We start from the raw sequence: 117,587 nt of genomic DNA, 5'->3' as shown, positions 1-117,587 counted from the left end.
TTCAAGCCAGGCTAACTTTATTATTAAAAGATTGTTACCTTCTGTTCCTTTTCTCTAGAAATACCACTCCAACCATTAGTCATCACTGATAGCCCTACTTGTGTCACAAACTAATTTCCAGCACACCCAGATGCCCACAATCAAATCATTTCTTTGTCCAGTTTTGGCCTTGCAAGCAAAACTGCCCATGATTATAGATCCTGTTTCTTTGTGGTGGGCTTGGTCTTCATGAACTACATCCCAAGAAGTTCTCCAAGCTATTATTCCTAAAGTTACAATTTCCTCAAAATTCCACAAGTTTCTTTTTGTTTGAACTTTTAGGAAAGTACCAGTGCCTCACCTTCGTGAAGAGTTTGAAAAATATAGGAAGGCTACCACCTGCAAATTCCCCAACGAGGTACTCACCAACCAGAACATTCAGCATTGCTGGATCAAAATCCTGGAATTCTTCCCTAATGGCATTGTGGGTCCAACTTCAGCATAGACTGCAGCAATTCAAGAAGGCAGCTGACTATGACCTTCAAGGGCAAACATGGAGGGGCAATAAATGCTGTCCCAGCTGGCAACATTGAATGCGTGAATTAAAAGTAAAATATTATGCAAAGGTGGTCGGGTGATAAGGCTTTGTCTTGAAAAGTGCCCAGTCTGTTTCAAATTAGTCTAGATGACTAAGATATCTCAAACATTTGAGCAACAGATGAAGCTCGCTGTTGGTCGCTGTATGCAATACCAACATGACTTGCGTTTGCCATTAACAGGATGCTACAATTAAGCCAAAAAGACATTCTGCCTATTCCATAAATGAAGAATGTGGTGTATGCATTAGAGTGTTGGTGGGATGCCTGGGATGTCAGGTACATAGGCCATATGTTCTAAAGACTGACAGATCATATCAAACAGCATGTCATTTTGGATATTTGCTGTGAACAAGAGACTACCGTACCCAACCAGCCTGAGCTTGCAAAATTCACAACAACTACATAACTTTAGACATGATTCTGTAATTTGCCAGATATTCCTGACTATGCGAGGAATTACATTGACAACTAATTTAGGATTGTCAGTGGACTTGCACCATGTGCACATACATTAACAAACAGCGCCCTTTGATTTGCAGATATCTAGAATGTATACACAGACTGCAACTGTTTCAACTCAACAAAACAACTAACAGCCATTTGTTGGTTCATTCCTTACAACAATGTGTAACCAATTAGAGTCATTAAGTCATTAATAGGTGTATTTTCCATGGAATGCCTCTGCTAATCAGAGTCCACTTTTCAACACTAAACATTCTCCTCTCAAACAAAATAAATACACTTAAACTCAAGTGAAATATTGAAGGCACTAGATAAAAAACTTCAACACTAATCGTGTGCTGGGTGTTACCATTGACCAGCAACTGAGCTGAACCAACCACATAATTACTACAGTTACAAAAGCAAGTCAGTTGGAATTCTGCAGTGAGAATCTCACTTCCTGTCTCCCCCAAAGCCCATCTACCAACTATAAAGCCTAATTCAGGAGTGTGATGGAATACTCCCTACTTGCCTGGATGAGTGCAGCTCCAACAATAGTCAATAAGCTTGACACCATCCAGGATAAAGGAGCCCACTTGATTGGCACTCCCTTCACATCTTCAACATTCGCTCACTTCACCACTGAAGCACAGTGCTAGCAGTGTACAGCATTTACAAGATGCACTGCAATAACTCACCTAGGTTCTTCTGACAGTGGCTTCCAAACCCAGGATTTTAGCACCTAGGTATCAGGTATATAGTGATACCACCACCTGCAAATTTCCCTCCAAGGCACTCATTTTCCATACTTGGAAATATATCACTGTTTCTTCAGTTTTGTTGGGTTATAATCTTGCTTAACAGTGTTATGGGTCTATCTACACCAAAACAATTGCAGCAGTTCAAAAAGGCAGCTCACCACCAATAGATGCTGGCCCAGCTAGTGACACCACATTCTATGAACGAAATATCTTTTTTTTTTAGCAATACTCAAGTTCTGTACTAGCAAATGACTAGTTACAGTTTCTTGGCCATTTCTTTAAATGTAAGCTTTTTTTTGCATCATTACAACCAGCCAAAGCCACAGCAAAAATCATTTGGATAGATTGTACACATTGGTGAGATTGGAAACTCTGATAAACTATCCAGTTTACTATGGAGTATATTTTTCAGATGACAATTTTCATTTTTAAACATTTCATATGGAAAAGGAAAAACTGTATTTATATTGCACCATTTATAACATCAAAACAGCCCAGATATGAGAGTCAATATAGTATTTGCAATAATGTTGTTTCTAATGTCTTCTGTGCTAATTTTTAGGTTGGAGATAAGATGAACATTTTAAATACACAATTTAGGGGAAATCAATTTAGTAATTTTTGTCAGAAATATTGAAAGGAGACATGTACTTATTTAGTGAATCCATAGACAATTTAAAAAGAAACCACAGAAATTATGTGATGGCCTCTTACACTGGTTTTTGTTCTAGTTCAATACCCATGTAATGGATACAACATTGTTGAACTGAGGCTGATATATCAGCTGTATGTAATTTTGTTACGTTACTAAGAAATGGACTTGACCAGAAATGCCATATCAACAGATGAGGAGCTTGTGTAGATTGGTGGGATTCAGTTATGGTATAAAGATAAAAAGGATGAGGAGAAAGATGTAACTGCAACAGAAGGACCTCAACATCTAGTGCTGTCCTTGATATGCAGTGCTGTGAGATAATTGGAGGCTCAGATATTGGCGGAGAAAATTGGATCTTTAGGTCAAACCCAGTCAGATGTTCCCAATGTGCATTTATTTAACACTACTGTCATGCGTCACTGGGGGCATGTACTAATATTAACCCCACTATTCCTGGATTTGTCACAAAAGTTACCGATTTTATAAAAGCACACAAAATTCCCTAATTTACTTGTGATAATGGGAACTACAGATGCTGGAGAATCCAAGATAATAAAATGTGAGGCTGGATGAACACAGCAGGCCCAGCAGCATCTCAGGAGCACCTGAGATGCTGCTGGGCCTGCTGTGTTCATCCAGCCTCACATTTTATTATCCCTAATTTACTTGTCTTTTTTGATCCAGGTAAATTGAAAGTATGGATCAGGTGGCTGGACTAATCAAGAGTTACTATTTACTACAAATAAATAGATTCCAGCTGCAGTAACACAGAGAGTCATTGACCTGTACAGCATGGTACAGATCCGTTGGTCCAACTCATCCATGCTGACCAGATATCCTGAATTAACTTAGTCCCATTTGCCAGCATTTGGTCTATATCCCTCTAATCCTTTTCTATTTATATACCCATCCAGATGCCTTTTTAAATGTTGAACTGTCTACATGTATCTCTAATGGTTATAACTCTAACCCATTTATAAAACTTCACCTAAACACCCATATAGAAAACTACTGAAAGACAAAAGAAAACATTGTTATGGTGGAGGCAAGACCTAGGAAGGCAATTCAATAATCTCTGTCTCCAGGGTTCACTAAGATGATCTTTTTGCCTTACCAGGACTTGCTACTCTTAAATCTCCTATCCCAAGGTACTTGCGTTGGCTTGCTAGAAGCCACACACTGACTGTTTCACAGTTATAAATGCTCTTGTATTTGTTAAAAGTAACAGCCACAGCCCTTGTCAGGGAAAATAAACTGACTTACTTTAGACTTTACGTTTTTTTTACTGCAAAGGCAAAGTCACCACCTGCCTTTGTGGAGAGCCAATATACCATTCTAGCCACAAGCTATTCAGCTACCTGAGAGTCAGTTGTTGGTAGCAGAAGATCTTTACCTTCAACAACTGGTCACATCTCCAAAATGAAATCAGCGGCTTGTTGCCAGCTGAATGTCATCTTGAATACACTCCCCGCAGCCAATTCGATTACAACTAAATTTCCCCTACTAGTTGAACAAATAACAGAGCAAGTAAAAAATACAGTAAGTGATGGTAGCTTGCTTTTAAAAGGCCCAACAATCCCTTCCTCAATCTTGGGTGTTAATACAATAATTTTCCCATTTCAGTCACAATCAAAAATACACAAAAATAAAAGATACTATTTTTACATTACAGAGGAAAGAACTGTACTCCTGGTCAGATAATCTACTTGCTGATTAGTGGGAAGCTGGACAGATTTTGGGGAAGACCAGAAACATTTGATGATTTGGTAATTGAAGGCTGGATTGAGGATGCACAGCTGGTCAAGAGACCCAGCAGCCTCAATGTGAGTGAGAAAATGTCATGTGTAATCTATGCAGTAAAGCCGTCGGGAAATACTTGGAAGAAGTATATGTATTGAAGGCAGACCACAGTAGATCTTCAAGGTATTGACAGGGGTTTCAGGAGCCTGACACAGCTGCAGCAGAGGTTTTATGCATAAAAGCAAGATGGAGATGAGAATTGGGTCTCCTTATCCCTACGGTTGAAATTGTTTGATTGAACTGTCCTCCTGGTTCTCTCTCTCAAATCAATCAGGGACAGAAAATTGAAGAATTGTCCAGTGGAAGTAGTTAGGGATGGGAACATGCAGGCAAAGTTGAGAAAGCTTAATAGTGAAAAACGTCTGCTATCATTCTTTGGAACATGAAATTGCATCATCCAGGTTATAGGGAAAGATTAGATTTAACGTCAGGAAAGAGGCTAACATCATAGAAATGACCGTCAGCACGGACAGGGATATACACCTCAGGTTGAAGAGGTAAATGGAACAGATTGCTAAACACCAAGCACAGATCCCAATCCTAACTCTCCAATCTCCCTGGTAACCATCACAGCTGATCCCACACAAGGGATGCCCTCAATGACCATGACCACCATTGCTGACAGGCACAGAAATTTTATTCAGTGCAATGGTCTTTCCTTTTCTTTGGATTTTTAACTAACTGAGCCTCCCACTGAGAGTTAGGTGGGAAGAAAGGTTTCTTTTCAGGAAGATTAAAATAAAACAGAAATTACTGGAGAACTCAGCAGGTCTGGCAGCATCTGTGGAATGAAAGCATGAGCCTACATAATCAGCATCTGCAGTTTTTTTTCCCCTTCAGGAGCAGGTTCAGTCTTTTGTGGAGCAAAATGGAACTTGCCATCGAGTAAGCATGAAATTTGGCAAGTTGGAAGCATCATGTCTAATTAACACAGGAGCAGGGGTGTCAACTGTTACTCACCAGCTTTCTGTGAGCATCTCGCATAGTATTACAAGCTAACTGATGTCTCTTCTGTCATACAAATCAGTACTGTGCAGGGGTCCAACATCCACTATCATGGCTATATCAAGCTCTCCCCACCTGTCCTCATCACATTTTCATAGTCTGGGTTTTCTGGTAGTTTGTGACCCAATTCATGCTCCAGCAGAAGTTGAGAATATCTGTGGTGTTGAGTTTGAACGGTTGAAGAGATAGCTGTGTGTCTTGGGAAATCATGTAATAGTAACAGCTATGAGCAGCACCTTCAGGTAAGCAGATGGGGCACGTGTTGCTCTACACAACAAGATGGATCAGCCTGTACAAGGTTCTAGAACTGTTCAGGAACCAGTGGATAGTGTTCTTTTGCTTATACCATCACAGTTCTTGAAGGTTCAGCTGCCTCTAACTGGTCAACATCAGGCTTTTCTAGAGCTTCATGTGTAACATGTAGCAGAGTTTCTACTTGGTGTAACTCTGGGAGCCACCTTCATCACTTAGGGAGAAAAGGTTAAGGCACCCGTGCAGACTGCCAATTTCAGTAACAAAGGTGTTTACCTGCAACCAAGAACATCCATAGTGATAGGGAGCTAGATTTAACTCATATAATAGGGCAGCACAAGGCAGTTAAAATCAATGATAATTTGATCAAGTGAGCTTATAATGGAATTGGCTAGTGATTGTGCACTTAATACATGTATAGTGTATGTAGGGAACTGTGAAGACAGAACTAGGAATTAGGTATATAGTTCCAATTGAAAATATTCAATCGATTGGGTGGTGTTAGACAAGAACAGGACCTTGTATCACCTGGATGCAGATTGTAGAGGCCAGACCTTTTGGCATTCTGGGATGGGAAAAGAATGGCACTGCCAAGTGTGTGTTAAGACTGTGGACAGTGACTGAACTCACACTACTCAGGGGAAGATGGTGAATTAACACCCATCACCTGGATGAGGAGGGTGAATAACTCATGGCAGATGAAGTATAATGTAGATAAATGTGAGATTATTGACCAAAAACAGCATTGAACAACGGAAGCTGTTGACAAAGCTGAATTCGAGTTTGTAGAAGGAAAGGGAGAACAGGGGATGATGTCCCTTCACTTCACCCAATGGAGTTTAGAAGGATGAGGCAAAATCTCATTCTAATGTACAGAAAACTGACAGGCCTGGATAGAATGATGTGGAGATGTTTCCACCAGTAATGCAACTAGGACCTGAGGGCACAGCCTCAGAATGAAATGACAACCTCACAGAACTGAAATGAAGTGGAATTCTTCAACCAGACAGTGGTAAATCTGTGGAACTCATTACAACAGAAGTGTCTTTAAGACATACAACTTCTTGATTAGAGAAGTGATCAAATGTTACAGGGAGAAGGCAGGAAATGCGGTTGAGAAACACATTAGTCATGATTGAATAGCTGAGCAGACTCAATAGGCTGAATGGCCTAATTCTGCTTGTACATCTCATGGTCTTATGATAACTTCAGATGCAGCAAAACAGTGATGGGCGAATCATTCTTAATCCATTCAAGCCATTCATTAATAAGGTGCTTGATGAGTAAGGAAACTATAAAATTGTTAAACATTAGTTATCAGACATCTTATAACCATGAAACATGGACATAAAAAATTTGAGACAAATTATATTAAGATTCACATGGATTGATGCTGGTAAAATGTAGACTCTGTTAGGGTCCCACATAAGAGATTAGCATGCAAAATTAAAGTGCATGGCATTGGGAATAGTGTACTGACATTTTCAGAGAGCTAAGTGGCAGACAGGAAACAAAGAATAGGAATAAATAGGTATTTTTACAAGTGGCAGACAGTGACCTGGGGGCGTAACACGGTGATCAGTGCTTAGACCCAGCTAATCATAATATGTATCAATGATTTAGATGAAGGAACTAAATATAATATATCCAAGTTTACAAGCAACACAAAGCTGTCTGCGAAGGTGAAACATCTCTACATCCTCCTCACAGTTCAGTGTGATTTGGACAAGTCAAGTAGATAGGCAAATACATAGTGGATCACGTATAATATAGATAAATGTGAAGTTATCCACTTTGATAGCAAGATCAGGAAGGCAAAAGATTGGGAAAGGGGTAAATACAATGACAGCTGAGTATTTTTGTACTTGAGTCACTAGAATTAAGTATGCAGCAATTAGTGAAGACTCCAAATGTTATGTTGGCTGTCATAGCAAGGGTTTGAGTACAGGAGCAGGGATGTCTTGCTGCAATTGTACAGGGCTTTGATGAGACCACACCTGAAGAATTGTGTGAAGTTTTGACCATCTTATCTGAGAAAGGATGTTCTGACTATGGAAGGAGTGCCACAAAGGTTTACAAACTGATTCTTGGGAATGGCAAGAGTGACATATGAAGAGAGAATGGATTGGTTAGGGCTATATTCACTGCAGTGTGAAGAATTAATGTGGGATCTCACAGAAGCCAGCACCAGACAGGTTAAACATGGGTCGGATCTTCCTGATGACAGAGGACTTCAAAACCGGGGGTTATAGTCAATTGATATGGGGCAGGCTATTTAAGACTGAGATGAGGAGAAATTTCTTCACCCAGAGAGAGTGAAGCTGTGGAATTTTCTGCTAAGAAAGCTGTTGACATCAAAATATTAAATGTTTTCAAGGAGCTAGATATAGTTCTTAGGACTAAAGTGATCAAATGGTATGGAGACAAAGTGGGAACAGGGTACTAAGTTGGACAAAGTGGGAACAGGGTACTAAGTTGGACAATCGATCATATTTAATAGCAAAGCAAACTCAGATGCTAAATTGTCTACTCTTGCTCCTACCTTTTATGTTTCTTTATTTCTATGTTTCAATATTTTCTCAAATATTTAAACGGGACAGTTAACTGAATTCTAAAGGATTCTGAGAAACAAATAAAATGCATATAGTCTCAGAGGCTTCATGACACAGAAGAATAGAAAGAGATGAAATGTTAAAGAGAAAAAATGATGACCAACAATGCTGTTTGAATTTGGGAAATTCACTAGCTGACTTTACAATTGCCCCAGAATACCACTTTGGCCCAATGGTATTCTTGCCACCTACATGCTGATAATGGTTAAAGCCTTTAGAACTTGTAAGTACGACCTTAATTTCCAGTCCCTCTTTCTATATTTGGACATATATACCTGTGTATCTGAATGACATACTCATCTTTGGCTCAATATCTGAAGAGACCCTGCAAGATTAGACAATGTCTTGGCCTGCTTGTTGCAATTTAACTTGAACGTCAAACCAGAGAAATGCCAACAAAGTCATTACTCCAGATGATGAAAAATTTCAAGCAGTGTTGCCCCACACTAAGAGACAGATGAGAATGTGTGGTTTCTGTGGTCTAGATGGTTACAATATGAGGTTTGTGCAAGGCCATACATAATTGGCTGACCAAGTCGATGATTATATACTTTCCTGTTCATGAGAATCCATCGCAAAAACCATTAAAAACAAGGAGTTTTATGTTCCTGATGCTGTATCATCTCCTAATGAAAGAAATCTCGAAACACAATGTTCTATTTTAATTTTCTTCTCTTGTTCCCCCAAATAATCTCTTCGACTTTGGCAATTCTCATAGTTGTACTCAACTGGAATACTTCAAAACTGATATCTGACTTTGTTTGAGTGCCCAGCCAATTCAGCAATTCAATGAGACTTTTCAATCCTCCATTGTAGTTTTGGAAACCATTGCATATTTTTGTCTACTTTGACTAATAGCAATGGGGTCAACATGTTCCAAAGAAAATATTTGGCATGGACACAAAGGGCCGAATAGCCTCTTTTTGTGCTGATATAAAATGGCACTCGAGCCATTCTGCCTGATTTCCAGCTTTAAGTCCATACCCTATTACAAATCATCCACATGCATAATAAAGCTGCCCGAAAGCTGCCCTCAGTGCCACACAAACATGGCAGAATCAGCTTTTAACTGAACCTAATCCATTTTTAATAAGACAGATCATACTGAGGAGAACCAACACATTTATTTAACTTCCTGAGCATCTACTATGCATTTGGCAATCTTTTGGAGAATGAAGAAACGCTTCTCACTTAAGATAATCTCTCTGCAGAAATACAGCTTTACTCTCAATTGATCCATGCTCCCAACCATTTGTTTATGTCAAAGCCAAAAAAAATTTCAAAATGACTTTTCCTGCTATTGGTGAATCTACTCTTATATCCTGGTATCCCAGTTTTGCTTCAAAATCTCATACCACTAGCCTTACTTTAATCTGGTAAATCTCATGAGGAGACATCTTTTCTGAATATACAGCTATCTGATAGGGGTCATTGTACCCTTACCACCAAATTTTCTGCAGGTTTGTTATTCTTGCAGTTTGGCATCTTTTACTCACTTTTCTTATTTGTTCATGGCCATTAAGAATTCCAAATCACATGGGTTACCATTGCTCCTGGTGGTGTTCCTGTTTTGTATTATATTTCTTGTCCTTAAAAGCTATGGCCTACTTAATAACAACAGTACTCCATTTGACTCTACAACTTTGTTAATAGGATGCTTAATTCTAGGTATTTTATATGGAATCACTGCTTTTTTTCAAAGATTTTATTGTATTTATTATTTCTAAATCTGAAATTGGTGGAACTCTCAAATTCCTTAACATTTTCCTAATCCTCATTACTCAGAGTCTAGGTAACATTTTAGCCAATCTAATCCACATGCTGTCGACATGCAATTGTTGTTTAATGCTGTGCAACTGAAAGACTGCCTCCAATATATTCATCACTGAGCTAAAACTTCCTACAATGCATCTTCATCTTCTTCCTCAGAATCTTCAATTCGATGCTTAGTTTTGAGTAATTTATCATACCATTTGGGGCAGTTCATAGTATAATGGTACTTTCAGTTGCATCTGAAATGTTAATTGACTACACCTGAGCATTTTTAGATTAGATTAGATTCCCTAGTGTGGAAACAGGCCCTTCGACCCAACAAATCCACACCGCCCCTTGAAGCATCCCACCCAGACCCATCCCCCTATAACCCACACACACCTGAACACTACAGGCAATTTAACATGGCCAATCCACCTAGCCTGCACATCTTTGGATTGTGGGAGGAAACCGGAGCACCCGGAGGAAACCCACGCAGACACGGGGAGAATGTGCAAACTCAACACAGACAGTCACCCGAGGCTGGAATTGAACCCGGGTCCCTGGAGCTATGAGGCTGCAGTTCTAACCACTGAGCCACCGTGCCACATTTCTGGGGTTAAATCCCTTTATTGAAAACCAGAAAGGGTTTCTGTCCTCCTCTCTTAGTTACGGTTTGCCTTTTGTATTGATAGTGACAAGTAGCTAGATGGGCTTGCCAATTTTTTAACATTTGTCCTCCAGATTCTCTCACATTGCCCTCTTTGCACCTTGACCACTGCTGAAAAGGAATGATTCCCTAGTAATTTTTTTTAGTACTTCTGACATTTGTTCCAGCACTGCATGTTTATCTGCAAATTTAACTCCCATTCACATTGGCATAGTTAAATAACTTAAATGCCAATACAGATGGGAATTTTGAAATAAAATTTTTGCTGTCATGCATACAATCTACTGAATTTCATTATGTACTTTTCCATGTCTTCAGCCTTTCTAAATTTTTCAAAATCTGACCATGCCACACTGTTGAGATGAAACACAGTCTGGGTGACTGCTTTGCAAAAAAACCTGTGTTCTGTTCGTAAAAATAACCATGAGCTTCCAGCTGCCTGCCACTTCAACACACCATCATTTACCATGGACAATGCTTCTGTCTCAGGCCTGCTGCGGTGCTCTGGTGCTTCAGTGAAGCTCAACACAAGTTGAAAGAACAACATTTCATCATCTGCTTGAGAACCCTGCAGCCTTCAGGACTTAACATCAAGTTCAATAATTTTAGGGCCAGAACACATCTTCCATGGCCTTTACCCATCTCCACATCCATGCCCTATCATGACATGGGCTGATTTCAGCACAGCCAAACCATTTTCAGCTATCTTTTGTTCCCATTATCAGCTTTTCTCCTTTCTTGGCTTACTATTGCCATACTTTTGTTTGTCCAACAGTCTTTCTTTCTGTCTGGACTCTGTCTCCACCTAACTGCTGTGTTCTTTTTCCCTCACCCTGTCATCAGCATAAATACCACCTTTTCCTTGTTACTATCAAGTTCTGAAGAAGGATCGCAGGACTCAAACCATTAATTCCGCTTTCTCTCCAAAAATGCTGCCAGCCTTGCATAATTACTCCAGCAATTTCTGTTTTTGTCCAAACTTTCATCCTTGTTCAAATCATCAGGCTCCAATTCCAAAATAAATTTAAATTATTTCTGCTTCTATGTGGTAATAAATGTGTTAAGGCCACATTTTTCTCATCTTTGTAAAGAAGTAACCTAGATTCACATTGTAACTTTATTCATCCACTAGTCACAAAGCTCATTTTCAGAAAACAGACATGGAGAATCATTCCCTTTAACTTACATTGGTATCTCTTGGTGGTTGAGAAAAAATACTATACATTTTAAGATAACTTTTTAAATGGAGTCCAAGTCCACACATTGAGTGAAAGCTTTATTTCAGTTAACTACACTCCATAAAAATCATACCAAATTGATTACTAGATTGCCTCACATATATGCAACTGATTTGCACTCAATTGCCCCTTAATTAATATATCCATCATCAATACAGTGTGGAGCTAGAACAGAGAACATGGAACATGACAGCGCAGTACTGGCCCTTCGGCCCTCGGTGTTGCATCGATCTGTGAAAACAATCTGAAGCCCATCTAACCTGTACTATTCCATTATCATTCATATGTTTATCCAATGACCATTTAAATGCCCTTAAAGTTGACGAGTCTACTACTGTTGCAGGCAGGGCATTCCACACCCTTACTACTCTTTGAGTAAAGAACCTACCTCTGTCATCTGTCCTATATCTATCACCCCTTTAAAGTTATGTCTCCTCATGCTAGCCATCACCATTTGAGGAGAAAGGCTCTCACTGTCTACCCTATCTAATCCTCTGATCATCTTGTATGTCTCTATTAAGTCACCTCTTAATCTTCTCTCTAATGAAAACAGGCTCAAGCCCCTCAGACTTTCCTCATAAGACCTTCCCTCTGTAACAGGCAACATCCTGGAAAATCTTCTCTGCATCTTTTCCAGTGCTTCCACATTCTTCCTATAATGTGGCGACCAAAACTGTACACAGTACTTCAAGTGTGGCCGCACCACAGTTTTGTACAACTGCAACATGACCTCATGGCTCCGAAAATCAATCCCACTACCAATAAAACCTAACACACTGTACGACTTCCTAACAACCTTATCAACCTGGGTGGCAACTTTCAGGAATCTATGCACATGGACACCAAGATCTCTCTGCTCATCCACACTACCAAGAATCTTACCATTTGCCCAGTACTCCATATTCCTGTTACTCCTTCCAAAGTGAATCACCTCATACTTTTCCGCATTAAACTCTATTTGCCACATCTCAGCCCAGCTCTGCAGCTTATCTATGTCCCTCTGTAGCCTGCAACATCCTTCCACACTATCCACAACTCCACTGACTTTAGTGTCATCTGCAAATTTACTAACCCAACCTTCTATGCCCTGATCCAGGTCATTTATAAAAATGACAAACAGCAGTGGCCCCAAAATAGATCCTTGCGGTATACCACTAGTAACTGAACTCCAGGATGAACATTTCCCATCAACTATCACCCTCTGTCTTCTTACAGCTAGCCAATTTCTGATCCAAACCGCTAAATCACCCTCAATCCCATGCCTCCGTATTTTCTACAATAGCCTACTGTGGGGAACCTTATCAAATGCTTTACTGAAATTCATATACACCACATCACACTTTACCCTCATCCACCTGTTTGGTCACCTTCTCAAAGAACTCAATAAGGTTTGTGAGGCACGACCTACCCGTCACAAAACCGTGTTGACTATCCCTAATCAAATTATTCCTTTCCAGATGATTATAAATCCTATCTCTTATAATCCTTTCCAACACTTTACCCACAACAGAAGTAAAGCTCACTGGTCTATAATTACCAAGGTTGTATCAACTCCCCTTCTTGAACAAAGGGACAACATTTGCTATCCTCCAGTCTTCTGGCACTATTCCTGTAGACAATGTGACATAAAGATCAAAGCTAAAGGCTCTGCAATCTCATCCTTAGCTTCCCAGAGAATCCTAGGATAAATCCCATCCATCCAGGCGATTTATCTATTTTCACACTTTCCAGAATTGCTAACACCTCCTCCTTATGAACCTCAATCCCATCCAGCCTAATAGCCTGTATCTCAGTATTATCCTTGACAACATTGTCTTTTTCATGTGTGAATACTGATGAAAAATATTCATTTAGCACCTTTCCTGTCTCTTTGGACCCCATGCACAACTTCCCACTACTGTCCTTGCCTGACCCTAATCTTACTCTAGTCATTCTTTTATTCCTGACATATCTATGGAAAGCTTTAGGGTTTTCCTTGTTCCTACCTGCCAAAGACTTCTCATGTCCCTTTTGGCTCTTCTTAGCTCTCTCTTTAGGTCCTTCCTGGCTAACTTGTAACTCTCAAGCACCCTAAATGAGCCTTCACGCCTCATCTTTACATAAGCCTCCTTCTTCCTCTTGACAAGACATTCAACTTCTTTAGTAAACCATGGTTCTGTCGCTCGACCACTTTCTCCCTTCCTGACATGCCCTGCGGTACATACTTATCCCTTTCCATCGCTAAAGTAAACGCAATCAAATTGTGGTCACTATCACTGAAGTGCTCACCTACCTCCAATTCTAACATCTGACCTGGTTCATTCCCAGTACCAAATCCAATGTTGCCTCACTTCTTGTTGGCCTATGTACAAGCTGATCAGGCAGCATCAGAGGAAAGGAAAGTCGACATTTCTAATCAGGCCCTTCTTTAGGACTGGGGAAATAAATCGGGGGTGGGGGGAGTCTTGGCTGGGCAAAAGTAGGTGAGGTGATGATAGCTGGATGCAGGAAGGGGCTTCTGAAGATTGGTCAATGAGGTGAATAGGTGGAAAGGAAGATGGACAGTTGTGTCAGGTTGAGGCGTGGATGAGAGGGACGCCTGGGGATGGTTTGAGGCTGGAGGTGGGGAGATTGTTGGGCCTAGTGAATTCTACGTTGAGGCCATTGGGCCATAGGCTCCCAAGGTGTTGTTCCTCCAATTTTTGTGTGGCCTCACTGTGACATTTGAGGAGGTCCAGGATGCACATGTCACCAAGGGAGTGGGGAGGGGAGTTGAAATGGCTGGCAACTGGAAGGTGGTGTTGGTTGGAGTGTACAGAGCACAGATGCTCCATGAATTGGTCACCAAGTCTGTGCTTGGTCTCTCCGATGTAAAGGAGACCACATTGTGAGCAATGGATGCAGTAGACCAGGTTTGAAAACGTACAAGTGAATCCCTCTTGGATACACAATGATTGTTGGGGGTCTTGGACAGAGGTGATAGAGGAGGTGTAGGGGCAGGTGTAGTACTTCATGCAGTTGCAGGGAAAGGTGCCGGGTGTGGTGGGGTTGGTGGGGAGTATGGAGCAGATGAAGAGGTCACAGAGTGACCAGTCCCTAGAGAAAGCCAAGAGGGGTGGGAAGGGGAAAATCTCTTTGGTATTGGGGTCTGATTACAGGTAGTGAATGTAGCGGAGAATGATGCATTGGATTCGGAAGTTACTACCAGCATTCCTGACACTGTGAGGCAGTAGTGCTAACACTAAGAAATTTCCATTGTGCATTTGTGATTCAGATGAGGTCAGAAGACAGCACAGGTCAGACTTTCCAAACATGTCAAACACTCAGCATCTCTCATGTTTCCTCCTAAGTCTCAGCCTATAGCTTACTTCTGTGAAACATTGTGATTCACTAGCCCCACATCGACACCAGGATGTTGGTTACTGTTGATGCCCACCCCCTGCAGTAACTCTTTATCTCTGATGCAGTACATGCAGCCCTTGTCTTGCAAATGGTTCCATTCTTGAGTCTATTCACAAGTCAATTTGTATGTAAGTATGATGTAGGACAATACAAATTGGGGTTCGTAGTACAGGAAACATCCATATGTCAGATCTTTACAATTACACACCTATAAGGGATTGTGTTCATAAGTACAAGTGTAGGAAAGATTTTGGAAAGGATTATAAGAGATAGGATTTATAATCATCTAGCAAGCAACAATTTGATTGGAGATAGTCAGCATGGATTCGTCAAGGGCAGGTCGTGTCTCACAAACCTCATTGAGTTTTTTGAGAAGGTGACCAAGCATGTGTTTGGGGATAGGGCAGTTGACGTGGTGTACATGGACCTCAGTAAAGCCTTTGATAAGGTTCCACATGGTAGGCTATTGGAGAAAATACAGAGGCACGGGATTGAGGGACATTTAGCAGTTTGGATTAGAAACTGACTTTCTGTAAGAAGGCAATGAGTGGTGGTTGATGGAAAATATTCAGCCTGGAATCCGGTTACTAGTGGTGTGCCTCAAGGATCTGTTTTGGGACCACTGCTGTTTGTCATTTTTATAAATAACTTGGACGCAGGCGTTGGTGGATGGGTTAGTAAGTTTGCAGATGACACTAAAGTCGGTGGAGCGGTGGACAGTTTGGAAGAATGTTGCAGGTTGCAGGGAGACTTGGATAAACTGCAGAATTAGGCCGAAAGGTGGCAAATGGAGTTTAATACGGATAAACGTGAGGTGATTCACTTTGGGAGGAATAATAGGAAGGCAGAATACTGGGCCAATGGAAAGATTCTTGGTAGTGTAGATGTGCAGAGGGATCTTGGTGTCCATGTACATTGATCCCTGAAAGTTGCCACCCAGGTTGATAAGTGCTGTTAAGAAGTCTTACGGTGTTTTAAGTTTTATTGGTAGAGGGATTGAGTTCCGGAGCTGTGATGTCATCATGCAATTATACAAAACGCTAGTGCGGCCTCATTTGGAATATTGTCTGCAGTTCTGGTCACCCTATTACAGGAAGGATGTGGAAGCATTGGAAAAGGTGCAGAGGAGATTTACCAGGATGTTGCCTGGTCTGGAGCGCAGGTCCTGTGAAGAAAGGCTGAAGGACTTGGGTCTGTTCTCATTGGAGAGAAGGAGGCTAAGAGGGGATTTAATAGAGACATACAAGATGATCAGAGGATTAGATAGGGTGGACAGTGAGAGTCTTTTTCCGAGGATGATGACTTCAGCTTGTACGAGGCGGCATGGCTACCAATTGGGGGGTGATACATTTAAGACAGATGTCAGAGGCAGGTTCTTTACTCAGAGTGTGGTAAGGGCATGGAACGCCCTGCCTGCCAAGGTAGTTAACTCAGCCACATTAGGGGCATTTAAACAGTCCTTGGATAAGCATATGGATAATAATGGGATAGTGTTGGGGGAGGGGCTTAGATTAGTTCACAGGTCGGTGCAACATTGAGGGCCGAAGGGCCTGTTCTGTGCTGTACTGTTCTATGTTCTATAGGTGTTTGTAAATCAGGGACTCCTTTATAAATTGACTTGCAAACACATTCTAGAGCCTGTTCACAACCTGAGGATTGCTTGTATTGTCACCAGCCCCTTCAATTGTCCCTTCCACATGTCTCATTCGATCTCTGTTCTTGAATTCCCTACGTTGCCCAACAGGCACTGATAACCTCAACTGATGAATGAACAAACCTCTGATTGATAGTCCAACGTACTAGTGATCTCTAGACTAGTTGCATGGAACCTGAAGGAATGGATGTGGCCTAATTGTCGTACTGTAATGATATAGAACCTCTGAACCTGAACACTCCCAATAGTTGATTGAATATATCCAAACCCTTGGAGGATTCACTTGGCTGACAACAGTCCCTTTTGACTTGGCTGAAGACAGTCATCTTCAGCATTGAAACGTAGCTATTCAGTTGAAGCACATGCAGTGTGTTAGTCATGTAAACTGCTGGCAAATGCTGCAGATGTGACATTGATGTAATATGGTGCCATAAAGCAACATGCCCATCAATCGACTGATTATTGCTGACAAACGTGACAAGCTACCTGTCATTATGTCTACACTAAAAGGCAAGACAAGACATGGGAACAGGGAAGCTCTAAGTTTTGAATGAGATGGAAAAAATGTAAAGGAAGTTTGAGATACAGTGTGTATCTAAGAAAAAGCAAAGTGAGTGAGCACTAAGCAAGCAAACTAAGAACCCTGAGATTTTCCTGGTCTAAACCGGATGGATGCCTGTCCATGAATACAGAATAGCCTGGTAGCAACATTGCAATGAAAGATGCTCATGCATAATAGAATGGCCTCTGGAAATCTAGTTGACATATCCATTTTTGCCAACAAATACTGATTCCCACGTTTTGTTTTAGGTAGGGCTACAAAATCAATTGAGATCCTTGTAAAAGGTTCCTCAAACACAGGGATAGGTAATAAATGTGTGGGTTTTATTATTGCCCAAGGTCTTCCAATTACCTGAAATGTATGATATCTGGCAAAATTCAGCTACGTCCTTATGCAGTCCAGGCCAGTAAAAATGTTTGTGTTTTTTGTCTTGAGTTTTTCTCACCCCTAAATGACCTCCTACAGGTAATTCATGTACCACCCAGAACACCTCCACTGGTAATACAACTTAATGAACTTCTGCCCATTTCTCATCCCCCTGAATATGTGATGATCTCCATTTCCTCATCAAGACATCATTTTAAAAATAGTAACAATCAGGAATATACTCAGATTCTTCTTCCCTGCTTTTTGATCCATTACTTCAGGTTTTCATCTTTTTGTAGTAATTCAGTTAATTTCTCTGAACTGAATATGTCCACTTTGTCCCTAACTATTTGTTTTTCCTCAAAGATGGTCTCTGATAATTCTACTTTAATTACCTTATTTGTATTCTTTCATGTCTCCTCCTGTTTCAATCAATGGCTTTGTGACCTTGTTATCACACAGTCAGGAAAAATCCAGGATATACTTCCCGTAATACCTTAGTTGCCTAAATTTCCATTGGCTTTTCAATCACAGTAGCCAGCACTCCTACCTGTGATCCAGCTATATCGTTATCAAGGACAATTTGTATTCCTAGAGCCAAGACCTTGTCCAGTACTCTCACCACCACTTTTCACTGGACTCTCTAACACACCCGACATAATGGAGTACTTCTCGTCTCACCATGAATTTCATGTACTAGTACTTTTTCTGGCAATAGTCCTTCTGAATTACAAATCTCCACGTCTCTCAAAATTAAAGATTGACATGATCCGGTATCTCTTAATACTGTAACTTCTTTATCTGCTGCTCTTGGCCTATGCAAGTAAACCCTACCTACACAAGTTCGGGGCATCTGGCACTTCCTTCTTAACCACCTCCAATCAGGTTGTACATTCTGAGGCAACTTTTTAGCCTCCATTGTGCTTTCCTTTACCACTTCAACAAAATTCACTGGCTTATCCTGTTTTCCAACATCCATACTCCCTGCGCTTTCTCTAAACCACCCCAGTACTGTGGCTCATGTGGTCTACTTTATTGCAGTGAAAACACCTGAGCTTTTCAACTTCTATTTCCCCTTCATGGGTTTTCTTTTTACCTTGTGGTAAACCATCTTTATTATCTTCAATGACGTCTACTTTTCCCTTACCACCTGAGAATTTCTTTTCCCCAATTTTTATCTCTCACACTTCGTTTGATCCCTTCAAACTCAATGTACGTTTGACCATGTCCCTCTTTAGATTCCTGAAGTATTGTCTTGAGGCTTCTAGCACAAGCTTATATGCACTTATGATGGCTTTCTTCACCTCCTCATACTCACCAGATACTTCCTCGGATAGTGATGCAAATACCTCATTAGGTCTGCTGACCAATTTTGTTTGGATCAACCAAATCTACATTGTCTCCAGCCACTTCATCTGTGATGAAGCTTTGAACCTTTCTTCAAACTCTCTCTCTCTTTCTGCCTTTCTTCTCTCTCTTTCTCCCTTTCTTCTTCGTGGATCTTCCTCTCATTTCCTTTTAGTTCTGCCAGGGCAATTCTATCCTTTTCTTTTTGATCTGCCAGGGCGACTCTTTCCTTTACTCTTTCCTCTGTGTCTAACCATAATTTAAACAATTTCAGCTCCCTTTCATGTACAAGCTGTTTCATCTGCAATTGAATTCTGGCCATTTCCAAAAATTCCCATGGCATTTCCAGCAATTTTAAATGTCAAGCTGTTTCTGTAATTACTTCTCCTTTTCTCACAAAGGCAAGCTCACTTCCAGCTTGTCTGCCAATTCTAACAGCTTCGCCTTGCTCATCTTTTGTAAACCCCCCAAAGCCACGTCTTCCACCCCCAGAAAACTCTGCGACCAAAAGAGCCATTACTGCACAAAGCACTGTTTAAACCAAATTTAATATCCAAAACAAAAGAAACTAATACCTACCACTCGTAACCTGTGAGTCCAAAAACCTAAATCCAAATTGAAAATGTAGAATTATCCCGACAAGCACCCTCAATCTGTTATGGGCGAGGCCAGATCCCCTCAAAATATTTTAAGATGGTAGCCTTTCTACCTTCCTCTCAATCATGGCCTCACCTCTGATCACCAAGCTATCATCTCCCAGCCCATCAACAACCTCATCACTTTGGGAGATCTCCCGTCCACAGCCTCCAACCTGATAATTCCCCAACATCGCACTACCCACTTCTATCTCCTGCACAAAATCCATAAACCCATCTGCCCCTGTCGACCCATTGTCCCTGCTTGCTCCTGCCCTGCTGAGCTCATCTCCTCCTACCTTGACTCCATTCTTTCCCCTTTGGTCCAGGGACTTCTTATCTACATTCATGACACAACTCACGCCCTCTTGCTTTTCCAAAACTTTCAGTATTCCTAGGCCCCAACACCTCATCTTTATCATGGACATACAGTCCCTGCATGCCTGTATCCCACAAATGGAGGGCTTAAAAGCCCTATGCTTCTTCTTCTCTCATAGGTCCAACATGTCCCCCACCCACTGACTCTCTCATTTGCTTGGCTGATCTGGTTCTTACTCTCAACAATTTCTCCTTTGATTCCTCCCACTTCCTACAAACCAGAAGGATGGCCATGGGCACCTGCATGGGTCCAAGCTATGTCTGCCTCTTTATTGGATTGATGAAACAGGCCCTCTTCTGCAACTACACCGGCACCAACACTCATCTCTTTCTCTGCTATATTAATGATTGCATCAGTGTGGCCTTATGCTCCCAAGGGGAACTCAAGCAGCTCATCATCTGAGGTTGTAGACAAGCTGGTGGGTTTGCTAGCAAATATTTTGTCATCCTGCTAAGTAACATCGTCAGTGCATCTCCGGTGAAGAGTCGGTGTTCCATGCTGTTTGTTATTTTCATGCCTCGGTTTGCTGGGGTTGTTAGTATTACTTCTGTTTTTGTTTCTCGGTGGACTTACACAGGGTCTAATTCAATGTATTTGTTGATGGAGTTCCAGTTGGAATACCAGGCCTCCGGGAATTCCCTGGCAAGTCTCTGTTTGGCTTGTGTGATTATTGATGTATTGTCCCAGTCAAATTCATGTCCCACATTGTCCGTGTACAGTGAGACGTGAGAATTCATTGTGTCTCTTGGTGGCTAGCAGGTGTTCATGTATCCATAAAGTCAATTTTCTTCTGGTTTGGCCTATGTAATGTTTCTTACAGTCTTGCATGGAATTTTGAACATTACCCCAGTTTTGCTGATTTTGGGTATGGGATTCTTTATGTCAATAACTATTGTAGGGTGGTTGTTGGTTTGTGGGCTAATCTGACACCTCGAGGTCTAAGTAGTATTGTGGTCATCTCTTTTGAGGACTCTGTACTAGGGTTCCTGTTCTGCTTTGCGTAGTTTCGGGTTGCTGCAATGTGCTGTGGTTTGTTTAAATAGTGTCCTGATGCAGCTCCATTTAGGAAGACATGCTCGCTGACACATAAACAACATTCTTGCCAAGATAAAATTCACGAAAGAAGAAAACAACAACTGACTACCCTTCCTGGGCATAATGGCAGAACGCAAAAACAACAGGGAACTCCACACTAGCTTATGTAGAAACACCACACATACAGACCAAATACTCAATTATACCCCAATGCCCACAATGGTGCAACACTGGACCCCACATCTCTCCTCTCACCTCCATCCAAGGTCCAAAACTATCCTTCCAGATCAAGTAGAGATTCACCTGTGCTTCATCCAATCTTATCTATTGCATCTGTTGATCCTGATGTGGTCTCCTCTATATCGGGGAGACCAAACACAGACTCGGGGATCGGCTTACGGAGCATCTGTGCTCTGCATGCAACAATCAACGTGACCTTCCTGTTGCCATCCATTTTAATTCCCTCTCCCACTCCCCTGATGACATGTCCCCCACTGTCAGAGTGAGGCTAAATGTAAACACCTGATATTTCTCCCTGGAAGCTTACCGCTCAATGGCCTTAACATCGACTTCACCAGCTTCAAAATCCCTCAAGCCAAGCCTTATCCCATGTTCAGTCCTCCCCTTCCTGACCTGATCTAACTTCTCCATCTTCCTACTCACCTGTTCACCCCGTCCTTCCCATGGACCAATCGTAATAACCCCCTGCCTGCATCCACCTATCAACATCTTTCTTCTTCTTCCATCAGTCCCAGCCCCCTCCCTCTATTTATTTCTGGGCTTCCCTCCCCCTCCCTAGTTCTGATGAAAGGTTTACTTGCTTCTCGGATGCTGTTTGACCTACTGTGCTTTTCCAGCCTCACACCTACAGTCTCCTCGACCCTAACCTTTTCGTATTTTAAAGGCAGATAAGATGTGGCTATTCCAGGTGTGGTGCAACTGGTCAAACCACTCAGCTTTAAACAAAACAAAATTTAATAAACACCACAGTTGTAACACAAAGAAAAGAATGTGGATTTTACAGTATAACTATTGGAAAACCTAACTGACCCAATACAGCAACTTAACTAATTAATTGTTCCAATATAGTAACACCCCATAAACACACCCATTGGCAAAAAGGTAAATTCAAACAGATTCTTATAGGCAGGAGGGAACAGCATTCAGAGAGAAATTTCCAAGAATGTCAGGGGAATCTTTTCCTGAAGCTTGCAACACTTCGGGGTACTGAAAACATCTTGTGACTGCTACAGCTAAAAAAACTAGAAAAAACCTGAACCGGGAGAACTGGCCTCTCCCCTTCCATTGTTAAACTGTCACTCCTTAGACTCTTCGGTGCCTCTGCCTTTACAGCCACTGTTCAAAACAACTTAAGACAAAATAACGTTTTTAAAGCAACTATATTGTCAAGTGTTCAAAGACTGGGAAGATTCCACTCAAAGTAACTGCATTATTTAAAATTGTCACAAATATATCTTTTTACTGCTTTTTCAAAGATGTACCAAACAATATAAAATGCCATTTATTAGATCTTTAAAATTATAATTCATTAAAAGAGAGGTACAAATCCCTTGCCAATTCAATTTTACTAACCAGAAAATGCAGCCATGCAAAATCCCTTAAATACAAAATACCTATTCAGGTTTGTCATATATTGCAATCTGCAAACCAAATTTTGAAACAGACCTTGAAAGACAAATTTATGGAATACATTTTAGACATTTACCCTAGTGAAATACGTTGAGAAATCACTTTGGAAACAGACCATTTTGGATCTAGCAACGTAGACATAATACGCTGGCTCAGAAATTCCAATCTGTGGCAGGGGTAGGGATGATTGCATTGTTGAGTCAGTGGGAGTGTTGGGTCCAGTGAGAGGGTGATGTGCATCAGGTTCCATATATTATTGGACTGTAGAGGGTCAGGAAGGAGATTTTGGTCAGGTTTGGCAGAGGTATTTTAAGGTCAGGTGGGCAAATCTGGCATGAGGATAGGGGAAACATTTTGGCTCTGAGTGGGTTCAAGGAAAGGAGGCAGGGACCATTGGAGCAGATATGGGTTTAGGTGGGTTGGGAGCTGGGCATAGTAACAGGGAATGTCACCGGTTGGGGAGCTGTAGCTGGCTTGGTCAGTGGTAAGATGAGCATTCAGTTTATTAGTTATTCAGGAGTTAGAGAAGGTTTTAAATCTTTTAACATTTACTACTAACTATTAAGCTTAGGAGCGTCAAAACCCTCCAACATCTTCAAATTGAATACATCTCTAGTTTGAGAACGACCTGGATAAATTCAAACTTAGTCTTAAATTTAAATTCGGCCAAATCCAGTGATCTGAGATCATATTAGTGGTGGCCATCTTTATGATAAAGAATAGGAAAAACTTGGTGGCAGGCATAGAAAACTAAACAAAGACTAACTGGACAACATCTGTGGACAATACAGAATTTAAACAGTGGGAAACCTTATTGCCTTTCAGCAGTCACAGTTTCTGTGAGTATAAACAATATGTAGACAGGGCATTAACAACCAAGAAGGTAAAGATCATTTATTTTTAAGTTCAATGCAGGTTTTTTAAAGATAGAGGAAATTTCTGAGAGGGCCCTACCCCAAAATGCAGATGATAAATTTAGAAATAAAAGAAAAACTAAAAACTACTGACTTGTATTGACCCACTCTGAATGCTCTAACTCTCTTTTAAAAAACAAAAACAAACAGCAAAGACCACTGACCGATTTTTTAAAAAGCGGACAGTTAAACGGTCCTGAACACATGGCTCCAAAACATTCCTAGAAGAAAAAATACTTAAAAGCTAAATAAAGTATTTTCCTACACTAAAAAGATCTTATCCATGTTCAGACATAAGCTGTTGCTCCCATTTTCTTTCCACAAATTGGCACAAAAATTCCCATGTGATCTCATCATTACTTTTTTGCATGAGTGCAAACTACAGGCAGAAACCTACAAATAAAAGCTTGCAATCAGAGTTGTACAGCACCGAAACACACGCTTCAGACCACCTCGTCCTTACTGACCAGATATCCCAAACTAATCCAGTCCCATTTGCCAGCATTTTGCCATATCCCTCTAAACCCTCTGTATTCATGTACTCATCCAGATGCCTTTCAAATGTTGTAAATGTACCAGGTTCCCCCACTTCCTCTGGCAGCTCATTCCATACACACACAGCACCTTCTGACTCTGATGAAGGGTCTAGGCCCGAAACGTCAGCTTTTGTGCTCCTGAGATGCTGCTGGGCCTGCTGTGTTCATCCAGCCTCACATTTTATTATCTTGGATTCTCCAGCATCTGCAGTTCCCATTATCACAGATAGGAGCAGGAGTAGGCCATTCTGCCCTTAAGCTTGCTGTGCATCAGGATCATGACTGATCATCCAACACAATAGCCTAATCCTGCTTTCTCCCCATAACCTTTGACCCCATTCACCCCAAGTGTTATTTCTAGCCACCTCTTGAATACAAAAGTTGTCACTTAGGTTCATTTTAAATTTTTCCTCTTTCACCTTAAACCCATACCCTCCGGTTTTGGACTCCCCTACCCTGGGGCAAAGACCTTGGTTATTCACTTTATTCATACTCATGACTGTACAAACCCCTATACAGTCTCTGATGCTCTAGGGAAAATAGCCCCAGCCTATTCATCCTTACCATATAGCTCAAAGCCTCCAAGCCCAGCAACATTCTTGTCAATCTTTTCTGAACTCTTTCAAGTTTCACAACATCTTTCCTATAGCAGGAAGATCAGAATTGAATTCAGTATTCCAAAAATAGCCGAACCAATGTCCTGTACAGCTGTAATATGACATCCCAACTCCTATACTCAATGCATTGACCAATAAAGGCAAGTGTACCAAATGCCTTCTTCACCACCCTATCTACCTGCAAGTTCACTTTTAAGGAACTATGAACCGGTACTTCAAGGTCTCTTTGTTTGGCAACACTCCCCAGGACCCTACCAATAAGTATATATGTCCTTCCCTAATTTGTCTTACAAAAATGCAACACCTCACATTTATCTAAATTAAATTCTGTCTGCCACTCCGAGGCCCAATTGGCCCATTTGATCAAGGTCATGTTGTACACAGACATAATCTTCTTCACTATTCACTACACCGCTAATTTTGGTGTCAGCTGCAAACTTACTAACCATACCTCCGATATTCACATCCAACTTATTCATATAAATGACAAAAAAACAGTGATTCCAGCATCAATCCTTGTTGAAACCACTGGCCACAGATCTCCAGTCCAAAAAGCAACTCTCCAACATCACGCCGGCGGAACCCCGCCCACAGCTGACGATCTCATTGCTCCGCCCACAACCTCCACAGCCAGCAACCCCAGGGAAGACAGCCACACTGATCCCTGCCGAATCTTCACCAACCCCTCGGACCTCCCCCTGACTGAAGACGAACGGTCAGTCCTAAGCAAGGGGCTCACGTTTGTCCCCCCGCCACCCACACATCAACGAATACCAGTCACATTTGGACATCGAGCAGGTTTTCCGCCACCTTCGCCTCCACGCTTACTTCTTTAACCGGGAGCCTAACCCTCCCTCCACTGACCCCTTCACCCGCCTCCAACACAAGTCCTCTTCCTGGGCACCACCCGCAGGCCTCCTACCCTCCCTTGACCTCTTCATCTCCAACTGTCGTCGAGACATCCACCGCCTCAACTTCTCCACCCCTCTCACCCACTCCAACCTCTCCCCTGCAGAATGGGCAGCCCTCCGCTCCAACCCCAACCTCACCATCAAACCCGCAGACAAGGGGTGGCGCAGTGGTAGTATGGCACACTGACCTCTACATCGCCGAGGCCAAACGCCAACTCTCCGACACCTCCTCCTACCGCCCCCTTGCTCATGACCCCACCACCGAGCATCAAACCATCACCTCCAACACCATCCATGAGCTCATCACCTCAGGGGACCTCCCACCCACAGCCTCCAACCGCATTGTTCCCCAAACCCACACGGCCTGTTTCTATCTCCTTCCCAAAATCCACAAACCTGCCTGCCCTGGTCGACCCATCGTCTCAGCCTGTTCCTGCCCCACCGAACTCATCTCCACCTGTCTGGACTCCATTTTCTCCCCTTTGGTCCAGGAATTCCCTACGTACATCCATGACACCACCCACGCCCTCCACCTCCTCCAGGACTTCCAATTCCCTGGCCCCCAACACCTCATTTTCACCATGGACGTCCAGTCCCTATACACCTGTATTCCTCAAGCAGATGGCCACAAGGCCCTCCGCTTTTTCCTGTCCCACAGGCCTGACCAATCCCCCTCCACCGACACCCTCATCCGCCTAGCCGAACTCGTCCTCACCCTCAACAACTTCTCTTTCAATTCCTCCCACTTCCTACAGACAAAGGGGATGGCCATGGGTACCCACATGGGCCCAAGCTATGTTTGCCTCTTTGTAGATTACGTCGAACAGTTCCTCTTCCGCACCTACACAGGCCCCAAACCCCACCACCTCCTCCGTTACATTGATGACTCTATCGGCGCTGCCTCTTGCTCCCCAGAGGAGCTTGAACAGTTCATCCACTTCACCAACACCTTCCACCCCAACCTCAAGTTCACCTGGGCCATCTCCAACACATCCCTCAACTTCCTGGACCTCTCAGTCTCCATCTCAGGTAACCAGTTAGAAACTGATGTCCATTTCAAGCCCACTGACTCCCACAGCTACCTAGAATACACCTCCTCCCACTCACCCTCCTGCAAAAATTCCATCCCCTATTCCCGATTCCTCCGCCTCTGCTGCATCTGCTCTCAGGATGAGGAATTCCACTCCCGCACATCCCAGATGTCCACGTTCTTCAAGGACCACAACTTTCCCCCCCGCAGTGGTCAAGAACGCCCTTGACAGCGTCTCCCGCATTTCCCGCAACACATCCCTCACACCCCGCCACCACCACAACCGCCCCAAGAGGATCCCCCTCGTTCTCACATACCACCCCATCAACCTCCTAATACAACTCATCATCCTCTGACACTTCCGCCATCTACAATCCGACACCACCACCCAAGCCATTTTTCCATCCCCACCCTTGTCTGCCTTCTGGAGAGACCACTCTCTCCATGACTCCCTTGTCCGCTCCACACTCCCCTCCAACACCACCACACCCGGCACCTTCCCCTGCAACCGCAGGAAATGCTGCACTTGCCCCCACACCTCCTCCCTCACCCCCATTCCAGGCCCCAAGCTGACCTTCCATATTAAGCAGATGTTCACCTGCACATCTGCCAATGTGGTATATTGTATCCATTGTAACCAGTGTGGCTTCATCTACATTGGGGAAACCAAGCAGAGGCTTGGGCATCGCTTTTTAGAACACCTCCGCTGGGTTTGCAACAAACAACTGGACCTCCCAGTCGCGAACCATTTTAACTCCCCATCCCATTTCTCAGATGACATGTCCATCATGAGCCTCCTGCAGTGCCACAATGATGCCACCTGAAGGTTGCAAGAACAGCAACTCATATTCCGCTTGGGAACCCTGCAGCCCAATGGTATCAATGTGGAATTCACAAGCTTCAAAATCTCCCCTTCCCCCACTGCATCCCAAAACCAGCCCAGTTCTTCCCCTCCCCCACTGCATCCCAAAACCAGCCCAGTTCTTCCCCTCCCCCACTGCATCCCAAAACCAGCCCAGTTCTTCCCCTCCCCCAAAGCATCACAAAACCAGCCCAGCTCATCCCCTCCCCGCCCTGCATCCCAAAACCAGCCCAGGCTGTCTCTGCTTCCCTAACCTGTTTTTCCTCTCACCCATCCCTTCCTCCCACCTCAAGCCGCACCTCCATTTCCGACCTACCACCTCGTCCCGCCTCCTTGACCTGTCCGTCTTCCCTGGACTGACCTATCCCTTCCCTACCTCCTCACCTATAGTCTCCTCTCTATCTATCTTTTTTTCTCTCCATCTTCGGTCCACCTCCCCCCCCCGCCCTCCCTATTTATTCCAGTTCCCTCTTCCCATCCCCCTCTCTGATGAAGGGTCTAGGCCCGAAACGTCAGCTTTTGTGCTCCTGAGATGCTGCTTGGCCTGCTGTGTTCATCCAGCTCCACACTTTATTATCTTGGATTCTCAAGCATCTGCAGTTCTCGTTATCACTCTCCAATATCACGCTTTGTCTCCACCTTCAATCCAATTTTGTTTCTAACTGGATAGCTCTCTCTGGATTCCATATAATCTAACCTTGCTAACCAGTCTACCATGTGAAACCTTGTGGAATGCATAGCTGAAGTCTGTATAGACAATATCCACCACTCTGCCTTCATCAATCTTCTTTGTCACTTCTTCAAAAAACTCAATCGTTAGTGAGACACAATTTCCCACGCACAAAGCCATTCTTAAACTATAATCCTACAATTCTTAAACAACAATTTTAAAAGGGAACAAAGCTAGTACAGCATTGTTTTCAAAGGAGATCATGACCAGTGGAACTGAAGTTTTAAGTCACACATGGCTTAAGGTGGTACACTGCATAGTTTTTAAGGTAATATCATTGCTAGCAGACACCTTGTTATGGATTGGACAAGTTTAACAAATTATAACTATTTAAACAACATATGCAATTTTGTTTTACAGATTAAGCAAAGGAGCTTTGGAAATCCTGCTTGCCATTAGCAAGTAGAAGCTTCCCCAAATTTTCATATTTGATCTTCCCGTGGATGATAAGAAAGATCCAGAAAAGATCTGGAAGGTTGTCGAAAGCCAGCTTACGGTAAGAATATTAACTTCAGAATTAACATACCGACCGTCATACAGACAGCAAGCCCAAACATTTATTGACCAGTTTGTTTTAAGATGGGATAGAAAAGGTTAATTTGTTTGATGAGGCACTGTCAGAGAGCTTTAGAATTAATCATCACAGCTATATCAATTAAAGCCTTTGGAAGGATCTTTTGGGCAAGAAAAGGGGCTGTTCCAATTATGCATTAGTTCAGGGTGGATGCAAGTATAAAGCCCTCGTGGCAGGCCAACAAGCTCTATTACCAGCCAACAGGATTGCGATGGCCAGTAAAGTGCACCAGCCTAACCAAAGCTGTAACAGATGTGATTTGTTGTATCTAAGCAAAAGTTGTCCAATTTTTCTTGATATCTGAGAAACATGTTGCACCAAGGGACATGTACAGAAATTTGATTCTGAAGGCCAAACCAGAACCCAGGGTAAACCATAAGTACCAGCAATATTTTACAACACCACAATGCAGGCAGAAAAGAAGGTTTTAAGAAAGTACACAAGCACATACACATTGCAAGTGGCAATCTACGGTACAGCCTCTGCGAGACTGTCTCACATCATACAAGGTTATCAATTTCGACCATTAGCAGAATCAGACCGCAGTGTCAATATGCATGTTAATTTTGGCTTCCCAAAATTCTACCTGCGAGAGACTAATGGATTAACAGTGGCAGGACTACCAGTTTGTACAGATCGTGATATTTTAACCACACCCACAATTGCAAAGCATCATGTGACATGATCAAATCAGTCAGCATCTGTAAGGCTATGACTTTGAAGTGAAATATGAGCCTGTGGCCAGGATGATTACATCAAGACAGAACAGATTACCCAAAGCCCACAAAGACCAAGGTATTTCTCTTGATCTGTACATTAATGTTCTAGATTTGCCCAAAGAATGTACATTTGCATGTAATAGCTGTATTAAATGTCTTTTGGTTTCTTCAACCATGATATCCATGCCCCATTTTTATGTTATGGGAGCTAATAAACACCCTACTGAAGGCAAGCGCACATCATCATCATCACCAAGGGTACGTTCTGTGTCTGCCACCATCAATGTTCCTCCAGTGGTGGATCTCAGTTAAGATACATATCAGTTGACTATTTTACATCATCTAACACTGACCACTATGAAACAGAACTCATTCTTATCTCACCATGCTCCCAACTGCATCTCTCGCAGACTCCTTACACCCTCCAGGTTCTGACTTGATGCTGTCCCAATCCTGGAACCTGAACCTCTCCTATTTTTCTCCCTCCCCCCTCCACCAGTCTGAAGCAGACCTAACATCCCTGCTACTCGACTCAACCCAATGCCACCAAACCCCCTCCAGACCTGACCTGACACTACCTTTCACACTCCACCAACCCACTGAAGTTGACACGACATTATGACTCCCCTACTCATCAGGCACACAGACACCCTATGTCTCTCCAGCTGGCATCCTACTTAGCCGTTAACCTATTTATCTGGTACCTGATCCACCTGCCACCCCCTCACTCCACACATATCTCACACCCTGTCCCCATACCCATCTGGCCCCCTTCCCTCCCTGAAATTTAAAAAAAAAATCCTCTGTTTTGGCTCCAGATCCATTTACCTACAAGTTCAACTTGGTGTGAAAACCGTGCGTGTTTCTCTGTCCAGTCTGAAGATTCATAATTCGGACAGGTCAAAGATGTTACTGATTAAGGCAATGGCCTGCATATTTAAACAAAGATCTGCCTTCTATATAAAATCAACAACCAATGGCTTTGAGTCTTTGCCACCTGGACGTAAATTTGCACTTGACAGGATCAGGGTGAGGTCTAATGAGTAAGTCTCTACTTGCGTATTAATTGCTGATGCATCCAGGTGTCCACCAGATGGAGAATGTTCAAGTCTCCCTTTGTGTAACTGAATTAACTTTACGACGTGCTCCATTTGAAAGTATCAGAACAATTAGTTAAATTTTAATTAAAACATAGACAAGATTTCAAAGCATTCACATAGAAACTCATACCTTGCTCGCAGAACATTCAAGGAAGAGCATAAACTGCTTCATCTGACAATAAATCAGTGTTCATATTCAGTAAAGCTATTTATGAAACACTAAAGTTTACACTGATGCAAGTGTAGGAGTGTGCTCTTTTCATATACAAGTTGTATGTCTAGTTTGTTTATGCCTGAAACCAGGAATATTTAGTTCTCATATAATGTACAGAAGAAAATGATTACCTTAAACAACAGCTCCACTTGTTAAAATTTTAAAATAAAATGTTTCTTATTGCAGAGCTAGTTTTAAAGCAAAGTTTCACGTCCAGACTACGTCTTTAGATTAAAGCATTAAAATTACAAAACAATTAAATAAAGGATGGCTTTATTGAGCATGCTGTGGAAAATGGAATGTACATCAGACTGTAGATTTTCATGTGCAAAATATAAACAGGCCAAATTAAGGTGATTTGCTGAATAAAAAAAATCACACTTTGTAACCAGTCTTAACAGGAGCTATGCTGAAAATTTGTTCAGCAAATATCAACTAAAATAAATAAACTTCGTGCAATTATATTCAAGGAAAATAAATAGTTTGAAGTGTGAATTTGATAGATATTGCCAACTTCGCCAGGTCATTACACAAAATTCAATGTGAGTTGTAGTTGACGGTTCTTCCAGTACAGCAGGTATGAACTGAAGATTTCTTAATATGAATTGAATCAGCACTTGGCAAAAGTCGAGGATTCTAGAAAGAAAAGATTATGGCATGAGAAAGACAATAAAAAATGAGGGAGGGCTGAGTATTTATCTTTGCAATTCCATCCAAATTCACAGAGAAAGGACAATGAAATGAGCTTCGAAGCCACCTGTCGCCACACCAATCAGGATTCTACACCCACACACCACCACTGCAATGCATGCTCCTACATTGCCTGCTGAATACAAATGAAAGTAGATATATGTAGCCAGTGTCTCAATGGATTCTCCTTCTTTCTGCCTGTATTACTGTCACTTACCAAGGCTACTATGGAACAGTGACAACAGATCCCAGGAAAATAAATTTCAAGATGTAGGACACCGACACGAATTTGAACTGAACTTGGGTGGTAGGGGGAGCAATTAAAAGAAAAGTGACTTCCTCTGATGTCTGGTTTCCTTGCTTAAAAAGCAGCTAAGTTTAGAACACACCAGAAAGAAAGAGGGTCCTTCTTAAATATGGTAGTTGGGTTTAATTATGACACTGGAATTCAACATATCATTCAAATGAGGTAGGGATCATCTATCATCACAGCTCTGGTTGTATTCAGCAAAATAATTGACACATGTGCTGTTATTTCTCTGTAGCGTAGCAATGAGTCTGCTCCCTTGAAGACTTTTCTGATATCCATAAAGGTGCATGAAATTCCTTGCTATTGTAAGAGTAAGCAGCCAAAATCATTAGATTCAGTTTAAGCCTTTAAGGCAAAATAGCAGCTGTTTTGTTGGCACCACAAATCCCTCCAAAATGACATCTGCCAAATACATACATATTTCTGGTGCTTGCCACACCCGGCACCATTTTGATGACATCATGTGCTTGCAAGCCGGAAATTTCCAGCTCAAATATGTCAGTTCAGCGGAACCTGAAGTTAATTACTATTTATCATTGATTTGACCTCAGCGGTGCCTTTGGTGCTACTGAAAATATGCTTTCTTTACCTCACACAGCTAAATAAATGTTTAGCAGTAGGCAGGATCCCTCACCAGGGATGCTTAGAGAGATCATTTGCTTTTTTCAGATTAGTTGTTGATTCTTTTTGGGAGGACCTTTCTGCAATTGTAGAAGTATTGGTGGTTTCTAGAGCTGTTTTAAAAGTGACAAATTCAATATGAAATGAGTTGACACCTGGTAGAGAACTGTGCCCAAATTCAAGGGTTATGCATTTTCATGGAATACAGCAGTTCGGGAGGATGAACAAAGGAGATACAGAGGGGTATAGACTAGTGGAAAGGGAGCAAGAGGGAGGGGCTATGAACTTGAGGCCATTTTTGTCCAAGTCTTCAGGGAGCAATTCCCCTATATCATGTTTTGCGAAGAACACTAATTCAGACGACTGCACTTCACAAATGTGATCCTTATTGAATTCTGTCATCTGCTGCAGAACTGTAGGCTCAGATTAGGGGAAGAACAGCCTTGTCTGTGGCTGTGAAGTTGATTATGCCGTGAACATTTAAAAGCTTGATATCATTAAAATCTGGAGCAGGCGTAAGTGTAACATCTTGCAGCTTTCAATCACTGTAGCATAAGCTCATTTGTATTCTAAGTGAGCTGAATACATTTAATTTTCTCTTTCCCGAGAGAATTAGGCAAACTGAGAATGTTGCTTTTCAAGGTTTGTAGGCTTCTTTGGTTCCAAGATACAGAGATTGCAAGCATGCCCCTGTCAGGGACTGCATGCCAACTCTGACAGTAAACAGCATAGATTCCACTCCCACTATGTCCATCTGGTGTGTGAGCATATGTAACATATCACGAAGGTCAAGGAACAGTATCCCAGCATCAGTGATGTCGTCTTGCTTCTAAGCAGTACACTGTGCCTCCTGCATTTGGGCTGAAACAGAAAATCTTAAACTTATTGAGTACACAAAGTATCCTTTGATTACATGGCATAGGAAACTGAAGACAACATCCATTTAATTAAAACCACTCTGTCACTCTGCAGGGGAGATGATAGCACGGTGGTAATGAAACAGGGTGAGTAATCTAGTGATGCAAGCCAACTTCTGCGAGCACATGTTCAAATTCTGCTATGGGAAATGGAATATAAGTTTAATTAGTACGTGTGGAAAATAAAGCTAGCGTCAGTCATGATAACCATCAAACAATGATAGATTGTTGTTAAAAACCCAACCATGTCATTAATGACCTTTAGGAAATCAAATCTGATGTCCTTTCCTTGTCTGACCTTTATGTAACTATTCTTAACTGCCCCTCTGTAATAGCCCAATAAGCCACTGAGTTCACAAGGGCAGTGTTACATTTACAGTGCCAGTTACCAGTGTTACCCACATTCTATGAAAAGGTATGGAAAACAAACATGGCATGTGATTAAGCAGGGCACCTGCAAGCATATCAGTTCTGCCACTACCTACAGCACTTGGAGGAGCTGAGCAGTACTCATCATAGTTTGAGTCAAGATTTGTTGTGATCCGGAGATTCCTGAATAACCTTGCCACTACTTTTGCAGTGACATGTTGAACAGGAAGGAGACAGTTCGTCAAGACAGCCTTTGGTACCACCGAACGTAGCCCAATTCCCCATTTGACAACTGTCCCAAATTTTATATTTCCCCTGTTAGTGATTGTCAGGCACTTGCTTGGTAACAATGCTGAAGTGCCAACACAAAACAAATATTCAAATACATAAATTAAACCATACCATTCTGAATACAAAAGCCATCATTAATCATTCTTCTGTATTCCCCTTATGTTTGATTTTAGTGTACCTTTGCCTATGAAGTGCTATGTCTGTGGAAGGCTGCTAATCTTCAGTAGTGGAGACTGCAGATGGCTTTGCAGGACGATCCATGTAGCTCTGGACTAGAAAGCTTAGTTTTGGATAGTGTCACTTTTCTAGGAGAAACAGCAGTCTGGGTTATCTGGCTGACTGGCAAGGACAGTAGTACAGCAACAGTGATTGGAGGATGAATGTCATTCTGAGATTCGTGCTCCACAGAGCCAAAGCATCTATCCACAGCATTGTTTGATAAATGTTACATGCTGTATGTCACTTTGAACAGTAATTCTGATGGCATCAGTCAGACTATTCTTGGCAAAAAGCTGGGTATACACTATTTCAGTCTGAAATTGCTCAGCAACACCCAATGTTATGCTACAAGTGGTCATCAGAAGCTGTAACCTGGATGTGCCAGGTCACCACTTGGGTAGAGGAGAACATTGGCACAAAGCTCTGCACCAAATTAATGAAACTTCATCATGCTCTTTGATATTGTTCATAGGTTTTCTGCTGGTCTACCAATGTAGCAAAAATCTCAGTGCACATCCACCTGTATACTGCCTGGTTGTAGTCCTCCAGCAAGCTAGTAGGTGTGCTATGTTTGTTTGCTGCCCTGATTTGCTGCTCTGGTTGCAGACTTGCCTCATGAATTTACATATTTCTATTGTACCATCCACCATGAGCAAACTAGACGCTGAAAATTCACAACTGGCTATTATTAAGTGAGCAACTTCAGTTCTCCACTTGCTTTGAAAAGCCACAAAGTTGGACACCATTCAGTAAAATATTGTCTGGGGCTCTCTTAGTGTCGGGGCATGTATAGGCGGGGAATTTGTTAGGTGCATCTAGAAGGGCTGCTTGAAACAATATGTAGTAGTCCAAGTAGGGAAGAGGCCATACTAGACTTGGAATTGGGGAATAAGCATGCCAGGTGATCAAAGTTTCAGCAGGGAAGTATTTCAGGAACAGTGACCATAATTCTGTAAATTTTGAGTCATGTAGGATAAGGATAAGTCGTGACATGAAAGTCTTAATTAGAGGAAGGTTAACTACGACAATAGTAGGCAGGAACCAGGGAATGTAGATTGGGGGCAGCTATTTGAGGGTAAATTCACCTCTGTCATCTGGGAATCTTTTAATGGCAAGTTGATTAAATTTCAGGACCTGCACTTTCCTGTGAAAATTAAGGATAAGAATGGCAAGATTCCAGAACGCTGGATAACAAAATAAATTGTGAACTTAATCAAAAATGAGGCAAATGTAATGTTTAGGAAAATGAACCCAGACAGAGCCCTTGAAGCATACAAATAGAGCAGGAAAGAACTTAAACTTAGTAGGACTAAAGGAAGGCATGAAATGTCTTTGGCAAACAGGAATAAGGAAAATCCCAAGGCATTTTACACATATATAAGGAGCAAAAGGCCAGCCAGGGAAGGGGTAGGTCCACTCAAAGACAAAAGAGGGAACTTATGTATGGAGCTGAGGAAGTAGACGAAGTCCAACAAAAACTTTGCATCAGTATTCACAAAACAGGAGGTATGGATGGTAGTCTATAGAGTGGTAGGTTGATATTCTAGTCCATGATGATATAAAAAAGATGTTGGATACTTTGAAAAGGATTAAAGTAAACAAATACCCAGAACCTGATGGGATCTATCCCAGAATACTGATGGAGGCAAGGGAGGAAAATGATGGGTTCTTGAACAAAAATGTTGTATCCTCTTTAGTCACAGGAGATGTCCCAGAGGACTAGAGAATTGCCTTTGTTTAAGAAGGACAACAGATATAATCTGAAAAATTATAGGCCAGTGATCCTTACGTCGGTAGTAGGAATATTGCTGGAGAAGATACTTAGGGACAGGATTTATTCACATTCGGGAAAATATGGACTTTCTAGAGATAGACAGCATGGCTCTGTGTGGGTGAGGTCGTGTCTCTTAAACTTGATTGAGATTTTTGGGGAAGTGACAAAGATGACTTATAAAGGCTGGGCTAGATGAACTTCAGCAAGGCCTTTGACAAGGTCTCTCATGGCACGCTGATAGAGAGATCTGCAGTGAGACAAGGGATCTGCAGTGAGCTGGTCAGGTGTATACGGAATTAGCTTGGTCAAAGAAGACAGATATTGCAGACTCTAGAGAACTATCACCAGTAGTGTTCCACAGGGATCAGTGCTCTTATAAAATAACATAGCTGATTTGAAAGAAAACGTAAGTGTTCTGTTAAGGATTACATAAAGATTGGGGAGATGCCAATAGTGAGGAAGATTGCTAGAGGATAGAGCAGAACATAGATAGGCTGGAGATAGACTTGGGTGGAGAAATAGCAGATGGAATTTTTAATCTGGAAAAATGCAAGGTGACACAATTTAGAAAGCATACACTAAATAGCAGAGCCCTTAGAAATATTAGCATACAGAGGGATCTTGGCATACAGTTCTCTGAAAGTAGCAAGGCAAGTGTATAACATGGTGAAATTTGCATATGGAATGCTTGCCTTCATTAGAGTACAGAGTATAGAGTTTAGCCACATTTGGAATATTATGTACAGGTCACGACAATTCCAGATGGATGTAAAGGCTTTAGAAAACGTACAGAAAAGGTTTACCAGGATATTGCCTGGTTTGCAGGGTATTAGCTATAAGGACAGACTGGACAAACTTGGTTTGTTTTCACTTGAACGTTGGATGCTGAGGTGCAACCTGACAGAAGTTTACAAAATTATAAGGGTCATGGATAGAATGGATTGTCAGTTTCTTCCCAGGGTAGAAATTGCAATCACTAGAGAACACATATTTAAACTAAAAGGGAGAAAGTATAAAGGAGATGTGAGAGGTAAGTTTTTTTTATGCAGAAGGTGGTAACTGCCTGAAATGTGTTGCCAGAGGAGAAGCTAAAAGCATATACAAAAAGCAACGTTAAAGATGCATCTTGACAGATTAATGAATAGGCAAGGAATACAGGGATATGGACCGCAAAAGGTCTTTCAGTTAGAAAGGCAAGATGTGTCTGTGCAGGCTTGTTCTTTAAAATCTCAGGCCATGTTCCACAGACATCAGACAAACGCACACCACAAACACGGACAATGACATCGACATGTGCCAGTTTCTAAAGCCCTCATGCGACATCACCAATTCATTTACAGTACACTTCTGTACTTCAGTGCTTCAGCTTATGACACCACAGCAACTATTACTGAAATGCTGCGGCAAAGACACTGTGCTCAGGGGCATGCACAAAATACATAGACAGAACACAGAACAACATAGCACAGTACAGGCCCTTCAGCCCACAGAGCTAGGCTGCATCTCCAGGCTGTTTGCTTGCTCTCTTAGGGGTCATTCATTTTCAGGTTACTTTGATGTTCACAGCATTTTCTTACCATGGGTTCCTTTTCCTATACACACTTTACCCCACAGTCAGAGATACCAAGCTCTCAGTTCTTCTGTATTATCATGCTGTTTAATGCAGGCACAAAGCCAAAAAGCTTGTTATGGTTGTCATCAGTCCTGTGTCAAACCAAGAGAGCTAACTTTCGGTCAGGAGGTCTTGATACAGGAAGGCAGCCTCCAAGAGATCGAAGGGTTTGGACACAGTCAGACAGTTGCTCAGTGTGATTAGAGTCAGGATCCTCTCCTTGTCAGGGGTAGGGAACCAAATGTTAAACAACCTGTGCCTATCTTCTCTCTTTCTACCCTATGCAGGGTTTTTCCTCCTGGAATAAGCAAGATGAAAGTGAATGGCACAGCTGTTATTTTTGATGCAGATGGAGCCATATTTTGAGTGAGTGAGTAGGCAGTGTACACGGCATGCAGGGTTAGTGATGTGACGGCTTGGGGTGGTTGAGAGTGAGTGAGGGAAGATGTTGCAGGTGATAGTGTGGAGTGTTTAGTGGGAGTTCGGTGCACAGCAGAGATAGAGTGAGTTTGTGATATCGTAGAGAAGTTAAATGACTTTCTTTCTGCAATGATGGGCATTTCTCCAGATGCTTAAGATTGCACGGACCTAGTGGAAACCTGGGACCAGGTCGTTATGGTCTATTTTTGTGGAATCCATTGCTGGTCCTGGGAGAAGAGGACACCCCACCTCTGCACCACCCTATCCAACAGGACCTCCAGGTGTTTGCCCAGAAGGAAATCTTTCCCTGTTGTACCATGTCATGGACAAATGTCAGGAACCATACAGGTCAGCTCTGGAACTGAAGTCAGTGCTGATGACAGTGGCACCAGGATGCCAGTCTATTCCAGGATATCCAGGCAGTTGCAAGTTGTTCTGGGAATGGTGACTGGGGGAATGGGGCTAGAATCAGAGAAAAGGATGATCATGGGGCTACATTAGTGGTTAATGAAGAAAATTTGGTAAGAAGCAATGTAAGAATTCAGTGGGCCTCATGGAGAGAAACCGTGAAACCCAGCAAAATTGACACTTAGCCAAAATAAAAGTATGATTCAGTCTAGAGGTAGTAGATAGATTTTCTGAAGAAGGGTCCAGACCCAAAATGTCAGCTCCACTGATGCTGCCCTGCCTGCTGTGTTCATCCAGCTCTACACCTTATTATCTATGATTCAGCCTAGCCTTTCTTCAAGAGATAGTAGGAGCTGCCAATGCTGGAGAATCTGAGACAACACGGTGTAGAGCTGGATGAACATAGCAGGCCAAGCAACATTAGAGGAGCAGGAAAGCTGACGTTTTGGGTCTAGGCCCTTCTTCAGAAATGGGGGAGGGGAAGGGGATTCTGAAATAAATAGGGAGAAAGAGGGAGGTGGATAGAAGATGGATAAAGGACAAGATAGGTGGAGAGGAGACAGACAGGTCAAGAAGGCAGGGTTGGAGCTAGTAAAGGTGAGTGTAGATGGAGAGTTAGGGAGGGGATAGGTTGATTCAGGGAGGACGGACAGGTCAAGGAGATGGGATGAGGCTAGTAGGTAGGAGATGGGTGCGGGTCTTGTGGTGGGAGGAGTGGATAGGTAGGAGGACAGGTTAGGGAGGCAGGTACGAGCTTGCAGACGGCGGAAGTGTCGGAGGACGACCGCATCTCTCGCATTTCCAGCAACTCATCCCTCACACCCCCTCCCCGCAATAATAACCAAAATAGAATGCCCCTCATCCTCAAGTACCACACCACCAACCTCTGGATCCAATGCATCATCCTCTGACACTTCAGCCGTCTGCACTACCAAAGACATTTTTCCCTCCCCATCCTTATCTGCTTTCTGGATGAACCACTCTGTCTGTGACTCCCTTGTCTGCTCCACACTCCTCACCAGCCCCACCAGTCCCAGCACTTTTCCCTGCAACCGCAGGAAGTGTTACACTTGCCCCTACACCTCACCCCTACACCTTATCCCTCACACCCATCCCAGTCGCTAAGAAGACCTTCCACATCAAACAGATAATCACCTGCACGTCTGCTAATGTGATATACTGCATCCGCAGTTCCAGATGTGGCCTCCTCTACTGTGGGAAACCAAGCGGAGGCTTGGGGACTGCTTTGTGGAACACTTGGTGTGCACCAAACAACTGCATCTCCCAGTTGTGAACCATTTCAACTGTCCCTCCCACTCCTTGGACAATATGTCCATCCTGGGTCTCCTGCAGTGCCACAACGATGCCACCCGAAAGTTGGAGGAACAGCATCTTATATTTTGCTTCGGAACCCTGCAGCCCAATAGTATCAATGTGGACTTCACAAGCTTCAAAATCTCCCCTCCCCCGACCACATCCCAAAACCATCCCCCTTTCTCCCTATTTATTTCAGAATCCCCTTCCCCTCCTCCAGTTCTGAAGAAAGGTGTAGACCTAAAATGTCAGCTTCATCCAGCTCTACACCTTGTAGCCTTTCTTCAAGTTCTGCTTTCGTATTTTTCCATCACTGCATGATCAGATTGCAGTTCTTGTGAAACTTAAGGGAGAAAGGCACAGATTTGAATGTGTTAAAAGGAGGAGGGGAACACTGGAGCAGCACATATACATCATCTGCAGCTTTGAAATTATAAGATAAAGGTTGAAAGGGCTGCTGACTGGAAAAGAAGGACCCTTTGCCCTGCTATACAAGCAAGCACATGAGGATCATGTTTTCGAAAAGAGACAAAATTATAGCAGACTTCAGCACATGTCTCAGCAGCACGGCGACATTTTAATCTGCTGAAGATAAATTTTAAAATCAACTATCTGGAAAGCTTAGAAAAGCCATGGATCCTGAACTTGCTTGCCTTCATTGTTTGGGGCCAGGAGGTTTAGGTACAGGGGAAGGTCCCTAAATTGAGCTGTTGGGGAAAAAAAAAACCCTTGAGGCACAGAATTGCAAGATAGCAAGTCTGAAAACAAAGTTGTATTATTTTATTCAATAGTTACAATAGTAGATGTTATAGCAAAGCAAGGCATTAATGAGCTGTGAGGTAAATTTTAATGATCCTTGATGCTTATTTCAACCTGAAGATTGAAGAAGAGCCCAGTGGTTCAGTGGATCACACTGCTGCCTCACAGCACCAGGTACACGGGTTCAATTCCAACCTTGGGGGTGGCTGTCCGTGTAGCGTTTACATATTCTCCCTGTGGTCTGTGATAATGGGAACTGCAGATGCTGAAGAATCCAAGACAACAAATTGTGTAGCTGGGTGCACACAGCAGGCCAAGCAGCATCTCAGGAGCACAAAAGTTGATGTTTCGGGCCTAGACCCTTCATCAGAGAGGGGGATGGGGAGAGGGTTCTGGAATAAATAGGGAGAGAGGGGGACGCGGACCGAAGATGAAGAGCAAAGAAGATAGGTGGAGAAGAGAGTATAGGTGGGGAGGTAGGGAGGGGATAGGTCAGTCCAGGGAAGACGGACAGGTCAAGGAGGCAGGATGAGGTAGTAGGTAGGAAATGGAGGTGTGGCTTGAGGTGGGAGGAAGGGATGGGTGAGAGGAAGAACAGGTTAGGGAAGCGGAGACAGGCTGGGCTGGTTTTGGGATGCAGTGCGGGGAGGGGACGAGCTGGGCTGGTTTTGTGATGCAGTGGGGGGAGGGGAAGAACTGGACTGGTTTTGGGATGCAGTGGGGGAAGGGGAGATTTTGAAGCTTGTGAAGTCCACATTGATACCATTGGGCTGCAGGGTTCCCAAACGGAATATGGGTTGCTGTTCTTGCAACCTTCGAGTGGCATCATTGTGGTACTGCAGGAGCCCCATGATGGACATGTCGTCGGAGGAATGGGAGTTAAAATGGTTCACGACTGGGAGGTGCAGTTGTTTATTGCGAACCAAGCGGAGGTGTTCTGCAAAGCGGTCCCCAAGTCTCTGCTTGGTTTCCCCAATGTAGAGGATGGCACACCGGGTACAATGGACACAGTATACCACATTGGCAGATGTGCAGGTGAACATCTGCTTAATATGGAAGGTCAGCTTGGGGCCTGGGATGGGGGTGAGGGAGGAGGTGTGGGGGCAAATGTAGCACTTCCTGCGGTTGCAGGGGAAGGTACCGGGTGTGGTGAGGTTGGAGGGGAGTGAGGAGCGGACAAGGGAGTCATGGAGAGAGTGGTCTCTCCGGAAGGCAGACAAGGATGGAAAAATGGCTTGGGTGGTGGGGTCGGATTGTAGATGGCAGAAGTGTCGGAGGATGATGTGTTGTATCCGCAGGTTGGTGGGGTGGTGTGTGAGAACGAGGGTGATCCTCTTGGGGTGGTTGTGGCGGGGGGCGGGGTGTGAGGGATGTGTTGCGGGAAATGCGGGAGACATGGTCAAGGGCGTTCTCCACCACAGCAGGGGGAAATTTGCAGTCCTTGAAGAACGTGAACATCTGGGATGTGCGGGAGTGGAATGCCTCATCCTGGGAGCAGATGCGGAGGAATTGGGAATGGAATTTTTGCAGGAGGTGGGTGGGAGGTGGTGTATTCTAGGTAGCTGTGGGAGTCAGTGGGCTTGAAATGGACATCAGTTTCTAACTGATTACCTGAGATGGAGATTGAGGCGCCCAGGAAGGTGAGGGATGTGTTGGAGATAGCCCAGGTGAACTTGAGGTTGGGGTGGAAGGTGTTGGTTGAGTGGATAAACTGTTCAAGCTCCTCTGGGGAGCAAGAGGCGGCGCCGATACAGTCATCAATGTAACGGAGGAAGAGGTGGGGTTTGGGGCCTGTGCATGTGTGGAAGAGGGACTTTTCCACGCAACCTACAAAGAGGCAGGCATAGCTTGGGCCCATGCGGGTACCCATGGCCACCCCCTTTCTCTGTAGGAAGTGGGAGGAATTGAAAGAGAAGTTGTTGAGGGTGAGGATGAGTTCAGCTAGGCGGATGAGTGTGTCAGTGGAGGGGGATTGGTCGGGCCTCCGGGACAGGAAGAAGCGGAGGACCTTGAGGCCATCTGCATGAGGAATACAGGTGTATAGGGGCTGGACGTCCATTGTAAAAATGAGGTGTTGGAGGCCAGCGAGTTGGAGGTTCTGGAGGAGGTGGAGGGCGTGGGTGGTGTCACAGACGTAAGTAGTGCGTTCCTGGACCAAAGGGGGGAAAATGGAGTCCAGATAGGTAGAGATGAGTTCGGTGGGGCAGGAACAGGCTAAGATAATGGGTCGACCAGGGCAGGCAGGTTTGTGGATTTTGGGAAGGAGATAGTAGCGGGCCATGCGGGTTTTGGGAACAATGAGGTTGGAGGCTGTGGGTGGGAGGTCCCCTGAGGTGATGAGGTCATGGATGGTGTTGGAGATGATGGTTTGGTGCTCAAGAGTGGGGTCATGATTAAGGGGGAGGTAGGAGGTGGTTTTGGAGAGTTGGCGCTGGCCTCGGCGATGTAGAGGTCAGTGCGCCATACTACCACTGCGCCTCCCTTGTCTGCAGGTTTGATGGTGAGGTTGGGGTGGGAGCGGAGGGCTGCCCCTTCTGTGGGGGAGAGATTGGAGTGGGTGAGAGGGGTGGAGAGGTTGAGGTGGTTGATGTCTCGATGGCAGTTGATGAAGAGGTCAAGGGAGGATAGGAGGTCTGGGGGTGGTGTCCAGGACAAGGACTTGTGTTGGAGGCGGGTGAAGGGTTCAGTGGAGGGAGGGTTAGGCTCCCGGTTACAGAAGTAAGCGTGGAGGCGAAGGTGGCAGAAAAACTGTTCGATGTCCAAACGTGACTGGTATTCGTTGATGTGTGGGTGGAGGGGGACAAACATGAGCCCCTTGCTTAGAACTGACCATTCATCCTCAGTCAGTGGGAGGTCTGGGGGGATGGTGAAGATGCGGCATGGCTTAGTGTGGCTGTCTTCTCTGGGATTGCTAGCTGTGGACCATGGGTACCCGCATGGGCACAAACTATGCCTGCCTCTTTGTAGGTTACGTCGAACAGTCCCTCTTCTGCACCTACACAGGCCCCAAACCCCACCTCTTCCTCTGTTACATTGATGACTCTATCAGCGCCGCCTCTTGCTCCCCAGAGGAGCTTGAACAGTTCATCCACTTAACCAACACCTTCCACCTCAACCTCAAGTTCACCTGGGCTATCTCCAACACATCCCTCACCTTCCTGGACCTCTCAGTCTCCATCTCAGGTAACCAGTTAGAAACTGATGTCCATTTCAAGCCCACTGACTCCCACAGCTACCTGGAATACACCTCCTCCCACCCACCCTCCTGCAAAAATTCCATCCCCTATTCCCAATTCCTCCACCTCTGCCGCATCTGCTCCCAGGATGAGGCAATCCACTCCCGCACATCCCAGATGGCCACGTTCTTCAAGGACCGCAACTTTCCCCCCTGTTGTGGTCGAGAACGCCCTTGACCACGTCTCCCGCATTTTCCGCAACACATCCCTCACACCCCGACCCCGCCACACCCGCCCCAAGAGGATCCCCCTCATTCTCACATACCACTCCACCAACCTCCGGATACAACGCATCATCCTCCAACACTTCCGCCATCTACAATCCGACCCCACCACTCAAGCCATTTTTCAGTCCCCACCCTTGTCTACCTTCTGGAGAGACCACTCTCTCCGTGACTCCCTTGTCCGCTCCACACTCCCCTCCAACCCCACCACACCCGGCACCTTCCCCTGCAACTGCAGGAAGTGCTACACTTGCCCCAACACCTCCTGCCTCACCCCCAATCCCAGGCCCCAAGATGACCTTCCATATTAAGCAGATGTTCACTTGCACATCTGCCAATGTGGTATACTGCATCCATTGTACCTGGTGTGGCTTCCTCTACATTGGGGAAAGCAAGCGGAGGCTTGGGGACCGCTTTGCAGAACACCTCCGCTCAGTTCGCAATAAACAACTGCACCTCCCAGTGGCGAACCATTTTAACTACCCCTCCCATTCCTCAGACGACATGTCCATCATGGGGCTCCTGCAGTACCACAATGATGCCACTCGAAGGTTGCAAGATCAGCAACTCATATTCCGCTTGGGAACCCTGCAGCCCAATGGTATCAATGTGGACTTCACAAGCTTCAAAATCTCCCCTTCCCCCACTGCATCCCAAAACCAGCCCAGTTCTTCCCCTCCCCCTACTGCATCACAAAACCAGCCCAGCTCGTCCCCTCCCCGCACTGCATCCCAAAACCAGCCCAACCTGTCTCCGCTTCCCTAACCTATTCTTCCTCTCACCCATCCCTTCCTCCCACCCCAAGCCGCACCTCCATTTCCTACCTACTAACCTCATCCCGCCTCCTTTACCTGTCCGTCTTCCCTGGACTGACCTATCCCCTGCCTACGTCCTCATCTATACTCTCCTCTCCACCTATCTTCTTTTCTCTTCATCTTCGGTCCACCTCCCCCCTCACCCTATTTATGCCAGTTCCCTCTCCCCATACCCCTCTCTGATGAAGGGTCTAGGCCCGAAACGTCAGCTTTTATGCTCCTGAGATGCTGCTTGGCCTGCTGTGTCCATCCAGCTTCACAATTTGTTATCTCCCTCTGGTCTGCGTGGATTTCCTCTCAGTGCTCTGGTTTCCTCGCAAAATCCAAAAATGGGCAGGGTAGGTGGATTGGCCATGCTAAATAGCCCATAGGACCAGGGATGTTTAGGTTAGGTTGGTTAGATGTGGGAAATGCAGGGGAGTGGGTCTGGGTGGGATGCTCTTCAAAGGGTCGGGGTGAACCTGTTGGGCCAAATGGCCTGTTTCTACACTGTAGAGATTTAATGAATGTATTAAATTGAACAGAAGAAACCATCTGGACCAGATGCTTTTATTAATGATCTTTACAAGTTAGATGTAAAAGCAGAATTAATGCTGGGAGACAATGGCCTAGTGGTATTATCATGGGACTGCTGATCCAGAGGCCCAGCGTTCTGGGGACCCGGGTTCCAATCTTGCCATGACAGGTGGTGGAATTTGAATTCAATCAATATCTAGAATTGAAGAGTCTAATGATGACCATGAATCCCTTGCTGATTGTTGTAAAAATCCATCTGGTTCACTAATGTCCTTTAAGGAAGGAAACTGCCAGCCTTGCCTGATCTGCAGTGACCATACAATTTCTTAAGCACAGCACTAGAAAGAAGCATCAAAAAATAAAATGCAACCAGGAGGAAAAGTGCAAGATACCATAAAAATCTGCTCGTGCTGTAGTGTAAAGAGGACCCACAGATATGAACACTGTCCTGCAAATGAAGCAGAATGCTTTAATTGTAACAAGTTAGCCATATTGGAAAGATGTAGCAAGATTACAACTTCTGCTTTCACAGGTTCCAATGAAAAACTCTTCAGATGTAGAGATTGTTTACTTCATTAATAGGTCTATCAGAGAAGAAACCAAAAAATTTACTTCCTCGGTGAGATAAATAAGTCATCTTACACTCTGGAATATAGATAAATATACAAATTCACTTATCACTTTAAACTAGATACTCAAGAGTGTCTTTTTGCGAGGATGATGACTTCAGTTTGTACAAGGGGGCATAGCTACAAATTGGGGGGTGATAGATTTAAGACAGATGTCAGAAGCAGGTTCTTTACTCAGAGAGTGGTAAGGGTGTGGAACGCCCTGCCTGCCAATGTAGTTAACTCAGCCACATTAGGGGTATTTAAACAGTCCTTGGACAAGCATATGGATAATGATGGGATAACGTAGGGGGAGGGCTTAGATTAGTTCACAGGTTGGCGCAACATCGAGGGCCAAAGGGCCTGTTCTGCGCAGTATTGTTCTATGTTCTATGTACCAGTTCCTCTAATAACAAACGGTCGTTATCAAAAACATGGACAACTGGGATTGAACTAAAAGTCAAAGGGAAGCCACAGGAAATGTGAAAGGTTCTCAGATTATATCACTGTCTTAAAGATTTTTTACCGACAGACCACAAAACTCCAGTTTCCTGTCTGATGAAAAGAACTTGCTTGAATGTCTCTGAGAATCCATAGGTTCTGGTTGAGATTAATAAAATTCACAATTGAAATGGTAAACACACAGGGCAAGCCATACATAAAATGAACTTGTCCAGAGCCATGACTGGGCATGACAGAGCCATTCGAGGCAACATTAATGAGATTTAGTCATCTCCGTAGTTCACTGCAGTATAACAGCCAGCAAGCTCTAAAAAAGCTCCAAGAAATTCATCATAAGCACATGTAAGAAGAGAAATGCTTCTACTTCTGTTAATTTTGCACACAGGACCTGAGGAGCTACTTTTTCACACAGAGGATGGTGTGTATATGGAATGTACTGCCAGAAGTGGTGGAAGCAAGTACAATTATGTTTAAATGATATTTGAACAGGTACTTGAATAGGAAAGGTTTAGAGGGATACGGGCCAAATGCAGGCATTTGGTGCTAGTTCCATTCAGGATAACTAGTTGGCAAGGACGAGTTGGACCAAAGGCTCAATTTCCATGCTTTATGACTCTGTGACAGTAATATTTCAGTACTGTGCTTTTGAAAATGTTCTTCGAGAACAAGACACACTTTAGGATTGTGGATGATTTTCTATGTGATGAAAGACCAGTGATTCTTGTCTCACTCTGCATATCATTTGGGTATTTGGCATTATTGTGGTTGGTCAGTAAACTCGCGGATGACAAGAAAGTTGGTGAGGTGGTAAACAGTGAGATGGGAAGTCTTAGGTTACAGAAGATTATAGATGGGTTGATCAGTAGCAAATGGAATTTAATCCAGATGAATGGGAAGTGATGCACTTGCGCAGGGCAAACAACATAAGGGAATGCCATGATAAATTGGGGGGCCTGGAAAATACCAAGGATCAGAGGGACCTTGGGGTGCATATCCACCAATCCCTTAAGATAGTAGGACAGATCAATAAAGTAGTTAAAAAGGCATGTGGAATACCTGCCTTTATTAGTCAAGGCTTCAAGTTTAAGAGCAGGGAGGTTATGAAATGGTGTTTCAGTCACAGCTAGAGTATTGTGTGCAGTTCTGAAATCCACATTACAGGTGAAGTGTGACTTCACTGGAGAAGGTGCAGAGGTTTGCCTGGATGTTGTCTGGAATGGAAACTGCAATTATGAATTGAGATTGGCCACACTGGGATTGTTTTCCTTTGAGCAGAGGAGACAGAAGGGGGACATGATTGAGATGTATAAAGTTATGCGAGGCATAGATAGGGTAGAAAAGAAGGAATGTTTCTCCTTGGTGGAAGGATTAATGACGAAGGGGCATAAACGTAAGGTTATGTAATAGGTTTAAAGAGGATGAGATGAATTTTTTTCATGCTTGAGAGGATATTGGGAACCTGGAACTCACTGCCTGCAAGAGTGGTAGAGGCAGAAACCCTCTTAACATTTAAGAAATATTTACATGTGCACTTGTGATGCCAAGGCCAAGTGTAAAATGGGATTAGAATAGTTAGGTGGAGGAACACAGCAGGCCAGGCAGCATCAGAGGAGCAGAAAACTTGATGTTTTAGGATAGGACCTATTTCTGAAGAAGGATCCTGGTCCAAAACGTCAACTTTTCTGCTCCTCTGATGCTGCCTGGCCTGCTGTGTTCCTCCAGCTCCATACTGTGTTGTCCCTGACTCCAGCATCTGCAGTTCTTGCTATCTCTTAGAATAGTTAGGTAGTTTTTTTTGACAGGTGCAGATGCAGCAGGCCAAAAGCCTTCTACTTTGCTTTATGCCTCTGTGACTATGCCATCTTGGAACATGCATATCACAACATGCTAGGAAATAGTCTCAGTGATCCATGTCAGGGCTGGGAATAAAGTGATGTATGAAAGAAACAATTTCTATTGGATTTTCAAAAAGCACTAAACTACAGATCTACTCCATTACTCTATGCTTTAGTACCTGTTGCTGGTAAGAAAGCTCAGGACACAACATTCTATTCTACTCCAAAAAGTTACTTCCAGGGTTAAATCTAAGATTACTGGAAAGTGCAAGGCACGACAGAAGGTATCAGTACAGGAAAGGATAAACAGACCATGTTCCAAGAACACATTACGAGATGGCAGCAGAGAAGGATGCTTCAGCCAGAGCTCCTCCATTCCTTTTCCATTCTTTTCTCTTACTTTCCCACTTTTCTCTTTTGTTTTCTTCCTTTTCTCGGCCTCGACCACCCTGGCCCTGACCTTTTGGCCTCCAAACTCCTGGCCTCCGACCATGCAACCTCAGAACTCCAAGCCTCCGAACTTATTGCCTCAGAACTCTCAGCCTTGGAATTCCAAGCGTCGGCATAGCAGCCTCCTGGCCCAGCATGGCAGTCTCTTGTCCCTGCGTGGCAGTCTGCCAGCCCCATGTGGTGTCCTCTTGGTCTGGCATGGTGATCTCCCAGCAGGCCAGCCTGGTGGTTTTCAGGCAGTACATGGCGGCCTTTCAGCCTGGCATGGCCTTGGCATGGACCTCTGGTCTCAAGGTGATACCAGAGTGATCTCCCGGCCTCGTGAACGCTGAGGGGAAACTAGGCACTGTCTGAAGTCAAGGTCCAGTGCGGACTGGAGGTTAGGTGCCAGCATGGACTGGGTTGGAGAACTGTTGTTCTGAACATTGTTTTTCTCCATCTTATAACTTATTCCTAAAGTCTGCAATGCTGGAACATTTTTTAACTTCTCTATTTTTCCAAGAACTGCAACTGAAAAAGCTGTACCTTGGGACCTTTTGTACCTAAGATGGCACCACAAGTGGCAAATTGTACACTTTTCACTCTACTCCTTTTTGTACATGTGACAATAAAGCTAATTCTAATTCTAGAAAGAGACAGAATGCTCAAACCTAAGAATAAATAACAGATATCACAAAAATAATGAAAGAACAAAACTGAAGGTTCTGCATCTGAATCAAAGAAATATCCATGCAAAACAGAAACAGTGTGAACTGCAGATGCTGGAGTCAAAGATAACACAGTGTGGAGATGGAGGAACACAACAGGGCAGGCAGCATCAGAGGAGCAGGAAAGTTGATGTTTCGGGTTGGGACTCTTCTTCAAAAAATTCTGAAGAAGGGTCCCAACCCAAACGTCAACTTTCCTGCTCCTCTGATGCTGCCTGGCCTAGTGTGTTCCTCCAGCTCCACACAGTGTTACCTAATGCAAAACAAATGCCCTTATAGCTCAAGAAGAATTCACTAAACACAATCTGATGGCTGTTTTAAATACATTGCTGAAAGATAGAGTGGACAGGGACCTGAATGTTAAGGGTACAGAGCATTTAGGAAGAACAAAGTTTTAGCATTATTAAGACACTACTATAAACCAGCAAGCCCCATAATCAATGAATTTTACATTCAGATTGAAGAATAGAAAATCGCATTGAAGACTAGTATTTTATATTTAAATAAAGGCAATTATCATGGCATGAAAGCACAACTTACTAAAGTGAATTGGCAAATTAGGTTAGGGGAGGGTTAAATAGAGATACAGCGGTAGATGTTTAAGAGGATATATCAAAATACACAGAATAGGTACATTTCAGCAAAAAAGAAAATTTCCAAGGGAAGAACCCTCTTTTCATGGTTAACTCAATCTGTAAAAGTCAGCATCAAACTTAAAGAAGAAGCAAACAACTGAACAAAGACTGGGGGCAGGTCAGAAGATTGGACAGAGTATAACAAACATCAAAGAATGACTCAAAGATTAATAAGGAAGAAAAATTAAAGTGCAAGAGAAAGCTAACTAGAAAGATAGAAACAGACAGTAAGACATTTAAAAAGGAAAGAGCTACAAAATGAGTGCTGGTCCTTTAGAAAGTGAGATAGGGACCCAATTATGTAAAGTAAGGAAATGACAGATGAATTGTATAGGTACTTTTCTTCAGTCTTCACTGTACAGGATGAAAGTAATATTCCTGAAATTGCTATAAACTAGAAAGTAGAAGGGATGGAGGAATTCAAGAAAACTGCCAATACCAAGAAAGTGATACTGACCAAATTGTTAGAGCTGTGGTCTGATAAATCATTGAATCCCTACATTGTGGAAACAGGCCCTTTGGTCCAACAAGTCCACACTGAACCTCAGAGCATCCCACCCAGACCCATCTCCCTTTAACTCAACTAATCTATACCTTCCTGAACACTACTGGCAATTTAGCATGGCCAATCCACCTAACCTGCACATCTCTGGATTGTGGGAGGAAACCGAGCACCCCGAGGAAACCCACACAGACACGGGGAGAATGTGCAAACTCCACACAAACAATCACCCAAGGCTGGAATCAAACCCAGGTCCTTGGTGCTGTGAGGCAGTAGTGCTAACCACTGTGCCACCGTGCCTCCTAATCCTTGGGTTATGATCTGTTTCCTTCAAGAGTTTTTAAATAAGTGGCTAGTGAGGTAGGTTATGCATTGAATTTAATATTCAAAATTAATTAGATTTAGAGGACAACTGGAAAGTAGTGAACAGAACCATTTCATTCAAAAAGGGAGAGAGAAAACAGGAAATGGTAGGCCAGTTAGCTTCACATCTGTCTGGGGAAGATGTTAAAAGTCAGTATGAAGACTTTGGTGCAGGGCATTTAGAGCAGGAATCATGGTAATCGGGCAGAGTCTAAGTGTGTTATAGAAGAAAAATAATGATTTATCAATTCATTGGAGTTCTTTGAAGAAGTGACATATACTGTGGATTAAGGAGAACTGGCAGTATACTGTGCCTAGATTTCCAGAAGGTATTTGATAAAGTGCGACATCAGCAAGGCCTTAAAAAAAGATACCAGAGACTTTCATGGGGAAAACTTGTGATAACTATGCTTTCGGACTCATGTAACTTGTTTATGTCAATGGATCTGGAATCATAGAATCCCTATAGTGTGGAAGTACGCCATTCAACCCATCGAGCACCACCACTCCTCCAAAGAACATCCGCCCTTGACCCACACTCCCGAACCTATCCCTATAATCCTGCATTTCCCAGGGCTAATCTATTTGGCCTACACATCCATTGACACGATGGGCAATTTGGCATGACCAATCCACCTAACCTGCACATCTTTGGACTATGAGAGGAAACCCATGCAGACATAGGGAAAATGTAGAAATTCCACACTGATAATCACCCAAAGGTGAAATCGAATCTGGGTCCCTGGTGCTGTGAGACAGCAGTGCCAACTACTGAGCCAATATATACCCACTACTTCACCGGATAAGCACAGGCAACAACTGAAAATGTTCGGCCTTATTGACAATTTGAGGGAAGTCAGCTTCATATGCCTCCACAGGAGCCAGACCAACATCTATAGGTTCAGGATGTGGTTAAAATTGAGAAATTACCTAGGTTTAAACATGCAGAATATTATGAAAGTAAGATTACCTATCAGACTGATATTGCCTGGTCCAGTAACCTAGGAATCTGCTGAGAAAAAAATGGGCATTCATGAGTTTACCCCAAATGATATTATGAGACAACTACATGAGTTAGCAAAGAACAGGTTCTCTGTAAAGAAAATTCAGGCGATTACCTGGTCTGGCTAATATGTGACTTTAGACCCACATCAATGTGGTTGATTCTGAACTGCATTCTGGGAAATTAGGGACCGAAATAAATGACAGCCTAGCCAGTGAAGCCCACGTCCTGTGAGCAAATTTAAAATAATATGAATAAATTATGGGGGGAAAAGCTTGGAGGGGGATCTCGCATACATTAATTCAACATTAGCTTTCACAAAGAATAGGTGTATTTGGCAAAGCTCCTGGAAGTCCTTAATAATCAAGCTTAACTGGAAATGTAAAATAATTATTGCTATCATGCAGTGGTATTACAGCTAGACTATTAATCCAGTAACTCAGCAGATGCTCTGGGGAACCGGGGTCGAAACCCACCACGGCAGATGGTGGAATTGGAATTTTAAAAAAAAGTCTGGAATTAAAGAATCTACTGATCACCATGAAATCATTGCCAATTGTCCGGAAAACCCATATGGTTCACTGAAGTCCTTCAGGGGAGGAAAACTGGCACCCTCACCTGGTCTGGCCAACATGCGACTTCAAAACCGCAGCAATGTGGTTGACTCTCAACTGCCTTCTGAAATAGCCTAGCAAGCCACTCAGCTGTACCAATCTCTATAAAGACTCAAAGAAATGAAACCGGACGAATCACCCAGCATCGACCTAGGCACCGAAAAAGACAACGGCAGAAACAGCCCTGTCGACATGCAAAGACCTCCTCACTAACATCTGGGGGTTAGTGCCAAAATTGGGAGAGATATCTCACAGACTAGTCAAGCAACAACCTGGCACAGTCATACTCACAGAATCATACCTTACCAGACACTACCATCACCATCCCTGGATATGTCCTGTCTCACCGGTGGGACAGGCGCAGGGTCCTCAACATTGACTCTGGACCCCATGAAGTTTCATGGTTTCAAGTTAAATACCGGCAAGGAAATCTCCTGTTGATTACCACATACCATCCTTCCTCAACTGATGAATCAGTACTCCTCCGTGTTCAACAACACTTAAAGGAAGCACTGAGGATGGCAAGGGCACAAAATGTATGCTGGGTGGGGGATTTCAGTGTCCACCACCAAGAATGGCTGAGCAGCAGTACTGCTGATCAAGCTGGTCAGGTCATACAGGACACAGCTGCTAGACTGGGTCTGCGGCAGATGGTGAGGGAAAAACATACTTGACCTTATCCTTACTAATCTGCCAGCCGAAGTTGTATCTGTCCATGACAGTATCGGTAAGACTGACCATCACACAGTCCTTGTGGAGATGAAGTCTCACCTTCACATTGAGAACAAACTCCATCGAGTTGTGTGGCACTATCAGCGTGCTAAATGGGACAGACTTCACACAGATCTAGCAACTCAAGGCTGGGCATCCATGAGGCACTGTGGGCCATCAACAACAGCAGAATTGTACTCCAGCACAATCTGTAACCTCACGGCTCGGTATATCCCTCACTCAACCATTACCATCAAGCCAGGGGATCAACCTTGGTTCAATGAAGAGAGCAGGAGAGCATGCCAGGAGTAGCACCAGGCATACCTGAAGATGAGGTATCAACCTGGTGAAGCTACCAAACAGGACTATTTGCACGCCAAACAGCGAAAGCAGGAAGTGATAGACAGAGCTAAGCAATCCCACAACCAATGGATCAGATCTAAGCTCCGCAGTCCTGCCACATCCAGTTATGAATGGTGGTGGACAATTAAAACAACTCACTGGAGGAGGATGCTCCACAAATAGCTCCATCCTCAATAATGGAAGAGTCCAGCACATCAGTGCAAAAGATAAGGCTGAAGTATTCACAGCAATCTTCAGCTAGAAGTGCCAAGTGGATGATTCATCTCAGCCTCCTCCAGTAGTCGCCAGCGTTACAGATACAAATCTTCAGCCTATTTGATTCACTCTATGTGATATCAAGAAACGGTTGGAGACACTGGATACTGCAAAGGCTACCGGCCCTGACAACATTCCAGCAATGGTATTGAGGACTTGAGCTCCAGAACTTGCCGCTCCCCTAGCCAAGCTGTTCCAGTATAGTTACAATACTGGTATCTACCCAACAACGTGGAATATTGCCCAAGTATGTCCTGTACACAAAAAGCAGTACAAATCCAACACAGCCAATTTCATCCCATTAGTGTCTTCACGATCATCAGTAAAGTGATAGAAGGTGACATCAAGGAGCACCTGTTCAGAAATAACCTGCTCAGTGATGCCCAGTTTGGGTTCCACCAGGGCCACTCAGCTTCTGATCTCATTACAGCCTTGGTTGAAATGTGGACAAAAGAGCTGAATTCCAGAGGTGAGGTGAGAGTGACAGCCCTTGATATCAATGTTGCATTCGACCCAGTGTGGCATCAACGAGCCCTGGCAAAACTCGAATCAATGGGTATCAAGGGGAAAATGCTCCGGTGGTGGGAGTTATACCTGACGCATAGGAAAATGGTCATGGTTGCGGGAGGTCAATCAAGTCAGCTCCAGGACATCTCTGCCGGGTTCCTCAGGGTTGTGTCCTAGGCCCAACCATCTTCAGCTGCTTCATCAATGACCTTCCCTCCATCATAAGGTCAGAAGTGGAGATGTTCGCTGATGCCTTGCACAATGGTCAACACCATTCGTGACTTCTCAGATACTGAAGCAGTCCATGTTCACATGCAACAAGATCTGGACAATATCCAGACTTGGGCTGACAAATGGCAAGTGACATTCGCACCACACAAATGACAGACTATGACCATCACCAATAAGGGACAATCTAACCATAGCTCCTTGACATTCAATGGTGTTACCATCACTGAATCCCCCACTATCAACATTCTGGGAGTTACCATTGACCAGAAACTCAACTGGACTCACTACATTAACAGAGTGGCTACAAGAGCAGGCCAGAAGCTGGGAATACTGCATCGAGTAACCCACCTCCTCAAAGCTTGTCCACCATCCACAAGGCACAAGTCAGGAGTGTGATGGAATACACCCCACTTGCCTGGATGAGTGCAGCCCCAACAACGCTCAAGATGCTTGACACCATCCAGGACAAAGCAGCCCGCTTGATTGGCACTACATCTGTAAGCATTCACTCTCTCTACCATCAGCGCTCAATATCAGCAGTGTGTATTATCTACAAGATGCACTGCAGAATTTCACCAAAGATCCTCAGACAGCACCTTCCAAACCCACAACCAGTTCCATCTAGAAGGACAAGGGCAGCAGATATATGGGAACACCACCACCTCCAAGTTCGCCTCCAAGTCACTTACCATCCTAAATTGGAAATATAATCGCCATTGCCTCACTGTCGTTGGGTCAAAATCCTGGAATTCCCTCCCTCATCACATTGTGGGTCAACCCACAGCAAGAGAACTGCAGCGGTTCAAGAAGGCAGCTCACCACCACCTTCTCAAACGCATCTAGGTATAGGCAAGAAATGCTGGCCAGCCAGTGATGCCCGCATCCCACAAATGAATTAAAAATAATCAATAAACCATCTCGTTAAATAAGACTCAAATACCTCCAATGTTTGGACTCACCAGTGGTCTACAAACTATTCCTGATAATTAGACAAGCCCCAGGCACAAGATGAACAAAGGAGGATTGGAGAACATGCAAACTCCACACAGATAGTGTGGAGCTCAAGACTGGAATCGAATCTGGGTCCCTGACACTGCGAGGCAGCAGTGCTAACCATGAGCCACTGTGCCACCACAAAATTGAGATTAGGGTTTTATAACAAAGCTGAATTGCACAAGCTTTAACAGAAAAGCCACAGACTTATGGTATTTACTGAATGTAATTATGCTGCTACCGAAAAGCATTACAAACAAAAATGCAGCGCTTACCTAATTCCGGTGATTTTCTGATAGTAGATTTAGCTTCCACTGCCATATGTCTGCTTGTATAATAACACAACATAACTAATACTTGGTGATAAGAGCCAATGGTACGAATTTTATACTGCTTTGTTTCACATCAGGTATACATGCAGGACTAGTTATGATCGAATGAATCAATATAACTTGCCTTTGCATCATAAGGTAAAATAAAGAGCCAAATACATCTTTGGACTCTAAATTGTAACTGCTTTTTCTCTGTCAATGCTGACAAGCCTTGCTGAGTTTCTCCAGCACTTTCCGTTTTTATTTAGATTAAAGAGCAAACCACCCTTCATCACATCTTGACTTTATTAAAGAAGGGAAAAACACCGAGATGCGGTCCAGGTTTGCTCAAGGTGTTCGGATCTATGTATATCAAAAAATTGTCAGCAGCATGTCAAAAGGGGAAAATGTAATGTCAATCACCATGCAGTGCTAATTTGAAGTTAATGCTACTATTTTCAAATATGATTTTTCAAAAAATAAAAAAATTATCAACATATACAAGAATAATTTGGATGAGAATATAGGAAATATGGTTAGTAAGTTTGTGGATGACACCAAAATTGGTGATATAGTGGACCCTGAAGAAGGTTATCTAAGATTAGAAAGAGATCTTGATCAATTGGGTCAACGGGCTGTTGGATCAAACAAAAATCCCAATATCTGAAATACTGGACAAAACCCTGGACTCTTCAAAGCTTTTAAAAGGTAAATGGAAGCTGGAATGAGTTCTGTGGAGAATACACAAACACGACTCACAGGACTGAGATGGCTGTCTGCAACCATTGTTCGACCTGGAATTCCAACTTACACCTCCATTCTAAAAGAACAAACAACCAAACCTACAAGACTCTCACCCAAGACAGCAAGAACTGCAGATGCTGAAGTCAGAAACAACGCAGTGTGGAGCTGGAGGAATACAGCAGGCTGGCAGCTACATGGCTTGTTGTGTTCCTCCAGCTCCACAATGTGAAGACTCTAGTCTGAGGAAGCTTCTATACGTTGGGCTACCCAGCACAGACAAGTATGGGGCCTACAGAGGTACCAGACATCCAATCTGAATTGAAATTCATTCACCGAGATACTGGGCATTGAACTTGAATTGAAATCCATTCACACATATTCTTAACAATCAGAAAAACAACTGATTTCAGAAGAGAATATCAAGAACTTAAAGAAAACTACAGGTTAGAGGGAAGATAATAGGAGACACAGTCAATATAACTGCCAGACCCAATCTCACCTGAGGGGAGCCTTTTCAATAACAAGCTTCTGCACAAATAGCTTCCCCACTGGTTTCCACTCTCAACAAGCAGCTTCTGAAGCAAGACCCAACAGAAGCTGAATTGAGAGGCCAAATAGATAAGCTGAATCAGAGAGCTAAGCCAAGAGCATCATTGGAACAAAGGATATCCGAGAGGGGGATAACCAACCAAGCTATATCCAAACAAGAGCCATAATGTGGATATGCCTGTGTTGGACTGGAGTAGACAAAGTCAGAAGTCACAGAACACCAAGGTTCATTTAAAATTACAAGCTTTCGGAGTGCTGCTTCATTGTCAGGTGACAGCACTTCACTGAGCAAGAGCTTCCACACATGGCCCTGTTCTGAGCTAAGACGACCACTGGCAAGAACCTCAAGCTATGGGGCTCAATTCAAAACCGCATTCCTCATTGGTGAGTTTATACTGCTGAGACCCCAAAGTTCTGACATAGTTAGCAGGGAGGGGATGGCAGGTGGTGACAGTGTCATGGGACTCCAGACTAGGAATTCTAATTAAAGACTCTGTAATTAAAACTAAAATAGAAATTTCTGCAAAATCTCAGCAGCATCTGTGGAGAGGAATCAGAATTAATGTTTCAGGCCGGGTGACAATTCCTCAGAACTCCTGTAATTAAAACTATCGTTTGTAGGTTCCAGTCGTGTTTAATCTAGCTAATAGTGTATTTCATAGTATTACTGTCATCTGTATTGTTAATTGTGTCAATTTCCCTTTTATTGCATTTACTTATATTTTCTTGTATTACACTTTTGTAATTTAAGTAAACGCAGTGATTCTTTTGTCTCCTGAATTCTTCATTTCACACTCCTTCTATAAGATCAGTATCTAGATCCAGGAATCGGGGGGTGATTCAAACTACTTAAAAGTCATAAAGTAACTGATTGCAAACCAGAACCCTACAGGACTAAGGACTGAGTCAGAGAGTTTAATTTGGATAAAAGCAAAGTATTGCATTTGGGTAAAACAAACAGGGCAGGATATATATAATGAACGAGAGATAATGGGAATTACAGGTGCTGGAAAATCCGAGATAACAAAAGTGTAGAGCTGAATGAAAACAGAAGGCCAAGCAGCATCTTAGGACCACAAAAGCTGACGTTTCGGGCCTAGACCCTTCATTAGAAAAGGCCCTAGGTGGTGTTGTAGAACAGAGAGACACAGGGGTTCAGGTACATAATTTTTTGAAGTTTGCCTCATAGGTAAACAGGGTAGTTAAGAAGGCATTTAGCACGCTTGCCCTCATTGCTCAGACTTTTGAGTATTGGAGTTGGGCCGTCAAATTGAGGTTCTACAGAATGTTGGTGGGGCCTCTTTTGGAGTACAGTGTACAGTTCTGATTGTCCTGTTATAGGAAGGACATTATTAAATGGGAAAGGGTTCGGAAGAGAGTTACCGGGAAGTTGCTGGGAATGAAGGGTTTGAGATATAAAAATAGGCTGGACAGGCTGGGACTTTTTCCAATGGAGCATAGGAGGTTGAGGGGTAACCTTTTAGAAGTTTATAAAATCATGAGGGACATAAATAGCAAAGGCCTTTTCCCTAAGGTGAGGGAGTTCAAAACTAGCAAGCATATTTTTAAGGTGAGAGGAGAAAGATTTAAGAATAACACAAGGGGCAACCTTTTTACGCAGAAAGTGGTTAGTGTGTGGAATGAACTGACAGAGGAAGTTGTGGATACATGCAGAGTTATAACGTTTAAAAATTATTTGGATAAGTACATGAATAGGATGGGTTTGGAAGGATAGAGGCCAAATGCAGGCAGGTGGGACTAGTTTAGTTTGGGAACATGGTCATGTGGACTAGTTGGATCTGTTTCCATGCTGTATGGTTCTATGACTCTATGACCTCTGGAGCAGCTAAAACGTGAACCCAGGCTTCCCTTTTAATTGGATTTCACTGCTTTACTTCCACACAACTGAATTTAAAGTTAATTGGAATGGAGGAACCCCACCAGCGCTGCTTAAATGGCTGATGAAATACTTACAACAGTAAGCAAGGCTGCTAGATTATTTCTTCCAGGTACTAGTACAGTTGTTGTTATTTTTGGAGTTTTCCATACTTTTCTAAAGTTAGAATAAGCTCTAAGGAGTGGCCTAGCTGGTAATAAACTACTTCCTTTGATGATCTAAATGCTGAAACTGACAAATCAGCATTTGAGACATCTTCACAAATGACATTGAGAGACAAACTTTCCAACTGAGCTACAACTCTAGCCTCAAAGCTTGGTATTGCCAGTGCTGCCTATGGCTGTCCAATTGACCACAGTTATTAACTTTCGTGTATTTAGCTCCCTCCAGGCTGTTGTTGGAGATACAACAACATGCAGCAGTTTGCATAACACAACTGTATACAGCAGGTCACTGACTCTTTCTAGACATGGAGAGAGAGTTTCATCTCATTCCGTCTTGCCAAACAGCAGTACAATGAAAATAAAGGTTGCATGGATTGAAGATTTTCTTATTGAACAGCGTTTCATTAACTGTAAGTATCTTATGTGAACACAGCCAATTGCATAAATCTAAAGGAGTTGTACATCTGGTGTGAGACCTAGAATATCTTGTAGCTGATTGCAAATTTTTCTGGCACTATCATAATTTTCTTGCTCTGTACCTGTCCTTTGTACTTATATTTCACACACCACAGAAAACTAATGCATGGTCATTCATAACTGGATGATGACATTGGTCCAAAACCTACATATATGTTCATACAGACCAATAATGTTAGTGTGCCACAACAGGATTATTACAGAGTATTACTGGCATCCAAAGCAATGCTTTTACTTTCTAAACCTGAACAGTCCTACTGAAGTGGGAATAAAGATTTACATTTCTTTTCATATTTGTATTCATTCATAGAATTTGACTGTACCTGATAAGATGGTGGTGAGCTATTTTCTCAAACCACTGCAATCAATGTGGTGAACAAACTTCTGCAGTGTAGTTAGACAGGAAGTTCAAGGATTTTGAATCCAGTAAGGATGAAGGAATGGTAATATATTGGTGAATGATGAATTGATTAAAAACTGGATGTGAGTTTGCTCGCTGAGCTGGAAGGTTAGTTTTCAGACGTTTCGTCACCATTCTAGGCAACATCATCAGTGAGCCTCCGACGAAGCGCTAGTGTTGTGTCCCGCTTTCTATTTATCTGTTTAGATTTCCTTGGGTTGGTGATGTCATTTCCTGTATTGGTGATGCCATTTCCTGATCTTTTTCTCAGAGGATGGTATATTGGCTCCAAATCAATGTGTTTGTTGATGGAGTTCCGGTTGGAATGCCATGCTTCTAGGAATTCTCGTGCGTGTCTCTGTTTGGCTTGTCCTAGGATGGATGTGTTGTCCCAATCAAAGTGGTGTCCTTCCTCATCTGTACGTAAGGATACTAGTGGTAGTGGGTCATGTCGTTTTATGGCTAGTTGATGTTCATGTATCCTGGTGGCTAGCTTTCTGCCTGTTTGTCCAATGTAGTGTCTCCTTTGACGTAACAGCCCTGTTCACATCCATCAACATCAACCTGGCCAAAGAAACACTGACTATACTATTAGAAGAACCAAAGACACATACACCAGACACCACCAACCTCATCAGCAAGGACAACATCATCAAGCTAGTGGACCTATGCCTCACCACCCACTTCACTTTCAATAACAAAACCTACAGGCAAACCAACGGTACACCCATGGGATCTCCGATATCAGGGTTCTTAGCAGAGGCAGTAATGCAGAGACTCGAACAAACAGCTCTGCCAATCATCCAACCCAAACTTTGGGTCCGCTACGTGGATGACACCTTTGTCATCAAAACAAATTAGAGGAAACCTTCAAGACCATCAATAATACCCTTACTGGCATAACATTCACAAAAGAGGAGGAAAACAACAACAAACTGCCATTCCTAGATGTCACAGTAGAGCGAACAGTCAATGGGGAACTTCAAACCAGCATCTACAGGAAAACAACACATACGGACCAAATACTGAACTACAGGAGCAACCATCCCAACACCCACAAATGAAGCTGCATTAGAACATTACTCCAACGAGCCACCACACACTGCAGCACAGAGGAACTACGAACAGCAGAAGAAAATCACCTATACAGCGTATTCAAAAAGAACAGGTACCCAATGAACACAGTCTGCCGATTTCTCAGCAACAAACCCAAACAAACAGACAAAACGGGCCCAGAAACCATAACCACTCTCCCCTACATCAAAGACATTTCCGAAATGACTGCCAGACTACTCGGACCTCTTGGCATCAGGGTAGCCCACAAACCCACCAACACACTAAAACAGCAGCTAATGAACTCAAAAGATCCTATGCAGACAACAAGCAAAACAAACGTCATCTACAAAATACCTTGCAAGAACTATGACAAACACTACATTGGACAAACAGGCAGAAAGCTAGTCACAAGGATACATGAACATCAACTAGCCACGAAACGACATGACCCACTATCACTAGTATCCTTACATACAGATGAGGAAGGACACCACTTTGACTGGGACAACACATCCATCCTCGGACAAGCCAAACAGAGACACGCACGAGAATTCCTAGAAGCATGGCATTCCACCGGAACTCCATCAACAAACACATTGATTTGGAGCCAATCTACCATCCTCTGAGAAAAAGAACAGGAAATGGCATCACCAACACAGGAAATGACATCACCAACCCAAGGAAACCTAAACAGATAAATAGAAAGCGGGACATAACGCCAGCGCTTCATCGGAGTCTCACTGATGATGCTGCCTAGAATGGTGACGAAACGTCTAAAAACTAACCTTCCAGCTCAGCGAGCAAACTCACATCCAGAAACTCAACCTAAGCTACAAATCTTCTCAAAACTAATTAAAAACTTCTGGGACAAAAAGCTTGTCTAATGGCAACCATGCAACCACTTGCAATTTCTCAAAATCCCGTCAATAATGTGCTGCATTTGGAAAGGCATATCAGTACAGGACTTATACACTTCAATGGGGAGTGTTGTTGAACAAAGAGGCCTTGGAATGCAGGTTCATATTTCCCTGAAAGCGGAGTCACAGGTAGACAGGATAGTGAAGATGACATTTGGTATGCTTGCCCTTATTGGTCTATGTATTGAGTATAGGAGTTGGGAAGTCACGTTGCAGCTGTACAACACATGCCCTGGCAGCACATTCCAGGCACCTACTCCTCTTGCCTTCCACATCTCCTTTAACATTCCCCCTCTCACTTTAAACCTATGCCTCCTACTATTTGACATTTTCACCTTGATAAAAAAAAGACTCCAACTATCCATGCCTCTCATAATTTTTATATATTTCTATCAGGTTTCCCTTCAACATCTGACACTAATGAAAACAATCTAAGTTTGTTCAACCTCTTCTTAAAGCTAATACACTTCAATCCATGCAATAACCTGGCAAATCTCTTTTGCATCCTCCATGTATTTCATACAGTATGGTGACCAGAACTGTACACAATACGCCAAATGTGGCCTAACTAAAGTTTAATCAGTTGCAACATGACTTACCGGCTTATACTCAATGCCCCAACTGATGAAGGCAAATATGCCATCTTATCCACTTGTGTTGCCACGTTCAGGGAGCTATAGACTTGCACCTCAAGATCCCTCTGTATATCAATGTTCCTGAGGGTCCTGTCTTTTATTGTATACTTTTCTCTCACATTTGACCTCCCAAAATGCACCTCACACATATCTGGATTAAACTCCATCTGTTATTTCTCCGCCCAACTTTCCAACTGATCTATACCCTGATATATCCTTTGACAAGCTTCCTCACAACTCATAACTCTCCCAATTTTTACGGCATCTGCAAACTTGCTAATCAGAACACCTACATTTTCATCCAAATCATTTATATATATTACAAACAACTGAGATTCTAAAACTGATACTTGTAAAACACCACTAGTCACAAATCCTCAGGCTGAAAAGTGTTCCTCCACAATTATTCTGTCTTCTACAACCAAGCCAATTTTGTATTTAATTTTACATTCAATTTACCAATTCACTGTGAGTCCTATGACTTAATCTTCTGGATCAACCATCATGATGAATGATATTCATTGCTTTACTCTCTTCAGTCATCTTTGTCATTTTTTCAAGTAATTTTGGGAAACTAACATCAACATATCTTCTAGTTTATTGATCACATTCTTTAAGCCCCTAGGATGAAGTCTACCTGGACCCAAAGACCAGCCAGTTTGCTTCGCATCACTTCCCTCATTCCTCTCTCTTCCACCTCTTGATTTTCTGCTATGACTAGCCTTTTTTTTGTATTCTCTACAGTAAACACTAAAGCAAAATATTTATTCATTTCATCTATTTCCTTGCTATGTACTAGTGTGTTCCCATTCTCATTCACTTTACTAACTCTTTTCCTTTCTCAATACTTAGAGAAACTCCTGCTATGTTTTTACATTCCTAGTTATCTTTTTTCTTACTCTAATTTCTTCCTGCTGATTAGCCTTTTAGTCATTGTCTGCTGTTCTTTATATTCTGATCAATCATTTATCCTGTTTAGTGTCTTTGCCCAGTTATATGCTTTTTCTTTAAGCTGATGCTTTCTTGAAGTTGATGCTTTCTTTAACTTCTGCGGTGGATTCTGGGTTCTTGCTTTAATTTTTTTCTTTGTGATGGGAATTGTGCTTATTCGGAGTATGTCTGACACTGTATCTCTAATGATCTATCTCCTATCCTAGTATGCTAGTTCACTTCACTTAGTTTAGCTTTCATGCCCAAATAGTTGCCTTCATTTAGGTTCAAAATACTAGTCTTAGACTCAATCTTCTCCTTTGCAAACAGAATGCAAAATTCAATCATATCATGTTTACTGCCTTTACTCTGAGGTCATTCATTAATCCTGTTAATCCTCATAATTCCATAATGGTCGATGTTTAATATGGTGGATAGAGGGCTAATCAAGCAGGTTACTTTGTTTTGGTAGGTGTCAAGTTTGAACTCAAAGCAGATAACCCCAGAGTATTCCATCAAATTGATAACTTATGCCTCATAGGTGGTGGAAAGGCTTTTGGGAGTCAGGGAATAAATGACTTGCCACCGAATATTATGATCTGTTATTGAAGCCACAGAATTTATTTGGTGGGTCCAATAAAGGTGATAATCAATGGAAACACTCCTCTACCAACCCTAGACTGGAGATGCTAGGATGTTTGATTATAGTAGCGTAATTGAATAAAAAGAGGGGTTATTACACTATTATTGGACATTTCCTCATACCAGTGTCGTACAAATGTTATTTGCACTTAACAGGCCAGGTGATGGCCAGGTTTTGTGACATCTGGGCACAGACTTCTTCATTAGCTGAAAAATTATGAATGGAACATTGTACAATATAATCATCAGCAAACATCCCCACCTCTGTTGTTATGATAGAAGGTAGGTAATTGAAGTATCTGGAGATAGTTTGGTTTGGAAAGTGCCCTGAGAAACTGTACAGTGGTGTCCTGGGTCAGAAATTATTGGCCTCCAACAATCACAACCACCTGCTTTGTGACAGAGACAGTAGGAACTGCCGATGCTGGAGAATCTGATATAACATAGTGTGAAGCTGGACGAACACAGCAGGCCAAACAATATCAGAGGAGCAGTTTCGGGTCAAGACCCTTCTTCAGAAATGGGGCAGGGGAAGGAGATTCTGAAATAAACAGGGAGAGAGGGGGAGGCGGATAGAAGATGGATAAAGGAGAAGATCAGGTGAGAGGGGACAGATAGGTCAAAGAGGTGTGGTTAGAGTCAGTAAAGGGGAGTATAGGCGGGGAGTTAGGAAAGGGATAGGTTGGTCCAGGGAGGACGGACAGGTCAAGGAGGCGGGATGAGGTTAGTGGGTAGAAGATGGGGGTGGAACTTGGGGTGGGATGAATGTTTAAGGAGGCAGGGACTAGCTGGGCTGGTTTTGGGATGCGGTCAGGGGAGGGGAACTTGTGGACTTCACAAGCTTCAAAATCAGGTTCTACAGCCTTTTCAATGACCATCACGTTCTACTGTTTCTTACATCACTTGGAGTAGAACTGTTTGACAAGAGACTAGTGCTTTTAACGGTAAAAGCCTCTGGAGGTGAGTGAAATGGATAATCTGCCTGACACTTTGGGCTGTTGAAGATGGGGAAGTTCTTGGCAGCTCTTCACCTCTTTGTAATTATTTAACTGTGTGCCACCATTCATAAGTATAAATGGAAAGATTGCAGAGCTTTGATTTAATACCTTAGTTGCAGGATCACTTGTTCTGCTTAAGGCATGCTGCTTCCGTGCCCCTCATACACAGGGTCCTGTGTTGAAGCTTTATTAGTTTGGCATCTGGCTTTTAGGTTCAACTGGTTTTGCTCTTTTACACTCTACATTGTACCAAGGTTGTTCACTTGATTTCATGGTAACAATAGAGTGAGTGATATATCTGGGACAAGATTAAACAAGTGCTGAGATGGAGATGAGAAAGTAGATGCTTAAGCCTCCTTGCAATTTGTAAATCAGAAGAGATTAAGACATGAGAGTGAAGAATTATGATTGCAAAATGCCTCCTTGTCCTACATACATGAGTTGGAAGTAGGAATGAGTCACAAAATATCTCTTTCTCTCTGTCTTAAACCAGTGACCACTGCTTCTACATTCTTGCAAAACAGGAAAGATCCTTTTCACATCTATCATGTCAAGACCTCTCAGGATATTAATCAAGTTGCATTTGAGATGGAAGTGTGTCTTTAAAAGGGATCTACTGTTGCAGAGAGGTGTTTCCAGTGGTGCCAAAATGTCTGCTTCATAAGTCATGGTTAAACAGCTTTGAGCTCCCTGAGCGTATTTTTAAAAATTAGACAGAAGAATCATGTGTGTGTGGAGTCAAGCTCACACAGACACAGTGTTTTAGTTTTGCTTTCAGATGAAGTTGAAGCTTGCTGTTAAAAGCTGCTAGATACAGTTCTCGCTACTACAGCTAAAAGTTTGAGTTCTTTCTCTGCAACTAGATTGTTTGTTTCAGTGTTCATTTCTCCTGGGCTTGAGATAGCACATGATAAAATCTGTTTTACTGAATTTGCCTTTGACAAGTCTGTATTTATGGGATGCTGCTACATTGGAATAGTTGATGAGTAGTCGTTAAGTAATGTATTATTTTCTTAGGTATCTCAACAGAGTTAAAGTTATGTCAATTCTTCCTTTTTTGTTTATATTTTAACTGTGGTAGAAGAATAAAGTCTGTTTTGTTTAAAGCTTAGTAATTTGACCAATCGAATCACATCTGGAACACAGTACTTTATGCTTGTCTTTAAATAAGAAAAAAGTTTGTGTCTATGCTATCTCCTCGATATATTTTGAGGGCGTTTGGCTTGATCCATAACACATTTCATTCTTCTAAGCTGCAACACATACACACCTATCGTATACAACATTTTCTCATGACAACTCACTCATTTCAAATATTAGTCTAGTAAACTGTCTCCAGGTTGCTTCAAGAACATTTACATCCTTTCTTATATAAGGAGACCAGTATAGTACACAGAAATCCAGGACTAATCTTAGTAAAGCCCTGTGTAACAGTAGCATAACCTCCATTTTTTAAATTCAATTCTTCTCACAATAACTTATAACATTTATTGATTTTCATAAATTATTTGCCATACCTGCATACAAAGATTCATGAAACTCATGCACTAGGACACTCAGATTTCTATACATCTCAGATTTCTCATTGTTTAGTTCATATGCTTCCTTTTCATTCTCGAGTCAAAATGAACAATTTCACATTCTCCATATTACATGCAACTTGCCCCGTCTGTTCCTACTCATTTAATTTACCTAGGCCCCTTCATAGCCTCCTCATGTTCATTTCACAACTTACTTTCCTAATGATCTTCGTGACATTAGCAAACTTAGCTACAATACCATTGGCTTCTTCATCCAAATCATTTTTATAAATGGTAACAAGTTGAGAGGTCCCAGCACTGAACTGCGTTACACACCAGAAAATGATCCATTCTTTTCTGTTGTCTGTTTCGTGTTAACTAGCCAATCTCTATCCATGATAATATGTTACCCACACGACGAGCTTTTATTTTTCATAATAATCTTTATTGAGGTACCTTATCGAAAGTCTTCTGAAAATCTGAGTACAGTCCACCACTTATTCCCTTTTAACTGTAACACATTACTTTTTCAAAGAACTCCAATCAGTGTTTACATATAACTTTGCTTTTAAAAACAATGTTGATTCCACGTGATTAACTTGAACGTTTCTAAGTGCCCTGCTATAAAGTAAACATAGTCACTCCACCACCTTTTCCTGACTGTCAAGCCTACCAGTTCTGCCAATGGCTATGGCCTCAGTGTTACCCCTCCAGAGGGTTAAAGCATGCAGTGTTCTTTACCCTACTCCAGTTATTTACTGGTGAATGTCCTTTCACTTTATGACAGAAGTATGTTATTGAATATCCTGTAATAGTGTAGCTAATATGGTTGAACAGCTGCTCCCAGTGAGCTGTGGTCGTTAAACTTGCAATACGGGTAGGTAATGTTTGCAAGGTAATAATTTTAATATAATTGAAGTTGAGGGGTGACCTGATAGAAGTATATAAAATTATGAGAGGTGTGGATAAGGTGGATAGTCAGAGTCTCTTTTTCCTCGAGGTGAAAATGTTAAATACTAGGGTACATAGGTTTAAGGTGAGAGGAGGGTTATTTGTAAGTTTTGTACATGGCTACCCCACCCGAAGGCCACTTAAATGACACTATACCAGTCATCACTTGGCTTGTACAGACAGATGGATAGTCAACAGGTCTGGCAGAGTCTGTAGAAAGGAAAGCAGAATTAATCTTTCCAGTGAGTCTGTTCTAACTGGTCTCAAAATGTTAATTTTGCTTTTCTCTGTACAGATGCTGCCAGACCTGAGTTTCATTAGCATTTCCAGTTTTTGTTTCAGGTTTCCAGCATGCACAGTTCTTTGTTTCACATTTGATAGAGTTAGTGCATCTTACAAGTCAATGAGGAAATTCCTTGAAATAGTGGGGAACTAGCACATGTTTTGTGCACAACATCCCTATGAGAGAAGTGAAGAATTTTAGGAAAGGAGTGAAAGAAAAATGACTTCTTGGATATTGCTATCATTTTGCAATGATTCATAAATCACACCTTTCTTATTATTTCTTCTCCTAGGGCCACAAATGCTTTCTCAATGTTCATGTCTTCTTTTGCACTGGTCTCAAAGAATTGCATTCCATGTTCCTGAGCGAGCTTAAAATACAAATCACCATATTTCAGAATATACTCAGACTTTATCTTACTCACAATAGATTTTATGCTTCTAAATTATCCAATAAGTAAACTGTTTGGTGCTCAAAGACTATCCTCATGAAGTTTACAAGCACATTTTAAATCTCTAAATTGTAAATAAATAATAACTAAATATTAAAACATACCCTTTTTCCATCTTCCCATGAAACCTGACGTGTTGCTAGCATGTCACATTTATTACCAATCAATATTCGTCCAGCATCATTTCCTGCATGCTGAAGGGAATTATATTCATTAGATCCATGTTTATACATTTACTAAATGTATGAATTTGTTGTGTGTCTGAACAATGTGCACCATTATTTCAAATTCAGCCATTACTTTATTGTTACTGCTTTAATAGAGTAACTGTAAAATTTATCATTTCAAGATAGAAATATTGTTTCGTTTCAATACTGGATTAATTATACAGATTTAGGTTGTTATAAACTAAATGACATTAAATGATGATTCAGAGATAGTAGGAACTGCTGATGCTGGAGAATCTGATTTTCTGAAGAAGGGTCCAGACCCTTCCTGCTTTCCTGCTCCTCTAATGCTACTTACCCTGCTGTATTCATCCAGCTCTACACCTTGTTATCTGACATTGAATGACAACGTGAATATTATTGCCTGTTAGAATGAAAGGTGAGAGTTATATACTTGAGATTTTCTGAATCGTATTCCTTCTAAGTGTATGATCCTATCAGGATCACTGGATTGTGAAATTCAAGTATCTGTATACATGAAAGAACCTCCTTTTAGCTGGTGCAGTGGCACACATTACTGAGGCACTTAGTATACTGTGTTATGAAATACAGCAGGTTATTACGTGAATCTATGTGGTGAATTTTTATTTACACATACATTTTGTTTTTCAAAAAGCACACAATTTATAGACGGAGGTAGTAAGAACTGCAGATGCTGGAGAATCCGAGATAATAAGATGAAGAGCTGGATGAACACAGCAGGCCAAGCAGCATCACAGAAGCCAAGCAGCATCACAGAAGCAGGAGAGCTGATGTTTTGGGACAGTCAGTCAATATGGCGTTTTATAAATTCCTATTTTAGAAATAAAACCAGTCTGACCACAATCTAAAACACATGCAGATTCTAAACAAGGTCTCACAACTAACATGCATTGTCTGACCTTGAATGTCACCTCTTCTTTACACTGATAAAACCTTTAGTTCTCTCAGGGTCGTAACTTGAAAGGAATTCGGGGATTTACATATGCATATTAATCAATTATAACCTTCTATCTGATTAAAGATTTAGCAGCATCTTAGCTTTGTTTAGTACATCCTCATCAATGGTGTGAACCTTTGATCTTTTACTTATAAAGTCTGCGTCTGATACTATCTCTCTGATTGACACCTGAAGAAGGACTGAGGCTCTGAAAGCTTGTGTTTTCAAATAAACCTGTTGGACTACAACCTGATATCGTGTGATTTCTGACCTTGGTCATCCCAGTCCAACACTGGCACCTCCACATTATGGTGGATAAGTTGTTGTACATAGATGCAAAATATATTCACCCTTAGGATTGAAGCTGTTCTGAATACCTTTGAGCAGGTGTCTCAAAAATAACAAATGGCACCTCATGAGAAATCTGCGCTCCAGCATAGCTAGATGCAATATATCTGGAAAAAGGTAGGAACAAACAGAACAAACTAAAAGTAACAGAAAAAGTGGCAGTGACAAGCTAACAAAAAGCTCACCTCATCAGTGTCTTTAATCCAATAGGCAATATTACTGAATGTTTTAAAATTTGTAATATCATAGACAAGCATGAGGCCACTAGATCCTCGAAAATAATGAGTTGTCAGAGCATGGAATCGTTCTTGGCCAGCTGTGTCCCTGTCAACAGAAAATGTAGTAATTACATTATTCATTCCTTAAACAACTTCAGAAAAGAACGAGAAGATAGCTGACTCTGATTTTAATTGTCACCACCTCAGGAGCAGTTAGAACGGATTTGAGGATTTCTTTTAATTTTAAATTGGAGGCAGTACAGAAGTCTGCCCACATTGGTACCCCGTCTGTTCTAACTGTAGCAGCTGGATATAATCTGTTATCATAACTTGAAGCCTGAGTATAAGCAGCAGTGCTTTTTTGTACAGCTAATACTAGTGAGTAATAGTGTACCACAGTGCCACAAGCATGGTCTGCCATTCACTAAGATCACGGGTATTTTGCCTTGTGTATAGGGTAGAGGGTAGAGGAGGTTCAATAGGTTACTATTTTCCCTTGTGATGAACTTTGCTTGTGGATTAGGAGGACCAGGAATACATAAATCACTAGAGTTATAAGAATAGTGATTATTGGTTTGCTATAGGATTGCAAAAAATTACAGAAATAAGATGAGGAAGTGTTAAACAGATTTAAAGATAAGAATGATAAATGTAACGTGTTGTTTCAAATGGAGCTAATGTAGATTAGTGTGGCCAACAGTGATGACTGAAGAATAGTCTTGCATGATAAAAACAGAAAATGCTAAAGAAACACAAGTCTGGCAGCACCTATGGATACAGAAGCAGAGCTAATGTTCTGAGTCCAATCTGACTATTTTTTTTAAGAATGTAGTTTTGCGTAAGTTTTACTTCATTGAGGATTTGAATATTGTGGCCAAACACTTTACTATCTCTCACAGACTGAGTCCGATCAACAGCCTCGCTGCGACCACAGACCAGTGACTTATTCACTTTGCATTATGCTAATCTTTCTCAGAACTAATTCCTTTTCCAGTTATCCACAAGCCTTGTTCTACAACTTACATTCTCACTTAAATTATCAATTGCAGAAAAAGACAGTGAAATATTTATTGCATATTTCCGCCATATCTTCATCCACCAAAATTAAACTCCTGCTTTGATTCCTAAACAGACTTACGCATTTTTTAAAAAAAAACTATTCTTTTACTCTTTTATATTCTTATAACTTATTTCACTGTATTACAAGGTTCAAGTAGCAGTGAAGGTGGAAACAGGAACCTTATGCTTGCACATCATTCTTATTCAAATAATCATCCAACTCCCTCTTGAATGTCTCAGTTGAACCTCCACCCACACTTCCAGACATAGTATTCCAAGCTTTAACTATTTACCATGTAAAAAAAGATTTTTCTCACTTCACATTTGCTTCTTCTGCAAATCATTTTAAATCTTCTAAAGGTTCATGATCTTATAATGTAGCACTCAATACTGAGGTTACCAGGAAGATTCTGCGTTCTCACCCTTATCCCTCACCTGAGGCACAGTGATCCTCACATTAAGTTCACGATCAGTAATATCTTTCTCTAAAGAGACAACTGCCCAATGGTCCTCTGAATTACAGCAACTTTATACACAATACTGCAGTGAATGTCTGAGAAGTGTCTTGTACAAGTTCAACATCACCTCTTCACTCTTGCCCTGTCTATCTCTCTTAGTACTGTATGCTTCATTAATTGCTCTCTACACCTGTCCTGCCATCTTCAGTGATCTGTTCACCTGTGCACCCATGTCCCTCTAACCTCTTGCCCTCCTTTAGAATTGTAACCCTTTTTTTTATATTGTTTTTCAAAAGAGATGAGGAGACTGGGACTGTATCCTCTTGAAATTTGAAGAATGAGAGGTAGTTTACCAAATTGTTAAAGGCATACACATACATTGCTAGAGAAAGGATGTTTCTCCTGGCCGTGGAGTCTAGAATCCAAAACAGTCTCAGAATAAAAGACAAGCTACTCAGTATTACAATAAAAAGGAATTTATACACCCATAAGGACGAAACACTTAGTGGAATTTTTCAAAGAGAGGGCTGAGAAAGCTCTGTCTTTATATAAGTTCAAGTCAGAGATGATAGATTTTTAGTTACTAACCACATCAAGGGATATTGTGTAATGCGGGACTACGGCACTGAGGTAGATGATCAGTTATGATATAGAATGGCAGAGAGGGCTTAAGTATTTGAATTGCCGACTTCTGCTGCTGTGCTCTTATTCCCTATGATCCTTTCCACATGCAGCTTGTCAAGAACCCTCAGGATCTATGTTTTGATCAAGATATCTCTTACTCCTCTAACCTCCAGTCGAAACAAACCAAGCCTGTGCAACGTTTCCTCAGAAAACAACCTTTCCAGGTATTTGTCTAGTAAACCTTTTCTGAATGTTTCCAATACATTTACATCTTTCATCAAATAAGGAAACCAATAGTATACACAATGCTCCTAGTATGATCTCACCAATGCCCCTGCATAACAGAAGGATAACCTCCCTTTGTAATGATTTTGTCATAGAATAATAGAGCTCCAACCACGGGCAGGCAGGCTATTCAGCCTACCAAATCTATACCATCCCTTTGAAGAGCATATCACCTAGACTCACTCCCCCACTTACACCCCTCACTTCTCATGGATAATCCACCTAACCTGTACATCCCTGGACACTATGTACAATTCTGGCATGGGATTTTAGCAATCTACCTAATCTGTACATCTTTGGAGAAAACCGACGTAGACATGGGAGAATGTGCAAACTCCACATGGATAGTCCACACAGGGTGGAATCAAAACCAGGTCCCTGGCGCAGTGTGTCAACCTATATAATTTCTCTTACAATAAACATTCTATTATATTTTCTCATTTGTTGCACCTGCATACCAACCTTTTGGGACACAGGCACAAGGGTCCTCTGCATCTCTGCAGAGCTGGCCAAACTCTCACTATTTATATAAAATGTTTTGTTTTATTTGTCCTGCTAAAATGGATAATTTCCAATTTTCCCTCATTATTTTCTTCTTGTCCGATCTTTTCCCATTCACTTAACCGATCCAAGATAATAAAATGTGAGGCTGGATGAACACAGAGCTCTGATGAAGGGTCTAGGCCCGAAACGTCAGCTTTTGTGCTCCTGAGATGCTGCTGGGCCTGCTGTGTTCATCCAGCCTCACATTTTATTATCCTGGATTCTCCAGCATCTGCATTTCCCATTATCACTTAACCGATCCATATTCCTTTGTAGCTTCTTTATGTTGTCTGCACAACTTACTTTTCTACCTGACTTTAGGTCATCAACAAATTTAGCAATCATACCTTCAGTTCCTTCAACCAAGTCAATTTAAGTAAATTATAAAAATTGAGGTTCCAGCAATGATTGCTGTTGTACACAGCTTGTTATATGTTGCCCACCAGAGCACAAACCTTTTGTGCCTACTCTCTATTTTTTATTAGCTAGCTAAGGCTATACAGAGGGTGAGAGGCCTCATGGAGAAATAAAAGGGGAGGCATCATGGAGAGGGAGACAGAAAGACAGACAGACAAAAAAAATTCTTTAACCAAATGTGAGCTATAGGCATAATTCCATGTAAATATCATGCTTTCCAATTTAAAGCTTAATTTCTCTTCATGTTTGTAAAGATCAGAATCCAGAGAAATAAGGAATCCCTGCTTCAAAATCTTCAGCTTGTTCATGTTCTTCAATTACTCATTCATTTATGGCATGCACTCAAAGGATGCCTAGATAGCCCTTAACATCTTGGATCCCAACACTACAGGTATTTTCACCCCCATTTTCCACTTTTGCCTTTTCACTCCATCCAGACTTTCCAATCCCTCTCCACTTTAGCTAGGCATTCTTTCAGCTCTCTGTCTTTCCCTGATTTGTAGGAAGGATCCAGGAGGACAATGCAGTCGAACACCTTCAGCAGCACCAGGTCCACGGAGACCAGATTCTCTCCTTCAACTTGCTTGTAATCGTAAGACTTTTGTATAGATGTGACAGGCTACAGTCCCCAAAAACTGTTGTCAGTACCTGAAAGATCCACTGCAGACCTCTTTGAACATCTGTACCTCTTCTTTGTCTTTCCTACACAAATATTTAATTATGAATGCCACCTCTCGCTTGCACTCAGATATGCATGCCATAACTAGTTGTGCATCTCATTACAATTTTCAATCATTGGCAATAAAACATCCAACAAGGAGTATTAAATCGTTTCTCTATAGCATCAAGGGAACACACACGGGGAACTGTTGCCTGGATTTGCCATGAATGTCTATCCTATCCGTTTTCAATTTCGTTAACATCTGCTCCATCTTGAACAGTCACCTTTCAATCTCATCCATTACGACTTTATGCCCACACTGTGGAGTCCTTCTAACTATGCTCAACAAGACTTTGAAAAGATGATATTTTGATGGATTTTACCAACAAATGAGAATGCCATTTGGGTTTTGCAAGGTTCTTGCCATCTTCATACATGTGACAGATACATTTTTTGGCAACCTTAATTTCCAGTCTTTCTTACTGTGCCTGCGTGGCATACTTGTCTTTTGCTTAACAATTGAGGAGATCATTAAAAGACAACACATATCTTTGCCCAATTGTCAAAGTTAAATTTCATAGTGAAACCAGAGAAATGCCAACTGTTCCAGACAAAGTACAGTACCATGGGTATTTTACCTCCAATGAAGGTGTTACTTGAGATTATGAGTAAATCTGAGTGGTGAAACAGTGGTCACAACCTAAGTTGGAGAGGTAACTGTGTGTTTTTGGTCTAGCTAGTTACTATAAAAGGTTTTTAAAAAGCTACATTCAGTTGTCTGCTCTACACCATGACATGCTAAGTAAATCAGACAACATTTGAAGCTGGTATGAAAGAATGTACAAAACATGATACTTCACAGAGCATTTTAGGGAGTTGGACCCCGGCATGTAAAGATTCTTTTTGCAACCTAAACCATAAGTTTGTCTCATCATCCATCTTAGGCTTCCCAGATTTCCCTTTTCCTACCATACCACATGTCACAGTTTCAAGGGCAGAAACGAATAGTAATTGTTTATAACATTTAGGGTCTCAAATCAATGAGAAGAATAAGGAAAATTACCCCAATATGAAACTCAAACTGCTGACTTTGAGGTAAACTACTTCACAGATATTCAGAGCCATTTTACAGACAACAGATCACAAGGGCTACTTTTAAACACCTACAAAGCTTGGAGCAATATGTACCCAATGCAGCCGAAGTCATTGAGTTTCGATTCCAGATCCAGTAAACCTAAGGCATAAATAATACAAAAATCGATACTGACCATGGGTGGGAATGCATTCCAGCATAGGATCCCTGATTGCCAAGAGTTCTCTAAAGATTCTTACAACGGAGTTTAATATCTTTGGCTGGAGTAGTAATGGGAATTCTCATACTCAAGGATACCTTCACCGTGCATGCAGATGGCCATTCCCACTCCTGACCAAAAGGCTCCCAATATATCCAGAATGTTAGTACATGATTGGTATTTCAGATTCAGCCATTGGGGCACAACTTCAAGACCAAGATCCTATTGGAATTTTAGCAGTCCTATGGCATTGTAAAAGCTGCACTAAGCCCCATCATCCGGCGGGTGTGAACAACAGTCAGTGTGAATGATTCATCTGTACTCTGCAGAACCATCTGCGCACCTTGCCTCCTGACTATAAACAAAGGAAGCCTGAGTACCTTCTGGAGCAGGCTCATGTTTATAATAGCAGGCCACACTCATCCGCAGGCTATTTTTTACAGTAATTGAGGCAAAAATGTCAATATCCTTCACAGTACTATCCCCCACCCTTACATTTCTTTCTGCTCCCTCCTGCTACTTGAATGGTTCCCTATGCTACGGCACCATGATCAGTTATCTCATATATCATGCAACCTTTATTCTTAGCTAAACAATCTGAAAGTACTTCAAACATGTTGGACAATTGCAAATAGTCAGACTCCATTACCTCCTGAGTCCTCACACGTGCTTTAGTCACAGTCACATATACTTGACCCTGACCAGTGACCAAGTAAGAAGACATCTTCCTAAGGAACGTGACCACTTTCTAGAATAGTACCCATGTAACCTTCCCCCCTCCCTGCTGCATTACAAAGTCTGCAGCACAACCTCCATCTTATAAATCCAGAGCCAAATTTTGTTAAAATGCAGATAATTAATGCATATGTATTTGCGCTAGATCACACTGATGCAAATATTAAGAAGCTCGACAGGCTCACCATACTTTAATGTTTTAGCTGGTGGTCCTTTAGAAGTCGAAAGCTTCTGCCCTCCCTAGGAGGAAGTCCTGTCTTATGGTGTTACTAGCCAATCACAGATCAGCAGTTCTGCTGTACTGGCAGCCCTGCTGGGAGGTATGACTATTGCTGGTACAGCACTTAGAACATTGTGGAAGCATTCAGTGACAGATCCAGACATCCAGATGAGGTCATGGTCTCACCAAGCCAGTAAAGCTCCGAAGAAGGTGAGGAAAAATATGACAGACAGGACTGGGGCAAGTGGAGGGAAAACAATGAAAAGGAGCTTCTAATTGGAACCTGGGGCTAAGAAAGAGGGAACCATACTTTCACTAGCCAGTAGAGTCAAACTTGCTGGACTGCATGTTGGATGCAGGCCTCTTCCACGACTCCTTAAATCATGAGACAGCAAAAACAGACCTTCAAGTGGGCATCACTTATAAAACTGAGGTGGGCAGTAAACTGACTGGTGACATGTGGATAACTCTATAAGTCAAGACTACTCTCAGGACATGCAGAAGTCTTGTCTCACCTAACTGCCCCTAAAGTAAGCCTGCCAAGTGGAGGTGTGCTTGTTCCTTAACGCATACATCAGTGTGATCAAGGACAAACAAGTCTGAGGCAAATACCTGTTGCCTTCCCGCTCCAAGGTGGCCCTTAAAATTCAGCCCATTGAATTTACAATATATTCAAAATGACTGTACCATATTTGTAGCTTAACTGTGTTGCTCTCATTTATCTTGATAGTTTTTACTCTGAAATCGATCCCTAAAAGAAAAATAAATCAAACTAAGATAAATTGATTCAACATGGCATCATATATATCATTCACAAGGCCAGGTTCAACTCAGTCCACCTAACATTAATTGGGAGGTAACAGACTAAAATTGGAATACCCTGTTCATATAGAGGCACTGGCAGCCAGTATCTTGCATGAGGTTGTTAAACAAGTGGTCAAAGTGCCAGCCTGCTTTAGATGAGCAGCTACTTTTAATATAAGAGTAGGTAGGGTTAAAGCTTTTGTGGTGCAGTGGTAATGTCCTTATCTCTGAGCCAGGTGGCCCAGGTCATGCACAGAGGTGCTCTTCCGCACGCCTGTTTCAAATGTGTATTACAAAATCTCTAAACAGAAATTAGAAAATATCAAAGTTTGCAGTCCAGTTCAGCTTTTACAGCAGCAGATCGCGGTGGTTCTCGGACTCCCAGCCCAACTGTTTATTTTGTGGAGACCAGGGATCATAAATATATTGCATGTGCACAATTGCTACTCCTTTCTAGTTATTTGAAAAATCTTTTGTTGTGCTTTTAGTTGCATTTCAGCCCCATGCTCCTGATCTTTGTGCAAGGATATATGAGAGTTCGAGGACTACCTCATGGGATTGCTCCTGGATGTTGCCAAATTGGCTCTTAACAGGTCCAGGCAGTGCACTGTGGAAGGGTGTCATAGCTGCTGACTGTCTGCCCTTCTTTTGTGGCTGCAGTCGTGCCTGGGTGTTCTTGAAAGAAGGAGCACATGGTATCCACCAATACTCTTGACATGTTTAGAGAGGTGGGCACTCCAGTTTGATATAGTCCCCTTTCCTCTGCCTAACTTTGATGGTTTGCATTGCCCTTAACAGGGTTTGCATGAAAATTAATGAATTGGAAAATATGGGTGATATACTAGTGGCGATTAATAGATGGAGAAAAAGAAACAAGTGTGGTTTGGTGATAGGGAAAAATGTTTTGCGTGTAAGAGCGTTTCTGGTATGTATACATATTGAAAAGATGGATTAGGGCTCTTGTGGCACAATGGTATTGCCTCTACCCGAGCCAGAAGTTCTGGGTTCAAGTCCCACCTGCAGACGTGTGTAATGACATCTCTGAACAGGTTGATTAAGAAAAAAAAAAGTTGTTATCCTATTTATTCATAGGACCCCAAATGTAATTTTAAGATACAAATCAGCCAAGCGCACAGCTCACACATTCTAGCCTTTTATAGAAGACTTTGATTGATTTTACACGTGGCTCTTGGAAGGACTCCTGATCACTTTAGTAAGTATTTCACTATTTTTAGTGAGACCTGGTACCCATGTCAGCCATCCAAAGATCCCATCCAGGATCATCCTTTATAAGTATTTTCAACTCTAGCTCTAACAGTCCGTGACAAGATATGCTTATATTTGGCCTTCAAATGTAGGAGGACAAAGCAATGGGTCTATATTAGATTGAAGGAGTGTTTCATTATCAGAAGAGCTGTTGACCAGATGGGATATTAAACTATGGTTTTATCTGCTCTTTCAAGTGGGCTTAAAAGACCCCATTGAAGAACATCAAATGAGGTTTTTCTCATGTCCTGACCATATTAATCCTTCAATTAACCTAAGTTTAAAAAATCTGTTTCTTGTCACATCAATGTGTGTGTAAGGTTTCTGTTTATTAATTGTTTATCACATTACCACAGTGACTATATTATGAAATACTTAATTGGCTATAAATGGTTGGAACATACGGAAGTTGTGAAACATGCTTTCAAAATGCAAGCTTTTCTTTCTTTTACTTGTACCAGTTCAGGCAGATTTTCTTCCACTGACAGTTTATTTATTGCCAGATCAAAGATGAACTGATGATGGAGGAAAAGTGAGCAGAGTCATCACTTGTGTAATTACTCACCAGATAAGGAGATACTTTAAAAGTATGATCAAAAGTATGACCAAAAGTATGACCACAAGGAGTGGCTGAGGGCAAGTCACTAGACTCACTTACTTTATCTCCCATCATGTTTGTCAGTGGTTTAGCCACAGGGTGATGTTACAAACAGGGTTCTTGGGTTTTTTAGGAATGTACTATAATTCAATAAGTCATTTCGCATTCTAAGTACAGTCTTCCTAAAATATGCCTTATCTTTAATTTCTTCTGTCCAGTTTGTACTTTGTTTTACACATGCTTGGGCTTGTATTTGGTTTTGGGAACAGAGCTGGCAGAATCTGAATGCTTTACCACTGCCACTGATGACCCCCACCCAAGTTTCCCCAAATCTCCCAAACTTCAGATGCCAAGTGATTATTAATTTATTCCCTGTGAATCGGTAACCTTGATTATGAATCAAATGCAGCGACATAATCCACTGTTGCTAGCTTGTCCATTGTGAAGAGCGAGCACAGTATGCAAGTCTCTCCTGCCCGTGCACAGCCTTTGTATCACCAAGATCCTCCTACAGTGCCTCCTTCGAGGCGACAACAGCAACTAGGCACACTAGGCTGAATTGCAGGGATCTCAAAGGAACTTTGGACTTTTGAATGCCATAAGGCCTACTCATATGTTGACATGACTAGGTGTCCAACAACAAAGTCTCACTGCCTTGTGGATTAACCTCAGGTTAGTCAAAGACTTTAGATGAATCATAGACCCCCCAAACAGCATCCCACCCAGACCCATTCCCCCACCTATCCCTGAAACCCTGCATTCCGATGGCTAAGCCACTTAACCTGCACTATGGGCAATTTAGCACGGCCAATCCACCTAACTTGCACATCTTTGGACTGTGGGAGGAAACTGGAGTATCCAATGGAAACTCATGCAGACAAGGGGAGAATATGCAAACTCCATACAGACAGTCACACAAAGGCAGAATCAAACCCTGGTCCCTGGTACTGTAAGGGAGCAGTGCTAACCACTGTGCCGTCCTATATATAGCTAGCAAATCCTTTTGACAACTCCAGAAACTGAGTGTGTTCCAGATGTAGGGGGACCCTGCCCTTCCTCTGGGTTCAGTCTATAAGATCATGGGAGAGTGACACAGCTTTGGTAAAGCTCTACATGGCCTTCACAAATGTTTTCAAAGTGTTTCATTACTTCAAGATGATTTGAGCTTGTACAGACAGATCTAGTGTTACAGTCATTCCTGTAATCTCTTCTTGTTGCTAACTGCTGCTTACACAGACATTGACAGGTTTTGTGTGCTATTGAACAAAGAACAAAGAAACCTACAGCACAGGAACAGGCCCTTCGGCCTTCCAAGCCTGCGCTGATCAAGATCCTCTGTCTAACCTGTCATCTATTTTCTAACGGTCTGTGTCCATTTGCTCCCTGCCCATCCATGTACCTGTCCAAATATATCTTAAAAGACGCTAATGTGTCTGCGTCTACCACCTCTGCTGGCAACGCGTTCCAGGCGCCCACCACCCTCTGTGTAAAGAACTTTACACGCATATCTCCCTTAAACTTTCCTCCTCTCACTTTGAACTCATGACCCCTGGTAATTGAGTCCCCCACTCTGGGAAAAAACTTTTTGCTATCCACCCTGTCTATACCCCTCATGATTTTGTAGACCTCAATCACGTCGCCTCTCAATCTCCGTCTTTCTAATGAAAATAATCCTAATCTATTCAACCTCTCTTCATAGCTGGCACCCTCCATACCAGGAAACATCCTGGTGAACCTCCTCTGCACCCTCTCCAAAGCATCCACATCCTTTTGGTAATGTGGCGACCAGAACTGTTACAGTACTCCAAATGCGGCCAAACCAAAGTCCTAAACAACTGCAACATGACCTGCCAACTCTTGTACTCAATACCCCGCCCAATGAAGGAAAGCATGCCATATGCCTTTTTGCCCACCCTGTTGACCTGCGTTGTCACCTTCAGGGAACAATGGACCTGAACACCCAGATCTCTCTGTTCATCAATTTTCCCTAGGACTTTTCCATTTACTGTATAGTTCGCCATTGAATTTGATCTTCCAAAATGCATCACCTCTCATTTGCCCGGATTGAACTCCATCTGCCATTTATCTGCCCAACTCTCCAGTCTATCTATATTCTGCTGTAATTTCTGACAGTCCCCTTCACTATCAGCTACTCCACCAATCTTAGTGTCATCAGCAAACTTGCTGATCAGACCACCTGCACCTTCCTCCAGATCATTTACATATATCACAAACAACAGTGGTCCCAGCACAGATCCTGTGGAATAATACTGGTTACAGGTCTCAAATTTAAGAAACTCCCTTCTACTACTACCCTCTGTCTCCTGTTGCCCAGCCAGTTTTTTATCCATCTAGCTAGCACACCCTGGACCCCATGTGACTTCGCTTTCTCCATCAGCTTGCCATGGGGAGCCTTATCAAACTCCTTACTGAAGTCCATGTATATGACATCTACAGCCTTTCCCTCATCAATCAACTTTGTCACGTCCTCAAAGAATTCTATTAAGTTGGTAAGACATGACCTTCCCTGTACAAAACCATGTTGCCTATCACTGATAAGCCCATTTTCTTCCAAATGGGAATAGATCCTATCCCTCAGTATCTTCTCCAGTAGCTTCCCTACCACTTACGTCAGGCTCACCGGTCGATAATTACCTGGATTATCCTTGCTGCCCTTTTTAAACAAGAGGACAACATTAGCAAGTCTCCAGTCCTCTGGGACCTCATCCCGGTCTAAGGACACTGCAAAGATATCTGTCAGGGCCCCGGCTATTTCCTCTCTCGCTTCCCTCAACAACCTGGGATAGATCCCATCCGGACCTGGGGACTTGTCCACTTTAATGTCTTTTAGGATACCTAACACTTCCTCCTTCCTTATGTCAACTTGACCTAGACTAAGCAAACATCTATCCCTAACCTCAACATCCATCACGTCTCTCTCCTTGGTGAATACCGATGCAAAGTACTTGTTAAGAATGTCACCCATTTTCTCTGACTCAGCGCATAACTTTCCTTCTTTGTCCTACCCTCTTGCTCTTTATATATGAATAAAAGGCTTTGGGATTTTCCTTAACCATGTTTGCCAGCAATATCTCATGTCCTCTCTTAGCCCTCTTAATCCCTTTTTTCAGATTCGCTCTATATTCCAGATATTCTTGCAAAGCTTCGTCTGTCTTCAGTCACCTAGACCTCATATATGCTTCCTTTTTTCTCTTGGCTAGTCTCACAATTTCACCTGTCATCCATGGCTCCCTAATCTTGCCTTTTCTATTCCTCATTTTCACAGGAACATGTCTCTCCTGCACGCTAATCAGCCTCTCCTTAAAAGCCTCCTACATATCAAATGTGGATTTACCTTCAAACAGTTTCTCCCAATCTACATTCCTCAGATCCTGCCGAATCTTGGTATTGTCGGCCTTCCCCCAGTTTAGTACTCTTCCTTTAGGACCACTCCTATCCTTGTCCATGAGTATTGTAAAACTTACGGAATTGTGGTCGCTATTTCCAAAGTAGTTCCCTACTGTAATATCAACCACCTGGCCGGGTTCATTCCCCAGCACCAGGTCCAGTATGGCCCTTTCCCGAGTTGGACTACATACATACTGCTCTAGAAAACCCTCCTGGACACACCTTACAAATTCTGCTCCGTCTTGACCCTTAACACTGAGTGAATCCCAGTCAATGTTGGGAAAATTAAAATCTCCCATCACCACCACCCTGTTTCTCCTACACCTTTCCATTATCTGTTTACATATTTGTACCTCTATCTCACGCTCGCTGTTGGGAGGCCTGTGTACAGCCCCAGCATTGTTACTGCATCTTTCCTATTTCTGAGTTCTACCCATATTGCCTCACTGCTTGAGTCCTCCATGGGGGCCTCCTTCAGTGCAGCCGTGATATCGTCTTTGACCATTACTGCAACTCCTCCACCCCTTTTACCTCCCTCTTTATCCCTCCTGAAGCATAGATATCCTGGGACAACTAGTTGCCAGTCATGCCCTTCCCTCAACCAAGTCTCAGTATTAGCAATAACATCATACCTCCAGGTACCGATCCAAGCCCTCAGCTCATCTGCCTTGTCCACTACACTTCTTGCATTAAAACAAATGCACCTCAAACCACCTGTCCCTTTGTGTTCATCATCTGCTCCCTGACTACTATTCCCTTTAGTCACACTGACTCCATTATCTAGTTCCCTACAGGCTTTCGTTTTAACCTCTTTTCTGTCCAATATTTGGTTCCCATCCCCCTGCCACATTAGTTTAAAGTTTGAGTTGCTGAATATTTAAAGATGCACTCACAGTTTTCTGATTAGAATTTGTTCTTCTTTCTTCTCGTCAGAGGCAAGGAGATTTATAGAACTGAAGAGTTCCAGTCAAAATCCACACTGCTGTCCACCATCTTATATGCGACAGTGGCGCAACCGCTGCTAGCAGCTTATATTGCGGTGCTCCTTCATGTGCACCATCTGTAATATCTTTGACAGATTTGCTGCCACCAAGCCATCTTGCTGGCATTAGTCTACGCTACTGATACCGTGTGAGGAAACATGCCCTCACAAAGTCTTAGAAAGAAAACAGGCTCATTCTTGAGCAGTAAATAGTTTGCTACATAACTTAATGGCTAGTTACATTAAAGCTGAGATACATGATTGTCTACAAATGGTCATTTGGAAATACAGAGCTACCACAGCCTTGGTAAATTAACCAGTGAATGGCTGAACCTATTTTGTTGAGTTGAAACAGGTACAGTGTCTGTACATGTTATTTCTGTCTTTAAAGAACTGGGATCTTTGTATTAATATACATACCTTCTAGTACATATTAGGTTTCATAGAACATAGAACGTTACAATGCAGTACAGGCTCCTTGGTCCTCGATGTTGCGCCGACCTGTGTAACCAATCTGAAGCCCATCTAACCTAAACTATTCCATTATCATCCACATGTTTATCCAATGACCATTTAAATGCCTTTAAAGTTGGTGAGTTTACGACCCTTACAGCACGCTGCAAGCCTGACTAACAGCCATAAACTGACTCTCAATGTAATTCTTCAATCACTCTGGATTATACAGAAAATGCAGAATCACATCTTATGTTGGATACTACTGACAGTTTTGCAAGCACAGACTGGTAAGGTATGGTTAGCATTTTGCTTGATGCAAACGGCTGAATGGATATGCTGTTTGATACAATCTGCCAATCTTTGGGAATATCTGACCTGGTAGCACACTAGCACTGGAACTAAAATAACAAATTATTCATTTATTTCTGTGCTGACGTGATTCCTTGGCCAATTAAAGTCAACCTGGGAAATAAATTTAAATTAAGACTGGCAGTTTATTGCCAATTTACAGTCAATTAGCATTAATGGTTGCACCTCTGCCAATCAGAATCTGTTGGCCAAACAATTAGCATTCTCTCTCATACAGTATAAATGTTGGCTTTCCCTTTGAATTTGTATTCTTGTGGATTGTCCAGATTAATGCAAGACAGAATGCTTCAACTAACTGTCTTTTATTCAGCACCACATGTACGCCTCCTGTGAAACACAGGTTCAACCTAAGAATAAGCTTTCATTGCTACTACTAGAGCATTCTTAAATAGCATTGGTAACAAATACAGGGACAGAATGAGAACTGCTTAGCTCCTCTTGTGAACAGTTCTTTATATCCTGATAAACAGAGTAGATGTTTCATGATAACAATTAATTCTCAGATACCAACTATCTAATACACATCACCAACTTTGATTGACTAACAAAAGATGGCAAAGATGCAAATCTTCATGTATTCTCACCATTGCTTTTTTGCAGTCAAGTATAGAAAACTTACACCCACTAAGAAAAAAGAATCAATAACATTTATCTCCAGTATCTAGGGTGTATCCATGACATCACAGAAAGTCAAAGTCACTAACAAAGCAGTTCTTTTTCAGTCAAGTGTGAGAGTGCTAATTAAGCACCGAAAATTTTGGTGGCTTGTTCATGTACATAGAATGGAACATGGTTACTTCCCAAGGGATATCGTATCTGCAGCGGTGGGCCATGCAAAGAGATTTGCAGAGTGCCCAAAAGTTCCATTCAAGAATCTTGACAAAAGAAATGACGAATGGGAAACTTTACATATTGATAAAAATGACAACATGAGATTGAAGCAGGCTTTTGTCAGCACAATAAAACGTGATTCCAAAAGTCCCAAAGATGATGCCAAACTTGGTAAACAAGGTGTCAGCAGAGAACATCCTGCACCACCTGCAAGAGACCATTTAACTTGTGGCGTAATGATTCTTCCAAGAATAATTTGTTCATCCATCCAAAAGTGTGCAGCAGACGATCCCATCTGGCTTCATCAAACGCCTGATGCTGCATTCCCATTGGCTCTACCAGACAGAAGGATGCCAACTAATCATTGTTGTTTTCTCCCTTTTGTTCTGTTGTGTGCTCTATCCATTCTTTACATGCATTAACAATAACAAATTATATTGAAAAAAATTCTCATGACTTTTGACACATTATGCTGAAATGCCGTGTCTTTTGTGTTGTGCATGAGCAGCAGAACAGTGAACTGCTAGATGCTGAAGGCAAATTTTAATCATGTGACACGTATTCTATATAATTATAATCTAGACTAAGGTTACAATAGCATGAGAAGAATGATTTCTGAATAAATAATATTCAGTCCATCCATCAGCTAAATAAATGTACAAAAAGCCGGAAACATGATGGAAGTTAGTAAGAAACTGAATCAGGCTGATTAGTAATTCATGTGGATTCATTGATTAAAAAGTCCTACAATGACATGTACAATGTTAATCAATCTCTTTCAGATATTGACCAGCTGGGAAATTTCTTCCTTTTCTGTTTTTACTTCAGATACCGAATGTGCCTTTTTAAAAATATCTCAGGAAATATGATGAGCAAGGTTAACATTAGGCATCGTACTATTGTCTGTACTTTACTGTTATAACAAAATGTTGGCTGGAACTATACAGATGCCACAGCAATTTTATCAGATCCTAATTGATTTTTTCTTAATTCATTCATGGGCTGAGGGCCTCGCTGGCTAGGCAGCATTTTTTGCCCATCGCTAATTGCCCACAGGGCAGTTAAGAGTCAACCATATTGCCGTGAGACTGGAGTCACATGCAGGCCAGTCCAGATAAGGATGGCAGTTTCCTTCCCTAAAGGACATTAGTGAACCAGATGGGTTTTTCCTAACAATCAACAATGGATTCACAGTCATCATTAGATTCTTAATTCCAGATAATGTGTTGAATTCAAATTCCACCATTTGCCATGGTGGGATTTGAACCTGGGTCCCGAGATGTCCCTAGAGGTCTCTGGATTAACAGTCCAGCAATAATACCATTAGGCCATTGCCGCCCTGATGTTAATCCTAAATTAAACAATTTGAAAGATTACAAAATAATTAGGGATGAAGAAAACTACTGAGTATATTTTACTGGATAAAAATTCTTAATTAATTCCAAGATTTTCCATCTAATGCTACAGCTTTTAACAAAGACTGATCATAGTGAGCAATAGTTTATTATATTTGCTCATGGAATGTGGGCTTCACTGTCCAGGCCAGCATTTATTGCCCATTCCTAATTGCCCTGAAGAAGGTAGTGCTGAATTGCCTTCCTGAATTGTTGCGGAGTTTAGGGTGTAAGAACACACATAGTGCTGCTGGGAAGGGAATTCCAGGATTTTGACTAAACGACAAGGAAGGAACAATGGCATAGTTCCAAGTCAGGCTTTGAGAGGAAATGGCAGCAGTGGTTTTCCCATGCATCTGAAGTCATGGGTTTGGAAGATTTTGTTGAAGGAGTATTTGTGAGTTACTACAGTGCATTTTGTTTATGATGCATTGCTGCCACTGTACCAATTAAGGTGTTTGCTTCTTCCTGGATGGTACCAAGCTTCTGTACCAATTCAACGCAGGACCATCAAACTAATTCCATCATACATAAGACAGTGAATTGGAAATAAGAATACAAAATCTCTGGGCTTGTTTGGTGACTACTTGATTTGCTGACTGCAGTATAAGGTGTGCAGACAACAGGTTATGTGAATTTTATTAATGACATCTATGGATCATGTGTGCAGTTATTATCTGACCGTGCTGTTAATACAACTTTGGCTTTCATTAACACTTTCATCAAGTATCTTGTGTCTTGAGCATCCCAAAAACAGTATAATGGTCTAAATTTAAAATTGAAAGAGAACTTACATTTTTAAAACACTTTTTGGGATCTCAGGACATCCCGAAGAGCTCCTCAAATTTGGAGTAATCTATTTATAGTGCATAAATTGTTATAATTTGGGACACACAGTAGTAATTTTTTAATTGCAGATTTCAATAACAGCATTACTGTAAAGACCAAGTAATCTATTTTAGTTGGACTGCATTTTGGTAAGACCACTAAGATTCCAAAACCTACTTGAAGGTCAGAATCCAGCTTGAAGTTGAAGTTTGACACCTCTCTAAATCATAGAATTCTTACAGTGCAGAAAGCCGCCATTCAGCCCATTGAACGTGCATTCATCCTTCGAACACCATTCCACGCAGATCCAGCACCCCACTCTATCACCATAATCTCTTATTTAAGATAGCTAACCCACCTTGCCTGCACAACCCTAGACACTATGGGGCAATTTAGCACAGCCACTCCACCTAACCTGCACATCTTTGGTCAGTGGGATGAAACCAGAACACCCGGTGGAAACCCATGCAGACACGGGGCAAACATACAAACTCCACACAGACAGTCACCCAAGGCTGGAAGTGAAACGATGTTGCTAGCACCATGAGACAACACTGCTGACCACTACACCACCATGCCATCCAAAGGTCATACTAGAGGTGATTCCCAAGGAGGACGCTGGTCACACAAATTAAAGGGTGACTGAAGGACACCAGAGAGATCACTAGCTGCAATGCAGTTTGCAGGACTTGAGCCCAACTACAGGAAGCACATACAATAACATTCTAACATCTGATAAGATGAGTAACATGAAAAGTCAAGCTGTGAGAAATACAGGTCTTTAAAGGGACTGCAAAGCTCTGAACAAATGTGTGCCTAGTTTAGATGTGTGAAAGTTCAAAGCACCATAGGTCTTTTTAGAAGCATGCTCATGTAATCACAGGAGAAATCCAATGCCAAGGTATTCACTTTGAAAGAACTAAGATCACATAATGCCCATAACAGCTGTCATTCAAATAGAGGCATGGCTGACCTGTAAAGTTTGTGAGCTATATATATATTGTACTAAAAGTTATTTCAGACTTTGGATCTTGAACTAGTGGCATACGGACTTTAGTCTGTGTGTATAAGGTGTTTAATGATTAATTGGTCAGTATTTCTGAAGCCATGATTTTGCTGTCTAGTATGAGAGAAGTTATCCTGGGATAATATCAGAATTTGTTCACATTGGGAGAGTTTTAGAAGGGAATGGAGTAAAAGGGCATTAGCTTGCTTTCAGTTGAGAAAGATTGGGAATTTTGTTCTTTGCTTCAGGGAAAATCCACAGCTTGGGAAATTTTTCAATTTCCAGAAGCCTTTGTTGAAGTTAGATGTATAAAACCATTTCTCTTAATGAAAGGACTTACGTCAGAACAGGTTAGGAAATAGATCATCTCAGTGTGAGGTTTTCAGGTGGAAATTCCAAACTAGAAGCCTGGTTAGAAACCTGAAGGTGTTATTTAAAGATGAGAAAATCTAAGCTCAATTACAGGAATAATCGAGGAAAAGGCTATCAAACTCTCAAAACAAGGAATTGAAAGAAAGAATTAAGTTAAACCTGTAGATGATATAGCAAAACAACCTCTCTCAGGTTTTTAGGTACTGTAATGTGATAATTTTGGGATAAATAGGTTCGTATTTTTACAATGTTTCAAAAATCTTTCAAATTATGTCATATATAAAAATTTTTGTAAATAATGTTAATAATCTATTTTTTCTTCCTTGCTTTTGCACAGTAAACTTCTGTTTCATTGTTAAAACCAGATCTGCAGCATTGCCTTCTTGTGTTTCAGAGAAAGACTACTTCGTTAAAGAAAAATAATATTATATCAGATTTCAGTCTGGGATCTGAGCAGAGACCACAAAAGCAGGCATGGAAAAGGAGGCTCATAACCTTAGCAGGCTGGCTGCAGTGCAGACAGTTAGCAATAGTGAGACTGCTGTCCAGCAGAGAAGTGGAACTTTTATTTATTGCTCCATGAATGAACTTTGGAGCAGCTTCTGACTTTGTGAAGTCATATGCAGTGAAACCCACTTGGTGTGCTGCCAGATGTCTAATGAAGCAATTACTGAGACAAAGAAGTGTGGGTAACTGATGTGTCCTGTCTTATGGGGCTAATGGCAAAGGATCACCAAAAGCAGATGTGGGGACAGTGTGAATCCCAGAAAATTACTTGCTGTCTGATGAACCACTCTCAAATGGGTTAAGCATGCATCCTTATGGGACTCCAGATGACCTTAGAAGGGGTGACAAAAGACATCAGCCTCAAACATATGTGAGCTACTAATTTGATTCTGTAAATGAGATCAAGGAGCAGCTAATTATATAGGACACAGCAAAATCTACTGTTTTCAACTCAACTCCGGATACAATGATGAAGGACACTGTTTCAAAATTAGTTACCCCTTAAGTAAGCAGTTACGATATTGTCAAAACACTGGAATCTGGCTGATAAATTTGAAAATTAACCAGCAAAAAGCAGAATTAATAGTCCATGAGTCCATACTTAAAGTGACGGGAGGGCTGTCAACAGCACAATCAATATACAATTTGAACTCTATCAGGACACTTGGTTCAAGATTTCATTCCAAAATTAGTCCAAACATTGACATAAGCTGAATTCCATAAATGAGGTGAGCATAACTGTCTTGACATCAAAACAGCATTTAATCTTGGGTAACACCAAGGAGCTCTGGTACAACTGAAATTTTAAACAGATTAAGGTAAACCTCTGCAATGGCTGGAGCCATTCCTAGCACAATCAGCGGGAGCTCCTCATTGTGTTGTCCCAAATCTCTCCATCACTATGTCAGAATTTTGGCTGTGCATTGATGATTTTTCTTGTTCACAATTCAAAAGTTAATGCAGGAACTTATGCCCACATTCCGCAAGGCCAGGCCAATAGCAAGGTTTGGGCTGATTAGGTGCAAATACACTGTGCCATACACACTGCAAAGCAATGACCATCTCCAACAATGTCCACTGACATGCAGTGACATCATCAATATTCTAGAAATGATCATTTACATAAATATAGTTATGAGAATAAGTTGGAGGCTGATGATTTAATCACAAATGTCTCATCTTCTGACTCTATAGCCTGTTCAGCATCTACAATGTACAAATCATGAATATGATAGAATACTCTTCACTGATCCGGGTGCAATATACTTACAAAGCCTTACACCAACCAAGAAAAAGCAATGGAGGCAGTAAGGACTGCAGATCCTGGAAGCCAGAGTTTATTGTTTTAGGCTAGAAAAGCACAGCAGGTCAAAAGCATTCCTTTTCATAACCACATCACCCACAGAATTTCAAAATCTGGTTGGTAAGCAAGCAGATTTTGGTATAGGCACTGTCATGAGCAATGATCTGATTGGTCATTGTTCCTGTTTCAATTCAATAACCATTTTTTGGTTTAGTTTTCAGGATAATACAATGACCAATGAGACAAAACCTGTCTGGTTTAAAATTTGAGCAAAGCATAGCAGTTAGCTGTCAGTCATGTTAACTGATGCATATTCCATGGTAACAGCCTTACCAGAGGCCTCTTGCCTTTGGCAGGGTATGGAGAAGTTTAGAGAAAGGTGAGGTCCAGTAATGGGGTTGGAGGCAATCATGGTTTAGGTCCAGGGTGATTACAGTTGATAGAGAATGAGGGAGTGTGGTGTCAGCAGTGGGATTGAAAGGGGAATGTGATAAGTCAAGGGGGAAATAGTTTAATAGTTACACAGGACTTAAAATAGGTTTTAATTCTTTTCAATCAGCACTTTCCTCTCATATAGTATGAGTGCTCTTTTCCATTTACTTTGGTATGTCTTTGCTGTTTGTCCTAATGAGTGCAAGCTGAAGAGATTCAACAAAACATTTCATTAATACTCAAGCATGGCATGAAATGTTGTCCATAAGGCATTGAGCTTTCAATCAGGATCAGAAATCCTTTATCCCATCCTGATCAGAGAAAAAAAATACACACTTACCTTTACAGGAATGCTCGATGCAAATCTCTAGTCTAGAAGGCTTTCTCAGCTGAACCAGTCAATAGTCGTCCAGGATTCCAAGTGGATTGGCATTGAAACCACATCTCTTTTTAACAACAGTGTTGCTATATTCCAGGTTTAAACGTCTTAATGTCACTTGCATAACGACTGAGAGAAGGGGGGGGGGGGGAAGGGAGGTGATGGCCTTGTGGTATTATCGCTGGACTGTTAATCTGGAGACCAAGGTAACATTCTGGAGACCCAGGTTCAAGTCCACCATGACAGATGGTAGAATTTGAATTCAATACATTATCTGGAATTAAGAATCTAATGATGATCATGAATCCATTGTTGATTGCCGGAAAAACCCACCTGGTTCACTAATGTCCTTGATGGAAGGAAACTGCCATCCTAATCTGGTCTGGCCTACACGTGACTCCAGTCCCACAGCAATTTGGTTGACTCTTAACTGCCTTCTGGGCAATTTGGGATGGGATTTGAACCTGGGTCTCTCAAACGTTATCTGGGTCTCTGGATTAACAATCCAGCAATAATACCTCCAGTCCAATAAGACAGAGGGTATCTTTTCAAAAAGGGGCCCAAGACATTTTAAAACACTGAATCTTACCAACAACACCATCAACCTGGCATGGTACTCAATGCAACACATCCCATAAACTCACTCATCAAAACTCATAACCTCCGCCCAAGTCTCTCACATCTACCACAGCTACAACGTCAGATCCATCCCACAGCTCCATATTTCCCAAATATGACAAGGCTGTGGTGAAATTATGTTGGAAAATTTAAATAAAAACAAAAAATATTGGAAATACTCAGAATATCTAGCAATTTTTAAAAATCTTTTTTGCTTCTATTCTAAATTGCCAACATCCACAGCACTTTGCTCTTCTCTTGTTTTGTAATGTGTTTGGTTTATATGCCTTTTATAGCTAAATTACAATGTACTAACCAACACTTTCTCTTGCAGTATAAGATGGTACATAGCAGCAGGGGACAACTGTTATAATTGCAAACATGGACTATCAATATTCAACTTCTATCATCTGACTATCATAGAACCTCAGAGACTTTTGAAAAGGTCCAATGCTGACCTAATATGGCCACTGTGATCACAAGACTAAGTTGAGAGAAGCTCATTAAATAGTTAGCAAAGATTAGTCTGAGCTCACATTAATGCTGTTGTAAAGGGCACTGAAACTCAGATCTGTATATCTTGACTGATGCATACCATTCTGGGAGTTGGAATTGAGATAACAGTCACCCATTGATCAAAAGAAAATTCCAGACACTAGAATTCACTGCAACAGCTTTCATGCATCATCTTTTGTAGCACAAGATGGAGAATGAGAATGAAACATTATTTGATAATGAGAAGCTGCTCGTCTCTTTCTCCCTCTCACTCTCTCTTTCAACTTCAAAGACAGGGCCCAGTGAAAACGCAACTTGGGACAACAACCATTCACCAAGTACTCAACAATACAGGTATTTGCAAACTTTACTCTGCTGAAGAAATTGGATATCAGCTAAGTAGTCAGGATATAAATCATTCTCAGTACTTGCCTTATCAATCATGTCTGTACTTGACACTGGCTGACCATTCTTTTTAAAATTAATACTGCCTTCGTGAGTGTATTTGATGACACAATCTTATTACTTTTTCAGGATAGAAGGTAATAAAATTTTTCTTCCTTTCATTTAAAGCAATGATGGATTTTTACTAGTAAAGAAAGAAAAAATGTGTTGCAACCAATCAGGGGACTTAAACTAAAGGGAGACAATTCCCTCTCTTCTGCAGTAACTGCATCAAATAACTCAAGGGGTACATAGCTGTGTTTCCTCATCCCTGCAAAGATGGCAGTGCTTAACAAATTTGAGGATGCTATGAACACGGTGGACAATGGGGAACCAGCGGATGTGATGTATCTGGATTTCCAGAAGGCATTTAAGAAGGTGTCGCACAAAAGGCCGCCACATAAGATAAAGGTGCATGAATTTATGGGTAATGTTTCAGCATGGATAGAAGATTGGCTAACAAAAGTGTGGCATAGAGATAAATAAGTTTTTGTCTGGTTGGCGATCAGAGGCTAGTACTGTGCCTCAAAGATCAGTGTTGGGACTGCAACTGTTTACAATTTACATAGGTGATTTGGAGTTGGGGACCAGGTGTAGTATGTCAAAGTTTGCGTATGACACTAAGATGAGTCGTAGCGCAAAGTGTGCAGAGGATATTGGAAAGTCTGCAGAGGAATATAAGTAGGTTAAGTGAGCGGGCAAGAGTCTGGCAGATGGAGTACAATGTTGGTAAATGTGAGGTCATCCATTTTGATAGGAATAACAGCAAAATTGACTATTATTTAAATGCAATATGCTGCTGTGCAGAGGGACCCAGGTGTCCTTGTGCATGAATCAAAAAAAGTTGGCTGGCAGGTGCAACAGGTAATTAAGAAGGCAAACATTATATTATCCTTCATTGCTAGAGGGATGGAATTTAAAAACAGGGAGGTTATGCTACAGCTGTATGGGGTGCTGTGTACAGTTTTGGAATCTTTACTTAGAAACAATGTACTGGCACTGGATGAGGTGCATAAGAAATTAAATGGGTTGATATTGGCATTGACAGGGTTGGCTTATTAGGAGGGATTGAGTAGACTGGGAATTTAGAAGAATGAGGGAGATCTTATAGAAAATTGTGAAATAATGAAGTAAATAGGTGTGATACAGGCAGGAAGGTTGTTTCCACTGGCAGGTGAAACTAAAACTAGGGCGTATAGCCTCAAAATAAGGGGCAGCAGGATTAGGACTGAGTTGGTGAGGAACTTCCTCAGCCAAAGGGTTGTGAATCTGTGGAATTCCCTGCCCAGTGAAACAGTTGAGGCTATCTCTTTGAATATATTTAAGGCATAGAAAGATTTTCGACAAGGAATTAAGGTTATGGCGGGTAAATGGAGCTGAGTCCACAAAAAGATCAGCCATGATCTTACTGAATGTTGGAGCAAGCTTAATGGGCTAGATGGCCTTCTCTTACTCCTAATTCTTATGTAAATCATTGAGAACTCCACCACTGAGGGCATATCACCCAGGATCACTAAGGTCATCTTGGATGATGGCATGACTCTTCCTTACTTATCCATTTTCTTAAATTCCAGCTTACCCTCATCATACAAACATATAGGAAGTAAAAACTCCAGATGGGGTAACTATATAACTCTGGTTTCACCCATTGAATCTTGACTGACCTTCCCTAACCGCCTTAACTTCAGATGTTCCTTGGTGTGTTGGTGCTTTCTAAAACCAAAACCTGCTACCTGGCTAGCAAGAATGGACCTGAGGATGAAGACATAGAAGAAGTGGACAACTCTGAGGGAAATGCAACATTACATGATGTGACATTTGCAATTACCAACTCAGGTACTGGTAATTTACATTCTTCAGCGCAGGGATGAGCCAACTTTTCAGCTACAGCACGATGACTGCGTGTAGGAATTACATGGGGAAGGTCATAAATATTCAAGCATTTAACAAATAAAGATAAATTTTGCAACAAATGATTGAAAGCCCCCTTATTATTACTTTATACTTAATTAACATTGCAGTAAGAATCAGCAGTGTCAGGTGAGGAATTTAGAAAAACAAGAAAACAAGTTGGTTTGATTCTTCACAATGTGTTTTAAAGATTCAGGGAAAAATTAGTTAAAACATTTGAAATGCCTGTCTACCCACTTTGAAAACCAGCATGCAAATCAAAATATAGTAAACTAGCAAATTATCATGAATCCACACTCACCTCGTATTGTTCTCAGTGTTCATTCACATGCACTTCTTACCCAAACACAACTGCTACCCTCTTCAGAAAAGTCCATCTTCAGTTACCAACGATTAGCCAACATACCTTGAGTTACCTCTGTTGAAATCTGTGGCATGGCCTGATGGGTTAGGAGCATACAGTCCCGCAACCAACATGACGGGATGAAGACTGTGCAAAGATGTTTTCTCATCCCTGTCTTGTAGAGTAGTATTCAGGTTGGATTTGCTAATTGTGAGTCATCAGGCATGAGTGGGCTGTAGCAAAGCCAGGGAGAAAACATAGGACACGTGGCAGTATCGCAGAGAGTGAGGTTGCATGCAAGTTCTTTTGCAAAGTACATAGATGAGGATTTCAGCATAGTGGCATATGGAAAAAGACATATTTGAATACTTGGTATGATAAGTTTCTGAAAGATGAAGGTTTAGTTTCCATTGGAAAACAGTGGAAGCCATTTAATATCTGATTACTGTAGTGGAGGTTTCAACTGCAATTGCACTAAAAACCCAGCTTGATGCCAATCAGGTTCATAATGCTCCGAAAGCTTATGATTTCAAATAATCCTGTTGGACTATAACCTGGTGTCATCTGACTTCTGACCTTCATCATGTTTGTGGATATTACTGCTTAAAAATCCTTAAAGGGTCTCATGACATTGCAGAAATCTGTTCTCCAACAGTTTATGATGATTGCTAAGGTGCCACCCTGAGAAAACAGCAGTCACAAGCCTGCTGTCCTCTCAGGATGGCAGAAGTTTTGCTCTCAACACTGCCACTTTGTCTGTACCCTTGCTGTTACCTATTAGCCAACCAGCCAGCCTTGGCTGTAGTTAGCATGGTAGCACAAAGTTGGACAGAGATGTTCCTGCAAGACTAACTGCCATCTCCACCTCTGAAAAGCAGCAGTCTTCTATGATAAAGAAATAACAAGGTATAGAGCTGAATGAACACAGTAGGCCAAGCCGCATCAGAGGAGCAGGAAAGCATGAGTCACATTGCAACTACTGAGATATCACTGTAAAGGAGCACTAAGGGAAGCAAAAGACATCTCTATGATCAGCACTAAGGAAAGCATAATGGTGAATAGTTGCCCATTGTATATATTACTTGAAATCTTATGGATAAAGTTGGTGTGGAATTGTTGGGTTTGTTGTGTTTCCATTTTATTTTGGCCAAGTGAAGACTGAAATAGTTAGCAGTAGAATAAAGGAGTCTGTCAAGAAATTTAGAGATAACGAGAAGTCAGTGCAAAGGGGAAGAGGTGCTTTTTGGTTGCTTTTTTTGGCTCATAGTTGGTAAAACATTTTTTTGAAACAGGATAAATTGAAGTCCAGGACCGGGACCACCACAAAACAAAAAGTGACATTACAAGAAAACCACAAGTTCATTGGTTGCTAATAGCTGCTAATTTAACTTTGATAGGTTACTTTCAGATTGAAGGTAAACAGGAAAAATATTTACAGATTACAAACCAAAAGACCAGTAGGACATTTTTAAAACAAAATAAGAACTAAGGAACTGCAGGGTTTGGACTGCTTTTTACTCCACCTCAATTCTATTTCAATTTGATCTCTACACTCCCCCTTCAGTTTTTTTTGACATACACATTGCTCCTGTCGAGCTTTGCTTGTTGCTGGTTCCCTGGTCACATGGATGTTTTTCCTGGTGGTGGAAATATTGAATAAAATTATTTAAACAAACGGAGTTTTCACTGTGTCCCTGCACAATACACACAACACAGGTGCTGTGGGGAAAATTAAGCACTACTATTGTGTAGCTGTAGTGTGGGGTATGAAAAAAAAACAGGAGCTAAGAAAATAATATATACATGCAAGGCCAAGCAATGTGTTGTAGCTGCCTGATATATGAGCTGGTGAACCCTATTATGGTTCATAATGACCGAACTTGTAGCAAATATTGGTTGTTCAAGGAACTCCAGTTCAGAGTGAAACAGCTAGAGTCTGAGCTTTGAAGACTGCCACACATCAAGAAAGGGAGCAGGGGGCGCGTGGAAAAGTGTAGCGATTGGAACCAGATGGATCTTGTTAACTTCACAATCCTTAATTGGGGTTGTTAACACCCTGGGCTATTCGGAAACCTGGCTGACCAATATTAATGATAATGGGAACTGCAGATGCTGGAGAATCCAAGATAATAAAGTGTGAAGCTGGATGAACACAGCAGGCCAAGCAGCATCTCAGGAGCACAAAAGCTGACGTTTCGGGCCAAGACCCTTCATCAGAGAGCAAGGAATCTCTTCAGTTCTGGGCACTGACTCTGAGCTGGCTGGCTAGCTACAGTGCACTCTGCACAAGTAAATAAAGAGCGACTTGGTGACAGATACCAGCCTCTATGCAGTTATGTCAGTGGTGACAGGAGAAAACAGTATGTGCCTGAAGAAAATTTATTTTCAACAGTCATCTGGGTTGGGGTAAGCATTTCTGGCATCATGCCTTTATTTGGGAAGCTTGACTTGTTTGATCCTGCTATCAAAGACTGGGCCCAGTATGTGGAAAGAGTGTGAAAGTCTTTTCAGGCATATGAAAAGCAACCAGCAACCCTTCTGACTGCTTACTGACCTGCAGTATTTTCAGTTATAAATTACTTAACTTTACCAGACACTAAAACCTTCCAAGATTGGTGGTGTTGGTTAAGGAACATTACAAACCCAAACCTCTTCTAATTTTATTTGGCTATTAGAGATTCAGGGGAGCCCATATTGAAATTTTGACTATGTTAAGATGACTGGCATAGGCATATGATTTACAATACAATATCAATAAAACATGATTTCAGGTTCATCCTGAATGAGATGCTGACAGACTGTTTGGTATATAGGTTTAATGATACCCACGCAGAGGTACCCACAAGCTTAAAACCCAGCTGGACTTCAAACAGGCATTGCAACTGGCTTTGTCATTAGAAAATGAGGCAAGTGCATCATGAGAGTTACAGGGCATTGCAATGGAAGTGGACTCCCTCAACTGCCCAACTGAGTTTCGGGAACACCAACCGAATGTAGGCAATCACAGCTGAGCAGAGGGACCCTAGGCCAGCCCACAGCAACACCCTGCAACAAAGTCGAGCTTCAACCAAGTGGCTAAAACGTTCTTCAGCATCTGGGCCAGCAAGCTGTTGTAGCTGCTGCTGGTATGCAGACTTGAGACAGCAAAAGAGTCCCATTTGGCCTGACTTGGGTTTAAAAAAAACTCATTGGCTGGTACTCAGGAGAATGCATACCTTAGAAAATCCCCCTGCATGTGGGTTGGAACAATTAAATTATGTAGCAACATTCAATTTGGAACCAATTAAAATTAATGTTCAGTTAAATGGTCACTCAATTCCCACAGAGATTGATACTGGCACAGCTATATCTGTGGTTGCAGAATCTGTTTATAACAAGATTCACTTGAGACTCCAACCTTTAAGTTTCCATAAGACCTCAGCCAGACTGAGAACATAACTTGCAATGGTACCCCATTGTAAGTGTATGACTTCAGAGACACAAATAGAAATTGAAAAGTTCAACAGGTTTAACAACATCTGTGGAGGGAGTCAGAGTTAAAGTCTTGAGGCAAGTGACCCATCCTCAGCTCACTTGACCCAAAACATTAACTCTGATTCTCTCCACAGATGTTCCAGACCTACTGAGCTTTACCAGCAATTTCTGTGTGTGTCTCTGGCTTACAGCATCTGCAGTTCTTTAGCTTTGTACAACTTTAGTTCTAGTCTCCTAGAAGCAGTTGGTGCAGTTACCACCGATGGTAGTAAGAGGCTCGGAGCCCAAACCTATTGGGGCAGAATTGGTTGAGAAAGATTCACCTACATTGGCTCAATACTTTTCAATTAGAAAATAGCTGCCTCAGTGAAGTCCTAGTGAAATTCCCAGGAGCTTTTCAGGAAGGGCTTGGGACTATCAAAGGAGCCAAAACCAATTTAAAGGATGACCAGGAAGCAATTCTGCAATTTTGTAAGGCCTGTGGGTACAGTTGATGAACCTGAAGGAGAAAAAGAGCCTGATGGGAGTTTTATACAGGCAACCAAGTGGTGTTGAGTATCAGGAAATGGAAAAGGATTGTAAAGAATACATGATTACACCAATCATGGGTGACTTCAATATGCAGGTGGACTGGGAAAATCAGGCTGGTAGCAGATCCCAAGCAAAGGAATTCATGAAATGTGTATGAGATGGCTTTTTTTGGAGAAGCTAATTGTACAGCCCTCTAAGGTAGAGGCAGTTTTGGATCTGGTAACGTGTAATGATGCAGACTTGATTAGGGAGTTTAGGGAAAAGGAACTCAGAGGGCACAGCTCATAACTGATAGAATTCAGCCTGCAGGTTGTGAGTGAATGGCTTGAATTAGTATTACAATTGAGTAAACATAACAAAGACATGTGGGAGAATCTGGCCAGAGTTCACTGGAAGGAAGGCTAGCTGAGAAGATGGACAAGCAGCAATGTCAGGAGATTAAGGGTAATTCCACAGGGTCAGCAGAAATTCATCCCAAGGAAGAAGCAGCATACTAAGGGGAGGATGAAGTCAGCATAGCTGACAAAGGAAGTCCGGGTTAGCATAAAAGCAAAAGAAAAAGCATACACTGTGGTGAAGATCAGTGGCAAGCCAGAGGATTTGGATACCCTTTAAAAGTCAATGAGGACAGATTTTTTTAAAAAAGCAATAAGGGAACAGAAAATGAAATATGAGGGTAAGCTAACTAGTGATATAAAAAATTATAAGAGTTTTTTTAGATGTAGAAAAGAGAGGCAAGAGTGACCATTGGACTACTGGAAAATGAAGTTGCAGAAATAGCAATGGGAAACAAAGAAGTGGTGCAGGAACTGCAACAATCAGGGGTAGGACTAAGTGTTGTGGCCAGGGTTTTGAAGGAGCCATCTGAACAGATTGTGGAGGCATTAGTGTGATCTTTCAAGATCACTGAAGTCAGGGAGGATGCCAGAGGACTTAAAAATGAGTAATATAACACTTGTTTAGAAACAGAGCGAGTCGAAAGATGGGAAATTATAGGCTGGTTAGCCTGACTTCTATCGTTGTAAGATTATTAAGGCTGAGATTACGGAGTACTTAGAAATTCATGGTAAAGTAGGGCTGAGTCAGCAGGACTTCATCAAGGGGAGGTTATATCTAACAAATCTGTTAGAATTCTTTGAGGAGGTGATGAGCAAGTTAGACAAAGGCGCGTCAGTGGACCTGATCTGTTTGGATTTCCAGGTGACACACAGGGCGCTGCTGAATAAGGTAGAAGCTCATAGTGTTATGGGCAAGGTACTAGCACGGATACAGGATCGGCTAACTGGCAGAAAGCAGAGAGGGCATTAGGGGTCTTTTCCAGGATAACGCAGGTGAAAACATTTGGGTCTAGGACCCTACCCTGAGGAATTCCTGCAATAACAAGTGGGGCTAAAATGATCGACTTCCAATAAAACTCATCTTGTATTAAGCTGGGTATGACTCCAGCCAGTGGAGACTTTGCTTCCTGAATTCCATTGACTTCAGTTTTGTTACAGCTCCTTAATATCATAGCTGGTTGAAAGCAGCCTTGATGTCACTGGCTGACATTCTCTGGACTTTGTCTATGTTTGGATCGAAGCTGTGAGAGAGGTCAAGAGCTGACTTACCCTGGTCTGAAGGTTATTTCTTTGTAAATGCCACTTAATAATACGTTGATGACCCAATTCATCACTTTACTGATGACCAAGTGTAGATTAGTAGGGCAATAATTGGGCAGATTGGATTCATCCTATTTTTGTGAACATGACACACCTATGCAATTCTCCACACTATTGTAATCAGTGTTATAGATGTTTTGAAACAGTTTTGCGAAGAATTTTGCTACTTTAGAAGCACAAGTTTTCAATACTATTGCCGAAATGTTGTCAGACCCATTATCTTTTACAGAATCCAGTGTCTTCAGCTGTTTATTGATATCACATGGAGTAAATCAAATCTACAATGCCGTTGACCTCAAGAGGAGGCAGAAATGAATCACCGACTCCATATTTCTGGCTGAAAATAGATGCAAATACTTCAGCTTGTACATTGCACTGATATGCTGACGCCTCCACCTTGTGGTTAATTGTCTGCTGTATGACTGTGCCAGAATTTTAGGTCTTAAATTTGTGGGATTACTTAACCCTGTTTGTAGCATGCTGTTTCCACTGTTTGGTGTGCAAGTAGTCTTATGTTGTAGCTTCACCAAGTTGACACATCAATTTTAGGTATGCTTGAGGCTGCACCTGGTATGCCACCCTGAACTATTCATTGAACCCAGATTGATCTCCAGGCTTAACAGAAATATAAGTGTGCATGATATGCTGGAACATGAGGTTTTAAATTATGGTTAAAACACAATTCTGCTGCTCTTCAAGGCCCGTTCACCTCTTGGATGCCCAGTTTTGAATTGCTGTATCTGTTCAAAGTCTGTCCCATTTAACATGTTAGTAATGCTATCTTAAACAATGGAGGGTATCGTCAATGTGAATACAGGACTTTGTCTTCACAATGACTGTGTGGTAGTCACCTCTGCTAAACTTGTCATGGGTAGGTACACCTGTGGCAGATATGGCCTAATTCTGTTCTTATATTGGCCTTTCAGGATTTTTCATGATGATAGCAGAGACTAGTGAAGTTCTGCAGGCGTCATTATGGGACCACAACTATTCACATTATTCAGTGACAATCTGGATGAAAGAACTGACGGTATTAAGTTTTCAGTTGTCAAAGATAGGTGGAGGAACAGGCAGTATTGAGGAGTTACGGAGGCTGCAGAAGAACTTGGAGAGACTAGGAGAGTAGGGCAGATAGAATATAAATTGTGGAAAAGTGTGAGGTTATGCACTTAGGTAGTAGTAATAAAGACACAAACTATTTTCTAAACAGGCAAGGCTTCAGAAATCAGATGCACAAGGGATTTAGAAGTCCGAGTTCATGATTCTCTTAAAGTTAATATGCAGGTTCAGTTGGCAGCTAGGAAGGTAAATGCAATGTTGGCATTCAACTTGAGGGTAGAATACCATCAATGACCTTCCTTCCATCATAAGGTCAGAGGTGGCGATGTTAGCAAATGAATACGCAATGCTCAGCATTATTCATGATCCCTCAGACAGAGAAGAAATCAATGTCCACACACAAGACCTCAACAACTTCTGGATTTAGGCAGTTGAGTGGCTAATAATTTTTGTGCCACACAAATGCCAGACAATGGCCATCTAGAACAAGAGGGGATCTAATTATTATTCCTCTTCAGTTATATTGATGAATCCTGCACTATCAACATCCTGTGGCTTACCACTGACCAGAAGCTGAATTGGACCACACTGTGGCTCCAAGAGTAGGTCAGAGGCTAGGAATTTTCCAGTGAATAACTCAGTTGCCACCTCCCATTTGCCTGAATGTCATCTACAAAGCACAAAGCAGGAGTGACACAGAATATTCTCCACCTGTCAGAATGTGTGCAGTTACAAAAACACTCAAGAAGCTTTGAAATCACCCAGGACAAAGCATCATGCTTGACTGACAGAGATAATAGGAACTGCCAATGCTGGAGTCTGAGATAGCAAGGTGTAGAGCTAGATGAACACAGCAGGCCAACCAGCATCAGAGGACCAGGAAAGCTGATGTTTCGGGTCTGGACCCTTCTTCACAAAATGCTTGACTGACAACCTACCCACGACAGTACATAGTTAGCAGTAAAGTGTACAATCTGCATGATGCATTGTGGTAGGTCTCAAAGACTCCTTTGACAACATTGTTTAAACCTGAGAAGGATAAGGACAGCAAATACATGTGAACACGCTACAATCCTGCAAATCACATGCCACCCTATTTTGGAACTACATTACCATTCCTTCAATGTCACTCAGTCAAAATCCTGAAACTCCTTTTTAACAGTACTCCAGATGCTGCTACAGCTCAGGGACTACGGCAGCTTAAGAAGGCAGTTTTAGAAAGCAGCTCACCCTACCTGCTCCCTAAGTTAGGTATAGACAACAAATGATGAACAACACCTCATCCACCTTTCCCTCCAAACTTCATGGCTGCATGGTCACTCGAAGGCCCAGCACGCCAAAGCGATTCAGAGCATTGATTTCCAGTTCCAGACACAGAACTCCTGACCTTGGAGATCTGTACAGAAGGCAAAAAATATCAGGAACATTGCCCACATCACATGAATAAATTAAAAGAATTGGTCATTAATCAACTCTCTCTGAAAGCTGGTCAAAACAGAACCAGTCCTTGATCACGTAACTGAGGAGAGCATTGTCATTGCTTTTCCACTTGTTACTCCTTACTATATATAGTCTATTTTCTCATTCCTGAAACGTTCTGCAGAATCCCTGGTGGTGTATTTTTGTTACTGCTTGTACCAGACAAATCGACGTTAAGCTGTGGTGACAGCAGTACATTTCTTGAGTGTCAAATAGGCCTAGCCTACCATCTTGTAAAGTTGGTCCATAAAAGCAAAGTATTACGTTGCTGCTCTACAAATTAGACTTCCATTAGCATTAACCACAACTAAAAATTTTGGATTTGGAACGTCAGATATTCAAAGATATGGTCACACTACGGCATGAATTCTCAATGAGATGTGAAGGCAATACTGGAGATAGGTGGACCTGCAATCTCTCGCTACTAGTCAACGTGGCAGTCTACCACAATGGTTCTTTCTCAGGTATTATTTACTGAGGGTTGATGCGAACTATTAGGTTTACCTGCCCACAAGTAACCAATTCAACTGCCGATGGATGAAGCTTGTCAGAAGTCATGTCAAATTTCAGACATTAGGTAGGACCCCAGTGAGGCCAAAGCCCAGCTGACCAATCAAGATAGCAGATTGAGAAGGGTCAGGAGTATATAAATACCTCCTCTGTCAATCCAATCACAGTGATTCAATAGTTGGCACTGTAGCCTCACAGCACCAGGGACCCAGGTTTGACTCCACCCTCGGGCGACTGTCCGTGTGGAGTCTGCACATTCTCCCCATGTTTGCGTGGGTTTCCTCCGGGTGCTCCAGTTTCCTCCCACAATCCAAAGAACTGCTGGGTAGGTGGATTGGCCATGCTAAAATGAACGTAGTGTTCAGGGATGTGTAGATTAGGGGGATGGGTGTGGGTGGGATGCTCTGTGGGTCGGTGTGGACATGTTGGGCCAAAGACCTGTAGGGATTCTATGATCTATGAACTGTTCAATTACAGTAACTGCTACTGTAACTGAAGGCTATCCTATAGATTCCACTTGCATAATAACATTCCAACAGCTACGGCACCATTTTTTTTAATGCTTAAGAAATTCCTTCATAAAGTGCTTGCATCCTGAATCACCCTTTCATTCCCTTACCTACATCCACACCTCCCAGAACTAATACAGGGGCTGTCAATCGTAGTTCTGCAAGGCCTTCTATGGACCTTCCAACTTTGGGAGCATGCCCATTGTCAGTCAAACAGGTCTCCCAGACACAGCAAGTGAATTGAACTATTTCCTCAAAAAGGTTCCAGAGCTGTCCTGGTTGGAGACACCAGGAAATAAAAATTCAACCCTAGATAACAAGGTGTGGAGCTGGATGAACACAGCAGGCCAAGCAGCATCTTAGGAGCAGGAAAACTGACGTTTCGGGCCTAGACCCTTCATCAGAAATGGGGGAGGGGAAGAGGGTTCTGAAATAAATAGGGAGGGGAGGAAGGCGGATCAAAGATGGATAGAGGAAAAGATAGGTGGAGAGGAGACAGACAAGTTGAAGAAGCAGGGATGGAGCCAGTAAAGGTGAGTGTGGGTGGGGAGGTAGGGAGGAGCTAGGTCAGCCCAGGGAGGACGGACAGGTCAAGGGAGCAGATGAGGTTAGTAGGAAGGAAATGGAGGTGCGGCTTGAAGTGGGAGGAGAGGATAGGTGAGAGGAAGATCAGGTTAGGTTTCCCCGATGTAGTGGAGGCCACAACGGGTACAGCGGAAGCAGTACACCACATGAGCAGACATCCCTCATTAACAAATCATCCCTCACACCCCGTCGCCGCAATAACAACCAAAAAAGAATCCCCCTCGTCCTCACGTACCACCCCACCAACCTCCGGATCCGACGCATCATCCTCTGACACTTCCGCCATCTGCAATATGACCCCACCACCAAAGGCATTTTCCCTCCCCACCGTCGTCTGCTTTCTAGAGGGACCACTCTCTCCGTGACTCCCTTATCCGCTCCACACTCCCCTCCAGCCCCACCAGTTTTCCCTGCAACCATAGGAAGTGCTACACCTGCCTCACACCTCCTCCCTCACCCCCGTCCTAGGCCCTAAGAAGACTTTCCAAATCAAGCAGATGTTCACCTGCACATCTGCTAATGTGGTATACTGCATCCGCTGTACCCGTTGTGGCCTCCTCTACATCAGGGAAACCAAGCGGCGGCTTGGGGGCAGCTTTGCAGAACACCTACGTTCGGTTCGCAATAAACAACTGCACCTCCCAGTCGCGAACCATTTCAACTCCTCCTCCCACTCCACGGACAACATGTCCATCCTGGGCCTCCTGCAGTGCCACAACGATGCCACCTGAAGGTTGAAGGAACAGCAACTCATATTCCGCTTGGGAACCCTGCAACTCAATGGTATCAATGTGGACTTCACAAACTTCAAAATCTCCCCTCCCCCTACCGCATCCCAACACCAGCCCAGTTCGTCCCCGCCTCCCTAACCTGTTCTTCCTCTCACCTCCCCCACTCAAGCTGCACCCTCATTTCCTACCCACTAACCTCATCCCGCCCCCTTGATCTGTCCATCCTCCCTGGACTGGCCTATCTCCTCCCTACCTACACTCACCTTTACTGGCTCCATCCCCACCTCTTTAACTTGTCTGTTTCCTCTCCACCTATATTCTCCTCTATCCATCCTTGATCCACCTCCCCCTCTCTCCCTATTTATTTCAGAACCCTCTTCCCCTCCCCCATTTCTGAAGAAGGGTCTAGGCCCGAAACGTCAGCTTTCCTGCTCGGCCTTCTGTGTTCATCCAGCGCCACACCTTGTTTTCTCGGATTCTCCAGCATCTGCAGTTCCTACTATCTCTGATAAAAATTCAACCCTACATTTTTCCTTTTAAGAATAAATGCACCTAACTTCAATAGCAGTGTTGGTTCACAGTAAATCTTATAGTCACAACGTTAACTACATCTGTGACACACATTCAAGACAGGAGTAGGCATTTGATCCCTCAAGCCTACTCCACCATTCAGTATGATCGTGGCTAATCTTCAAGCTCAATACCCTAATCTTGCACCCCGCTCCCACATACCTCATCCTTAAAAGCACATATTTTGACCTCTACCAATTTCTGTAGTAATGAAGTCCACAGACTCAGCACTCTATGGGTGAAGAAATTTCTCCTTGTCTCAGTCCTAAAACATTTACCCCTTTTCGTTTAAACTATGATGCTTGGTGCTGGACTCACCCACCATTGGGAACATCCTTCCTGTCTAGTCCTGCTAGAGATTTATAGGTATCTATAAGATGCCCCTCATTCTTGTGAACTCCAGCGACTACAATCTTAACCACTTCAATCTCTCCTCAAATGGTAGTCAAGCAATCTGGAAAGCAATTTGGTAAAACAATGCTGTACTCTGCCTTTTTTCTTTCTCTACTTCATCCTTGAGCCAAAGCGGTGCCTAGAGCACTGCTGGTGAGGATCAGGACTCCTGGCAGCGATAGGCCTGGAAACTGGTGGTGGAGGTAGGTCCAGAGTCTGGGCTGCCAGGCCTGAGCCTGTACAGTTGCTTGGGGGGGGGGGGGGGGGGGGGGGGGGAGAGAGAGAGAGAGAGAGAGAGAGAGAGAGAGAGAGAGAGAGAGAGAGAGAGAGAGAGAGAGCGAGTGAGAGGTGGGGTGCAGTGATGGTACTACCCTAAGCAGGGACTCCTGGCCACAGTATGTCCAGAGCCTGGATTTTTGGTGGTGGCAGTAACTGGAGCAGGGACTCGTCAGAGCAGCAGGCCCAGAGACTGAAATCCTGGCAGTGGCATTGCCCAAAGCAGGGACTACTGGTGTTGGTAGACCCAGAAGCTGGGCTCTTGGCAGTGTGGAGGAAGCAGTGGCTGGAAGCAGAGCCAGGATCTCCTGGGTCATTAGCATTGGTGTTCCTACAGCAGGACTCCTTGAGGACTGGAACACCTTGCGGAGACCTCACAGAAGCCCTGAAGTTGTGCTTGAGACCCCAATTTGAACAGAAGATGAATTTTCATTTAAGTAATTTATTTCTACTTCATTATAACTCAAAATGGCACTGCATTGTGGCGACAAAACACTTTTCACTGTATCTTCAAAATATATGAAAATGAATCATTCATCATTATTCTCTCTATTGCAAGAACATCCTTCCTCAGTAAGGAGACCTAATCTGCACTGTGGCCTCACAAGGCCCTGTATAATTGCATCAAGTCATCCTTGTCTTGAACTTGAGTCCTCTCACTATGAGGGCCAACATACAGTTTGGCTTTCCTTGGTGTACTTGTTACTTTCAGCAACTGGTACACGAGGACACCGAGAACTTGTTGAATGTTCCCCTCTCTCTCAAAATACAGCCATTCAAATAATCATCTGCCTTCCAATTTCTGCTACTGAAGTGGATTACCTCACATTTATCCCCATTATACTGTACCTGCCATGCATGTGGCCATTCACTATCCAAATCACAATGCAATATCTGTATATCCTCTTAACAGCTTATCATTCCACTCAGCTGTGATATCTGCAAATTTTGAAATAGAGCTCCTAATATAAATCATTAGCATATATTGTAAACAGCTGGGAGTCATAGTACTGATCTCTGCAGAACCCCAATAGTCACTGCCTACCATTCAAGAAAAAAAAACGATTTATCGCTACTTTTTGTTTCCTATCTACGAACCAATTTTCTGTCTATCTCACTACAACACCCCTAATCCCATGCACTTTAATATTACACATTAATCCCATAAATGGGACTTTGTTGAGAGCCTTCAGAATGACTTCTTCCACTGGCTTCTCCTGATCAACTCTCCTAGTTAAACGAGTGAGAGAAAGCATGAGATTCAGAAAACTACTGCTGTTCAGGTTGCTCATTCTATGTAATTGGGGTTCAAGAAAATGTTCCAAGTGCAGTTGGATGATCTCGGCTGCTGGGACTCACGTGAAGCCATTTGTAGTTGATAAATGTTGCGGTATTTTCTCGGGCAGCTAAGTGAGAGACTAGAACAGTGTCATAATAGATTCCCATTCCATTTCATACCATCTTGTGGTCCACTTTCTTGTTACTTATACACAATGTATTAAGTTTGGGAGTGATTAGCCTTGCAAAACTAAGGAGACCAGCCATCTATTATCTTGATACCTACCTAGCACTACCACTCATTTTTGGGAAAAGAAAACTGACATTATCTTTCTTTCCCCCAATTAGCTTAATTCTGACATCTTGGGTAACTCTTAAAATAGGAATTTTTGAAGTCTTATGGAGATCAGCTCTTCCAGATTTGTATGACAATACTTGCCTATTGTGGGTATGAATGAAGCATGGAAATTGTCCTCAGTTAATCTCTTTAATATGGCAGTTTTACCTACATTGGAGTCTCCCACCATAATGACCTTTGAAAGAGCATCTCCAGACAGGTTGACATCTTGCATTTTTTAGAGCCAGTAGAGTCTAAACATCCTTCTACCGAAATTCACATATTTTTCAGAATTCAAATTTGAATATGTAATTCCTTTACATTAACTTGTCAAATGCATCTAACTTTAAATAGGCAGTTCTTGATTCCCAGTTGGATGGAAAAAGCCTCAAATGAGCAAAGACATCTAAAAACAAGCTCCACCGTGTCGACGAGTTTTCACATGAGATGACATGAATTGAAAGGATGATCAGTTGGTAATTGAGCTCAATTGAGTAAATGGGATTAAGTTCAATCAACAACCCTCGGATTATCAGTGGATTTTTGATTCATAAATGGCTAAAGCCCGTGAAAAAACGACTGACTGTCTCAATATATCTCTCAGACGTCTCAATGGACAAGTTAGTTTCTTAATAGATAAGCCTTCGCTCACTTCCTCCTGGTAGCTGCAGTGCTTAATCCTATTCAGACAAGAAGGATGTAGTCCAACCGAAAAGTCCCGCTAAATGACTCTCAATGAAATATTTTTAAATTTTTGCATGTACTGAACCGGTTTTGATGAGGCCAATCACATTCCGCACATCCCATGGCCAACTTAACGCCAACACTAATTTCTTCGAAATATACCCATAAACGGGTACCTCACAGCAGACGACCCACTCTTGATTCGTGATCTTTGGATTACTCTAGCTCCTAACACTGATGAAAATCACAAATTTAATTCTCTTACAGAAATTGGTCAGACCTTGCCTCAGTTTGACCACTGACTTGAATCATACTCAACATCGGCTCGTCCTTCATCACGCGCTCCTAACCGCCCGCCAACCGACACCCGGAGCGCGCTCGCAATCAGGCACCGCCCTCCGCCGGCACGCCAATCAAAACACTGGCCCCACCGGCTTGGACCGCCCATCACAATTGGTTCACCATTCAAAACACCAGGCAGGGTCCACCACCGCCGCTCACCAATCAAAACAGCAGTTCTGCAGGCAAACACCACCCGCCACCGACTCACCAATCAAAACACCAGCCCCCATAGGCAAGGACCGCCCATCTCCGGCCCACCAATCAAAACAAGCCTGGTACTTTCTGAATGTTTTTTCGAAGGGCACCGTTGTGAGGTTTGTTGAGTCGACAGTGTGGGCATGGATCAGTGCCCTATGCCCATTTGCTCGGAATGCACATGCCTCTTCGACTGGCCTACTAAATATAGGATTTTTGCTACAGCTTTTACAATTCCATAAACCTTTTGGGTCTTCACAGTTCTGAATGTAACAGCAATCAGCATCTTGTTAAAAGGGATTTTTGAAATTGAGCCTGTCATCCCATTTAATAAACTTAATGCAGTTGTAACAGGAGCATAATGAATCGCAGTAAAAGCGATTCAGGGTGATAGTGATCTAGTGGTGGTATTGCTGAGCTTTTAATCCAAAGACCAGGTAATTTTCTGGGGAGTGATATTAGGAACTGCAGATGCTGGAGAATCTGAGATACCAAGGTATAGAGATAATATGGTGTAAAGCTGGATGAACACAGCAGGCCAAGCAGTATCAGAGGAACAGGAAGGCTGATGTTTTGGGCCTCGACCCTTCTTCAGAAATTTTGGAAGAAGTGTCTAGGTCCGAAACATCAGCTTTCCTGTTCCTCATGTGCTGCTTGGTCTGCTGTGTTCATCCAGCTTTACACCTTAATATCTCCAAATTTCTGGGGATGAGGGTTTAATAAGAAGCTAGAATTAAGAGCCGAAGGATGACCATGAAGCCATTATCCAATACGGGAAAAACCCAACTGGCCCATGAATGTCCTTCAGGATAGGAGACAACCAACCTTACCTGGTCTGGCCTATGTGTGACTCCAAACCCAAAGCAATGTGGTTGGTTCAACTGCCTTCTGGGCAATTTAGTGATGAGCAACAAGTGCTGGTGTAGAATTTATAAAAATAGGCACAAAACTGACAAAGCTTTCATAATATTTTCACAATGTTGCCCACCCATCCCAAACTGTGGACTCTTAGGAATTAAAAATCTTCCCAGTTCAGCCTATTCAATCACAGCCACCAATGCTCTCTGCAAGAATGAATTTCAAAGATTACCGATTCTCAGAAAAGAAAATAAATCACTTCTTGTCTCGGTCATAAATATAGTTGTCTTTTATGTTCAAAGTGCAACCCACATCCTCTCAGCATCTCCCATGCCACATCCCCTCAGAATCTTACATGCTTTAATTATGTCACCCCTCATTCTTATAAACTCAATGTGAATAACCTCAACTTTCTCACTCTCTCCTCATAAGAAACCCCCTCTTCACAGGAGTCAATTTCTGGAGTGTTTCCAATGCAAATATATCCCTCCCTAATAAAGAAATTAAAACCGTGATCGGCAATTCCAGTATGGTTCCTTCAATTTCCTGCACAGTTCAAAACAAGATTTCCTCAATGGAGTCCAATAAGCAATTGGCTTAATGAGAAAAACCCCAAAGAACTGCAGATGCTGGAAATCAGAAACTCTGTCAGCTCAGAACTGCAGAACTTCCACACTGATGAAGGGTCACTGGACCTGAAACGTTAACTCTACTTTCTCTTCACAGTTGCTGCTTGATCTGAGTTTTCCAGCAGTTTCTGTTTTTGTAAGCAATTGGCTTCCTTATTACTTGCTGTACTCTAACTTTTGTGATACAATAATATAACATTCTGCAGTCCTCCCTCATAAAATAATGTTTGGTTACTCTCTATTATCCATCAAAGTATTCAACCTCACATGTAAGGTAAAGCTAAAGTCACCAAAGGCCTACCAGACCATGGGCTGCTCTCTTATTAGAGAGTGGTGACTGGTGGTGGTTTAATCTGAGAGTAACCATGCCTTAGGTGAGGGAAGACACAGAGAAAGAGAGTCCTTCCTGGCAATTTCAGCCACAGTGGGAATTGAACACACATTGTTGGTGTTGTTCTGCAGTGCAAACCAGCCGTTGAGCTGACTGACCACATTGTACTTCCGCAGTCAGTTGAAGGGATATAGCTGTCACTGACAAGGCCAGAAATTATTGCACCAATCCGTGAGAGCAGATAATAGTCAACCACATTATGAGAGGTTTGGATTCTCATGTAAGTGAGGCCAGACTAGGTAAGAATGGCAGATTTCCTTCTCTAAAACACATTGGTTCACCAACAACTAATAATAATTTCATGGTTACTAAAACTAAGGATTTTCTGGTTTTATTAATTGGATTTAAATTATGCCAGTACCATGGTAGGATTTGAACACATTCCCAGAGCTTTGGCCTCCGTATTACTCGTTCAGTGACTTTACGTCTAAGTTACCATCTCTTCTTTTCAATTGAACACATATCCTTCCAAACACTTCCTACTGACGAACTTATCAAATGTCTTTTTAAACATTGTAACCATACTCACATCCATCAATTTCTCTGGTAGGTCATCCCACACACAAACCACTTGGTATAAAAACAATCGCTCCCATGTCCTTTTCAAATCTTTCTCCTCTCACCTGAAAATACGCTCCCTAGTTTTGAAATTCCCCCACCCAGGGAAAAGACCCCTGTCATTCAGCTATTTATGCGCCTCGTGATTTCATAGACCTTAATAAGGTCACCCCTCAACTTCCTACTGTCCAGTGAAAAAAGTCCCAGTCTTTCCAGTCTATTTTTATATCTCAAACCCTCTAATCCTAGCATCATCCTGGTACATATTTTCTGAACCGTGTCCAGTTTAATAATATCCTTCCTATAGCACAGCGACCAGAACTGCACACAGTACTCCAAAAGAAACCTCATCAATGTCCTGTACAATCTCACCATGACATCCCAACTCACACACTCAAAGGTCTGAGCAATGAAGGTAAACATGCTAAATACCTTCTTTGCCACCCTGTGTACCTGTGATGCAAATTTCAAAGAATATATACCTGAACCCCTACGTCTCTGTTCTACAACTCTACCCAGTGCCCTACCATTAATTGTATAAGTCCTGTCCTTGTTTGTGTTACCAAAATGCAACAGTTATCCAAATTAAACTCCATCTGCCATTCCTCAGCCCATCGACCCAATTGATCAAGATCTTTTTGTAATCTTAGATAACCCTCTTCACTGCCCACTATACCACCAATTTTGGTGTCATCAGCGAACTTAGTAACCATGCCTCAGGTGCTTGTGGAGTACACATATGTTCCTGTCCCAATAAATACTGTAGATAGTGATTGCATGTTGTTCCTAGTCCTGTGAGTCTTACATCAGTTACATAATAAAGAAGGATATAATATAATAGATGGTGGGTAGCTCTTGAAACTGCAGACTCAATGAGTGGAAGGCAAGTGAGAGAGAAGACACTTCAAAATGACGTAGTGATAACAAGGTGTAGAGCTGGATGAACACAGCTGGCCAAGCAGCATCAGAGGAGCAGGAAAGCTGATGTTTCAGGTCTGGACCCTTCTTTAGAAAATTTCCTGCTCCTCTGATGCTACCTGGCCTGCTGTGTTCATCCAGCTCTATACCTTGTTATCTAACATAAAGGAATATCTTTTATGATCACAGATTTGTATAATCCCAGAGTCTTGGGCTGCAAGGGCTGTGGGTCCTGGAGCAACATGTGTGGAGCAAGTCCTGGAACAGCATGGGAAACAAGCCCTGGGGCAGCATGTGGGGAAACAGCCCTGGAGCAGCACGCAGGCAGCAGGTCCTGGACAGAGACCGGCGTAGGGTAGGCAGTCTTGAGCTTATCTCTGCACAGCTGAGTGCTGGTATGGGTTGAACCGGAAGCTTGGAGCAAAGCAAGGAGAGTTGCTGGACTGAGGTCTGCCACAGGCGGTCAGACTATGTGTGGAGCCCCTGCACTGAGCTGCCATAATGTAATATTTGTTTGAAATTTTTTACCTGAATGTGATGTCAATCCTTTAAGAATGTTTTATTTCTAACTTATTTTTTAAACTCTGTAAAGTAATGCAACTACTTTTCATTCCCTTTTTGTACCCACAATTTATCGCTTGGTACTTGGACCTAAGATGACGCCACAAGAGGCAGACATTGTAAAAGCTTTTCATTGTACTTCTACAATGGAGTATATGTAACAATAAAGGATATTCTATATGCATTTCAGCTAAAATGTAGATGAAAGTATAAATTGAGCACAGTATTAAATCAGCCAAAGGGATGTCATTTCACAAAATAGAAAATGCTGAATCATTCATTGTATCCACTGGTTCAACATGGCCTATTTAATTTTTCTTTGCAATATTTATGTTTATGAGGTTTCACACATTAGAATTGATAGACCATTACTGTGGAAAGAGAATACTTCTTGGCTGAGGGCACATTCGTGGAATTTTTCATCTGTTTAAGGGTAATGTCAAATAGCATGCAGCAGTGCTTGATGATCTGAAAATTAATTTCAAATTTTATTTTCGATCTGATTATTTTCTGAAGAAGCTAATACCTGTTGACACAGCCTAATTATAATGTTTTATCTTACTAAACCATTTGCTAATATTTCCTGTTAATTTCAATGCCTTCATGAATATTTTATCTAAATATTGAACCAGTTTATTTAGACTGGTTGTTCTTGATTGATTTTATTTTCATGTGTATCGAAGTACAGTGGAAATTTTTGTTTATGAGCAGTCTAGGCAAATCATATAAGCAAGGACATTAAGATCATAAGGTGAGAAAGAAAAAACTAGCCAGAGGCATAGAAGTTACATCACACAGGGTATGTGCCAGGCAAGATCAACATTAGCAAGATCAGCATTATTTTGAAGTTAGAGAGTCCATTTATCAGAAAGAAGTTGTTCTTGAACCTGCTGGTGATCTCCTGTGGTGTTCCTTGTAGGTGGCGAAATAACTTTGAATTTCTAAGGTCTAGGTCTAGTATTTCTAATTTTTAGGGGTCTGGGGTCCTGAAAAGCAATAAGAAGATTAATAGTAAGGTTGTGTTCATGCAAAGCCATCAACTGAGTGACAGGTTTTGAAAATTTCAACTTACGGTGTATCACTTCATTCTGAAATTGGTGGTTCATGTGAACATAAATAAATTTTCACACCAGGAATTATCAGCCATTTTCCCAATAAGATCCAGATTAACAAAAGTTCCATGATACAGTATTTTACTGGATCTTACTAGAAGAGTAATAAAGTATTAATGATGTGCACTATTAATAATGCATAATGTGGCCAGTAATTTCAGAGAATGAATGACAAATGTCCAGACATTAGGGGTCCATTCAGCCTGCTCCAATATTTGTTTATGTATAAATGTACTTCGCCCTTAGCCTTTCCACTATATTTAAGAACTTGCTGGACTTGCATATGAACCGTCCATTAAACTAATCACAGAAGCATAAGGAAGTATCCTCTTAATGATTCCATAATTGTTACTTCAATTCCAATCAAACTATCCAACTACTGTTACCCTTTCCTCTCCATTTAGCTCTGTTTCTTTATAAATTTAATGAACATCGATTAAGAAGATAGATTGTTGTTTGCAACATTTGCTAAAGTCAAATTTTTTTCCCTTTGACAGGCTATGGGCATTGCTGATTAGGCCAGCATGTTTTGCCAGTCTTTAAATGCCTTGAAAAAGTGGCCGTGATCCAGCTTGTTAAACTGCTTTAGTCCATGCAGTGTTGTTACACCCACAGTGCTGTTAGGTATTGAGTTACAGGATTTTGACCCAGAGACAGTGAAGGAGCAGCAATATTATTCCAAGTCAAGATAATTTTTGGCTTGCAGGTGAACTTAAAGGTTTTACCATGCATCTAATGCCCTTGTCTGCTGAGATGATGGAGGTCGTAGGTTTGGAAGTGCTGCCAAAAGAGTCTTGGTGAGTTTCTGCAGCACGCCTTGTAGATGGTACATATTCTGCCACTGTACTTTGGCAAGAAGTAGGGGGATGATTAGCATGCTTGATTGGTGTCAAGCAAACAGGCTGCTGTGTCCTTAATCTCAGGTAGCCTAGTATCTTTACCACATTTATAAGCTTGCAATTCCAGCAAGTTATTGCTATATAAGGTAATGGTCCTGAAAGGGTTAATGATGAAGGTTGCATTTATTTCCACCCAATCTTATGATGTCAAGCTGGCTTGTACAGGGTTAAAGCAGACCATTTAGGATCACGTGGTCTTCATACTCTTAGTAACAATGTCAAACAAACTAGTGTAAATATTTTTAAACAACTTGTTCAGACTTCTTATGACACATGTAAAGACTGTGACTTAATATTTTTTCCATATTTTTGATTGTGTACTGAAATAGGAAAAAAATTGTTGAAGGATTATTACAGTTTTGACTGCAATTAACCTGGCACTCATTTTAAGCACTGTTTGCCCAGCTGCTGGTTCAACATGAATAGATGGTTTGCAGATGAACTGGATCAAAGGACTGTGCACAATAGGAGATTCAGCCAGTAGTAAGTAGCTGATGGGTCTGTGAGTGCGTGATGAAAGTCTTCTGCATGCCAACAACCACGTGACTCCCATGGAGCTGAACAGCTTGCGTCTATGACCCAGACCTATTTCAACAGACTCAGAAGCTGTCTCCCTGCAGTAAAGAAACAAGACTTTAAGACTGATGAAAATCAGTTTGTTTTTCCTTCAACAGTAGCTATAAGTTGTGACTTTTAATTAATACATCAGAGACATTTTCATAAGGGCGTATCAGACGCCCAGTGCGTCCTGTAACTAAGTGAATGCAACAGAGAAGGAATATTGAGAAGTACTGTTCTGATCAGCACAAGAATCATTTCATTAAACCCTGTGAGCAGGGACCACTGGACTGCTTTCCCACTTTTACCCCTACGTCCATAGCACCCTTTTTTTCGCTGTCTATGTGTGTGTAAAGCGAGTTTGTAAGGGGATTGCTGTTATAAGTAGTAGTTATAAACCAACAGTTCACAATTATTTACCTGTAGCTAGAGTATACTTATTTCTCATAAATGTTAAGTCTAGTTAAGGACAGAAATCTGGTCCACACTTTCTGTCAATTGAGTATAAAAATCAAGTAACCTGGGGAATTCTGCATACTTTTCAAAATCTTTAACTTTTGTGATGAGTCAGGGAATAACAGTGCTTGATTTTCAGTGCACATCCTCAGTGAAATGTAAACGTGTATCTCTGGTACAGGTGGGACTTGAACCCAAGCCTTCAGACTCAAACATAGGGATACTACTGCTATGCTGCAAGAAACCTAAACAGTTATCTCAGAAAAAGAATGATTGAAACCGACCTGTTCAGATATGTTGTGATATACCTTTAGCATGATTGGAGATTGAACTCAGATTTTTTGGCTCAGAGGCAGGGGCACCACCACTGCGCCAAAAGAACCCCTTACCAAGTTAGTAAGACTTGTATTTAAGTGCTATCAGGCAATGTTGTGCATATTGGCCTCATGTTGTTAAAGCAAGAGTCTTTTTTTGTTGAAACTCAATAATGATTGATCCTCTACTGCGTAAACTAAACACTTAAACAATCAAAGGAAAGAGAATTGGCGACAGCATCCTTCTGTCTACAAATGCTGCAGTAATGGCACAAAACATTTTCCAACTGAGGCATACAGAAAAAGTCTTAAATCGTGGAGTCATGCAGCA

The 117,587-nt window shown here is 42.1% G+C and overlaps 1 protein-coding gene across 1 annotated transcript; it reads right to left on the bottom strand.

The window, feature by feature from the left end:
- Positions 1–30,933: 30,933 nt before the first annotated feature.
- Positions 30,934–109,161, bottom strand: LOC125451861 (ras-related protein Rab-10-like). Its single transcript, XM_048529539.2, has 6 exons — positions 108,884–109,161; positions 77,333–77,396; positions 70,319–70,457; positions 68,744–68,833; positions 68,457–68,558; positions 30,934–31,616 (listed from the first exon to the last, which is right to left on the bottom strand). The coding sequence occupies exons 1-6, from the start codon at positions 109,014–109,016 to the stop codon at positions 31,518–31,520; spliced, it is 627 nt and encodes a 208-aa protein (XP_048385496.1). The 5' UTR covers positions 109,017–109,161; the 3' UTR covers positions 30,934–31,517.
- Positions 109,162–117,587: the final 8,426 nt, after the last annotated feature.

This window comes from Stegostoma tigrinum, chromosome 5 (genome assembly GCF_030684315.1).
Source record: "Stegostoma tigrinum isolate sSteTig4 chromosome 5, sSteTig4.hap1, whole genome shotgun sequence".
In the NCBI taxonomy this organism is placed as follows: Eukaryota; Metazoa; Chordata; class Chondrichthyes; order Orectolobiformes; family Stegostomatidae; genus Stegostoma; species Stegostoma tigrinum.
The sequence above is the reverse complement of the archived record's forward strand: the minus strand, read 5'-3'. Positions and strand labels throughout refer to the sequence as shown.

What these genes read in the sequence shown, in the direction of transcription:
- LOC125451861 (XM_048529539.2), bottom strand. Translation starts at nt 109,016, where the DNA reads ATGCAAGATGTCAACCTGTCTGGAGATGCTCTTTCAAAGGTCATTATG. An exon ending in CATGGGAAGATGGAAAAAGG is followed by an intron (nt 68,559 to 68,743) that starts GTATGTTTTAAT and finishes TTGTATTTTAAG; the next exon opens with CTCGCTCAGGAACATGGAAT. An exon ending in GAGAAGAAATAATAAGAAAG is followed by an intron (nt 31,617 to 68,456) that starts GTGTGATTTATG and finishes TTTTCTTTCTAG; the next exon opens with AATCCTCGACTTTTGCCAAG.